Source organism: Nicotiana tabacum, chromosome 8 (assembly GCF_000715075.1).
Source record: "Nicotiana tabacum cultivar K326 chromosome 8, ASM71507v2, whole genome shotgun sequence".
Lineage (NCBI taxonomy): Eukaryota > Viridiplantae > Streptophyta > Magnoliopsida > Solanales > Solanaceae > Nicotiana > Nicotiana tabacum.
Genome location: NC_134087.1, coordinates 152,012,196 through 152,156,374, shown reverse-complemented (window position 1 = coordinate 152,156,374; position 144,179 = coordinate 152,012,196). Strand labels below are relative to the sequence as shown.

Genomic DNA, 144,179 nt, shown 5'->3' with positions numbered 1-144,179 from the left:
TGTATCATTGATGACAAAGTGGCTAATGCGTCGGCAAACTCATTCTGGATTCTAGGCACATGTCGAAATTCTATCTTTGTGAACCTCCTTTTCAATTCCTGCACATGGTGCAGATATGGCAATATCTTGGAATTCTTGGAAGCCCATTCTCCTTGCACTTGGTGCACAAGCAAATTTGAATCGCCGATCACCAACAATTCTTGAATGTTCATGTCGACTGCCATGTTGAGCCCTAGTATGCAGGATTCATATTCCACCATGTTGTTGGTGCAGGGAAATCTGAGTTTAGCAAATACGGGATAATGTTGATCAATGATATGATACACAAAGAAATAGAGGTATATGTGGACGATGTCATCATCAAATCCAAGAGGGCCGCAGATCACATAGCAGACCTGAGAAAATTCTTCGATAGGCTCAAGAGGTACAATTTGAAGTTGAACCCCACAAAGTGTGCATCCGGGGTTCTTGCAGGAAAGTTATTGGGATTCATTGTCAGTCGCCGAGGGATCAAACTGGATCCGACTAAAGTCAAAGCTATTCAGGAGCTGCCACCACCCAAAAGTAAGAAGAACGTAATGAGCTTCCTAGGGCGCTCAACTACATCAGCCGATTCACAGCACAGTCCACAATAATATGTGAACCTATCTTCAAGATGCTAAGGAAAGATGCTAAGACAAGTTGGACTGAGGATTGTCAGAAAGTTTTTGACAAGATCAAGGAATACCTGTCCACACCGCCAGTTCTGGTCCCGCCAGAACCAGGACACCTTTGCTACTTTATCTATTCATGTTAGATGGAGCCTTCAGATATGTTTTGGGACAACATGATGAGATAGGAAGAAAGAAGCAAGCCATATACTACCTGAGTAAGAAATTCACACCTTATGAAGTACAGTATTCTCTGCTCGAATGCACTTGTTGTGCTTTGACCTGGACAGCCCAAAAGTTGAGGCATTACTTCTGTGCCTACACTACATACCTCATATCCAGGATGGATCCTTTGAAGTACATATTTCAGAAGCCCATGCCTACTGGGAAGTTGGCTAAAGGGCAGATACTATTGATTGAGTTCGACATCGTCTATGTAACTCAAAAGACAGTCAAGGGACAAGCATTGGTAGATCACCTCGCCAAAAATCCAGTGGGAGGAGAATACAGACCCTTGAAAACGTGTTTTCCCAATAAAGAAGTATCATTCGTAGGAGAAGACATTATGGAAGCATATGGCGGTTGGAGGATGTTCTTTGACGGAGCCGTAAATTTCAAAGGAGTGGGCATTGGAGCAGTTTTGGTATCAGAAACGAGATGGTTGTCATGGCCCTCATGTAGGTGGCCCCAGCATTCTTTAGACCGAACGGTATCATCTTGTAATAGTATACACCCCAAGGCGTAATAAAAGTTGTCTTCTCGACATCTTCTTCATCCATCCAGATCTGATGATAACCTGCGAAGCAATCTACAAAGGATTGGAGTTCATGCTTGGCGCAGTTATCGATCAGGATGTGTATATTTGGCAGCGAAAAATCATCTTTAGGACTTTCTCTGTTTAAATCCCGATAATCGACACATACTCTGACCTTCCTGTCCTTCTTTGGAACAGGCACAATATTAGCTAACCATGTTGGGTACTTAACCACCCTGAGAACCTTGGCTTTAATCTGCTAAGTAACCTCCTCCTTGATCTTCAAACTCATGTCTGGTTTGAATTTTCTGAGTTTCTGCTTGACTGACGGGCACATGGGATTGGTAGGAAATTTGTGAGCTACTATAGATGTGCTCAAACCGGTCATATCGCCATACGACCATGCAAAGATATCCTTATATTCCTTTAGAAAACGGATGTACGGTTCCTTCTCAGTTGGTGACAAATGAATGCTGATGCGGGTCTCTTTGACGGTCTCTGTGTCTCCCAAATTTACTACTTCTGTTTTGTCCAAGTTGGATTTAGGCTTGTTCTCAAAATTCTCAACTTCTCTGACAATTTCCTCGGGGATCTCATCTTCTTCCTCTGAGTCACTATTCTAACGTTGCATTGCCTCATTACATGTCACAATCACTGGTTCATCAGGAAAAGTAATAATAACACTGTAGAAGGGAAAAAAGTATAAAAATCGTAATGAATAATGATACAGGATAAATGGATTTGATTAAAACTGAGAAAATTGTTCAAACAAAGTTGGGCTCGGTGAATCGAGCGTTTATTCTAAAACAAAGAAATTTTAAAACAAAATTGCTGGAAATTTTAAATGCTTAGAACGGCTTATAAATTCTGCCAGGTTACCCAGGGACTCGGCAGGCTTGGGATGGCGTGATGGTCCATTTTCTGAGAACAGCTCCCTTTGCCACAATCTGAATGGAGAGGCCTTCTTCATCCTCTTCCTCAATTACGACACTGCAGTCTATATCCTCATCTTCCAAGAACATATCCTTCAGCCCAGCTAGTGCTTCTTCTTCAGCAGTTCCCCATGTTATGTCCGCCTGATGGAAAGCCTGTTCCAAACGGGGTATCAATCGCTCAAGAGGGTAATATCACACCATAGGGGCGACCATTCCATGTACTCCTACCATATATACTGGTATCCAAGCCCAAAGGTGGTACCATGATTTTTCAGTCTTATCAGCTTGGTGATACCCTGGAGGTTATTTCCCAACCCTTTGCCGGGTTCATATTCGGACCATGCCAGTATGCTTTTTATTTTGTTACTCCGCCACTTATCTTTCTCGATGGCATTGACCCGTTCAATTTGATGATAAGTTTCCCCTCCTAGCCTCCTTTTATGTTCAACGGTCGGGATAGTTTGACTAGTGTAGATGGGATTGCTCCCATCCCCATGAATGATTATCTCCTGATGGTTCCATTCGAATTTTACAACTTGATGTAGTGTGGAGGGTATGGCTCCAGCAGCATGGATCCATGGGCGGCCCAACAAAAGATTATATGAGGCTGGTATGTAAAGCACTTGAAATTAAAAATTGAACCAAGTTGGTCCCATCTGCAAGCAAAGGTTGATTTCCCCAATCGTGGCCCTCTGGGACCCATCGAAAGCCTTCACATTCATACTTCCGGTCCATATTTCATGGAAACCTTTGTCCAACCTTTCAGGGTATCCAGTGGACAAATATTCAGACTAGACCCTCTATCAACCAGGACCCTAACAATGAACTTGTCTTCAAATTATACCGTAATATGCAATGCTCGACTGTGATTCAGACCTTCAGGCGGCAGCTCATCTTCGTGGAAGATAATCTTATGGCACTCCAGTACTTGACCAACCATGTTGGCCATTTCTCCACCGGTGATATTATTGGGTACATAAGCCTCGCTCAATACTTTCATCAAGGCGTTCTTGTGTGCCTTTGAATTGTAGTAGTGATAGGGTAGATATCTCAGCAGGGACTTTGTTCATATGATCAACAACAGAATATTCTTTCGCCTGTACTTTCCTCCACAAGTCATCTGGTCCAGTCTCAATGACAGGTTGTCGAGCAGCGGCCTCTTTGCTTGAACCTCCCAGGTGTTCAGGTGTGTAGACTCTTCTAGTTCTAGTCATCCCTTATGCGGTGTCAGATTCCTTCATCTTAGTCTTCCCTTTTCGCCGAACCTCGGCGACATAATCCCAGGGTATTTCCATTGAGTTGAATGGGGGTGTGGTTGACACCGTCACAGTAAAAGGTGTGACCACTTCTACTTCAAATGGAGCGGAGGTGGCTGCGGGCGGAGCTACTTCCACCTCGAATGGAACTGATGCATTCACCTCAACGTCAATAGGTGCCTAAGTCTAAACCATAATGGGAGTAAGTGTAACTGCAACCTTAAAGTCATCGCCTTCTCGAATAAGCCCGATTGACCCTTCGGGGTCCCATTATTCATTTGTTTCTTTAACATGTACACCGTCACCTCTATGATCAGGGAGGGGATTGTTGCGGACATCAGGAGCGGCTTCTTTATCTTGTATTACCTTGCTGTCAATGAGTGTCTGAATCTTATCCTTCAATGTTCGGCACTCAATAGTGGTGTGCCCCTTCATGCTGGAGTGGTATGCACAGGTTTTGTTCGGATTGACCTATTGGGATGGATTTTCTAGTGCCACGTCGGGAATAGGAGTGACATAACATGCGGCCTTTAACCTTTCATATAACTGGTCGATAGGCTCAGCAATGGCGGTGTATTGTCTGGGTGGCTTGCGGTCAAAATTGGGTCTTGGTCTTGGATAATTTTGGCGATTTGGTGGTGATTGGAAGTGGGATGGTTGGGAATTATATGTATGATGGACATCGGTTGGTTGGGAATATCTGGGAGTAGAGGGTTGATATGTAGGTGGTGGTGCTTGGTATGTGGGTGGAGATGCTTGGTATGTGGGTAGAGATTCTTGGTATGTGGGTGGAGGTGCTTGGTATGTGGGCGGAGGTGTTTGATATGTGAGTGGAGTTTTTGGGCCCTAGGCCACCATTACTGCCCAAAATCTCTCTTCTCTGATATGCCACCTGATTGTAGTGCCTTGTTCGTGGCTTGCAGCGCCTCAAAATTTGTTACCATCTCGCTCTTGATTCCTTTCTCGATTCTTTCCCTGAGCTTGATGATATCAGAGAATTTGTGATTTTCGATGACCATCAGTCTCTCATAATATTGTGGATCATGTGCTTTGACGAAGAATTTGTTCATCTGTTCTTCGTCCAAAATGGGCTTGACCTTGGTAGCTTTCGACCTCCAATGAGTAGCATATTCGGGAAAGTCCCAGTGGGATTCTTCTTGAGATTCTGTATGTAGAAGACATCAGGTGCATTTTCTATGTTGAGCCTGAACCGGTCCATGAAATCTGACGCCATGCTTACCCAATTGGACCATTTCTTGGGATTCTGTCTAATATACCAAGACAATGCATCCCCAGTAAGGCTCCTCATAAAGAGCTTCATCTGAATTTTTTCATCTTTTCCAACCCCGACCAGTTTATCATAGTAAGTCCTTAGTTGAACCCTGGGATCACCTGTACCATCAAACATTTCGAACATGGGAGGTTTGTACCCCTCTAGCAATTCCACATCGGGTTGTATGCATAGATCTTCATAGTTTAAATCTTCTATTCCCCTATCGCCTTTGACACCTTGAACCCGGCTTGTTAACTTCTTGAGTTCTTCAGCCATGTTCTTAATGAGCAGGTCCTTTTCGTAGGGTTCCGTTGCATAGGAGATCGGTTGGGTAGAATGTGGTATAGTTTCCATATATATGGGGTTGCTCTGATGGGTGCCAGGAACTTGGGTATAGTGATGGTCATTGGTGGAGTTTTATGGATCTGAAATGAGTGGTGGTGTATTTTGGGGAGTGTGGTAAGTGGTGATTGGTGGGTATGGAATTGGTTGATATTGTGGTGGAGTTGGTATCGGTAATGGATTGACATTTTGAGGTGGAGTTGCGTATTTATTTGGTATGGTAAGGTTTTGTGGCTGTTGGTGTTGAGGTGTTGGGTTCTTTGCGTTCTGTTGGTGGATATCAGGGACATTGAGGGTGAGTGACAAGTTAGCCAAATTGTGGACCTGCTTAAGTTCTCCTTGCAGTTCTAGTATCTTTTGTTCAAGTCTCAAAACCAGTTCATTCGAGGCCGGAGTACTACGGCCATCGGAGGTCTCTGCGTTCTCAATGTTTTCCTTTCGAATTTCACTTAAGTCGTCCATCTTTGATTTCCCTCTACTTTTTGTGTTGCTTGGAGGAGGAGGAGGTGGAGGGCCTCTGGATCTGGTATGATATGCTGATGAGGCCAGTATGGATGAACCAACCTATGGGGATGGTAATAATAATAATAATAATAATAAATAAACAAAACAAAAATGTAACAAGTTAGCGAGGATCCTAAAATGTTTGCAGTATTTAAACACACATAGTGCGAGATATAAATTCGTATCCTAATTTGGGAGCCTCGTTGTGTCCGAGGTAAGCCTAGCGACAAATAAATTTGGAGAACTTAACATGCCAATAAATACTTCATTTCATAATATAAAATAGACGAATCCAAACGACACTAACATAATAACAAAAACAAGTCACTACTGGTACTTGGCCTTATTACATTTTAAGAAAAGCAAGTAAATCTAATATATTTAGTCCAAGAAGGACCTTCCCCATATTCGATCTTCCGGACTCTATCAAACAGATCTCCCAACTCGCGCAGTCCCAGCAGTAAGTAGGCTCCGGCCAGATGTCCTCCCTCGGCTCTTTGAGCATTCTGACTGTTTTCAATCCTTTTTATGACTTTGCCTTCTAGTTCCACTATTCCTCGCTCCAGGTATTCCAGTTTTCTGTTGGAAGTGACCTCCATCTCTTTCCATTCCTCGATCAACCTCACGTTTCTCTCATGTATCTTCCGATGCTCATTCTCATAGTCGTGGACTCTCTTGCGCAGCCTGTTGTTCTTGACTTGGGCTTCAACTTCCTCTCTATGATTATGTTCCCTCGACCAGTCCCTGGTGTCACCGCTCCTTTCAGATTGTCCTCCAACCATGCAGGGTAGAGAGGCTCGTATCCCGTGTAATATTTGTCTGGCTCGATAGTGCTTTTCTCTACAATGATTTTGCAGTGCCACATGTGCTGAGCTTGGCACTTGTAAGGTATGTCATCGTCTTGGAAATCTACCCTGAAATGACTCATCTTGACGACCCTTGGTACAACCTACATTCTGTCTGCTTGCCTCACAACTCATTTAGGAACATATGGATATATCCCTCTCAACCCGATCAATACCAAATGTCACACCTCCTTTTTGCGCGCCTGCCCCGAAGGGTAAAATGCGCGAGGGAGTTTTTCCAATTTAAGTGACAATATTCGAAATGAGATTATTTATTTAATTCAGAGTCGCCACTTGGGAAAGGTTTGGCTTTTGGTGTCCCAAGTCATCGGTTTATCTTGAATCCCAAATCGAGGAAATTTTCGACTTTTCCAAATGAAGTCTGCGAACCAGAAATTCTAAGTAAGGAATTCTGTTGACCCGAGGGAAGGTGTTAGGCACCCTCGAATCCCGTGGTTCTAGCACGGTCGCTTAAATTGTTATAATGGCTAAATATCTGATTTAAGTACATGTTGTGACTTATGTGCTTTTATTAAGTTTAAACCGCTTTTATTATTGTCATTTATTTTTATAGAATTGCAACGTCGTGAAAATGCGTCTCGAACCACGTCACAATCAACGCACCCGTAGTTGTTTGACACATTTCGACTCCGTTGAGATTTGGATTTGGGTCACATCAATGTGCACCCGGATTTAAGAATGTAATTTCAATTGAGTCGCGCTTAAAGAGTCTAACGCGTTATTATCTTTGGGGAAGGCAGTGAAATTCACTAAACAGTCCATCCCGAATTCTAAGTATTTATTATGGTTAATTATTGAGGGCCCCGCAATTTGCATTTTTATTTGGTGAGGCTCGCCTCATTATTTTAGAAGGAATATCCAAAAGTGACTACATTTCTATTATGCTCGTCTCTAAGAAAATAGAAGAAAGAAAATGTATGCTAATTGAATTGCATGCTTAGCTAATCCCGGCCTCTTATTAGTTATCTGATTGATTATTGCGAGGTGGAAAAATTTTGTGCTTTATTGGACATGTTTTCAGTTTGATAAAAGAAATTGCATGCAAAACAAATATCATGCTAAACTCACCCTAGGCGTCTGTCTCATTTCAATTCAAACTGACCTTTTGAACAGATTAACAACATTGACTACTATAAGCTACTACCAATGGGATTCAAACGTGATCCTATAAACTGCCTAACGCAACCCAATTTGATAGAGTTAATTTAAACGATTCAGAGTTAGGATCAGTCTTTTTGTCAAATTAAAAGCATCCTGCCTTACATGTTAGGGAACAAGAATAGAAACTGAGATTTAACTGTCAATATACTAAAACACACACGCACCCCTCGTCATACAGACAACTTAAACAACTATAAACCCATAGTGTTAAATAGACCGAACTTCTATTAAGTACATACTGCACAAATGTATATTTAATGAGCTATGAACTGATCTAACAGGTACATCATCTCCCGATACATCTAACCTAACAATAATACTATCTAGTAGTCCACCTTGGTTAGGATGTGTGTTAATTTATACAGAGTAATTGTAGATGGAATGAACTTAAACAAATACAGGCTAACTACCATTCAACCAATTGCTATGTTTTGAATACAAGTATTGTAAAGTAAACAACATTCATTTCTTTATTTCTACTTCAAACTTCAAGCTTTCAACAACACATGGTTTCAGAAGTGTGTACCTGGAAATGCTTACAATTGAAGAAGAAGAGAAGTCAGTAGAGTAGCAATGGCAACAGAAGTAGCAGCAGTAACAGCAGATAACAACAGGACAAATCCCAGTGCAAGATGCAACTATAGCCGATGGAACAAAGCAGTAACAAAATAACAGCAGCAAACAGTGCAGTAGAAACAAAGCTCCAAGACAGACCAAGTCCAGGAGAACAACCAATGCAAACCAACCAATAAACTTAGTTGAGACTTGGAAGAAATCAGAATTGATTGAACAGGTTGAACAAATGAAACCCAAACAACAGTAGGAAGAAACAGTTCCTGATTGTTGTCTGTATGTTTTCTATCTCTTAACCCCTCTATCTATCTGTATATGTGCTCTCTCAAAATCAGTCTGAATCCCCCTCTGTCTATATGCCTTTTTCTCTCTTTTCTGAATCTATCTCTCTCTCTGTATCTATGTTTTTCTAAAAATCCAGTCTCCCTTAAATGGAAGTTCTGCCTCTTTTTATATCTTAACATCAGGCTATTCACAGCCTGTTAAACAACTCAGAACCCATTCCTTTTCAGCTGTTTTTCCACTCAAATATTTAAAAGTAGAACCCTCCCATGATATTCCCTGACAGCCCTTTTGATCACCTTATTAAACTAAAAGCAGACATGGGCAGCAAGAATATAACCTGACAGCATATGCTGTCAAGTTATTTTTAATCTCTAAAAGGGCCTTAATGCACATGTTGTGCACAAGTGCACATGCCATCAATTCAGACCAAAGTTTGAACTGCAACTATAAACAACATCCTCAAAGGTTTCTGAATTGAACAACTGACAAACAACTACACTCAGTTCCTAATTGGATTCAAACACACTTCAACAGGAAATCCACAATATGAATCAGATTGATATCCTTCAAAGCCAAACTTATTGGCAACGTATATCGACTCGACTATACTAATTGTAGCATATACAATTGAAACCAATGATTGGAATCGAGCAGTATCGAACAAGGGGTTCAGATTGTACTGTCAATACAGAAATGACCCTGGGAACTAATTAAATGACCCATTTCAAATTCGTTTGATTGTACAGCTTACACATACACACATTATCAGTAAATGAAAGAAAGACTCGATCAAACAGAGGGGTCCAGGAAAGGTGGACAACAACAGTTGATAAAAAATTCAAAGACACAAATTAAACAAAACATTTGGCCATACGAACAGACCTTTAACAACACATGTACTGAATAAAGAAAAAGAAAAACACACTTACCTTAGAGCCCCTGAAAAATCAGAAAGCCTTAGCTCGGATTTGAATAGACCTTTCTTGGGGTTAAACGGACTTTAATTGAAGTGTTCTCAACTGAGAACACTTCGATTAAGGTCCATTAGACCCTAATCACTTGGCTCAAAACGGACACAGACCGGGCATGAGGATTCCTAGGGTTCCTAGAGGGCAGATTTGGAATTTGGGTTTCCTTGGTTAGATTCGGACCAAACCAAGCATGGTTTGGTCACGAGGGAGGTCTGGGGACTGTCTGGTGTGAAACTGGGGTAGATCGGTGTAGATGGGAGTTCTGCTCGAATCTTCAAATGAAGATTCGAGAGCCTAGGGACTGATTCGAAGCAAACGGTTGGTGGATTTGGGTTCAGAATGGTGAGGTGCATCTATGGTGTTAAGGTGGGGGTTACCGGCGTCCATGCCGCCGGGATTAATGGTGAAGGGAAAAGGGGCGGCTAGGGTTCCGTGGGTTTGGGTCTGTGGTGAGGACGACCTAAGGCAGGGGGGTTTGGATTAGGGCGCGGGGTGAAGGGGGAAGGGTTTATATATGGGGTGAGTAATTGGATGTTGGCCATTGGATTGCCGATGATCAATGGCTGTGATCTATCTACTAAAGAGAAACAGTGTCGTTTGTTCTTATGCTGGGAACGGGTCAAACCGGGTTCATCGGGTTGGGTGAGATAACGGGTAAGTGATCTAAACCGTTGGATCAATTTGGTTCGATGGTCGGGATGGGTTGGCATTGAAACGATGTAGTTTTGGTGTCAAACTACGCCGTTTTGGTGGCCTAGAGATGGGTTGTTTGGACTGACTGCTTTTGGGCCTCAGGTTCAAAAGGAAAAATGGGCCCAATCCGAGTTTAAACCCATTTGCACCCTCTTTCTTTTATTTTCTGATTTTAAAACACAAAAACCTAATTAAATAAAATTAAACACTATTAATTAACACATAATGTAATTATTACACACATATTAAAGTAGGTAAAATCAACCAAGGCAACAATCAGGATAAAAAATGCATATTTTATGATTTTCCATTTAATAACCGGATTACGGTTCAAACTACACATGACACACATTTTTTGTATTTTGTTTTAATAAAAATAAAAATGGGCAAAAATCACAGATAATTAACAAAATGCCACGTAAAAAATCCAAAAATTGTACAGCAAGACCAATTGCTATTATTTTTTTGTTTCTTTTGGAGTGATTGTCGCGAAAACAAAAATCACGTGCTCACAGCTGCCCCTCTTTGTTCGGAAACACGAAGAGTTTTCGTGCAAAGATAAAGTGAGCGGATATGAGCGATTTTAGCCTATTGGAAAACTCTGTGTGAAGCACATTTTTGAAAGATTTGACCGAATCTTCGCTTCAAAGATTTCCTACATATCCTGGGCTAAACAGGAATCAGGTCAAATGTAGTTCGGGAAGCTTTGGTAGCTGGGACTACCATGGGACTACAATGCTCGTCGTTACTGCTGTCGCCGTTGCCGCTGCTGCTTACTGACTCCCTTATTACAACCAAAGGTAAATTGAAACTGAACTAAATACGTATGCATGTCAACCGCTAGTTACAAGATTCCTATCTATGATTCTTTTGCGACTTGATCTTAGGTCTTAGCTGATTCTGCTCGTAGACTTCGATCTGAATCTTGGTGCTTGCAAGTTGTAGGTGCCTGTTTTATTCCGGGACACTGAGTAAGATGGGACTGGTAGAACTCGGGACCTTGATCAAACCTTTGAGCGATCCGCCCCTCGTCTTTCCAATTATCTCGGAACATCTTTTTTTTTGTCTTTTTCTTCTTTTATTCTGAGTTGAGACTCATCTCGTGGGTCGTCTCGATCCGTGTGTCTCGAGGTCAGACCTGCGGGGAAAAACAAATGAAATTTTCTGCCCCAGTTCTACTAGGAAAATTTCGTGAGTTAGTTGACAGGAAGTTTATAAAGTTGATGAAAGGATTGGACTACAAAATGCAACTCCGGGATTGGATCCCTAATATTGCCATGAGGTAAAAATGCTCAGTTCAGGGTCGGGGCCCTAATGCTGGCTGACAGACAAATGCTCAGTTATGGGTTGGAGCCCTAATGCTGGCGGAATGGAAATAGTTCAGTTTAGGGTTGGAGCCCTAATGCTGACTAGCTGGGGAGAAGTTCAGTTTAGAGTAGAAAAACTAATGCTGACTGACTGGGGAAAAGTTCAGTTTTAGGGTTGAAGCCCTAATGCTGACTAAAGAAAAGTTCAGTTTTAGGGTTTAAAACCCTAATGCTGACTAAATAAAAGTTCAGTTTTAGGGTTTAAAACCCTAATGTTGACTAAAAAGGAAAAAGTTCAGTTTAGGGTTTAAAACCCTAATGCTGACTAAAAAGGAAAAAGTTCAGTTTAGGGTTTAAAACCCTAATGCTGACTGAAAGGAAAAAGTTCAGTTTAGGGTTTAAAACCCTAATGCTGATTAAAGGGAAAAGTTCAGTTTAGGGTTTAAAACCCTAATGCTAACTAAATGGAAAAAGTGCAGTTTAGGGTTTAAAACCCTAATGCTGACTGAAAGGAAAAGTTCAGTTTAAGGTTTAAAACCCTAACGCTGATTGCATGGAAAAGCTCAGTTTAGGGTTTAAAACCCTAATGCTGGCTGAATGAAAGAGTTCAGTTTAGGGTTTAAAACTCTAATGCTGACTAAAGGAAAAATTCAGTTTAGGGTTTAAAACCCTAATGCTGACTAAGGGAAAAAGTTCAGTTTAGGGTTTAAAACCCTAATGCTGACTGAAGGAAAAAGTTCAGTTTAGGGTTTAAAACCCTAATGCTGACTAAAGGAAAAGAGTTCAGCTTAGGGTTTAAAACCCTAATGCTGACTAAGGGAAAAAGTTCAGTTTAGGGTTTAAAACCCTAATGCTGACTAAAGGAAAAGAGTTCAGTTTAGGGTTTAAAACCCTAATGCTGACTGAAGGAAAAAGTTCAGTTTAGGGTTTAAAACCCTAATGCTGACTAAAGGAAAAGAGTTCAGTTTAGGGTTTAAAACCCTAATGCTGACTAAAGGAAAGAGTTCAGTTTAGGATTTAAAACCCTAATGCTGACTGAAGGAAAAGAGTTCAGCTTAGGGTTTAAAACCCTAATGCTGACTAAAGGAAAGGAGTTCAGTTTAAGGTTTAAAACCCTAATGCTGACTAAAGGAAAGGAGTTAAATTTAGGGTTTAAAACCCTAATGCTGACTGAAGGAAAGAGTTCAGTTTAGGGTTTAAAACCATAATGCTGACTAAAGGAAAAGAGTTCAGTTTAGGGTTTAAAACCCTAATGCTGACTGAAGGAAAAGAGTTCAGTTTAGGGTTTAAAACCCTAATGCTGACTAAAGGAAAAGTTCAGTTTAGGGTTTAAAACCCTAATGCTGACTAAAGGAAAAGTTCAGTTTAGGGTTTAAAACCCTAATGATGACTAAAGGAAAAGTACAGTTTAGGGTTTAAAACCCTAATGCTGACTAAAGGAAAAGAGTTCAGTTTAGGGTTTAAAACCCTAATGCTGACTGAAGGAAAAGAGTTCAGTTTAGGGTTTAAAACCCTAATGCTGACTAAAGGGAAAAAGTTCAGTTTAGGGTTTAAAACCCTAATGCTGACTACAGGGAAAAGTTCAGTTTAGGGTTTAAAACCCTAATGCTGACTAAAGGAAAGAGTTCAGTTTAGGGTTTAAAACCCTAATGCTGACTAAAGGAAAAGTTCAGTTTAGGGTTTAAAACCCTAATGCTGACTAAAGGAAAAGTTCAGTTTAGGGTTTAAAACCCTAATGCTGACTAAAGGGAAAAGTTCAGTTTAGGGTTTAAAACCCTAATGCTGACTAAAGGAAAAGTTCAGTTTAGGGTTTAAAACCCTAATGCTGACTAAAGGAAAAGAGTTCAGTTTAGGGTTTAAAACCCTAATGATGACTGAAGGAAAAGAGTTCAGTTCAGGTTTTAAAACCCTAATGCTGACTAAAGGAAAAGTTTAGTTTAAGGTTTAAAACCCTAATGCTGACTAAAGGAAAAGAGTTCAGTTTGGGGTTTAAAACCCTAATGCTGACTAAAGGAAAAGTTCAGTTTAGGGTTTAAAACCCTAATGCTGACTAAAGGAAAAGTTCAGTTTAGGGTTTAAAACCCTAATGCTGACTAAAGGAAAAGTTCAGTTTAGGGTTTAAAAACCCTAATGTTGACTGAAGGAAAAGAGTTCAGTTTAGGGTTTAAAACCCTAATGCTGACTAAAGGAAAAGTTCAGTTTAGGGTTTAAAACCCTAATGCTGACTAAAGGAAAAGTTCAGTTTAGTTTTTAAAACCCTAATGCTGACTAAAGGAAAAGTTCAATTTAGGGTTTTAAAACCCTAATGCTGACTGAAGGAAAAGATTTCAGTTTAGGGTTTAAAACCCTAATGCTGACTAAAGGAAAAAAGTTCGAGGATATTAACTGACCGGTTTTTTTTTTTTGAATTTTCTTGTTCTAGTAAAAGATAAAAGAGAATTTCGTGGAAACTTACCTTTCGAGTGGATTCCTTATTGCCAAACTGTTTCTTGCACTCATTTTTTCTTCTTTGGGTGACACCTGCTTCTTGCACGGTTGTCTTGGATCATACCTGTTTCAACTTTTCAAACAAAGAACAATCGTTAGCTCGGAAATGGTGGTTGGTTTGGTGAACTTGATTGTTCCAGTTGCTTTGCTGCGTCCTCATTTCTGTTAAAAAATACGCCATTGATTGGATTCGAATGGCAAAAAACCCTTTGGACTACTAAGGCTTGCATTTCCAGATTCTGTGATGATTTGCCTTGTAAGGCTATGGTTTTTCCATCCGGTTTTGCTTGGGGATTTCAAACGGAGATTTTATTTGGGAGACTCTGTGGGGATTTGTACAAGGGGAAGCTCTGTGGGGATTTGTGCAACGGGGACTTGCTGGGGATTTGTTGCAAAACGGACTTTTCGGGATTTGTTGGGGTAAGCTTGCTGGGGAATCTTTACAAAGGGACTCGCTGGGGATTTGTTGGGGAAATCCTTTTTTTTTATTATTAACAAAGGGAGACCCTGTGGGGATCTGTACAAGAGGAAAAATCTGTGGGGATTTCGCTGGGGCAGACTCTTTGGGGAATATTTACAAAGTGGATCCTTTGTGGGGACTTGTACAAAGGGAAACTCTGTGAGATTTGTACAAAGGGAAACTCTGTGGGATTTGTACGAGGCGTACTTGCCGGGGATTTGTTGTTGTAGGCTATGCTGGGGGAAAAATTTTCTTCTCTCCCTTTTTCTTTTTGCGACTTTAACTCCAAATGCAGACAACATCATGATCCATCAGGTTTGGACAAACATACCAATGAAACGAGGTATTTTCCTTCGTGAGACGGAACTCCGCGAAGCCAGACCTGCCATCTATCCTTTCCAGTATATCTGGGACTTGGGGTTAAAAGTGAAAGGGATTTGAAGAAGAATAAAATAAAGAAACGGAGAAAGCAAATTTTAGCAGAGAAGTGTCCCTTTCGGGACAAGAAAGACTTATCTGAGGGAAACAATGCTGACTTTAAATGGACATGACATGCTTTTGGGGCTGGACGCCTGACCTTCAACGAACTTGCATTTCCCCCGAAACCAAAATGGATATGTGTTTTTCAAAACCGGTGGGACATGCCGAAACTTCCTGAGTTGGAGTCACCCTTTCGGCCTACAGCGCCCTTTGCGGGTTTTCGCTAGTCGACCTCTCTCATTTCTCTTCCTGTCGTCGCTTGATAGCACTCTTTGCGAGTTTTTACTAAACAAACTCTCTCATTTTTGTTTCTCTGCTCCCGTCGCCTCGCGGTGCCCGAAGGTTTTCACCGACGAGACTCTCTCATTTTATTTCTCTCAATTTAGAGTGTGCCGGCCTCCATTCGTGATGCTTTTTGGCTTCCCGCTACCTTTGGTAATTGATCTGAAGGCTTGTGCTTGGTAAAGAGAGGTAGATGATACTACGACTTTAAAACCGTTTAGCGTGCCCCGGCTTCGATTTCAAAGTAAATGGGATTTTATTGTTGGTGTGACTGAACCTCAGGGAGAGGCTGCCTACGTATCCTTTCGGAATCAAGTCAAACGTAGTTCAGGCCTCGATCAATGTTTTGTTTTGTTTGTTTGTTTGTTTTTTTTTTGTAACCGGCTCAAAGGCTTGTAGAGGGAGTTGATAGTGGGAATAAAATCTTCAGCATTTCAAATGTGTCAGGACCGCTGGGGAGTCACTCAGACATAGTATCTTTTGACTGCGTCTGCATTTACTGCTGTTTCCGGGTCATTTCTTTCGATATCACCTAGATACAATGCTCCTCTTGGCAATATCTTCCTGATGATGTAGGGGCCTTTCCAGTTTGGAGCGAATTTCCCTTTCGCTTCTTGGTGATGTGGCAGAATGCGCCTCAGTACCAGTTGACCTACTTCGAAATTCCTGGGTCGGACTTTCTTGTTGTAAGCACGAGCCATTCTTTGTTGGTACAACTGCCCGTGACAAACTGCAGCCATTCGTTTCTCGTCAATCAAAGTCAACTACTCCAATCGAGTCTTAACCCACTCGCTGTCTTCGATCTCTGCTTCGACAATGGTTCGAAGCGAAGGGATTTCTACCTCTGCTGGTATCACAGCTTCGGTCCCATAAACCAAGAGATAAGGGGTTTCCCCTACTGACGTGCGTACCGTAGTGCGATATCCCAATAATGCAAACGGTAGTTGTTCATGCCACTGTCGGGAACTCTGGATCGTCTTCCTCAAAATCTTCTTGATGTTTTTGTTTGCCGCTTCTACAGCGCCATTGGCCTTTGGCCGATAAGGAGTAGAATTCCTATGCGTTATTTTGAATTGCTCGCATACATCTCCCATCAAGTGACTGTTCAGGTTTGCTGCGTTATCTGTGATAATAGTCGTAGGAATACCGAAACGACAGATAAGATTTGAGCGTACAAAATCCACTACAGCTTTTTTAGTGACCGACTTGAGAGTGACAGCCTCTACCCATTTTGTGAAGTAGTCGATGGCAACCAATATAAATCTGTGTCCATTTGAAGCCTTTGGCTCGATTGGTCTAATGACGTCCATGCCCCATGCAACGAATGGCCAAGGTGCAGACATGGGATGCAATTCCGTGGGAGGTGCATGAATCAAATCACCGTGCACCTGACACTGGTGACACTTCCGAACAAAACTAAAGCAGTCCTTTTCCATGGTTATCCAGTAATAACCTGCTCGAAGGATTTTCTTTGCCAAGACGTACCCGTTCATGTGGGGTCCGCACACTCCTGCGTGTACTTCGTGCATGATCTTTCTTGCCTCCTCGGCGTCAACACATCTTAGTAGATTGAGGTCCGGGGTCCTCTTATACAACAATTCACCGCTCAAAAAGAAACCACTTGCATGTCGCCTAATGGTTCTCTTTTGATCTCCAGTAGCATGCTCGGGATATTCTTGTGTCTTCAAGAACCTCTTGATATCATGGTACCATGGCTGTATACTTGATCCTTCCTCGATTACGTTACAGTAACCGTGTCTTTCCCTAATTTGGATTTCCAAGGGATCGACGTGGGCGTTGCCTAGGTAAGGTAGCATTGAAGCCAAAGTAGCAAGTGCATCTGCTAGTTCATTGTGACACCGCGGGATATACTTGAACTCTATTGATTTAAAACGCTTGTCGAGGTCCTTCACGTGCTGTCGGTAAGGGATAAGCTTGATATCCCGAGTTTCCCATTCACCTTGAGCTTGCCGGATAATCAGGTCAGAATCTCCCATAATCAGTAAGTCTTCGACATCCAGATCAATCGCCATATGCATGCCCATGATGCAGGCTTCATACTCGGCTGTATTGTTTGTGCAAAAGAAACGCAGTCTAGCTGTGGCTGGATAATGCTGACCGGAGGGCGAGATCAAAATTGCCCCAATCCCTACACCTTTGGCATTTACGGCTCCATCAAAGAACATCTTCCAAACATGAGCGTTCTCCGAGACCACTTCTACCGTGTTTATTTCTTCATCTGGAAAGTAGGTACTCAATGGCTGGTATTCCTCATCGACTGGATTTTCGGCCAAATGATCTGCTAGCGCCTGGGCTTTCATTGCTGTGTGAGTAACATAGACTATGTCGAATTCAGTTAGCAAGATTTGCCACTTGGCCAGTCTTCCAGTAGGCATCGGTTTCTGAAATATATACTTCAAAGGATCCAGCCTGATTATGAGGAAAGTAGTGTGAGCTTGGAGATAATGTCTGAGCTTTTGAGCAACCCATGTCAGAGCGCAACATGTTCTTTCCAGCAGAGTGTACTTGGCCTCGTAGCCAGTGAATTTCTTGCTCAAGTAGTAGATTGCTTGTTCTTTCTTTCCGGTTATGTCATGTTGCCCAAGGACGCAACCAAAAGAATTCTCCAAGACTGTCAGATACAAGAACAGTGGTCTTTCTGGCTCTGGTGGGACCAAAACTGGGGGATTTGAAAGATATTCTTTAATTTTGTCAAAAGCTTCTTGACACTCAGCCGTCCATTTGATCGCCGCATCTTTCCTCAATAGCTTAAATATGGGCTCACACGTGCTAGTTAGCTGGGCAATGAATCGACTGATATAGTTCAACCTGCCCAACAAACTCATCACGTCTTTCTTCGTTCTTGGGGGAGGTAGATCTCTGATAGATTTTATCTTTGTTGGATCTAATTCGATACCTCTCCTGCTCACTATGAAGCCCAAAAGCTTGCCCGATGGGACTCCGAAAGCACATTTGGCTGGGTTCAGCTTCAAGTCGTACTTCCTCAGTCTTTCGAAGAACTTCCTCAAGTCTTGGATGTGATTATCCTGCGTCCTGGATTTGATTATCACATCGTTCACGTACACCTCTATTTCTTGATGCATCATGTCGTGAAAAATGGCAGTCATGGCTCTCATGTAAGTAGCCCCAGCATTCTTCAGACCAAATGGCATGACCCGATAACAGTAGGTGCCCCAAGGCGTGGTGAAGGTAGTTTTCTCGGCGTCTTCTTCATCCATCAATACCTGATGATACCCAGCGTAACAATCTACGAAAGACTGTATCTCGTGTTTGGCGCAATTATCAACAAGGATGTGGATGTTGGGCAATGGGAAATTATCTTTGGGACTCGCTCTATTTAGGTCTCGATAGTCCACGCACACCCGAGTCTTCCCATCTTTTTTCGGCACTGGAACCACATTTGCCAACCATGTTGTATACTGGACTACCCGAATCACTCCCGTTTTCAGCTGCTTGGTGATCTCCTCTTTAATCTTGTCACTGACCTCAGTTTTGAACTTTCGTTGCTTTTGTTGAACTGGAGGACAATCAGGGTGAATTGGCAATTTATGAACCACTAGATCAACACCTAATCCCGGCATGTCATCGTATGACCAAGCAAACACATCTTTAAATTCAAAAAGAAGTTGAATTATCGCGTCTCGCGTTTTCTTGTTCGTGTGAATGCTTATTTTGGTCTCCCGGATTTCTTCAGGAGTTCCTAAATTAATCGGCTCGGTGTCATTCAGATTTGGCTTAGGTTTATTCTCAAAATGTTCCAACTCTCGGTTTATTTCCCTAAAAGTCTCTTCTTCATCATATTCTGGTTCTGGGTTCATTATTCCACAATTAAATAACTCGTTGTGATCTGGGCGTGAAGTCCGCAAGCATGTCATATTTAAAGCCGCATTATTATAACTGAAAGAAAAGACAAAGGAAAAATAACAAAATTAGAACAAAGGGAAAAATGGGAAAACAATGATGATTTTTTTTTCATTTTCTTCTTGAAATCTGAAAGACAACAACGTTTACAAACTCAGGAATTCAAAACAACAAATAAAAGAAGAAAACATCCAAGTTATATCCTGGAGATAACTTGTGATGCAGGAAAGGTGGCAGGACAGGTCTACCCGGACTTCCGCCTAGTCGGGAATGGCGTGGCCTCCCAGTTTCGGAGTTTGGTGTTTTGCCCCATATATAGTATTTCGGCGGTGCTAGTGCCTTCTCCTGGTTGAACCATGTGAGCCTCGTAGAGCATTACCCCACATATTTCCTCGATTTCCTCAGCCGTGAAAACCTCATCGTCTTCTTCTTCAGTGTATTTTGGTTCGACGAAAGTTTCATATAAATCCGGCAGTGGCCGAGACAGTTTCCACCCCCCATTCTTTCTTTTCTTTGCCCATTCTTCATCTTCTGGGGTGGGTTGAAAACCTATCCCAAAAGGTTTTTTGGCGGAAGGCAGGGTGAGGGGTTCCGTTATTCCCTGCAATGTCCGTCTGAGCCCTTTCCCTGGCCTGAATCCGTGCCGGATCATCTCTTTAGCCACCATAACCGAGGCGTTAGACAAGAAAGGTTGGTGGCAAGGTTTTCCCTCTTCATGCTGCTCTGCTAACACAATCTCAAAAGCTTGATAGACCATGTGTTCGCTCCCTTCTCTTAGTTCAAGATATGGGATGGATGGGTCCCGATAAATAGCATGCTCGTCTTCTCCATGGACCACGATCTCTCGGTCTTCATATTCAAACTTCACTATCTGATGAAGAGTGGAAGGCACAGCTCCTGCCGCATGAATCCAAGGTCTGCCAAGGAGGAAATTGTAGGACGTATCCATGTCAAGCACTTGGAAAGTTACCTCAAACTCTACTGGCCCTATGGTCAAAACCAAGTCTATTTCTCCAAGGGTGTCTCTCTTGATGCCGTCAAAAGCCCTCACGCAGACATTATTGGGGCGGATTCTTCCGGTCCCAATTTCCATTCTCTGTAGCGTGGAGAGCGGACAAATGTCAACACCTGAACCCCCATCCAACATTACCCGCTTGACATAGTAGTCTTCGCATTTAACTGTTAGATGCAAGGCCTTGTTGTGTGCCGCTCCCTCTGGGGGTAAATCGTTCTTGCTGAAAGAGACCTGGTTAACGGCGAAGAACCTTTCTGTCATTCGTTCCAGTTGTTCGACTGAGGTTTCAACTGGCACGTATGCTTCGTTCAGGGTTTTCAGTAAGATCTTTTGATGCTCGGCCGACCTTATCAGCAATGATAGCATGGACACTTGCCCGGGGCACTTGCGCAGTTGATCTACCACTTCGTAGTCCGGCATTTTCATTTGTTGGAAGAAAACTTCCGCTTCTTCAACGCTTACAGGCTTCTTTGGTGGGAAGCGTCTCCGTGTGGCGTTGTTCAGCTCTTGGGTGTTTGAATACCTTCCAATGAAAGTATTTTTCGGAAGTTCTCCCGTGACTTCTTTACCTTTGTACGTTACCAACGTCCTCTAATAGTTCCAAGGTACTGTGGACGGGTTTGTCATCAGCTTCTGTGGCACGCGTCCGATAACCACTGGCTCATTCAGCCGAGGTGGTTGAATCGTCCCCCGGACCACATAGGCCCCTTTCGGTATGTACATAGGTTTTGCCCTTTTGACCTCGAAGCTCTGCGGCTTCCATGCTCGACCTCGTGGGATGTAAAGAACTCTATTCTTCACAGGCACCACCTTCTTCTCCACCTTCTTTTCGGGCTCGCACTTTACAGTACTGGCCTTTTCCCCTTTTTCTGGTTTCTGGGCTGTCTCAGGCTTTTTCCCTGCGTCGACAATGGCGATTATAGCTTTCAAAGCAGGGTCAAATTCTTTGTCTTCGCAAATCATTCCGATAAGCGGCCCATTATTGTGAGCAGGTAATAGATTGTTAGTCACATTTGGGACCTCCTCGTCCCTTAGCACTATTTTCCCTTGCTTTATTAAATTCTCGACCACTCTTCTCAATGACCAGCAGTCATTTGTATCGTGCCCCTCGGCCCCTGAATGATAGGCGCATCTGACCCCAGCTTTGTAAGAAGGTGACGTCGGGTTGTGCCTTGTCTGAGGGACTGGCTGCAGGAAACCCAACTGGATTAGCTTCGGGAACAAAGTAGAGTATGGTTCACCGATGGGCGTGAAAGTCCTCCTTCTAGGCGGCTCTTGAGGACGGAAGTTATTTTGTAGAGGCTGTGGGTTATAGTGGTTGCGGTAAGGAGGCTGATTTCTGGGAGGTGGAGCTTGGCCTCGGTTGGCTTGGTGCGGCGGATGGACATAAGGTTGGGTGTTCATGACCATGTAGGGTTGAGGAGGATATGCTGCGTTTGAGTGGGGGTAGTAGTGTTGCGAGGTCCTTTCCGGAAAACGGGGCCTAGGATTACGATATTCCCTTGCTTCTGAGGCTGCCATGGCTGTTTCTTCCTTTTTCTTCCCTCTTGCCATTCCTTCGGACCCGCTTTGGACGGCTTGGGAGGTCGCCCTTATGGCTGCTTGACTCAAAATCCTACCTGTTTTCAGACCATTCTCCACCATCTCTCGAATCTTAATCGCTTCTGCAAACGGCTTTCCCATGGCTGACATCATGTTTTGGAAATAGTCAGACTCTTGAGCCTGGAGAAAAGTAGTGACCATTTCCACCTCATCCATGGGAGGCTTCACCCTCGACGCCTGCTCGCGCCACTTAATAGCATATTCTCTGAAGCTTTCTGAAGGTTTCTTCTTCAAGTTTGACAGAGAATTTTGGTCTGGTGCGATGTCGATGTTATACTGGAATTGTCTCACAAAATCTCTAGCGAGATCATCCCATATATGCCATCGGGACATGTCTTGGTCCATGTACCATTCCGAGGCTATTCCTACCAGACTTTCCCCGAAATATGCCATTAGTAATTCCTCTTTTCCGCCGGCTCCCCGCAATTGGTTGCAATATTTCTTGAGGTGAGCAATGGGGTCACCGTGCCCATCGTACTTCTCAAACTTTGGGGTCTTGAAACCTACTGATAGGTGCACGTGAGGAAACATGCATAGATCGGTATAGGAGACGCTTTTCTATCCGCTCAAACCTTGCATGTTCTTCAAACTCTGTTCAAGGCTTCTCATTCTTTTGGCCATCTCATTTTGTTCAGCAATTCTGGGGTTCTGATCCTGCCCAGGTGCAAGCTCGCACTGAGGCTGTGGAGGAAAAGTTCTGGTGGCGAACCGAGTTGGTTCCATTGAGAAAGATGGTGCTTGGAATGTAAACGAGGACGAGTCAAAATTCGGCTTGTATGCAGCAGGTTGTGCCGTGATCGGGCAAGGTGGTGCAGTAAAGATGTTTGTGTTTACATCCTTTGTTGACACTCGGGGGTGAGAATCAGAGGGCGATCCAGCAGAGAAGGCCGAGATGGCTGGGTACCCGAATGGGGTGGCAGGATAGCTTATGGGGACATTAGAAGTACCGCTTGTCCTGGAAAATATCTCAGGGAATCCAGGGACGACGCTTGGTGGCTCTTTTCTGTTATTCCAGTCGTCCAGCATTTCCAACATGCGGAGCCGCAGGATTCTATTTTTCTCCGCAGTTGCGGACTCGGGCGTGAGGACAGCCGAGATCGAACTCTCCTCGGAAACAGGAACTGTTGGTAAAGGAATTTCTGCAGACATTTCTATGCTTCCTTTGGACCGTGTGAAATAAGTGTGAGCACCGCCTCTTGCCTTAATAACAGGTAATTGAACACTCCCTTTCGACCTCGTGAAGTATGAGTGCGATGCCAGACTTTCACCAAACCAACCGTCTTTTCCAAAAACCTGGAGGAACTCAACGACAAACGAACGGTTAATTCGGATTAAATAACGGATAGGCAATCTCACGTTGGGGCATGATGCACCTATACAGTTAAATGGATTCCTACATGTTTGCGACGAAAGCATGCGTCATTCTGGCATTCTTTTTTAGGCTTCCCTTTTATTATTATTATTTTTTTTAAAAAAAATTTCTCTTTGGTTAAACCGCGACCGGATCCGATGAGGATTGCCTACGTATCATGATGCTACGTGAATCAGATCATTACGTAGTTCAAAAACAGATGAGTGTAAAAGAAACACACATTTTATTACTGAAATGATCTGTTACAAGCAATATTTCGAACAAGGAAAAACAAAACTTAAAAAATAAACATAGACTCAAACAGACTAAAACACCCTGATGCGAAAAAATGGACAGAAGATGTTAAGATACAGACTCGACCTATGAATACATTATGGTTTTGAAAATCGGTGCCCGCGGGGCATCGTTCGGCCTCGCCGTGGTCCTAGGTGTGAGATCCCTTTCAAGTTGCTCCAACTCGTGCATGGTCTGCTTGACATAACCCATCACTGCTGAGAGAAAGGTAACGCTGGTCATGTTCTCACACCGTAGACACCGTCTGATGATGGCGTGGGCAATGGCCCTGATCCTATCTCTGGTTTGTTTCTTCTCTATGAGCAGACATCTTATCTGATCACTGCACGTCTTGAATATCTGAGAATCCTGTATATGTTGATTCTTTAGTCGTCGCACTTCTAATTTCATCTGGGTTAACATGTCGTAACAATATCTGCTCTCAATTTGGAAATCTTTGGCCTGATTAGCTGCTTTGATCTCAAGTGTAGCCATCTCTCTCTTCATTTTAGCAACAGTTTTCTCGTGGTCGCCTTTCAATTGATTCAAGTATCGGCGATGCTTATCTGCTCTTGTATCCCACTGTGCCCTAAGCTCTGCTATGACGTTTTCAGATTTCTCTAAACCCTCTTGCCATTCCCTGACTTCACTTTTTAGCCTTTTTATCAACTGCTCGTCTGATCGACTCCTTGGTTGTTTATCCGCATCCATCCTTATCTGTTTGATCTGGGCTCCGAGCATTTCGTTTTCCTGAATCAACCTATTCCGCTCTCCCAGATCGGTAGCAACTTGCACGTTGTGCTCATATTTCAGGCTTTCCACTTGTTGCTTTAACCTGCTGATTTCGGCGCAATAGCCTCTTTCTTTCGCTAACCAATCCCACTGCCTTTGCGACAATTCGGCAAAATTCAGGATGTGGGGTCTCTTAGCCGGCCTTTCATGCTCGAGTTCCCTTTTATACCATGCAAGGTAACCTGGCGCCGTCTCACCTTTGGCTCGATCCCGCACGCAAGTATCTGATTTCAAATATTGACACTCACTCCAGATCTGGCGAATTTTCGCTTCTGGAAACTGTCCGTCAGGACTTATCTCAATTGTTTGAGCGCTAAGATCTTCCTCATGCGGTACTGTCTGGCATCTTCCGAGCTGTCTCAAAACTCGGTAGGGTGCATAAGGTTGAATGCTCTTAAGCCCCATCAGTAAGAAATGAGTTCTAGTTGCTGGCATATGTATGACTTCGTCAACAGGCAACCATCCCAGTGTCCATTGTATTTGGCTGACAGTAAGAGCTTGAAAGAATGAGGTCCATGCCATAACTCCTTTGGGCAGACTGATCTCTTTGGTTCTCGTGTAAAATTCTTCTATGCAGGTTTTCTCCGAGGAACCATGGCTCAAGAGCTTGGAATGATGGCAGAGATGTTCAGTCATCCACATTTGTAACAGCAAGTTACAACCTTCGAAGAAATTCCCCCCAGCTTTGCAAGCTGTGAGAGCTCGAAAGATATCAGATACCACCATAGGCGCGAGAGTGCTATCGCTTTGAGTGAGCAAAGTACTGACTACCCCGGACATCTTCAGATCAATATTCCCATCTTTCCTTGGAAATACTAAAAGGCCCAAAAATGTTATCATGAAAGCCACCCGTCTGTGCTTATCCCACTTCTGACGACTACCTTTGCTGCATAGTTTGTTAATCGGATTGTTGAATCCTCCTACATGACCATACCTGTCGTATATGAAGCATGGATTACAAAAACCGGCTGCCAAATCTGGATTGCGGACCGTCCTGGGTATTTTTAGCGAGTCCAGGAATCGATGTACCGTGACGGCTCTTAGGGCGACTAGGTATTTTTGCCTTAACGGAAGTTCAGCGTTCCCGATGTACCCAGCCATTTCTTCCAGAGTCGGGGTGAGTTCAAAATCGGAGAAATGGAAAACATTGTGTGCTGGGTCCCAGTAGGTAACCAAAGCTCTTATGATATCCCCTCGAGGCAGGATTTCCAATAAACCCGTGAGACCTTTCAGATATTTTTTGACCTCGTCTTGCCCCTCAGCACCTAAATCATTCCACCATAGCCGTAACTTGACAGGGATTTTGGTCATTATTGAAAAATGTTCATTTTGCATCGTGCTCATCATGCACATTTATTAGGGTGATTTTAACAAAAATAACTTGACTCAAAAATATTTTACAAGAAGGATCAAGTTTTCGAACACGGCCTTTCAGCACTTCGGGGATGAAGATTTTAAGGCTGTGTGGGTCAATTGGACAAAACACGACCCAAAAGGTGGCTGTTTATGCAAAGTTAGCCTTCCGGCGTCCCTTTTGGGAACATTCGGCTATTTATGATAAAACAGCACCACCTGACTTATTTTGACTCATTTTTTGTTTTGTTGGTTTTGGCTATCTTAGCAAAAAGTGGGTTGAACCCGATGGGGGTTGCCTACGTATCTCACATCCGGTGAGAATCAAACCGGCGTAGTTCAGTACCTCGTGAAAAAAAGTAAATTAATTAAACCCCTTTCTTTTGGAATACAATTTTTAAAAGAAAAAGCAAGAAAGTATTTTTTTTTTGATTTTTATATATTATTATTATAGTTTTTTTTTATTTTTCTTTCAAAAAGAGATAAAGAAAATATTCTCAAGGACTGCTAAATAGCATGTTTTTTTTTTGGATTTCTAATAAATCAAACTAAAAGACAAATTTTATTTTTTTATTTTTTTAAAAAAAAGATATCGGTGAGGTTTTGACATTACTTGGGCATTGGTTTTATTTTTTCCAAAATAAGTACTTATCTCCCCTACACTGCTATTTTTCTTCCCTTTTCAAGTTTTCCTTTTTTTTAGGAACCGGTCAACATGCAGATCCAAAGCAAATAAATGCGCAAAACAAAACGGGATGCAGCAGGATGGTCTTTTCATTTCAGGTTGCATGTCCTAGACGGACCCAACCCCTGTGTTGAGTCCCCTACGTCAAATGCAACATGATGCAAATAAGCGTTCCTACTAGGGATCCGGCATGAAGTCTCGTTATACTAGGTTTATAACCTGGGTATTTGTTCTAGACTGTGTACCCGAGCGGACAACTCGAGTCGAGGAGGGGGATACATACCGGGGACCCGCGAGATCGTCCGGCTTTGTAACTTGTCCGGCCTCTTTCTTATTTCAGGTATTGACACTAACAGAATAGGGAGTCTCGACCAGCGAGCTTCTCCCCGGAGGTAAGAAGAGAAGGGTTTCGGCACAGTTTATGTACAGGTCAAATAATATCAAAACGGTAAAAGCATCATTTAGCACATTGAGTTAAAACATGTAATAAAATCAGATAATAAATAAAGCCAAATAATAACAATTATTCTAAGCTCGAACTCTTAACCCTGAACCAGTGGTTCTGGGTCAATTCCCCAGCAGAGTCGCCAGAGCTGTCACATCTCCTTTTTGCACGCCCGCCCTGAAGGGTAAAATGCGTGAGGGAGTTTTTCCAATTTAAGTGACAATATTCGAAATGAGATTATTTATTTAATTCAGAGTCGCCACTTGGGAAAGGTTTGGCTTTTGGTGTCCCAAGTCACCGGTTTATCTTTAATCCCAAATCGAGGAAATTTTCGACTTTTCCAAATGAAGTCTGCGAACCAGAAATTCTAAGTAAGGAATTTTGTTGACCCGAGGGAAGATGTTAGGCACCCTCGAATCCCGTGGTTCTAGCACGGTCGCTTAAATTGTTATAATGGCTAAATAACTGATTTAAGTACATGTTGTGACTTATGTGCTTTTATTAAGTTTAAATCGCTTTTATTATTATCATTTATTTTTATAGAATTGCAACGTCGTGAAAATGCGTCTCGAACCACATCACAATCAACGCACCCGTAGTTGTTTGACACATTTCGACTCCGTTGAGATTTGGATTTGGGTCACATCAATGTGCACCCGGATTTAAGAATGTAATTTCAATTGAGTCGCACTTAAAGAGTCTAACGCGTTATTATCTTTGGGGAAGGCAGTGAAATTCACTAAATAGTCCATCCCGAATTCTAAGTATTTATTATGGTTAATTATTGAGGGCCCCGCAATTTGCATTTTTATTTGGTGAGGCTCGCCTCATTATTTTAGAAGGAATATCCTAAAGTGACTACATTTCTATTATGCTCGTCTCTAAGAAAATAGAAGAAAGAAAATGTATGTTAATTGAATTGCATGCTTAGCTAATCCCGGCCTCTTATTAGTTATCTGATTGATTATTGCGAGGTGGAAAAATTTTGTGCTTTATTGGACATGTTTTCAGTTTGATAAAAGAAATTGCATGCAAAACAAATATCATGCTAAACTCACCCTAGGCGTCTGTCTCATTTCAATTCAAACTGACCTTTTGAACAGATTAACAACATTGACTACTATAAGCTACTACCAATGGGATTCAGACGGGATCCTATAAACTGCCTAACGCAACCCAATTTGATAGAGTTAATTTAAACGATTCAGAGTTAGGATCAGTCTTTTTATCGAATTAAAAGCATCCTGTCTTACATGTTAGGGAACAAGAATAGAAGCTGAGATTTAACTGTCAATGTACTAAAACACACACGCACCCCTCGTCATACAGACAACTTAAACAACTATAAACCCATAGTGTTAAATAGACTGAACTTCTATTAAGTACATACTGCACAAATGTATATTTAATGAGCTATGAACTGATCTAACAGGTACATTATCTCCCGATACATCTGACCTAACAATAATACTATCTAGTAGTCCACCTCGGTTAGGATGTGTGTTAATTCATACAGAGTAATTGTAGATGGAATGAACTTAAACAAATACAGGCTAACTACCATTCAACCTATTGCTATGTTTTGAATACAAGTATTGTAAAGTAAACAACATTCATTTCTTTATTTCTACTTCAAACTTCAAGCTTTCAACAACACATGGTTTCAGAAGTGTGTACCTGGAAATGCTTACAATTGAAGAAGAAGAGAAGTCAGTAGAGTAGCAATGGCAACAGAAGCAACAGCAGTAACAGCAGATAACAACAGGACAAATCCCAGTGCAAGATGCAACTATAGCCAATGGAACAAAGCAGTAACAAAATAACAGCAGCAAACAGTGCAGTAGAAACAAAGCTCCAAGACAGACCAAGTCCAGGAGAACAACCAATGCAAACCAACCAATAAACTTAGTTGAGACTTGGAAGAAATCAGAATTGATTGAACAGGTTGAACAAATGAAACCCAAACAACAGTAGGAAGAAACAGTTCCTAATTGTTGTCTGTATGTTTTCTATCTCTTAACCCCTCTATCTATCTGTATATGTGCTCTCTCAAAATCAGTCTGAATCTCCCTCTGTCTATATGCCTTTTTCTCTCTTTTCTGAATCTATCTCTCTCTGTATCTAGTCTCTCCAACCCCCCCTTAAATGGAAGTTCTGCCTCTTTTTATATCTTAACATCAGGCTATTCACAGCCTGTTAAACAACTCAGAACCCATTCCTTTTCAGCTGTTTTTCCACTCAAATATTTAAAAGTAGAACCCTCCCATGATATTCCCTGACAGCCCTTTTGATCAACTTATTAAACTAAAAGCAGACATGGGCAGCAAGAATATAACCTGACAGCATATGCTGTCAAGTTATTTTTAATCTCTATAAGGGCCTTAATGCACATGTTGTGCACAAGTGCACATGCCATCAATTCATACCAAAGTTTGAACTGCAACTATAAACAACATCCTCAAAGGTTTCTGAATTGAACAACTGACAAACAACTACACTCAGTTCCTAATTGGATTCAAACACACTTCAACAGGAAATCCACAATATGAATCAGATTGATATCCTTCAAAGCCAAACTGGTTGGCGACGTATATCGACTCGACTATACTAATTGTAGAATATACAATTGAAACCAATGATTGGAATCGAGCAGTATCGAACAAGGGGTTCAGATTGTACTGTCAATACAGAAATGACCCTGGGAACTAATTAAATGACCCATTTCAAATTCGTTTGATTGTACAGCTTACACATACATACATTATCAGTAAATGAAAGAAAGACTCGATCAAACAGAGGGGTCCAGGCAAGGTGGACAACAACAGTTGATAAAAAATTCAAAGACACAAATTAAACAAAACATTTGGCCATACGAACAGACCTTTAACAACACATGTACTGAATAAAGAAAAAGAAAAACACACTTACCTTAAAGCCCCTGAAATTGCAGAAAGCCTTAGCTCGGATTTGAATAGACCTTTCTTGGGGTTAAACGGACTTTAATTGAAGTGTTCTCAACTGAGAACACTTCGATTAAGGTCCATTAGACCCTAATCACTTGGCTCAAAACGGACACAGACCGGGCATGAGGATTCCTAGGGTTCCTAGAGGGCAGATTTGGAATTTGGGTTTCCTTGGTTAGATTCGGACCAAACCAAGTATGGTTTGGTCACGAGGGAGGTCCGGGGACTGTCTGGTGTGAAACGGGGTAGATCGGTGTAGATGGGAGTTCTGCTCGAATCTTCAAATGAAGATTCGAGAGCCTAGGGACTGATTCGAAGCAAACGGTTGGTGGATTTGGGTTCAGGATGGTGAGGTGCATCTATGGTGTTAAGGTGGGGGTCACCGGCGTCCATGCCGCCGGGATTAATGGTGAAGGGAAAAGGGGCGGCTAGGGTTCCGTGGGTTTGGGTCTGTGGTGAGGACGACCTAAGGCAGGGGGGGTTTGGATTAGGGCACGGGGTGAAGGGGGAAGGGTTTATATACGGGGTGAGTAATTGGATGTTGGCCATTGGATTGCCGATGATCAATGGCTGTGATCTATCTACTAAAGAGAAACAGTGTCGTTTGTTCTTATGCTGGGAACGGGTCAAACCGGGTTCATCGGGTTGGGTGAGATAACGGGTAAGTGATCTAAACCGTTGGATCAATTTGGTTCGATGGTCGGGATGGGTTGGCATTGAAACGATGTAGTTTTGGTGTCAAACTACGCCGTTTTGGTGGCCTAGAGATGGGTTGTTTGGACTGACTGCTTTTGGGCCTCAGGTTCAAAAAGAAAAATGGGCCCAATCCGAGTTTAAACCCATTTGCACCCTCTTTCTTTTATTTTCTGATTTTAAAACACAAAAACCTAACTAAATAAAATTAAACACTATTAATTAACACATAATGTAATTATTACACACATATTAAAGTAGGTAAAATCAACCAAAGCAACAATCAGGACAAAAAATGCATATTTTATGATTTTCCATTAATAACCGGATTACGGTTCAAACTACACATGACACACATTTTTTGTATTTTGTTTTAATAAAAATAAAAATGGGCAAAAATCACAGATAATTAACAAAATGCCACGTAAAAAATCCAAAAATTGTACAGTAAGACCAATTGCTATTATTTTTTTGTTTCTTTTGGAGTGATTGTCGCGAAAACAAAAATCACGTGCTCACACCAAATATGGAGCATCCCTGGACCTGATAATGAACTCGTCCGTTGGAAACCATCCAACCATCCACTGCACTTGTTCCTCGGTCAGATTATCGAAGAACTCTACCCATTCACTGGCACTTTCCAGCTGAGAAAATCTGTCCAGAATGTAGGTCATCTGGAAAGAGATGTGGTCGTTCCAAGCCCTTTGCGGAAATTCTTGGCAATAGCGACCCTTTTGGAGATGCTTCAACAACCATAACTGTAGCAGCAAGTTGCAACCCTCGAAATGTTGGACCCTTCTTTGACAGCGCTCCAGGGCCCTATAGATATCAGCTATGATCATGGGGACTATGGTATACGTCTGCCCATTAATCCCCTCCATCAAAGTTTTAGCAACCATGGCCAACCTAGTGTGGATTCTTCTATTTTCATGGGAACACTATCATCCCCAAAAAGCACACGATGAACACGAACACTCTGCGGTGGATGTGACCCAGTGAAGTGAGGATGATCTCATCATGATAAGTGCAGAAGGACTTGTTGTGGCTATATCTCTCATAGAGATATTCGAAAGGTATGTAGGAGTCCTTCAGGCAGACATTCTTTTTCAGTCCCATCATTTTAAAAAATCCCCTGCATGTACGGTTTTCTAGTACCAAAAGCCTGGGACTGTCCCAAGTCAACCCGTTAAGTCCTCCTATTTCCTCTAGGAGCGGTGTCATTTCTATGTCACCGAATCAGAACACGGCTCTTTCACTATCCCAGAATAGGGTGGCAGCCTCGATCAGTTTCTTGTTTAGTTCAATATCTAGCAAGGAAGGCAAATTACCCAGGTACTTTTTCACATGCTTCTTGTCACTTGAGGAAAGATCTTCCCACTAATTTCGCAATAATGGAGGGATATTGCTAACCATACCGAATATGGGGACTTCGTGCCTCATTTTCTACAAAATAAAAGGGTTAGGCCTTACCTCCACGGGGCTCGACTACTTATACATTTACGATCAGCATATCGGCTTTTAGTCCTCCAAATTAATGCACAGAACGTGATTGCATCCATTGGGATTATGGAAAACTCGATGGACTTTGGATAAGGCTTATCTTAAAGGATCATTATGTGGACAACATAACTGATCCAACTAGGTTTGACTATGATGCATGCACAATTTAAACAGAGTAAGGTTTCTATGGGGTTTTAGATTGGTACCCTCAAGCGGACAACTTGAGGGGGAAGGCACGGAACCGTCGACTGCACCGCTGATCGACTGGTTTTACCGCAAATAAGCCTTTCCGAATTTAAGGGTAACAAATAGGAAGAGAGCAACCACTCATTAAAGCACTTCTATAGGATTTGAGACGTACGAGTGGAATATGATGTTGAGCATGATTTATGCAGCAGTTAATAACATGTAGGCAAGTACTTTCACATAGGAAAAAATAAATACAGCATTTAAATAATTGAAAAGACAATTACATAAAAAGGAAAACAAATAGACAAGTCGGTTTTCAGGGTAATAAAGGAATCATAAAAGCTTAAAAAACAAAATAGACAATTAAATCCAGATAAGGGAGCAGGGTATTGGATAAGCATGCTTGGACTAATCTGTAAAAACAAGTTCGTTATGGTAAGAGCCTAAAGATATCTCGTAGGGAGGTCCGAGTTTCGACATTCATGGGGGTGCAAAGACTCATTTCCTTTTGGGAATTGGGTATTTGAGCCACCTAATGGATTATGGTGTGTTAGGGCACCTAGAGCAATTAACTCTTGGGTTGGTTTGCATTACCAGATATTAGGGTAAGGGCTCGAAATAACCTAGAGGGAAAGGTGTTAGGCACCCTTCTTGGTCCACAACTGTGGGTCCTGACCGAACTTATATTTACAAATTAGTCCATATAAACAAGTAAATTGTAAAGCTCATTGAACAAGTCAAGTAATGAAATAAAGGTTTGAACAAATTATACAAACAAAGTTTTAAATAAAGAGAGGATTTGGGGTGAGAAGGGGTCCTAGGTTGTTTATCCTATAGGGTCACCCCACGCAATGTCCGGTAAACACTCCTAAATGAGGGGCTACACGTGACATTAATGCGTAGTCATCGTATCCCATGTCTACCCTTCACATCCCCTTATTGGTCATGCAAAGCGAGTGTTTGGTCATTGATTCCTATCCCGTGCTGCTAACCGTCCCTTCTTAATAGTCCTGGAGGGAGTTGGGACCTCTACCTATAGGTAGTTCTAGACGTACCCCTAAGGTTTTAAAGGCAAAGCTCTAAGGCGACAATCAAAAAGCATCTAGGACTTTCACATAATGATAGCAAGTAAAAGGCTCATAGTTTCCACTGAAAACAAGCATGCATGCAGCACGACTCAACCACAAGTAAGGTCTTTAGTAATCAAAGTCCTAAAGTAGGATTTCTAAGTGATCATGCATAAATAAACCACTTTCAGATACATAAGTCATAACATTATTAGCTGCCTAGGACCTCCTCTTTAAAAGCTTATTAGAATTCAGAGACGTCGAGTGACAGAAACAGCATTAGATAAATGCAAGTTTTGAAAATGCCCTAAGGCTTGCCTATATACAGAACTGTGTCTATGTTAATACACACAGACAAGTTTTCAGAATAGAACCTTTCAATACCTATAGGCAGAATATCTAATGAGATTAAAGCAATTATGAAAGGACCAGTTTTAGAGAGTTATCGCTTGACAAGGCCAGTTTTAAGAAGTAAACTAAGTGAAATAAACTCGACTCATTAGGCTAATTAGATTATCAGATATAATTGCGAGTAGAAGTACCTATAGGCATGTTACTGGTTTTAGGCAATTTGCAGTAACTTACTGAATCGGAATTATGTCCAACATGCATGGTATCTATACTTGAATTGATTTAAAACAAGATGTCTTGGAACCTGAAAACATGGTTTCTAACATGACAAATACAGGATTTATGAACATGGTTTATATCTGATGCAAATGACATTAAAAGTGAAAACCTATAGACATGATGTCTATTATGCAAAATAAAATCAGATTCAACAAGAGTCACACCCTATGAACATGTTTTCTATTGAGTAAAGCAGGCAGATTTGAAAGTAAAATCCCTAGAGCAGGATTTCTACCCATATTACCCCACAAAGTATACATCTACCCACCCCTTTTACTAAATTACCCCAAATATTTGCTTACAAAATATTACAGGCCAACAAATGAATTACATAAATGAAATAGAAAATTAAGAAGCTATTCTATAGGGAACCTGCAATCAGGCCCAAGTTTCCCAAAGCCTCCAATGGTCTTTCAAACCTCATTTCCATAGACAAATCAGGGTCTAGGTGCATCAAAGTTCCCTAAGGGTTTCAAGGACCGCGGGCAATGCTTACACCTAGACTCAGTAGCCAAGCATTTAACCAGTGCAGTGTGAAATCCAGACTCAGTATGCCGGAGTTCCAAGGGTTCTCAAGAGGAACCCAAGGCAGTACACATACTAGAGGGGGCAGAACTTATTAACTAAGAGTAGAGTGAAAGTGCAGGATACATGTTTGAAAGAAGTTAATTAAAGATTGGACTTAAAGGTCTGTTTTGAAAGCAATTAGTAAAGCAATAAAGGTTGTTTGAAAGAGTTTGGAGTAGTAAACAGAGTTCAAACATTTCCAGATAAGACCACACACAACAAGTTCACAAAATCTAAATGTATTAAGTAATCACACACAGGGGTTAAGGGGTTTGGGGATACACACACATTGCCTGCAGACATATGACCTTAGCAGGAGTATTAGGACTGGTATGGCCATGCTCAGAGATAGCTTGACACTGGCATAATCACAAACCAGTCATGAGGAACATAAACATTTAGAGGGGAATAGGGATTTGGGATCCACAAAATGGTAAGTGCACAGTAGGTAAAGGAAACTAATTGTCCAGACATGCTTGAATCACACAAGGGAATACATGAGCTTAAAGGGAGGGGCGTCATACTAGCATGTTTAACTACAAACTCCATGACAAAACCATAAGTAAAAGCATGCTAGAAATAAAAGAAACTGAAGCAAGAAAAGAAATATGTTGTTCTTGTGGCTGTAAATTAAACTAGGACATACCAGTGAAGATAGAAGTAAGCAGAATGAAAGAACTAAAGAGCACAGATGATTAGCCTTGGCTTGCAGCCGACTAATAGTAATAGAATAACACAGAGATTTTAAATAAGAGATGCGTTTTTTGGGAGCCAAGTGTGTCTTGTTTGTGAAAGACTTAGGGTATTTATAATTGAAAGTAGGTAGTGGAATAAGGTAAAAAAATATAGTAGTATACTAATTTAAGAACTCAGAATCAATCACTAAGAGAATCAAGGAAGTACTTCCTTGAGTTAGGGGAATCAAGGTCAAATGGAAAAATTCAGTACCATATAAGGGGGAAAGGAGGAATCAGTGCATAATTAAACAAGGAAAGGATCCAGAGTCCATTAGGCATAAAGTAGTCGATTAGGACCAAATTCAGAAAGACCCAATTAAGGAAAGATTAAGTAAAACCAAGTATCATAGTAAATAAGGTAATAAAATCAGTGAATTCAAACAGACTAGTAGAATTCTAGGGCCTTGAAGGAAAATCTTTCAATTACCAACAGTTAAGGAAAATCAGAATCAATCATGAGGGGTCATGATTCTGCGTGTTTCAACATATAAATAGACACGAATGAACAGAAGTAACAAACAAAACAAGGTCAATTATATAGGCAGAAAGAAATAAGAGATGAGCAAACACAGTCATATAGAGGTGACGTAAGTAGGTTGGAGATTCAGCAAAACATATTTAAAGCATGGTGACCATGAGAGATTAACAAGACCAAAGAAAATCAGGCTAACACGCAGAGCCAAGGCAAAGAAAATCATGGCAACACATGGAACCAAAAGTGGAGAAAATCATGCTAACACACAGAAGCAAGTAAAGGGAATTATGCTAACATACAGAAACAAGTAAAGAAAAATCTTTAACACAAGTAAAGAGAATCATGCTGACACACAGAACAAGTAAAGGAAAATCTTTAAAAATTAGGGCCTTTTAACAGAGTCGAGTTAAAAAGCAGTAGGAACATAAAATCGGTCAAAATAAACAAGGAAAAATGGTTTAATCATGAAGAAATCGGTTGAAACAGGTATAGAAAGAATTCTGAACAAACACTACTTTTCAAAGAAAGTAAAAACGGTTTAGAGTAGAGGATCTTTCAGAAGAAAGCTCGAAAATAAGCAAATCATAGAAGGAAATAGGTTTAAAACATAAAAATAACACAGATTTGAGAGATCCAGAAGAGAGTTCGGCTTTTAAAAGGAAACCTAAGTAGAAATCGAAAGAACCTGTTGTAACTTCACGAATCGTAACACACATGGTGTGATTTTGCCCAAAATCACACCAGAAAAGCCTCGAACAATAGAATCAGAAACCCTAGGTCAGAATCGACATGGACCAGGACCCTTGAATGTCTTAGAGATGATGAGCAAGGTGATGAGAGTGACCATTGGAGGCTTAGGGTTTGAGAGATAGTCGTAGATGACCGGAGAAGGAGGTGAGTGGAGGAGACTAGGGTTAGGTTTGAGAGAAGAGTGGAGATGAGAGAGCATCTGAAGGCGGCACCTTTGGAAAAGTGACTTAGGGTTAAGGGTCGTTTGAAAATTAAAAAGGAAAGGAATTATTTGGATCGTTGATTTGGGAGATCAACGGTCAGGATTAAAACGGGTAGGTGGGTTCCAGGTTTGGGTAAGGATTAATAGGGTATGGGTCGGGTGATCTGGGTATGAAATTGAGCTGGAAAGGGGTCCAATTTTGGCTATAATTGAAAGCCAAATTTGGTTGTTATTTAAATAGCCAATTTTCCCCTATTTGATTTATAAAAAATAGTAGGTAATTTTTGGAAAATAAATTAAGGTACCAAAATGATTTAAAGTATATAATTAACAATTTAAAAATACAAGATCCAATTTTATGCGTATAAACATAATTATATCTAAAAATGGGCTAACATTGCAATTATATGCAATTTAGCTTTAAAAATATCAAATGTAATTGTAAAAAATACATAAAAATTATATTAGCCATTTTTTGGCATAAATATAAAAATTAAATAAAATGAATTATTAAAACAATAATTTTGGAAATACTTCTTGGGATTTTATGGATAAAAGAGGAGAAAATAAATCAATTAAAACTTTTAAAATTATGGGAAAAATAATAAAAATCTTGGGCATGCTTATGTATGTATATATATGCTATTTTGAAGGCATTTGTGCATATTTAAAATATATAGGGAAAAATTGAATATCAACACCATTAGCATGACAATACCCAAAAAAGTAATCCACACCTTTAAGCAACCGAGCAATTTCCTACCCCTTGCGCACTACTTCCTTCACGAATAACAACTCAATCATTCCAGGATTCTCATATACCCATAAAATGTAACATAACCCTTATCCAAAAATTCCTTTACTCGAGTCATCCTCGATCCCAATCTCCTAAGTCACATCTAATTCACAAGTATACCTCAAACTGAAACCAGTACAACACATCTCTATGCAATCAAATCATCGACAATAGACTCCCCTACTTGGCTTAGAGCCACAGATTAAAACACTCGATAACTCACAATCCCATACTCTATTACTGCCATAATACCATCGTGAGGTGCAACTAAATCCTTCATAAACCCATATAACACAAACCATATAATACTTCAAATTATCTACAAGCTCGCATTCATCCTTATGACAGTCAGATCAACTTATTCAACCAATCCAAACTCAAACTGCAACACCTATAACCCACTAGTAGAAAAGAAAGCATACACACAACATCATCAGGATCACACATTAGTAGATTACCCCCTAGGTGATAACCCACATGCTTAGCCTCAAACTAACATCTCTCTATACCTTTTTGTAGCCACAACTACTATGCAATCACTTAATCTTCCTAAGTCTGAACTCATCAAAAAGACATGAAAATCTACTTCGTTCCACAAATGAAATAACATGAAAGAACCTCAAAAATCTTCATAACTCAAGACTGTATGACACATCCACATAAATCAAGCACCCAATAGTCCTTTTCACATCCCAAGAAAACTTTTCTCATCACATTCAGACCACCTGAACACATTTCGCAGTCACATCATACTCATCATATAGCCATCCAACCACTCATCGAGCCACAAATCCCACTCACAGGGACACTACCATATAAGTCCAAAAGCATGAACTCACACAACTGAAACTACCGAGCCTAAGTTGCGGTCTAAACTTAGCCTCAAGTCCTTTGGACTGGCCCATCACCAAAACACCGGAAACACATCTCGTACCTTATCCATAAAATCACAAGCCATCGATGTATAACTGATACCGAGTGGTCACATATACATGCGAGTGAGTGGAAGGAATTCAAAGATATACGCTTCAAGCTGAATCAATGTCGTACGATAAGGACAGAAAAATGAGAAGTTTATCCTAAATGCCTAGTAGCCTCTCGAAGATAGGAATAGACGTCATCATACCGATCCGTAAGTCTCTACTAGACACTTGTTCATGACTCTTAGAACCTATAAACCTAGAGCTCTGATACCAACTTGTCACGAACCAAAATCCAACTAGCCGTGATGGCACCTAACCCAGCCTGTTAGGTAAGACAATTAACAACTAACTAATTTAATAAGATTTATTAAGAGAGGAAATGATAATACAACTACTATTATACAAAAAATTTCCCAAGGACTGGTAGTACAAATCATGAGCTTCTAAAATTTAGATTTTACAAAGCTGGTATGAAATAAAGTACATCATCTATTTGAAATATACATGAACAAATTAAAATTCTAAAGCTACCAAGATCAAGAGGCAGCTATTACCGAAACGCAGACACATCTTCAAATACAGCTCCCGCCATACACAGCAACATCAACATCTAAAATCTGCACATAAGGTGCAGAAGTGTAGTATGAGTACAACCGACCCCATGTACTTAATAAGTAACAAACCTAATCTTAGGTTGAAAGTAGTGAAGATCAGGAACAAAGTCGGAGTCCAACACCAATAGCCAACAACAGCTCACAACAACATAATAAAAGTGCTAAAAGATGTAATTCAGAGATAAAATGTCAGCTCGTTTATAGTTCCGAAAAAATAGGCATGTTTTTCAAGTATATTAGTAAAAACTGAAATCTTTTATTGAAATCACCAAAAAAATATGAGTAAGTTTGTAAAAGTTTGATTTTTCCCAAAGCTTTCATTAGGTAAATGTTTCATTTTCGAATGGCATAAGGAAAATACATCTCTATGCCTACACGTCAATGTGTATTTGAAGTCATGAATGACGCAATACCGTACAACATGAGGGAAATGCATCTCTATGCATGTATTTCAAGTGTGCATGTCGAATGCAATGCAACTCGGTGATAAAACCATATGCATACTCTCAGAGTATCAATTCAATCAGTCCTTCTAGTCACTAAGTCCTCACAGCCACTCAGCCCTCACAGTCACTCTATATTCTCTCTCGGCATTCGCACTCGCACTCAGTAGGTACCTGAGCTCACTGTGGATGTGCAGATTCCAGAGGGGCAATTCTAGCCCAAGCACTATAATAAGCCAATAATGGCATGAATCGATAAAGTCTGCTGCGGCGTGCAGCCCAATCCCATAAACATCCTCACAATCAGGCCCTCGGTCTCACTCAATCATCAAATTCCCCAATCTCTCAGGCTCACAATGTCATTAGTCCAAAATGATGATATGATATATCAATAAATAGCAGCAGATACTGAGATATGATATTCCAATGAATGAGTATGATAGCGTATGTAACTGCAATTTAAGCAAATAACTCAACAACTGATATAACCCCAGTAGGTCCCAATAGAATAAGCATGTACCCTAAACACAGTTTCTAATATGGATCACAGCTCAATTACTCTAGCACGTACAGATTTCATGGATACAAATAAGATTAGGTAACTACACAATACCACAGAAATAACAGAGTCACAATTCACACGATGCACGCCTGCATGCCCGTCACCTAGCATGTGCGTCACCTCAATGCCAGCACATAACATGTGTTCTCAGGGGTTAATACCCTCAGCACCAAGTTTAGAAGTGTTACTTACCTCGAACAAGCCGAATCCAATACCGAGCAAGCCAAATAATACTCCAAAAATGCCATCGAGAAGTGTACCAACCTCTGAATGGCTAGAAACTAGCCAAAAGCAACTCAAGAACATCAAATAATGCCTAATGAAACAATTCCAAATGGTAAAGGTCAAATCTTTAATCAAAATCCCAAAGTCAACAAAAATGTCAAATCGGGGCCCGCACCTCGGAACCCAAAAAACTCACAAAATCCGATAATCCATTTAATTACGAGTTCAACCATACAAGTTTCATTCAAATCCGACTGCGAATCGATGTTCAAAACTCAAATTCACTCTATGAAACTTTAGACACTTTCATTTAATATATCACTCCCGTATGCAATACCTCTTATTTAATCTTGTTATATGTCCAAGCCTTTTCCAATCGGTAGTTGGAAGCAGAACTAAATTTTCTCTTTAAAATTCATAATCAAATTACTAAAAATGAAGATAGATTCATGAAATATAATCAAAACCAAGTAGCGAACACTTACCCCAATCCATATGGTGAAAATCGGCCAAATCCGAGCTCTCCAACTCAAAATATGACCAAATGAACAAACCCTTGATATTATATATTTTTGTCAGTTGTTCTGCCTTGTTTCTCATGTCAAACGATCCTGAAACTCACTTTTGATGCCTCCAAGGGATTCCTTGTGAAATTTCAGTCAAGTTAGGCTTTTGAATCACTCCATTTGACCTTATAATGAAGGAGATATGTCGGTTTCACTATTTGAAAATAGTGCAGATTTTTAAATACGAATTCAGTGACAATCTCGTAATTAAGTTGAAAAAATCTAGCAACCCAATTCTTAATAAAATGGCCATAAATTTCTCATACGATGTCGAAACTTGATGACTCTAGTTGCTATGGTTCCAAAATTATGATACGGATCTAATACTTCAATCAAAACCGAAATTGGAGCTCATTTGTTTAATGTAGTACCACTTATGCTTGAAGAAACAACGTCGAAACATCAAAAGCGAGCGCAACACAACCTAAACCTATCCGAAACTCACCCAAGCCCCTCGGGACCCCCTCCAAACATACCAACAAGTCCCATAAACTAACACAAACTAATTCGAGGCCTCAAATCACACATAACAACATCAAAACAACAAATTGCACCTCAAATCGAACTTAATGAACTTTGAATCTTTCAATTTCCAAAACTCATGCCAAACCTTATCAAATCAACTCGTAATGAACTCAAATTTTGCACACAAATTCCCAAATGACATAACGAAGCTATTCCAATTTCCGGAACCACAATTCAAATCTGATATCATCAAGGCCAACTACCGGTCAAACTTATGAACATTCCAAAATCTTTAAATTTCCATCTTTCGCCAAATAGTGCCGAAACCTTCTAGAAATATCCAAATGCAAATCCAAGCATATGCCCAAGTCCAAAATCACCATCTAGACCTAACGGAACTATCAAAACTCCAATCCGAGTTCAATGACTAAAAAGTCAAACTAGGACAACTCTTTCAACTTAAAGCTTCCTAGCTAAGAATCATTTTTCCAAATCAATTCTGAATAACCTGAAAACCAATAACGATGATTCATCATATGAATCTACTCAAGACTTCAAACGGCTGAACGGAATGCAAATGCTCAAAATAACTAGTCGGGTAGTTACAATTAAGACTTGGTTTTTCTTGTTTGAATTAGTGACAAGCATGATATAGCTTACCACATATAATTAAGACTTGGTTTTTTGTAATCTCTTTCTGTTGGGCATGTAATAATAACCCTTATAAAAACATAGTTATGGGGGCTATTGGATGTTGGGGTTTGGGTATTCTATCTTTCAGAAAGCATGCCTATAGGATTTTATTTATATTAAGGGTAGAAAGCATGCCTATAGATTTTTAAATTCCTATGTTCTACTTACCAATAAAAAAACATGCCTATGGGTCTTGAATTCCTACATACTATTTGTTAATAGAAGCCATGCCTGTAGGAATTTTATTTTAACGTGTTCATTTCACCTAGAAACGTGATTCTAGGACCCTAATTAGTATGAATTGAGCACTGCCTAGATAACTTGCCTATAAGGTCCAATAATCCAATAACATCACTAGTTAACATGCCTATAGGGTCTAGTATGTGTTAATTTGCTCGTCTATTTTACCACGGCCTAGAGATCATGTTCTTAAGTTCTTACACTTAGAAATCATGCTTATAAGACTGCAAGTAATAATCTATGCCACATGATTATTTTCATCACTTAACCGGTTTGTGTTCATTAACTCTTAATCACATAGAAATCTTGCCTATAGAATTAAAATAATGAAAATCCAGCCTTTGTACTCCTTGCTATGACGCTCATACAGAGATCATGCCAATAAGGTTTAGCAACGTACCTAAGAAGTTTACACTACTCATTACTGCAATCACAACCATCACCTAGATCTCTTGTCTTAGGCATAAATAAGTTAATGTAACAATACAAAAGCCAATTTTAAAGATCTGCCCAGTAGTATCGGTGAACCCGATGTCCACGACGATGGAATCTGGGATAGAGGACTTGTAGTATCTCTCTAGATCTGGCAAAGCGAAAGACCCCTATCATAATTCGAATGGATACAATGATTAGAAATCATGCCCATAGGACATAATTTGTTATACCAATATACCATTTTGTCACCTTTTAATCAGTTTTAATTAATAACAGTCCTTGCACCTATATGAGTCTATATGGGAGGTAAATGTGAGCCCTTATATGCTAATCATATTCTTGGTTGAGTCTAGAACTATCCCTATAGCTGTCCAACGCCTCCTAGACTATATAAATGGGACGAGTAGGCACTTATAGGGTATGAATTAGAATTGAATTAGTGCACATTAGGTAACAACTTAAAGATAGTAATCGGGTAGCTAGAGATGATAGTTTGTGCTCACTGGATAATACGGGCAACCATTGCACGTAAGGTTGCGAAGTATTATATATGTTGCACGGGGTGATCCTTTAGGATTAAAAATATAGGACCCCCCCCCCCCCACTATGTCCAGTTATTCATGTATGTTCTATCCAAGATTAGTGAGTAACATTCAGGATTTGTTTAGGTAGTTTTGAGGTTTGAACATCTTTGTTATCAAAAGGCTTTGTCAATCAATATTAGTCAATTAATGAATTATTTCCTTATTCCATTCCCAGTTATATCTTTATATTATCTTTGTACCACTTCTCTGAATATCCTTTAAATTAGTTGATTATTAGTAGTTGAACTATATCCGGTCATTTACTCTACCTATATAATTAGTAGCCTATTTAATCGTTTATTCACTTAGCTTAATCATGACTCAATTCATATGTCTAACTAGAATAACTTAGTTAATGACTTACTATTCACATATAGCTTAAAATTTGGTCGGGAACCACAGTTGTGGATCTCAAAGAGTGCTGAACACCTTCTTTTCGAAGTAATTTGAGTCCTTACCCAATCTTTGGCAACACATACTAGTTAAAATAGAGTTATTCACAAAAAGGTGCCCTAATGCACCTTAAAATCATTAGGTGGCAAGTCTCTCTTTTAATACCCATTTAAAAGAGTTGTCACATGTCAAAACCCACTTTCGCAAGAAAATGGGGTGCGACAAGTACTACAATGGCCTCTATCGTAATTGCCCTTGCCTCCAGATGAGGCACCACTAAATCTACTAGTATCGAGAGGCTTCTTTGTGTCACGCTCCTCCTTCTCATGCCTACAAATGAGCTCCATGCTCTAGCCATCTCCACCCTTAAGTAAAGGTATTCCTGGTTTCAGTCTCTCGTGCCATCCTAGATCGAATACCAAAATGGAGACCCTCAATAAATCTCGTCACCTTTTTTGCCCTGGTGGGAATCAAGAAAGCTACATAGTAAGATAATTGAGTAAAGCTCATCTCATACTCAATAAAAGACACATGATCTTGCTGCAGGTGCTCAAACTTTCTAGGCAACTCATTCCTCCTAGTGAGTGAAATGAACTTACCCAAGAAGAGAGTCAACAATTGAGTGCAAGTGAGAGGATGTGAACCTGCTAGCCTACTCGGCTCATAAGCAATCTTGAGCATAAACTGTGTGATCACCATCAAAACGTGGATGATATAACTTCTTGAATTGATCCATCATCTTCGGCTCCTCCACAGTCGTAGCGGGACTAGCCTCTGGCCGTGGTGCAACTATAGGCTAAACTACCCCAACTGATGAAACTCCTGGAGTCTAAAAATTAATAGTGACCTGCTCCAGGGTATAACTAGCTGGGGTCTAGGCTCTCCCTCCAGCTTGTGAAGTAGCTAAGACCATATGTATCATCCTTGCATGTCACATGCTCCCAAAGAAACTAACAATCAGACCATAGTCTCCTAAAGCACTGGAGTAGCAATAAAGCCTTTAGAAACATGTGCTGGACCCGGCAGAGCAATCTGATCTAGGACCTAATCTACCTCTGGAGATGCAGGCAGCTCAACTAGATTATCTCTAGTACGACAATGAGCATCAATGGGTGCTCTACCTCGTGCGGGTTCCATTGTGTGTGTTTGGTCTAAGCTTCAGCTCTACCCCAACCCTCACCTTTCCAAGCTCTAACTTGGGATATTAGCTCTTGCTCAGTAGCTGCCGATGCATGTGTCCTCACCATCTACAAGAGAATAGAAGAGTAAAGGTTCAAACATCAATATGAAACAAGGTTGCATGATGATGAGAGAAAGAAATGCAAGTTTCCTTAATTTGTTGTATCCCTTCACAGATAAGTATAGATGTCTACCTACTGATTCGCATGACTCTACTAAACATGTCTATGACTCGTAGAACCCATGAATCTAGAGCTTTGATACCAACTTATCACGACCCAAAATCTCCCATGGCCACGATAGTAACTAACCCAACCCATTAGATGAACCAACACACACAAATAACCATTAAAAAAATAATGTATAAGTGCAGAAATAAGTCAAGCATCAACATCAAGTGTGAAATACTATATCAACCCCCAAGGACCAGTAGTACAAGTCATGAGCCGCTAAACGAAATACAACAGCCTCAAAATACAAAATACTATCTAGAACAAGAAATAATAGATAAGATAGAGAGAGGCTCCATAAGCTATAAATCCAAGCACAACAGCTCACCAAGAAGTCTCCAGCACGCTCCTACGCTCCCTCCTAAACATCGCCAGGACCAATGTCAGGATTTGTACAAAAATATATAGAAGTATAGTATAAGTACATAAAGATAATGTGTACTCAATAGGTATCAAATCTAAGCCCAATAAGGTAGAGAAAAGTTTTTAAGAAATGATACTCACTTTTTATAACCTGTTCAGTTCATAAGTATACACAATAATTGAGAAGTAACCAAGAAACAATGTACGAGAAAAACACAGTTAAAGTAGGAGATAATAAGCATGATTTCTCAGACAAAGTGATCAAAATAAAAAAATCAAGGGACCAGATCCGCATATATAGAATATATGCAATAATTAGAATTTATATGAATACTTCCAAATGAGTCTAGAATGTTTATGCATGATAATGACTCAAACTTTATAACAACAAGTACTTTTTGTGCCCCGATACTCCATATGTTGAACCTTGTGTATGCCAATAAGAAAGAAACGTGAGAGGGTGACTCATGAGGAATAAATTCATATTCACACGCTATATCCAAGAATAATAGATCAATAATCAATCATAAATAATCACCTCAATCCACACAAACAACTCGTATGCCATAAACATATCAATCTACATGGACAGCTCACATAACATAACCTCAGTCCATATAAGAGAACCATATACAGGGATACATGCATATGTAAAATAGATAAGAGTATCTATGGATAAGAGAGATAAACATGCAGGGTGTACGCATGTGTACAGTGTATGACTATGGCTACGACATATAATCCAACATTCAAATAGCCCATCATTTCTAGATAAGGTACCAAAACCCTATACATAAATTCTATCATGAATAATAAATGCTCAAGTAGTCCAACAAACAAATAAAGCATGTTTAGCACATGTGTCAAAACAAGGCATAAGGAAGCTTAAAATCTAGCCAAAACATGATATAACATGGGTGTCACACCTCCTATTTACTACCCAGAAGGGTATAAGGGAGTGTTTTCCAATTTAAGTGACAATCGAAACGGGATTATTCATATTAAATTCAGAGTCGCCACTTGAGATAATTTATGGTGTCCTAAGTCACCGGTTTAAAATCTCGAATCGAGGAAGTTTGACTCTTATTTATGGTCTGCGAACACAGAAATCCGGGTAAGGAATTCTGTTAACCCGAGAGAAGGTGTTAGGCATTCCCGGGTTCCGTGGTTTTAGCACGGTCTCTCAACTATTATTATTGGCCTAATTATCTGATTAACTACATATTTTAAACTTATTGTGCATTTTATTCCTCCTACCACTTTTAAAAATTCGCGATTATCATACAGCTAATTATTTGATTACACATTACGAATCATGTTACGGGAATCGTACCCATGATCTACAACATGTTTATTTTATTAATAAGATTAAATTGCGGTCGGGTCACATAAATGTACCCCCGGATTTGGAATTTACATATCATGACCATACCAGGGGAACCGTACTCATGTCCATGATAATTTATTATTAATTGCGCCTAAAGCAAGCTACAATATTTCATAAATTTGTTATCCTAAAAAAACCTTTGAGGTTATATAAATTAACAAGAACAAGGTTTTGATCTAGCTTGCTACTTCATTTCTTCAGTAACAAAACTTTTAGAAAGTGTTATTTTTAAACTTTCTTTCTAAATAACTAGCCAACAAAATCAGAATGAAGCAAAAGAACTTGTTTATTTAGTAAGAATCTAGATAACTAAAAAAATGATAATCACATTGTCATACCAATATTTTAAAATTACTCTTTAGATTCAAACTTCAAATATACTTTCCTGAGACATTCAACATGAACTAATTTCACACAGAACTTTCGGCAACCATTCATCAATTACTAGAAAGAGATTCTCAAATCGCAAACTAAGAAATCTTAAAATGAAAACCAATACGAGCACACAAACATATAGATAATTCCAAAATTGTACAGTAGGTCACTTAAATAAACTCAAATTAAACACTAAGCACATGTAATGTACCAATAAGAGTGAGTAAGAATAATAAAATCGGACCTTTATTGTTGCGCTTTCTTTAACGTATACAATGAGAGAAGCCTCCGATACAATGAACCAAAAAGCGAGCTAATGACCTGAACCTCGAACCGACGATTAAGCCTCGAACGGACATCGATGACCTCAAACCAACCTCGTCTTAAAACTGTTTTGCTTGAGTTTTCGAGAAGAGTAGCAGGCTGGTTTCTGGTGTGATGTCGTGAATGGGAAGAAGCAGAAGAAGCGACTGGGTTTATCCTCACCAGATTCTGGCAGTAAAGAGATGGCTCCAGCTGCTGCTGTCTCCGGTGAGTTCCAGGTGGTGTGAGAGGTGTGTGTAGCTGGGAGTTCTAAGTGTGTGTACTCTTCGGCTGGGGAATGGCTATAGCACAACTTCATTGGAGTCTAGGATTTTCCTTGTGTTCTCTAGGTTAGTCGAGGAAGAAGAAGAAAAGGCTGGGGGGGAGGGTCCTTGGTGTATTGCGGCTCAAGCTAAAGGATGAAGAAGATGAAGTTCTAGGGTTTTTTGAATGTGAAGGAGAAGAAAAACAAAAATCTGAAGGGGGTGACGAAGAAAACAATCTTCAAGGGGGGTCTCCTATGAAAGCGGCTGCTGATCCTTAGAGTGTATATGTCCTCCTTCTTTTAGGGATTCTAGGTTTATTTTATTTGTGTAGTGTGCTGATGGGTTAAGGTTTGGGCTTTTGGGTTAATGGGCTAAGAGATTAGCTTAATTGGGCTAAAAGCAAGACTAAATTAGTCCAAAAAATTGATTCTATTCCCTTCTCCTTTTTTGTATGTAAAAATAATATAGCAAACAAGATAAATTATTAAAAATACTACTTAATCTTACTTAAGAAAATAACTATTAAAATAACACTAACCATTAAAACAAATTTATTTTTGGTACTTTTGCAAGATTAAAAATGACTACAAAATATTAATGAAACTATTTTTTTGTAATTTTTATTTTTTGTGATAAAATAAAGTAAAAAGGGTCATAACTAGTTGAAATAACTATATTAGACCTAAACTAAGTATTTAAATGCTAAAATATGTAAAATCTTAGGGAGGGTCAAAAATTACATGTCTACAGCTGCCCCTCTTTGACTGGAAATATGAAGTATTTTCATACAAAGAACGACTAGACAAATTTTTTGACTCGACTCTTATTTAGAGAGACCAAAAAATAAAAGAAAGGAGAATGTCATTGAGTCCTAGTATTTGAGCTACCTACATATCCCTGGCTATAAAGGAATCAGGCCACGTGTAGTTCAGAAGTAGGAACAGTGATGGAGTATACTGAAGTGGAGAGCCGGTCGAGGTGTCGTTCCATCGAGGTTCAGGTCCGCAATCTGTTATTACATCAAAATCAAAAAAATTAAAAAGACTAACTAAGTCTGTCAACTATGAATTACAAGATTCCTATCTATAAGTCTTCTGAAGCTTGATCTTGAGTCTTGAATGGTTCTTCATGCAGACTTTAGATTTGAACCTTGATGGTTGCTAGCTGCAAGTTCTAGTTCATTCTTCTTCGGATCGAGAACAGACATGCAATGCTCGTGATTTCAGCGGTCATGTCTTGAACAGTTCACATCTTTCTCTAATTCTGCATTTTGGATTCACTTCTTTCTTCTCTCTTTTTTATTATTTTTTTTTAATTCTGGATTGTGACTAACTTCTGTTGATCATCTCGGACTGTTGACTCGCATTCTTCCCATGAGCTTCTACTACTTCTAACTTGAATTGAATTCTGAAATGACTTCCCTTGTTCTCCAGGTAGGCGCCTGATTGCCAAAACTTGAACTATATTTCCTTGTTCTCTATGTGGACGCCTAATTGACAAAACTTGAATTGTATTCCCTTGTTTTCTAGGTGGGCGCCTGATTACAAAACTTGAACTGTATTCCCTTGTTCTCCAGGTGGGCGCCTGATTGCCAAAACTTGAACTGTATTCTATTCCCTCCTCCTTTTTTGTATGTAAAAATAATATAGCAAACAAGATAAATTATTAAAAATACTACTTAATCTTACTTAAGAAAATAACTATTAAAATAACACTAACCATTAAAACAAATCTATTTTTGGTACTTTTGCAAGATTAAAAATGACTACAAAATATTAATGAAACTATTTTTTTGTAATTTTTATTTTTTGTGATAAAATAAAGTAAAAAGGGTCATAACTAGTTGAAATAACTATATTAGACCTAAAATGCTAAAATATGTAAAATCTTAGGGAGGGTCAAAAATTACATGTCTACAGCTGCCCCTCTTTGACTGGAAATATGAAGTATTTTCATACAAAGAACGACTAGACAAATTTTTTGACTCGACTCTTATTTAGAGAGACCAAAAACTAAAAGAAAGGAGAATGTCATTGAGTCCTAGTATCTGAGCTACCTACATATCCCTGGCTATAAAGGAATCAGGCCACGTGTAGTTCAGAAGTAGGAACAGTGATAGAGTATACTGAAGTGGAGAGCCGGTCGAGGTGCCGTTCCGTCGAGGTTCAGGTCCGCAATCTGTTATTACATCAAAATCAAAAAAATGAAAAAGACTAACTAAGTCTGTCAACTATGAATTACAAGATTCCTATCTATAAGTCTTCTGAAGCTTGATCTTGAGTCTTGAATGGTTCTTCATGCAGACTTTAGATTTGAACCTTGATGCTTGCTAGCTGCAGGTTCTAGTTCATTCTTCTTCGGATCGAGAACAGACATGCAATGCTCGTGATTTCAGCGATCATGTCTTGAGCAGTTCACATCTTTCTCTAATTCTGCATTTTGGATTCACTTCTTTCTTCTCTCTTTTTTATTATTTTTTTTAATTCTGGATTGTGACTAACTTCTGTTGATCATCTCGGACTGTTGACTCGCATTCTTCCCATGAGCTTCTACTACTTCTAACTTGAATTGAATTCTGAAATGACTTCCCTTGTTCTCCAGGTAGGCGCCTAATTGCCAAAACTTGAACTATATTTCCTTGTTCTCCATGTGGACGCCTAATTGACAAAACTTGAATTGTATTCCCTTGTTTTCTAGGTGGGCGCCTGATTACAAAACTTGAACTGTATTCCCTTGTTCTCCAGGTGGGCGCCTGATTGCCAAAACTTGAAATGTATTCTCTTGTTCTCCAGGTGGGCGCCTGATTATCAAAACTTGAACTGTTTTCCCTTGTTCTCCAGGTGGGCGCCTGATTGCCAAAACTTGAACTGTATTCCCTTCTTTTCCAGGTGAGTGCCTGATTGCCAAAACTTGAACTGTATTCCCTTGTTCTCCAGGTGGGCGCCTGATTTCCAAAACTTGAACTGTATTCCCATGTTCTCCAGGTGGGTGCATGATTGCCAAAATCTTGAAATGTATTCCCTTGTTTTCCAAGTGGGTGCCTAATTGCCAAAACTTGAACTGTATTCCCTTGTTCTCCAGGTGGGCACCTGATTGCCAAAACTTGAACTGTATTCCCCTCCAGGTGGGCGCCTGATTGCCAAAACTTGAACTGCATTCCCTTGTTCGCCCTGATTGCCAAAACCTGAACTGTATTCCCCTGTTCTCCAGGTGGGCGCCTGATTGCCAAAACTTGAACTGCCACCTGATTGTCGAAACTTGAACTGTATTCCCTTGTTCTCCAGGTGGGCACCTGATTGCCGAAACTTGAATTGTATTCCCTTGTTCTCCAGGTGGGCGCCTGATTACCAAAAACTTGAACTGTATTCCCTTATTATCCAGGTGGGTGCTTGATTGCCGAAACTTGAATTGTTTTCGCTTGTTCTCCAGGTAGGCGCCTGATTGCCAAAAATTTGAATTGTATTCCCTTGTTCTCCAAGTGGGTGCTTGATTGCCAAAACTTGAACTGTATTCCCTTGTTCTCCAGGTAGGCGCCTGATGCCAACACTTGAACAGTATTCCATTGTTCTCCAGGTGGGCGCCTGATTGCCAAAAACTTGAACTGTATTCCCTTGTTCTCCAAGTGGGCGCATGATTGCCAAAACTTGAATTGTATTCCCTTATTATCCATGTGGGCGCCTGATTGCCGAAACTTGAATTGTTTTCCCTTGTTCTCCAAGTGGGCGCCTGATGCCAAAAACTTGAACTGTATTCCCTTGTTCTCCAAGTGGGCGCTTGATTGTCGAAACTTGAACTGTAATTGTTCTCCAGGTGGGTGCTTGGTTGCCGAAACTTGAAATGTACTCCCTTGTTCTCCAGGTGAGCGCCTGATTGCCAAAACTTGAACTGTATTCCCTTGTTCTCCAAGTGGGCGCCTTATTGCTAAAACTTGAACTGTATTCCCTCATTTTCTAGGTGGGCGCCTGATTGCCAAAACTTGAATTGTATTCCTTTGTTCTCCAGGTGGGTGCCTGATTTCCAAAACTTGAATTGTATTCCCTTGTTAACCAGGTGGGTGCATGATTGCCAAAACTTGAACTGTATTCCCTTGTTCTCCAGGTGGGCGCCTAATTGCCAAAACTTGAACTGTATTCCCTTGTTCTCCAGGTAGGAACCTAATGCCAAAACTTGAGATGTATTCCCTTGTTTTCTAGGTGGGAGCCTGATTCCAAAACATGAAATGTATTCCCTTGTTTTCTAGGTGGGCGCCTGCCAAAACTTGAAATGTATTCCCTTGTTATCCAGGTGGGCGCCTGCCATTTGTAACTGACAAAATAAAAGAAATTTTTCTGCCCCAGTTTGGTACTGGGAACATCTGTGAGTGTTAATTGAATCCTATTATCAAAAGAGTTATAAGAACTCAAAAGCTAAATCTCATTATCCAGGAGGGCCCTGAAAATTAAAATTAAATCTCATCTTAAGAGTGAAAACTTCTGAGCTAAATTCAACTTCCTAAAGGTGAAACTTATGCTAAATCTCATTATTTAATGAAGCTCTTAAAACTAAGTCCTATTACCTAGGAGGGTCCTGAAAACTTGAAATTAAATCCCATTATCCAGGAGAGTCCTGAGAAGCCGAGAATGAACTTACATGAGCCATGCTCTCTTTCTGGAGGTTCTCTACAGAACGAACAAAATTCCTTGCCCCTGAACCATGTTTTTCCTCATGGAGGGTACCTGCAAATCAAATAAATTTTTCTTTCCCCTTATCAAACCGCCTTTTTGCTGACAAAATTTGGGCACAACACTTGAAAAAATTCAAACTTCCAAGCTTTGATTTGGACACAATTTTTATCCATGTTTCAAACAAAGAAAACTTGTGAGTTTATAAATATGGTGGTTGGTTTGTGGCCTTGGCCTTGAGGTCTATTGCTCCTTCACTTGCCATGATAACTTTGATTTCCACTTGGAAGACCTTGTTTGTTATTGGTTAACCACTTTCTCTATCAACCTTATCACAGAAAATACCTTTGATCCGTTCAAACCCAACACCCTCTATCTGTTGCATTGTTCATGAATTGACATATATCAATCCTTTGCATTTCACATAAATCCCAAAGCACATTGATTTTTACCAACTCAGTACGTTTGCTGTTCTTTCCTGACGTATGCCACTGGCCTTGGCCTTGGGGTCTATTGCTTCTTCACTTGTCATGATAACTTTGATTTCCACTTGGAAAACCTTGCTTGTTATTGGTTAACCACTTTCTCTGTCAACCTTATCACAGAAAATACCTTTGATCTGTTCAAACCCAACACCCTCTATCTGTTGCATTGTTCATGAATTGACATATACCGAACCTTTATATTTCACATAAATTCCAAAGCACGTTGATTGTTACCAATTCAGTGCGCATGTTGTTCTTTCCTGACTTATGCCACTTTGACGTGCTAGCCAGATCTCGTTTTGTGCAATCAGAAAGCTGGTGGCAAATTTTGAAGTCATTTCTCACTTGTTCTGACCATACAGACTCAGGAAGAGGAAGTAAACAAAACAAAAGGAACAAAATAAAGAATAATGGAAAGAGATGATTCCTAACAAGAAAACTACAAAGTAGAAACTTATCAGATGTGGATACCAACTCTAATGACCATGACATGTACCTTTGGATTAAGTGGCCTAATCTGTCAAGCAAGTCTGATGTTCAACTTTTGTTATACCCCTAAACCGTGAAACTGGGCTTCAATGCTCCGATTATCCAATCTGATTCATGATCCTTATTCGACTTGTAGTGCCCGAATGGTTTTCACCATCAAGCCTCTCTCATTTTGTTCTTTCTCACAACTTACCATCGCCTTATGGTGCCTATGAAGGTTTTCACCGATAAGACTCTCTCATTTTGATCTTTTTCTTTTTATTTCCTCTGATTCTGTGGATGACAAGGCATTGACCAGAGTAAAAACATCATATGCTCCCGGCATGTCTAACTCAGCACTCTCAAAGATTATCTGGGAGGTCTTTTTTGGACTGTAATATGACTTTTGGACAGGGTTAGAAAGAAAGGATATCATAAAGGCTCAAAATAACTAAGACAACGGGGTTAATTTATTTACAACTTTTGAAATCCATTCTAAAACTCTACCCCAATTTCTAAAACAAGGGAATTTGATTCTTTTTTTTTCTTTTACTTTTTGAGATGCAATTTTCTAAGAAAGATTTCCCCACTCTCGACTTCGTGGGATTATGAAATATTTTATTTGGTGCAACCGAACCATAAGGCTGCCTACGTATCTTGTGGTGACAAGAATCAGGTCGAACGTAGTTCACAAGACTACTTTTGTTACTATTTTTCTTTTTCTTTTTTTCTTTTTTTTTTCTTTTTTCTTCTTTTTTTTCTCTATTTTTCTCTTCTTCTTTTTTTGAATTTTCTTTTTGGAATGAACTTTCTAAAATAAACCTATGGTGCATGAACTTTTTTTTTCAAATGACTCTAACATGATTCCAAAAGAGTGGAGGTCAAAGAAATCAGTACAGGCTCAAAAGGGTATTTAAATGGTATAAGTGTTTGGGTAGCTGAAAGAGGGCCTCCCAATCCCTGAAAATGCCAAATACAACATATGCAACTTGAAATGAAAAAAGAAGAGCACACATAATATTTCTTTTATAGCGGCATTGATATCACTAATATGCTTTCCATTTTTTTAGTGCCTTGTCAAGTACAGAACTCTCATTGGGTGATTTCTTCTTCACGATGGGCGTCCTCCGTCTGTTTGGAGCAAAATCTCTTGGCTTTATCTTGTTACTTGAGATGCACTTGAACTCAAAGTTACTCGCTTCAAATTGTCAGGGATCCGCTCTTCTTTAACGAATTCTTTTCATCCTATTAACTTCCCAAATTATCTACCCCAGTTTCACATAGTTCGGGCTTTAAATGATCTCAAAATGTCCAAATCTGTACTTATTTCTCTCAAGTGTCCCTATCATCTTCAAAACGGCTTAATTGCTTCATGACTAAACTAACTGTTAAGGCCATGCCTAGAATTATGTGTGCATGTCATGTTACTAGAGCTAGCATAAAAAGAACTATAAAAAGAGAAGAGAACTAAACAAAAAAAATGATTAGAAATAACAGAAAACAGAAAATTGCACTAGACAGACAGTGACAGGGTTTGAACAATAAAACAAGCAAAATAAACTGGGGTTACAATCCTGAAGCAAACCTAGACAACACTAAACGAGTTACTACGACTAAACGAACTATGCAAAATAAAAGGATAGATGAGTTTGAGTCACAAGACAATATCCGAATCACAACCCTGAAATAACCCGGACAATAGAAATGACAACAAAATAAACCACCAGAACTCCTCCTTGACTAACCAAGAAGGGAGCGTCTTTCCAATTACCAAGCTCTACATCTTAACCACTGAGTTCCACATCAATATTACCAATATCATTACCAATTTAAATCACATTGACCTCAGCAAATAGCTTTTGGGTCACTTTTGCCAACTTGTTCTTAAGATCAACTTTGGAACGGAGACTGATAACACTGAAAACTTTGTGGCAAGTGGCCCTCCGAGGATCTTAGAAGAATTCTCATATTCCTTTTCAACACAAATCATACCCACCATATGTGTCTCATTATGAACAAGCGATGGACTTTGGCTAGTGTCTACTGCATCTGAATTTTGCACGATAATGTCACATGCATCAATAAGCTTCTGAATTGCTCTTTTCAGATGTCAACACTTTTCTGTGATGTGACCCGGGGAATTAGAGCAATATGCGCACCTTTGAGAGTAATCAAAATTCTTTGGAAGAGGGTTCGACATTTTTATCTGAATCGGCTTCAACATGTCCAATTGCCTCAACTTATGGAACAAACTGGCATATGATTCTCCAATAGGAGTGAAAGTCTTTTCTTTTTCCTGCTGTCTTTTCATTTTGTACTCCAGCCTCGGTTGGAACCTCCTACGGGTAGGAGGTTGACATGCTTGAGGAGGCGGGTACGATATTTATGGAGGTGGTGCAAGCCATTGCGGGTCTCGTGGGTGTGGAGCATATGGCTGCGCATTGTGGATAGAGTACTGGGAAGGTAAGGCATGACCTTGGTGATTTTGTGGAGGAAAGTAGCACTGGGAAGGATTATCTGGAGTACGAGGATATTCATGGGGTCGGTATTGAGGCTGAAAGCGTTTAGCAGAAATGCCCACTAGGTCCTGTCGTTGGCGAGACTCAGCAGCATCTTTTCTATCACTCGAAGAACTGACCCCAGCAACTTGTTCGTTCCATCTGAGCCAAAACTCCCTAAAACTTTCCTCGGGTTTCTGTTCCATCTGAGATAAGGAAGAGTGGTCTGGGATAATGTCTACATTGTACTGATAGTGCCGACCAAAATCTTGAGCCATGTCACCCCATGCATGCCACTTACTGACATCTTGACGAGTAAGCCACTCCAAGGCTTCCCCACTCAAACTCTCACTGAAATATGCCATCAACAATTCATCTTTCCCACAAACACTTCTCATTTCACTTCAATAACCCCTCAAATGGGCTACTGGATCTCCACGCCCATCATACAAATTAAACTTTGGCATCTTAAACCCTTTCAGCTTTCTGGATATCTCATCTTGCTCCACTGTCTTAGGAGGCTTTGCAGTCTCACCAGGAGGCTCAAAATGGGGAGCGTAAGAGTATGGACCCGAGACCTTGAAAATTGGTTCTGAAGCATAGTGTTGGGCATCGAGGATTTTGAACACAGTCTCGCTAGAGGATCGAAGAAAGGTAGCAAGTGATGAGCTACAAAAACATGAGTGGTCAAAGGAGCAGGATATGAGGTGGTTCTGGGGTTGGAGTGTGAAAAGGTTGTGGGGAGATATCCTGGACTTGTGACAGTGGCGGAATGGAGACAAGGCTTTCAGTGTAGTCAGTGGGAACTAATGGTGGAGGATGCCCACTAATCCAGGCTTGGTATATTTCGGCCATATGTCCTTTCAACCTCAAGACCTCTTCTTTTAACTCAGATTCTGATTCAACAACTCCCTTAGACGGATCAATAACCCTTATGTCCAAGTCTTTGCTAGCCATGGCTATCTTGATCTTTGATCTTGTGTTGTATGGATGGGTTACTTAAAAACCACAAACCAACCACCCTTCTGCTTAATGAAGATAACAAAAAGAATAAAATGGGGACATCCTGTTAGCATTAGGGCATTTAACAGCTAAAAATATCACATTTCGTGCAATACACCTATCAACAATTAATGGTTCTAGAATGACTTCTAGGGTCACAAGGTCACTTGGCATGATCCCAATTTTGTTCATTTCAACCTTTTCTTTTCTTTCTTTTCTAGCACTTCTTGGTTTGCTCATTTTTCTTCCTCTCTTTTTTAATTATCACCCTTTTCTCTCCTCTCATTTCTCACGTCCCACAACTTCAACCTCTTTTTTTTCTTTTCTCTTTTTTGTTGTTTTATTTTATTTTATAATTTTTTTTTGTTTCCTTATTTTTTCCTTTTCCTTTTAATAATAATAAAAAAATTCGATCGAACCCTATGCAGGTTGTCTACGTATCAGGACGCCGCATGAATCAGATCTTTGCATAGTTCGGGAAGATCGGGAATAAAGTAAACAAAATAGCGTTCTCATTTTCTTTTCTTTTTTTTCTTTTTTGTTTATTACCTTAATGACTACTCTTATGAAAAAAGAGAAATAAAAGAAACAATTTTTCTTTTTTTGGAATTTTATAGACTTAATGTTCTATAAGAAAATATAAAAGCAATTTTTTATTTTGAGTTCTAGATATTAATTCAATAAAAGAAAACCACCTCAAATAATTTTTTTTTATTCCTAGAATAAGTATTCTAAAGAAAACTTCTAACGGAAATATAAAAATGCAAAAATTCTTTTTTTGGATTTTTTTGACTTATAACACATTTTTCCAATACAAAATAGGAAATACGATAACAAAAGACTCGGCAAACTTAACTAGACTATGACAAATTCTAACATCACCTAAAAGACTCGACATTACTGTATAAAACTAGAAGGTAAAAGATGACATAAAAAGAACAACAGACTCAAGACATAATAACTAAAAAAAATCTCCTTAAGCAAACTCCTGAATGAGCGACCCTGACTGGATGGTCCTGGGGTGTCTGTCATGCTCAAACTCCGGTAAGTAAGTCCATACCTGTATGAGAAAATTAAGACCAAATAAAGTTAAACCTAGAACGCTATGTGAGACAATAACCCTTCCTGTTGGACACATGCAAGACATGATTGTGACTATTTCTCTAAAATTAACTTATGTGGCTAAAAGTGGCTAAAAATGTAAGATTTGACTAAGACCCCGCGAAGCCAAGAACCTAAAACTCACTAGGAAGACCGGACCCTATGTGGGCTGCCTACGTATCACACCCCGAAAGACGAGAATTAGGTATGCGTAGTTCGGGAAGATTGGATACATTTAAGAATAAAAAAAGACAACTAATTTAGAGAAAAAATATTTTTTTGTTTTTTTATCTTGAAAAATGATGAAACATGTAAACTCTTTTTGGATTTTCTTTTTTTGTCTTTTTCTTTAAAAAAAATGTGAAAGAAAAACGTAACTGGGCCCTGCTTGCTTTATTTTCATGCTTCACCCTCTTTTCTTTCTCATTTACCCTCAACCATCATTGGTCCACCAAATGACCCTTTTACCCTTGAAGAAATGCAACATGTAGTACATAGGATGTATCAGGATGGTCTTTTATTTTTGGTGTACACCTATCCTAGACGGACCCAACCCCTGTGTTGAGTCCCCAAAGTCAAATGCACATGATGCAATCAAGCGTTCCTACTAGGGATCCGGTAAAAGGCTATGTTATTCTAAGTTTAAAACCTGGGTGTATTGTTGTAGACCTGGCTTACCCGAGCGGACAACTCAAGCCGAAGGGGGGCAGCGTACCGATAACCAAAAGATCATCCGGCTTTGCAACTTGTCCGAACCTCGTTCTAAATTAGGATATGACACTAATAGAAAAGAAGTCATGCCAGCGTGCACTTCCCAGAAGATTAGAAGAGAAGGGTTTCGCAACAGTTTATATATAGTTCAAATAATATCAAAGCGGTAAAAAGCGGCATTTAGCACATTAGGCTCAAGCATAAAATCAGATAATAAATAAAAGCCAAATATAACAATTATTCTAAGCTCGAATTCTTGAACCCTGAACTAGAGATTCTGGGTTCTTGTCCCCAGCAGAGTCGCCAGAGCTGTCACACCTCCTTTTTACTACCTAGAAGGGTATAAGCGAGTTTTTTCCAATTTAAGTGACAATCAAAACGGGATTATTCATATTAAAATCGGAGTCGCCACTTGGGATAATTTATGGTGTCCCAAGTCACCGGTTTAAAATCCCGAATCGAGGAAGTTTGACTCTTATTTATGGTTTGCGACACAGAAATCCGGGTAAGAAATTTGTTAACCCGAGAGAATGTGTTAGGCATTCCCGGATTCCGTGATTTTAGCATGATCTCTCAACTATTATTATTGGCCTAATTATCTGATTAACTACATATTTTAAACCTATTGTGCATTTTATTCCTCCTACCGCTTTTAAAAATCCACGATTGTCATACAGCTAATTATTTGATTACACATTGTGAATCATGTCACGGGAACCGTACCCACGATCTACAACATATTTATTTTATTAATAAGATTAAATTGCGGCCGTGTCACATAAATGTACCCCCGGATTTGGAATTTACGTATCATGACCATACCACGGGAACCGTACCCATGGCCATGATAATTTATTATTAATTGCGCCTAAAGCAAGCTACAATATTTCATAAATTTGTTATCCTAAAAAAACGTTGAGCTTATATAAATTAACAAGAACAAGGTTTTGATCTAGCTTGGTACTTCATTCTTCAGTAACAAAACTTTCAGCAAGCGTTATTTTTTTAACTTTCTTTCTAAATAACTAGCCAATGAAATCAAAATGATGCAAAAGAACATGCTTATTTAGTAAGAATCTAGATAACTAAAAAAAATGATAATCACATTGTCATACCAATATTTTAAAATTACTCTTTAGATTCAAACTTCAAATACGCTTTCCTAAGACATTCAACATGAACTAATTTCACACAGAACTTTCGGCAACCATTCATCAATTACTAGAAAGAGATTCTCAAATCGCAAACTAAGAAATCTTAAAATGAAAACCAATACGAGCACACAAACATATAGATAATTCCAAATTGTACAGTAGATCACTTAAATAAACTCAAATTAAACACTAAGCACATGTAATGTATCAATAAGAGTGAGTAAGAATAATAAAATCGGACCTTTATTGCTGCGCTTTCTTTAACGTATACAATGAGAGAAGCCTCCGATACTACGAACCAAAAAGCGAGCTAATGACCTGAACTTTGAACCGGTGATTGAGCCTCGAACGGACATCGACGACCTCAAACCAACCTCGTCTTAAAACTGTTTCGCGAGATTTTTCGAGAAAAGTAGCATGTTGGTTTCTAGTGCACTGTCGTGAATGGGAAGAAGCAGAAGAAGCGACTGGGTTTATCCTCGCCGGATTTCGGCAGTAAAGAGATGGCTTTGTCTGCTGCTATCTCCGGCGAATTCCAGGTGGTGTGAGAGGTGTGTGTAGCTGGGAGTTCTAAGTGTTTGTGTTCTTCGACTGGGGAATGGTTGTAGCGCAGCTTCAATGGAGTCTAGGGTTTTCCTTATGTTCTCTAGGTTAGTCGAGGAAGAAGAAGCAAAGGTTGGGGGGTCCTTGGTGTATTTCTGCTGAAGCTGAAGGATGAACAAGATGAAGTTCTAGGGTTTTTTGAACGTGTAGGAGAAGAAAAACGAAAATTTGATGGGGGTGACGAAGAAGACGATCTTCAGGGGGGTCTCCTATGAAAACGGCTGCTGATCCTTAGAGTGTATATGTCCTCCTTTTTATTAGAGATTCTAGGTTTATTTTATTTGTGTAGTGTGTTGATGGGTTAAGGTTTGGGCTTTTGGGTTAATGGGCTAAGAGATTGGCTTAATTGGGCTAAAAGCAAGACTAAAAATGTCCAAAAAATTAATTTTATTCCCTCCTCCTTTTTTTGTATGTAAAAATAATAAAGCAAACAAGATAAACTATTTAAAATACTACTTAATCTTACTTAAGAAAATAACTATTAAAATAACACTAATCGTTAAAACAAATCTATTTTTGGTATTTTTTCAAGATTAAAAATGACTACAAAACATGAATGAAACTTTTTTTTTGTGATAAAATAAAGTAAAAGGTGTCATAACTAATTGAAATAACTATATTAGACCTAAACTAAGTATTTAAATGCTAAAATATGTAAAGTTTTGGGGAGGGTCGAAAATTACATGTCTACAATGAGTATCCGTGGATGCACTCATCACCTCGCATATACCTTACCTTTAAACACAGCATATACCAGATACGTCCATTTTAGGAAAAATTCCATCAAGTTGAAGTTTGCCAGGATACCTTCTTCATAGTAGGCTTTAACCTTCCAAAAACCCTTTTCCTCGATCCTCGGTCTCTAAAAGCCCAAATCCATCCAAAGAATACTCAACAAGGTCAAATAAAACTTTACGAATCAACTCCAAATGATAAAATGAATATTACGTACAAAATAAGGTTAAATAGCTATAAGCTAAAATTTCAGCAACTAGATGAGCTCGTCTAGGTCCCTGCATCGCATGCTGCCCCAGAGTTTGTCTCCTCCCTTCTGTGACCTGGTGCAGATCTGTTGGTTTTTCTCTTTGAAAGCACTTTTGAACACCCTGAAACTCACCCGAGACTTTGGGACTTTTCCAAGCTATCCCGAGTACTCCATATGCCCTATATGAACTTGTTCAAGGGCTCTTAACACATACAGAAACATAAAATCTAAAAATCAAGGTTCAAATCAAACTATAAACTCTCTTAAGTTGTTTAAGCTCTAACTTTCACAAGATATGTCCATATCACATCCGAGCCCCTTGGGTGATAAATTGAATATATGTACAAGTCAAAAATCATCATACGAACCTATTGGAACCTTCAATCAAGAATTTGAGCTTTTCTACCAAAGTATTAACTTTGGTCAACTTTTCTCAACTTATGGCTTCTAGTTAGAAACTAAGTATTCCCGAACTGCTCATACCCGAAAATCATAAAACACCAAATTAACCTATGAGAAATTTTTAATATGGGAATGAGGTTCTAGAACTCAAAACAATCAGTTAGGTCGTTGAAAGCATATCTCAGAAAAATACAATACAATGAGTGAGGAGCTAGCTTTTAGTGTTGGTGCTTACGAAGATGTACAAATGCCATAAGCACCAACACTACACAACCCAAAGCATGAGGAGACAAATTTGGGACTGCTAGTATAATCACCACTTCAGCAAGAGCTTGAGATGGTATTGTAAAATTAGTTATGCTAGAAGGTACTCGATTACTTAGATATGCTGCACAAACGAGTGCTTTTCCCTAATAATGTCACGACCCAAAATCCCAATAGTGATGGTGCCTAACCCGCTCACTAGGCAATACAACACTTATCAACAATTACAAAAGCAATTTTAAGTTATTAACATTGTCATGATATAAATAATAATGCAGAATAAGTCTCAAGTCAATATCATAATACATAAGTTTAAGGTGGAGTTCAAATACAACCACAATTGTCTCACAAATGCCCAAAATACGGTGTCACATTATTATAAGCATCTAACAAGAGTAAATAGTCTCAATTGAACTATAACATCTGTCTAGAAAGGAACAAATAGATAGAGATAGATAAGTAGGGAAAGGGGACTCCTGTGATGCGGATCGGATCAAGAAAAGCAGCTCACCACGGAGTCTCCAAATATACTCCTACTCATCTTGATGGGTGCCACCAGTACCTACCTCGAAAAAAGTATAAAAATATGCAGAAGTGTAGTATGAGTACAAAACAACGATACTCAGTAAATATTAAGTCTAGCCTTAAAGAAATGGTAGTGAGGGATCGATATAGACACCTACTAATAGCCCAAATATCAAATGAGTGCAGGAATTAGATACAAAATAAGACATGACATCATCAATCAAGCACAATAGGTGGAGATACAATAATTATGGAATTTAGGCATGTTTCTCAGAAAAGAGATCAAATAAGATGACAAATACCTCAATCTTCGCACAAAGGCGTAACGTATATCAATCAACCATGATATAAAAGATACTTCATGCGTCTAAGAAATACATATGCATGCTCAAAACCTCTCTCAACCCTCTCAACACAAATTCATGTTCCTCACACTAGCCATACGTCTAATCCAAGCACCAAATCTGAGTGTCTACGCTCGCAGGGCCCAAAGTAACATGGGTAATCACCTCATTCCGGAGAGACAAATCCATATCTAAGCGTCGATCATTTTCACAATCAATAACTAATAATCAATATCCATTTATGGTGTCCTTAGTGTCAAAGTTCTCTATTTTTCTCAAATATCTAAATCTCTAACCCATGCATATATAATATAATTAAGAAGCATTGGGACATACCAATAGAAGTATGGATAAAAGTTCATATGGATAAAAGGTGGCTATGGTTGATCATGTAATTCAATTATCACAATAATTCAATAAGTTATTATAATATTCATAAGTCTTATCATAATATTAAACATGAGTAAATTAATCAATGTAACCACTAAATTATGAATCAAATAAGATAAATATATGACTACAACTTAATTAGATAGCTCAACATGGGCAAAATAATCCTTTATGCGCAATTCAACAAGTCATAACCTTAAGCACGCTTCAAAATCATAATTTTGGGTCATCATGTAAACATTGAATCAATGAAACAAGGACAATAAATTTAAATTGTCCATACAAGGTATATACCATAAGCCTAACTCAATCTGGATATGGTCATAACTCGTATATATGTCGCACCTAAATCAAGCAACAAGAAGCAAATTGATCACATATGGGGAGAATTCCTTCTTACAAGGATAGACAAAAGACTTACCTCTTCTGGCTAGCTTCAATCAAGAATAACTGCCTTTCCTTTCAAATTCAACTGCAAACGACTCGAATCTAGTCAAATATTACTCAATAAAGCCAAACAAAGCTATAGAAATTGGCTCCAAATAATAAAACTTCAATCTTTAATCAAATTCCAAAAAGTCATTAAGTGGGTTAGGCGCCATCACGACCGTTGATGGTTTTGGGTCATGACAAATGCAATTTATCATAACATTTCAACAAGCTATTTCAATATTCATAAGTCAAATCATAATATTTAACATGAGTAAATTAAGCTATGTAACCACTAAGTCATGAATCAAATAAGACTAGTGTGTGACTAAGAGCTTAATAAGAAAGTTTAATATGTCAAAATAATTCTTTATACCCAATTAAACAAGTCATAACCTTAAACGTGCTTTTAAATCATAATTGTCACGACCCAAAATCTAACCATGTCGTGATGACACCTATCGTGATACTAGGCCAACCACTTATTTTCAAATACTGCATTTTTCAAATAAAAAAATAAGAAAAATCATAATTTTAATAGAAATCCAATAAGATAAAAATAGAAGTCAAAATCCAGCGGAAAGAAACAAAATCTCGACCTCGGGTGTCATTAAGTCGTGAGCCACAACTACTACATTTGTTCGAAATAACATGGCCAACACGGTCTGAGAATATTCAAATAAATATACTAAAGGAAGATAAGGAAAGGAGAAGGCGGAACTGCGGTCGCCAAGCAGCTACCTCGCAATCTCCAAAGGAAAGTCCACAATGATATGATCAGCAACCACTACCATAGCCCGAGATACCTGGATCTGCACACAAGGTGCAGGGGTAACGTGAGTACACCAACTCAATAAGTAACAAGTCCAAACTATGGACTGACGGTAGTGACGAACCAAACCTCAATCAGGCAGCAACATTTAATTGTATAGAAAAGTAGACATGCTTACAGTTCAAGTAAATTCTCAACAGTGATTAAACACGGTATGAACAATACAGAGTATAAAGCTCAGGAACTTTTAAGTACCAATGCACAGATAGTATGATCAATATTACGTATAATACTTCCACTCACAGTGCTTAACCACTCGGTACTGTATACGACCCATTCGGCCCAAGGAAGATCCATCCCGGAATATGTACATCACTGACTATAAGTCACCCAGTACCGAGGAAACAAGCCAATCCAGCCTCATGAAGAAGATCCATCTCCATACCAATACTTCAGACAAGATCCATTTCCAGGGAAGATCCATCCCTCAATATCATCAATTGTGCTCACTGGGGGTGTAAAGACTCCGGAGGGGCTTCTCTGAGCCCAAGCGCTATATCAATGCCAGCGAAGGCATGATTAATATCTTGTTGTGGCGTGCAGCCCGATCCTATACTGTTAATCAATATCTGGCTCTCGGCCTCACTTAGTCAATACTCTCCAGTCTCACATACAAGGGCTCAAAAATGTCATGATACTAGCCCGAACAATGATATGATATGTCAAATAGCAATAATCGAGCCTGAGGCATGATATAATATGCATGAACACGACTGAGTATAGAATAATTATGAAGAAAATGACATGATAGCAAGAAATGACCTCTCGAGTCTCAACAGTGTTGGCGTGAAGCCTTAACATGATAATTAGCATGATTTGCAGCTCATTAACTTAATCACATAGATACAACACAGATATCAGCAAGAAAGACTCACTAAGCGATTCTCTGGAATGATCTAGGCCGCATTTCTCATGGTGCACACCCACACGCCCGTCACTTGGAATTTGCATCAACTCAACAGTAATCATAGAACACATAGTTCGGGGTTTCGAACCCTCTGAACCAAGTTTGGAAGTGTTATTTACCTCAAGCCAAACTCTAGCCCGCGACGCCTTTCCTCTCGATTCGGCCTCCGAATGCCCCGAATCTAACCAAAATCAGAACCATAACATCAATATATGCTTAGGGAATAAAGCCCACGCGAAAATAATCAAATTACATCACAAATTACAAAATTGGTCAAACCCAACCCCCGGGCCCACATCTCGGATTTCGATAAAATTTACCAAACTAGAATCCTTACACTCTCACGAGTTTATACATACCAAGAATACCAAAATTCGACCACAAATGACCCCTCAAATCCCTAGATTAAGGTCTCCAATTTTCAAGCCCTAAACCCCCAATTTTTGGCTACTAATTTCCATAGATTTCAAGCTTAATAAGTCAAAAACCATCATAGAAACAAGTTTAAGGTCCAAAAATCTTACCTCCATGAAACCCTCTTGAATTCTCTCTTTAAATTGCTCCCCAAGCTCAAACCCGCATGAAAATGGTGAAAACCACTCAAAAATCGCGAAGGGCTAAATTTATATGTTTTGCCCCAGCTAAACCACTTCTGCAGTCAAAATCTCACACCTGCAGACCCACACCTGCGGACCCAAGTGCGCGTCTGCGGAATTCATTTAAAAGCCCAAGGACCGCACATGCGATCAAAATCCCGCACCTGCACTATCGCAGGTGCGCTCAATCATCCGCATCTGCGGTTACAGCTCCTCTCGCAAACATTCACATCTGCGGCCCTCCTTGCGCTTCTGCGGGCTTGCACCTGCGGTCCCCAAGCCGCAGGTGCGGTTATGACAGGAGCTTCAGCAACTTCAGCTGCAAATTTCCAACTCCAAACCTCCTGTCAACCATCCGAAATCACCCCGAGGCCCCCAGGACCTCAACCAAAGGTACGAACAAGTCATATACCACCATCCAAACTTATACCAATATTCAAAACACCTAAATCAACATCGAAACAACAAATCCACCACAGATTCAAGCCTAAGAACTCCAAAAACTTCTGAATTCCGCTTTCGATCAAAAAGTCTATCAAACCTCGTCCGAATGATCTGAAATTTTGCACACACATCCCATATTATACAACGGACCTACTGCAACTCCCGGAATTTATTCCGACCCCGATATCAAAATTTTCACTATCAACCGAAAAACACCAAAAATCTATTTTCGCCTATTTAAGCCTAAATCTACCACAAACCTCCAAATTACATTCCGATCATGCTCCTAAGTCCCAAATCACCTAACAAAGCTATCCGATGCAAGGTCTGGCTTCGCATTTGCGATAAGGCAGGCTTACTGTCAGGTTCATATTTGCGAGCTATTTCCTTGCATTTGCGAAGAATAGCTGGGCACCAAAGGTTAGCATTTGCGAACAAATTGTTCGCATTTGGGATTGGGACCGGGGGGAAGCTTGTTCGCATTTTCGATCAATTGGTTCGCATTTGCGATAAGGCCCAGTTCGTATTTGCGAACAAATCATCGCAAATGCGATGATAGCAAAAATGTGGGAACTTCGCATTTGCGAAGGAAATCTTACATTTGCGGGGTTCGCAGGTTGCAATTACGACATTTGCGCCTGGTCAAAAGCTGAGTTAGACGGGATTTTTCTCATTCTTTCAAATTTTCAAACCTAGAAAACCCTAGACGCAATTTTTCTAAAAGCTCTTCTTCCCTAATTCATTGATAAGTGATTCTAACCTACTTTCTTTCAATTTTTCAATGTCATAAGATTTCAACCTAAAATTTAGGATTTTCATGGTAGAAATTGGGGGTTTGGGTTGAATTAGAGATTTTTTGTAAAATTAGAATTTAGACCTCAAATTGAGGTTAGACTTCAAAACAAATTACATAATCGGGCTCGTAGGTGAATGGGTAATCGAGTTTTGGTCCGAATTTCGAGTTAGACCAAGTGAGCCTGGGAGTTGACTTTTGTTGCCTTTTCAATAATGACCTAAAATTGAACCTTTTTCATTCGTGGGTAATTCCTAAGGCTGATTTTGAATTGTTTGGTTGATAATTTGCTAGATTTGGTTGGTTCGGTTGTTCGAAAGGCAAAGCCATGGTTGAGCTTTAAATTGATTTTTGGAGCGAGGTAAGTGTCGTGGTTAACCTTGACTTGAGGGATTAGGACTTTTTTGCCTATTTGCTACATGTCTAAATGTTGGGTGAGTTATTGTTGGGTCAAATCATGTGGGTGGGACTTGTTTCTTGTAATTTATTTTTTTCTTAGATCATGATATCCATGGTTAGACTAGTTAATTATTAAATTGATTGTTCTTTCCACATTTATGAGCTATCTGTGATAATTGAGTATTGTTTCTAAAGTTGAGGTTGGTATTATGAAACCATTGTTGACATAAGACTTGATCTTGCTTATTCTATTTCTCTATTGTTATATGTTCATTGTTACATGGTAAGGGAGAGTGTTAAAGCACGAAGGGTGATGCCATGTCGTATTTGAGAGTTAAAGCACGAAGGGTGATGCCGTGCCATATCTACTGTTTCATGATGAAATTGAAAGTAAAAGCACGAAGGGTGATGTCGTGTCGTTCTTATCATTTTGTGGAGAGATTGAGAGTAAAAGAAATGAAGGGTGATGTCGTGTCATTATTATTGTTTCATGGGGAGGCTGAGAGTAAACACACGAAGGGTGATGTCGTGCAGTTTTTATTCATTATGTTTATATGTTTCATTGGCTGAAGTTTATTGATTGCTTCATGTTGTCACTTCCTATTGTAGTTACCGTACCTTGTACCCATTTTGCATGTCTCCTCCCAATAGTGCATGTTAATTCTTTATTGTTGTTATGTGGTAGGTATATCTTCGTTTGTACATGTTTAATTACATAAGTGTCCTATCATAGCCTCGTCACTACCTCGTCGAGGTAAGGCTCGACACTTACGGAGTACATTGGGTCGATTATACTCATACTACACTCTGCACTTCTTGTATATGTTTTTGTATTGGTCCCAGCTGTACGTGAGGTGCATCAGCTCAGATTAACATTTGGAGACTGGAGGTAGATCTGCTGGCATCCGTAGACCTTGAAGTCCCCTTTCTCATTCCCTATTTACTGTTTCTTTCATTCGAGACAGTTGTACTTATTTCAAATGCTATTTTTAGAAACTCTAGAAGTCGTGTACTTGTAACTTTAGATCCGGGTTGTACTAGATATTGAATTATTATGCTATTTCATACTTTATTTTGGACTTCATTTCTATTTAATTGGTTAAATTGTTCTAAGTGTTTAAAATTGGTAAAAAATTACTCTAATGTTGGCTTTCCTAGCAAGTGAAATGTTAGGCACCATCACGATCCCGTAGGTGAGAATTCTAGGTCGTAACAAAAAATCACCTCTTCTCGATCTCCAAAACTCAAAAATAGTAAAAATGAGTCAAAACATGACATACAAGATCTGTGAGGCTTTTTCGCATCTTCGGACACTTAGCCGCAGGTGCGAGCCCCGCATCTGCACTACATGTTGTGCATTAGTGCTACATGTTGTGCATCTGCAAGCCTCCAACCATAGAACCACCTTTGCATATGCGATCCAAAACTCCAAAGATGCGGAAACGTGGTTGCGATCAATACAACCACATGTGCGACCTCCCCAGGGTTGACTAACATTCACATTTGCGACCCATCTTCTGCATATGCGGTTTTGCAGGTGTGATCAGAACCTCCGCAGGTGCCTCCATCCCTAGGCTTGACCAACCTTCGCTTTTGCGCACTGCTTACCAGAGGTACAACCATCTCACATGCACTCCAACCACGCATATGTAGTGCATCCAGTATTAACAACACCAACAACCTGAATGTTGCTCAAAATGGTCCGAAACCACTTCAAAACTTACCCCGAACCTCCCAGACTCCCGTTCAATCATACTAACAAGTCTGGATACCTTTTCCAAACTTATCCTAAGACTAGAGACATAAAAAACAACAACAAAACCAACGATCGAAGATCAAAACCATTTATTAATTTTCCAGCTTTGCCAAATGCATCTGAATCATACTTAGACATTCCGAATCACAACCAAATTTTGCACATAAGTCTCATTCAACAAAATGAACCTACCTACAATTTTCAAAAAACACCAATTGAAACCTGATAACATTAAAGTCAAATATTGGTCAAACATAAGAACTATTAAATCCTCCAAATTGCCGACTTTCGGCAACCAGAGCCAAAACCTTCTAAGTACCTTCAAAATCAAATTCGAACATATTCCCAAGTCCAAAATTGTCATATGAACCTATAGGAACTCTCGAATCCTGATTTCAAAGCTGTTTATTTAAAAGTCAAACCTTGGTCAACTCTTATAACTTAAGCTTCCAAAAATAGAACTAAGTGTTCCAATCCACTTTCAAGCCATTCCGAAACCAAACCAACCATTCCCTGAAGTGATAAAATATCGAAAGACACCAAAGGAATCATCAAATAGGAGAATGAAGCTCTAATACTTAAAACGACCGGCTGGGTCATTACAAATAAGATAGTGGCATATGAGCTTCTATCAATAAAGCACGAACAACCTCTAACAAATATTTTTCGTGCGGCTAGCCCATTCTACTAGGTGTATTAGGACAAGTCATCTGATGAACAACTCCTTTTGCTTCCAAATATTACTGAAGTCTAAGACCAGTACACTCTTCCACATTCTCACTATGTAGAGCTTTTACTTGGTCATTATATTGAGAGAAAATAATTTTATGAAACTTTCAAAACAACAAATCTACTTTACTTTTGAATTTCATCAAGTACAACAAAGTCATTGTAGTACAATCATCTATAAAAGTAACAAACCAATGTGGCACACTTAAGCCTTAAGGTATTTACTTGGATGGACCCCAGACATTAGAATGTATAATCATAAAAGGAATTGAACTTCTATTCATTCTTGGTAAAAAATACACATTCTATTCAAGTTCACATACATCACTGCAGAAACTAGAAGCATCACTTTTTATAAATAACTTAGGAAATAGTTTCTAGCCAAAAGAATCATGTCTCAATCGTCTATGCCATAGCCAAATATCAGATTTCTTTTATTTGTCCTTAGAACTAGACAAACATATTGATATTGCTTCGCATAACTGATTCACACTTTGTGACTCCAAGTCCAAATAATACAACTTTCCTCGTATAGTACCATAAGCAATCGTATGCCTTGTTCGAATGTCCTTAAATACATAATATTCAGGCCAAAAGATCACAATACAAGATAGAATAGTGGTAATTTGAGAAACTAACAATAAATTATAATCCAATGATGGAACTACTAAGACAGAGTCTAAGTTCAAAGTAATAATAAAAGACAAGGATCCGTCCCTAGTGAAAGATGTCGAAGAACCACTAGCTATGGAAATATATTTGCTTGAATGCCCGTTCGATTTCTTATCGATTCCCAACCAGCTTTGAGAATAAATGACTCACTACGATTCTTTTTCCATATCCCCCTGTCCTCCTGATGAGATGTGAATATACCACTATTCCTGATATCATAAACCACTTTGTGAGGCAAAAATGCTTCGATATCATTGAAAAAGCAGTTTCCATGTGCGTCAAGCACATCTATGATTTTTTTTTGTGAGAAAAGTTTAAGGGATGAAACATATCTAGAATCAAACATCAATTGATACATAGTTCCGGAATCAATTCTCCATGTACTATTAAAAACAAGCACAAATGAATTTAAAGACTTACCATTATTGCCTCTCGTTGCTACCAACGTTGTGTACTGTCCAACATCATCTTCCTCATTATTTGTTTGTACAATTGTACTAGTGGAAGTCTTGCTTGTATTTCTTCGTCTTAAATCACGATTATGATCCCACCAGTTTAGGTATCCTAAAATTTTAAAATAATAATCATTTGTGTGCCCTGGTTGATCATAGTGAGTACACTTATATGAGGACATGTTGATGCCCTTAGACTTTACTCGATCTTATTCGGTTAATGCACTTACTTTTGGTATAGGTATGTTAAAGGTACATAACTAAAAGAAGCTAAGTCAAAATGGGAAGAAAAAAAAGGTCGAGGAAGTAAAAAATATAGGATATCTAAAGCTCTTAGTTGGCCAAAAATACAACACAAGTTGCTAAATTTTTTGGGGTCCACTGCCAATTGCTACGTCAGGAATGCGATCAAGCTTAAAAATATAGTGAAAAATACGTTGAAGCACAAAAATATTAGGAACTTCAGTTGTAAAAGAAATAAATCACCGATATAAATTTTTATGATCAAACTCTCTACTACTAGCAAGAAGTTGCCTGGAACTTTAGCTGAATGTGACATAGAGAATTTAAAAACATATTTCCTTCCCAATTCACTACTTATGTCAAATTGCTATGTTGATTAACATATAAATGCAATGACGTAAGTATGATATCAACAATCCAAATCATAACAAGTAAGTCTCGTTGAGTTAGATTTTTGATTTTGATATAGTTGAATCTAATGAGGTCCAAAATTCATGTTTATTTTTGAAGACTATTGGAATGAAAGAAAATTTTATTGTTGTAAGCGTGGTCTTTCCTTGAGTGTGTTTGTTATGCATTATTTTTTTTTCCCAAGCTAAAGTTACAGAAGAAACAGGCTTCCTATGCAAATATTTAAGACAAAACTTTAGGCCATTTGGTATATAGTTATCAGAAACTATTAGCATAAATCCAAAATCAATTGTGAAGTTCATGGATTTATATTTGCAAAACTTATTAAAACATAAATAGTGTCCTCAAAAAGGGCTATTTCAGAAAATCAAAGTGGAAATGACACTAGGTAGCCATTTTTAAGCACGCTGTTTAAAATATATCCAATGTATTTAAAGATTAGCTAAATTTGCTCAAACTTCAGGACACCAAGTCCTAGTGTTTAAACCTCAAAGTTCGAATTTAAAGATATTGTGTCCTAAAGTTCAAAAATTGTGTCAAAAAATTCGAATCTCATGTCCTGAATTTTAAAATAGTAGTTCAGAAATTTAGGACACTTAGTCCTCACTTTCAAATTAGCAGTTCAAAAATTCAGGACACAAGTACTTAATTTCTGAATTCAGAATACTTAATCATGAAATTGGGCGAATTGATTAATTTTAAAATATATTATAAATTATAAATATATTTTAAATAGGGGGCATAAAGTGGCTATTGCTGCCCAAAAGCAAAGGTAAAATGAAAATCAATGGGATTAAATTGCTCGGCGGGAGGATAATAAAACTGGTTTTGCGCAGTGGCAGCGGTGTGAAGTGGCTACAATGGCTTTGCGCACTTCGTCCTCTTTCTTATCTTCCACTTCTTCTTCATGCTCCTCCTTGTGCTTTCGTTTCAATCCTCTTCTCTTCTCCACGCAACGCCGTTCCACCATCTCACTCTCCCGTTCTCGTCGTTTCTTCGCCAGTAAGTCTCCTTCTAAATATCCCTCTCTTTTTTCTACTTATTTCAATTCTTAACACCGAAAATGCGTCGGAGTTGAATTAGGGCTTAGGTTTGTAGTTCCTAATTATGCTTTTATGATGCAGTGTCTGCAGCAGCAGCAGCAGAAAGCGGTGGTATATTTACTTCACCCGAAGTTGCTAAGTCATTTGATTTCAGTAATGAAGAACGCATATATAAATGGTGATTTTGCTTTCTCTGGACTCAATTCATCGCTTATATTTTTGGATTGTTTGTTTTATTTCTGGTGTACCTCATAAGCTAACTGCAGTTATAGACAAAAACTTTAGAAACGGTTCAGTAGATTTTGTTTTTACTGTTTCTACCGTGAACTGCTATTATGTTGGCTCGAAATGTTGAAATGCAAATTCCTGTTAAGTTTTAGATATTTTGTGGTTTTAGTATACAAAGCTGTTCATATTAACTTCAATTGGCAATACTTAGAGTGACTAATAATTACACAAAATTTGGCCAGTTTACTGTAGGTTATTATATCATCTTCTCCATTAATAAAACAAAATCAATACCATTTCTGCATCAAAGAATAATGGTTATATCACTATCTAAGTATTCATTACTCTGCAAAATACTAATGAGTGAATTTGCTGATTATTAGGTGGGAGTCTCAAGGATATTTCAAACCAAATATTGACAAAGGGGGTGATCCTTTCGTAGTTCCAATGCCACCACCTAATGTTACTGGTTCACTGCACATGGGGCATGCCATGTTTGTGACCCTTGAGGTTGAATTCAGTTGCAATTCTTTTAATATTTTTGCTCTAATCTATTACTTTGAGTGTCTATCTTGAGTTGTATGAGCTCATCATTCAATATATCAAGTAATTGTTGTCTAGATCTCACTTGCTACTCTATTTTGGGGCACAAAGCTAAAGATAAAGTTGATTACATGATAGCTTATAGAAAAGAGGCCCTATAATTGAAAACTGAATGTATGTGGTGTCTTATCTTTGTCTTGAAAATCATTTTCCTGACAATGACCAACTAATAAGGCTACCAGCCAACAAATTGTTATTTTTATCATGTCTTGTCAGGTTTAACATGAACAGTCAATAAAATTATCAGAAACACTTTCTGTTTTTTTTGTTTGATAAAGAAACAGTGCCTTATGCTAGATCGACATTCTATATAATAAATAGATGAAGGAAATTATCAAATGTCAATTTAGGTGACTGCTGACGAAGTCGGATAACAATCAGTGCCTTGTTAGTTCTACATTGTGTCTCAGTTTAAAATGTAGAATATAGATAGTTGCTTTATGCTAGAACAATCATGCTATCATAAATGGATGATAAATGTCATTTAAGTGAGGATGTATAGATGATGACCTGAAAATAACTTAATTTGTCTTAGAGAACTCAGCTTACAGTTTGATATATATGGTACTTTTGATTCCTTGCATCTTGTGTTTAGATGTATGCTATCACCTTAACCCGTCTTTGATCCCTATTTTCCAATATTCATAATTCTTTCTGTTTTGTTTTTCCAGGATCTATTTCCCCACAATACTGTATTACATTCAAATGCATTGACAAACCATTTGTCTTCCGTATTATGGAATTCTATTTATTGTTGCTAAGAAATATGAATAGTTCTAATTTCGTAGTATTATCAAGTGGTTCTAGAAGATGGTAAATCCATATTGACTATTCTATTTTTCAGTATCTTTTCTCCATTTTGGTTGTCAAAGATTAATGGAGATGAAATTTTCTAGTGCAATGCAGATATGACTGAAAATTTTAGAACATAATGAAGCCGTATGGGGTTATAGTTATCATGGGATAGTTAGTTGATGCTTCACTTCCTACGGGCAGGCACACTTGGTATATCTCATTTTTCTATGGCGATTGTAGTTATCATACTAGGTGTCACCTTACCCATGTCTTTGTGCACACGGAGACACACTTTCTTGAAGGATTTATCTTTCCTCGGAGATTTCGATGTCTACTTAAAGGGAAGGGCTGGGTTTGGGAATGTTAAATCATATGACCATCTCATTTATACGTTTTAGTTGTTAGATTAGGGCAAACTTTTATTCACTTAGTTATATCTTCTACTTAGTTATATCTTTTATACGCCCCCTCACGTTTGAGTCTAGTTATTTTTCATGGCTAGGCACATAGAGTTTTTTGTTTTGACAGTCAATGGCGGTGAGAATTGAAATCTTGAACCTCTTCCTACTCTGATACCATTTTGAAGTGTATGACCACCTCATCTAAAAGTTTAAGCTATTCATGCTTTGATCTTGCTTCTCATGATTCAACATATTGTCTGCCCACATGGTGGCTTGGCCAATTCTGCATCTCCCCGCTTTAAGTGGCTTGACTCTGTAGTGACATTGCCTCCTCGCCTCAGCGGTTTGGTCCAATTCTGGCCCTCCTCTTGAAGTGGTTTTGACCCACTTTTACACATATGGGAGCTGACTCCACCTATTTGTAACACTCGAACTCCCCGCAAGGCTCAAGTCTTTCCTCATGGTTGTCGTGACCCATATGCACGCCCTTTCCTTGGTTGGTGTCAACTTTGTGTAGAGCTTACTCTTGGAGATTCTCTCCTTCGTGATGATAGGTACAAAACCTATTCACCTAACGCGGTTGTTGATGTGACACTCGTGCGAACACCCCCACTAGGTTGGCCTCAGCCTTGCTTGCTTGGACTGCTGCGTGTTATATGATGGTAGGCACCAAATCTATTTTCCTTACATGGTGCTCGGGGGATTCACCTTCCATTCATTTTAGCCCTATGATAGATAAACATCTAGCATACTCAGCTCAACGCCAACTTTCTAGGAGAACTCTTCAAATGATGCACTTGCAATCTTGGTATGCCCAACCTGGTAAACGTGGACTTATCTTACCTCAACTTATCGACATGACCCAATATTCAATGGAATTCAGTCAACAAGCATCACTTGTCATCGGAATGAACCCTTCCCTTTTCAGTCAAATAGGGACGAGCTCTATCCACTATCCCCAAAGTTGACCGACGATGTGAAGGAGAAGAATGCTTCTCTATAATCAGGTAGTCCTCTTTCTAAAAGCTCTCTATCCAGCTTAGCGCATGGAAGGGCAAGTCGTTCTGTTAGGGTCGTGGTCACGGAGAGAAAATTCTGTTACCAATTTCGCCTCATTAAGTTGGGTAGCAACTTTGCATCGACGCATAGCATGGCAAAAACATCTTGAATTGACAATTATCTGATGCAGATGAACCTTCTTTGCTCGAATTGTGCAAGAATCTCGCACGACACATCCACAAGACATTCTAGCCAAGTCCATGCTTTGCTGAAAAAAGCTGCCAGTTGAGCCCACTGCTGATAGAGTATCTGACACATTGATAGATGATCACAATATAGACATAGGCTCTATAGATACTTCTCTGCCTAGTCTTACAACTTAATCCCAATAGCTTAGCACGATGCCGCTGCATCTAACCAAATATGCTTCAGTCAGTTCCTTCTAGAAACACATTGACTGCTCATTGATAGCTCAATAAAAAAAGAATGCCCCAAGATCAACTCGTAAAAAACATATGAAGGCGGAAACAACGACTGTGGATGGCATGATTCTGAAAGTCGTCGTTCGTGGCTGACAAAACTAACTCTTTTTGGATGGTCTAAGAATTTTAACGGGGAGGAATTGGACAATGTTGTTCTTGATTACCATTAGCCTTTTACTCTTTCATTTTTCACCTAACATAGTCATTATTTTATCTGTTATTTGACATATCTCAAATTTTCTACATTACTTCATTTCTATCATCTCCTTTGTCAGGATATCATGATACGATATAACCGCATGAAGGGAAGACCTACCCTTTGGCTTCCTGGAACAGATCATGCTGGTATTGCAACTCAGGTTCCCTCTACATCCAAAAGCTTAGTGCTTTTACTTAACTGCATCTCATTTTACATTTGACTTTATATTGCTAACTTATGGATGCGTGCGATTTGTTGATAATTTACATTCTTGGTTTCGTCTAATTTTGATCAAATTTTCTTACTATGATGGACCATTTTGGTGGTATGCAGGAAATTTCGTTGCTAGCTAGTTGAGTTTGAGTTCTTGTTTTCCAATGTTATCTTTGTGCAAATGCACATGGAATGGAAGTTATTTTTGCTTGTTTTGGTGGAAGGAACTGTGGTTGCCAATATGACTTTCCGGTACTGATATTAGTTATAGAGTTTTGATGTGTAGCTTAGGTGTTCTGTCATTTACTCCCTCAATTATGTCAACATTTCCTTTATCTGTGGTTGGTAACATGTTGGTAGTCCTTTTTCTTTCTCAAACTTGTGGAGTACTTAATCTTTTTGTGTAATTGGCTCCACTTGTCATTTATCCTTTTTTTTCACAACTGCTCTCATTTTCCAGAATGATCTTAACTATCAAAATTTTTATTGTTTCTTGGGTGTGAAAAACTGAATACCTTTTATCTTTTTCTTTTTCTCTATTTTTTCTAGTTGGTTGTGGAGAGAATGCTAGCTGCAGAAGGAGTAAAACGGGCTGATTTGGGTAGAGATGAGTTTACAAAACGAGTATGGGAATGGAAACAGAAGTATATCTACTCATTCTTATTTAAGCTATTTGTTTACTAAATTCTAGAATGCTGCATGATTGATGGTATAAAACTTTTTCTCGCATATGCGATCCAATAAAAAAAGGATAGAGAAACTTTTTCACCTACATGTCATCGTAGGAATCTCCCAAGTTACTGGTGAATTCTTTTATCTATTCATTTTCTTGATGAAATAACAATTATTTTATTAAAAGCATCCAGAAGATGTCGACAATTCTTTTAGATAAGTAACATATTTTGTTAAATGAGTACCATTAGTGGCTATCAACAGACCCTGACAAGTAAGGAAATATAACTTCTTTGTGATAAATTAATAAATTTCATTAAAAAAGGGCAAACACGTGTTTGTATACGTTTGAAGTATACCAAAAAATAGAAACCTTGGAAAGATAATATACAATGAAAAGAAGATAACAAACATTATGGAAGGTAAAGTACCAAGGTCTTCCTCTTCTTCTTTGATAGTAAGGTCCACGATCTCCTTGTTGGATAGAGAAATCTAATTGGCATCTATTATTGTATGTCCCAGTTAGAACAACCTCCCCCCATTAAAAATGAACATTTTAATTTCTTATTAAAAAAATGAAATGAAAAAACAAATAATATTTCTACAAGTTCTGCAACCATTGAGCAGTAGAGTACAACAACAACAACAACTACTCGGTAAAATCCCACAAAGTGGGGTCATTGAGCAGTAGAGTACCAAAACAGGAAATTTCTCATGAGAATTTTTTTCTCATAGAAATTTCCTTATATTCTGGTAACATGTCAATGAGTTGAGCTCTGATGCTCTAAATAGTGTTGAAGGCCTGGAAAAAGAGAAACCTATAAGACTTCTTTAGTTTTTGGATGAAATGAGCTTTTTTTTCCTATACTCCCTCTTTTCCATTTTATGTAACAATCTTTCCCTTTTTAGTCTGTTAAAAAAGAGCGTACCTCTTTGTATTTGGAAATAATTTAACTTTAAATGAGCTTTGTATTTGGAAATAATTTAACTTGACAAAGGGCTCCTAGTTCTATGGAATTCTTCGGGACCTTCCATTGATTAATATGGTAATCTTCCATTTTCGTTCCATAACGAGATTAGCTTGAGCTTACTAATAGCCATCTTTGTTCCTGCATCTATATTACGCTTCTATTATGGTACATTAGTTCCCTATGCACTAATAGTTAGCTACATTTACAATGTGCCAACATTTTCCTCACTCACTTCTAATTAAGCTGTCTATTAGTATCCACTCCACCCCTAGAGAAAGATACTTTTTATCGTGACTATGTGACAATTACTTCTATAGTGTGGTTTGTCTTCAATCATGATATTGAAATGCATAGTAGTCTCTTCATTTGGTAAGGTACTCCTTTGGTCTTTTTTTTTGATAACCGCGTTGTTCCATACAACTTGTACACAACTCGACTAATTCCAAGGGGTACCTTCTACCTTCCACCAATGCAGGTACTGGGTAACTCTGGCCACCAAGTCGTAGACAGATGGAAAGAAATTACCTAGTATTTTGCTCATCTATTTTTTCCCCTATTTATTCTTCACCTGTTGTCCTTAAATGCTAGGATAGTTTCACCTTAATTCCTAATTTTATATTGACTAATATCTTGCGCCCTCATTTTTTTGATAACGAAGAATTCTTGAGAGGCCAATGATTCCCGGTTCTATACTCAGTGGATAGTGGACCCACTCTGTTACTCTGCTTCACTTAAATGCAGTAGGGTTCAAACCGTGACGTGCGCCTAACCCACACATTATACGCTGCTTTCTTATAATTAGACCAAAGCTATGGAGGCCTTTCGAGCTCACTTAACTATTCCACATACTTTTGTATTTGGCAAGGGGGAAGATAATTTTTTTTTTTAATTTTCTTATGAGAAAGGTAAGTATGGGAAGATAAGGTGGTACATTTTTTTTTCTAAGAGAACTGGTTTGCAGCTGCATGTTCAATGATGCTTCATCCTATTTGTCCATTCTGATAGCTTTTTCCCGGAATTGATCTTAAAAGAAATCTGATCCAATGCTTTGTAACATTCCAAACCGTTGGATGGGTCATTATAAATTATAAATCAGAAGGACCTGATGGCAAGTCTGAACATAAGAAGCCAACACTAGAATGAGAAGAAGCCGGAAGCATGTTCTTCCTTGACAGTTTGATGTGAAATTGAATGTTGATGAAGTGTGCTCTCCATAATCCTGATAGTGATGTTTCACGTTTCTAGCGACCGTATAAAAACGATACCAATGTAATTTTATTGAACAATTTGACATGCTTGTGACTATCTAGCTAATGGAAATTTTTCAGTAGGTTTCTGCGGGCCTGATGTTCCACTTTTCTTAAAAACCTACATAATCTTAATGAAGAGTTTGCCTATCCAATAGACAAGTGAACATTTAGTACACATCTTGCTGTGTGAGGTTTGGCTAACTAGGCAAACTTTTGGATTATACATATCAACACACACATACATACAAATCTTTCTCCTTTTACATGAATCCAATATTTTCATTCCATGTGGGAAAAACCATCTTGGTGGCCCCAGTCAAGTGGGGACCCCAAAAGTGAACCCTTGATATTGGTACCCGAATATCCAGAAAAAGCATAATATTTGATACTGTTAGAAAATGAATAGTTGCTCAAAGAGTATAGTCGGTGAGTGACTGACGAACTAGAGGAGATTTGATCTTGAATCAAACAATATTAGTATTATTGATAGTTGAGAATTTTAAAGCACAGGCTGAAGCAGGTGAAATCAAAGGGCATATCATCGTATTACAGTTGTTCTGGTAAGATAAATTATTTATCTTACCAGTACTAAATTATTTATCTTTTAAGGCAAATTAGGGGTTGCGTAAGATAAATGTTCTCTAATTCTCACACTTATCCAGCTGCGGACATTGTTGTTTATATCTAGAATGAAAAGACTTGGCAAATGCTGGACCTAATGTCAGTATAACAAAAATAATTAAAGTTTAGTCTTAACTAGTCGGTATTTCCCATTTGAACCCTCTGCCTCCATTCTGTTAAATTCTTAGCTAAGAAGGCATTATTTTGAGATTATAGGTGTTTTGAAATAACTTTATCTCCATTTGATTTTAGGTATATCTAATCTCCTTTTACCTTCAATTATCAGATTTTTTTTTGCTCCTACGTAGCAATCTGTATCTAATCTTGTCCAATCTTCTATGGCCACACATCAAAACATTAGAATTATATGCTTCCATTTTACAGGGAAGACACCTATCAGTGGTTATGATTTCTACAGTGTTGCAGTATGCTATCATTCTTCGTGTTCAATGCATATCCTCCTATTTCTAATTTATATGCATCTTTTTTCTCCTTCTAAGTATATCTTGTCATTGCAATCTTTTCCCTTCCCATGCTTTTTCAATATTTTCCTTTTCAATCTAAAATATAAACACTTATTCTCTTTTTATTACTTAGGTATGGTGGAACCATTACTAACCAAATAAAGAGACTTGGTGCATCCTGTGATTGGACCAGAGAACGTTTTACCCTTGATGAACAGCTGAGTAGTAAGACTGCCTTCAATTCAGTAAAACTCCCATCAACTCTGTGGTGCGAATTTGTCTTCATAATATGGATATCAACTCTCTAGGCTAGCAAGCTATGAATTCTCTAAGGGGCTCTTCAGTTCATTTGTCTTCTTACTTTGTCATCCTATGCACTGTTTCCCAATAATAGTTTATTACATCTGGATGTACCTGGTCCTGTGTCAAGATGTAGATGAATACTAGTCCAGTGATAAAATGTGTATTATTTCTTATATATATATATATATATCATCAATTTTCATAATGGGAGTCTAAATTTTAAAATTTCGATTGTTGCAGGAGCAGTAGTTGAAGCATTTATAAGGCTTCATGAAAAAGGGTTAATCTATCAGGGTACACACTGCTTTTCCAAAAAATCGTATGATTTTAGTTTGTAAAAGATAGATACTTTTGCTTGATCCAATGAGCTATCTTTGCCAACTCTGTTGTTTTGATGAAAGTAGACTTACCTCGAGAACTTCATGATTTTAATTTTTCCGAGAGTAGTATTGCCCTTTTCTATATTATGTTTTGGGTTTTTTTATTTTTCTATTCGGTTGAGGGTTGTTGGTGGCGTTGAGAGTATGTTTTCCTTTTATTTCCTTTTGGCCCGTCTTTTGAATAGATATTTTGTCTCCGATGACAACCAAAATTTAATGGTATCATAGATGAATTTACTTTACGAACAGCAAAAACAGCGTCTTGGCTGTGAGAAAGATAAAGGAAGGATGTGGGGAGCTAACCTCAGGGTATATGTACGGCACAAAATACAACAACAACAACAACAACAAACCCAGTTTAATCCCATACATGAGGTTTGGGGAGGGTAGTGTGTACGCAGCCTTACCCCTATCCTAAATGAACGGCACAAAATGAACATCTAAATTCCACTTGGTTGTGTTGATAAGAATTGTTCAATCCTTTATCTTATAAGCTTTCCCAATCATTGTTGCTGAAGGATAGCGGTTGGTGGAGACAAATTTCAACATTCTGCAGCATACACAATTGCTAAGCATTTTTCTCTTCGTCGGATGTTGACGACTAAAGTTATTCCTGTTCCTCTAATTTTACTTGATCTTTATAGAAGCAAAACTGCTACTCTGAAGCATTCAAACCTAAAATACCTCTATGTAGAGCTGAAAGTAATTTGGAGCTTCTAGTTGAGACATAATATAATTAAGTAGTAAAAAGTGTGTTCCCTCTAAGAGCTTAAGCTTTTAAATGAGATGGTTACACATTTCAACATGGTAACAGCGCAAGTAAGAGGTCCTGAGTGCAAATCTCACCGCCACCCAAAAAGCAAAAGATATTCCATGTCTTGGGCCCATGAAAAAAAGGAAGAAAAGAATCAAGTGTATAAGTGAGGGGGCATCTTGAGACATAATATAATTCAGTTAGAAGTGTGCTTTCTCTAAGAGCTTAAGCTTTTAGATGGTCATACATTTCTAACACTTCCTTTAGAAGCATGAAGCTGTTGATAAACCCTTCAGGATCAAATAGCATTTGAACTGCACTGTTTTTAATCTAATACTGGACTCGACTCACCATAGTCTTTTTGCAAGATGCGTAACAGTGTTGTCAAAGTCGCGCTTAAAGCGCGCTTAAGCCCTAAAGCCAGGCTCAACACATGTTGAGTGCTTCGCCTCGCTTTGTGGGCGCTTTAGTATCGCATCAATGCTCTAAGACATACTTTTCCTTGCCAATGAGTGTAATCCTGAAAAGACGACATTAAACAATTGATATTTCACTTTATCATAATTTTTTTTCAATTTCTTTGTCCATATATTTGTTAGTCATGCTTATAATTATTAGTCTTGGACTGCTTATACATATTTTTACTTTTTCTCCAATTGCGCCTTTTTCCATTAAAGCCCACGCTTTATTTGCGCTTTGCGCTTAAAACCCCAACGGACATTAGAGCTTTTTTACGCTTTTCGCCTTTGATAACACTGATGCATAACAAGTAAACCTAAGTGTTCTTCTGGATGTCAACTTTCACCTAAATTTCTTAGCTGTCAAATCGGAAATTTGCAGGTTCTTACATGGTTAATTGGTCTCCTAATTTGCAGACTGCAGTTTCAGACTTGGTATGCTATTTATGCAGTTGGAAATACTTGCATCTTCTATGCTTCTCTTGTTAATTAGTGGTTAAATCTCAGTGGTTAACAGAATTTCTTTTCCACCTCAGGAAGTAGAGTATTCTGAAGAACCTGGTACTCTTTATTACATCAAGTATCGTGTTGCTGGAGGTTCAAAGTAAAGACATGTACTTGCAGCTAATCACTTTTATTTTCTTCTTGACTTCAGTTTAATGCTGTAAACTATCCATTTAAGTGATCTTTGAAATGGTAGTATGGATATGAGACTTTTACCAGTCCAGTAGCTTCAGTGTCTTTATACTTTTTGTCTTGCTGCTAAGAGAGTTTTCTTTTTCAATAAGTTGCCCAATCCGTGTCCTAGCTTTGTTTGCTTTCAGCCGCAATCAAATCTAGCTATTTCACTCAAAAGAAATTGGTATGAACAAGTCTTTTTTGGTTTTGACGCAATATATATTAAGATAAGTTCTGTATTTTGTAAACTATTGTTTGGTTTATAAAAACTACATAAAAATATTTTCCTCAAGGAAATGGTTTACAGTAAATACAGAAACAGCTTATGTCTTTTAAGTGAACATCATTGCTATATTATCTGCTTATCATCATCATTCAAACAGCAGGCCAATGCCACGACCAATTAGATTTCGGAATCAGTTTATGAGATAGCTTTCTTCTGTATAACATTTCCCACAGTAAAATTTTCAGAACTTTTATGTTGTAAATAGGGCTTCACTCTAGTCAGACACAAGTGAAATGCTGTTTCGCTTAATGTATCTTTTGGTCACACGATATTAGAAAATTGAACACGCTTTCAAGTTATTGATAACATGATTTTCAATTTGTAACTGCTCGCTGCGAGCCTTAATTGTAGCCGAGATTCTAATTTTCTTATCAGCCAAGCTCTGTGCTTATTTTTCTTCACTATTGGGCTTTGGCTATTTGCTGTTCTGTGTAGCTTATAAAAGGGTTTATCCAGTTAATTGCCTTTTTGAGCAACGTAATTCTTTTTCCCAATGTTCTAATTTGGTTATTTCTTATTAATTTTTATAATTTTTTGGTGCAGGAGTGACTATTTGACAATTGCAACCACACGCCCAGAGACTTTATTTGGTGATACTGCTGTTGCTGTTAATCCTCAGGTATGTCGCCCTGAACTATATCTAATCAGAATTCAGAAATGATTTTTCTCAAAAGAGGGGAAAAATTATTGCTCCTGTTACATTTTATATGACGATATTTGACTGGAAATGGAGTAAGTTAATTCGATTTGTATATTAGAAGAAAATACCTTATAAAGATAGTATATTAATGTAATGGGTTTCATACAGAAAACATTACTGTACATGTTTAATACATTACTGGAAATGGGCTGTTGTATCCTTATATGGTTTTGGGCAATCCTTATCTCTTTACCTAGCTTTGGGTTTGAGTTAGGTCTAAGGTCCATTTTCTTATCGGAAAGCATAGAAAAGGTCTGGTTTGCATCAACCCAAAATGTTCTAAGCCTTGGAGGATGAAGGCCTTTTAAGTGTGTTATCACAGAAGTTTATGTTGGCAAAGTAAGTCTGCCTTTCCCTCGAGCCTAGAATAAGCAATCGCCAGATTAAACTCTACTAACACATGCTTGAATTGTTAGAATTCATGCTCGTGAATTCGTATCCAAGCATTTTATGGTGTCTCACTAGTTGCTAATTGTGTTCTATTGATAGTTTTGCACATTGAGGTTTCTCATTTATGAATATTATAAGATGTCACTTCCTCCACAAGTTTTAACTATTTGAGAACGAAGAAATTTTTTGCTTGCCTATGCCCTTAGTATGCCTACCCGCACATTTCTATGTGCTGGCCGAATTGAATTGTTCTGATGAAAAACTGAACATGGAAGAGTGCTTTGCTTACAGTCTATTTGGTCGCATTCTATGTCATCACGTCATGTATGAAGAATTTAATCAAGAGAAGTTGGTAATTTTTCTTGTGTCTTGTATAACTGTTCTCTATTTATAGAGTTAAATGATTCTACAGAGAAATCAGAATCCCTTTCCATGTGAATCTGCAGTTGATGTATTGGTGATGCTGTTTTGCAGGATGAACGTTATGCTAAGTTTATAGGAAAGCAGGCTATTGTGCCCTTGACATTTGGTCGCCATGTGCCAATTCTCTCCGACAAGGTAGGAAAAATACTTCTCCTCTAGTGAGACTAGGTTTGACTTCTCTTCAAGCTCAAAGTATATGAAGTGATCTCTAATGGTAGGTGAAGTGTCACCTGGAGGAATGAGTCACAAGTTTTTAATCTTGTCAGCGTATACATAGTAACTATTTCTCTGAAATTTGAGTCAAGAACTGATGCCCATGCATATACTGTTGTCAAAGGCACGCTTAAAGCGCAGTTAATCCCTGAAGCAAGGCGCAAAACATGTTGAGCGCTTCACCTTGCTTAGCGAGCACTTCAGTGTTGTCACCTAGTCTCTAAGGCATACTTTTACTTGCCAATAAGCGTAATCCTAAAGAGACGATACTAAAAAAATGATATTTCACTTCTGTGAGAAGTATAGCACGGAAAAGTTTTATTAATTATTTCTTAAGTGTTGTACAATGCCTATTTATATATAGTGATTATATAATAATAGGTACTCCCTCCGTTCCAATTTATGTGAACCTGTTTGACTGGGCACGAAGTTTAAGAAAAAATGAAGACTTTTAGAATTTGCGGTCCTAAACAAGTCAAAAAAGGGACCCAGAGTATTTGTGTGGTTATAAAAGCTTCTCATTGAGGGTAGAATTGTAAGTTTAAGCTAAATTGTTATCAAATTTAGAAAGGGGTTATTCTTTTTGGAACGGACCAAAAAGGAAATAGGTTCACATAAACTGGAACAGAGGGAGTATCTACTTCCCGATGTGGGACACTATATATTACTAACTATTTCACTCCCCCTCAAGCCGGTGCATATAAATCATATGTACCGAGCTTGTTACGAATGTAACTAATACGAGAACTAGTAAGAGACTTGGTGAAAAATATTTGCAAGCTGATCATTCGACTTCACAAACTTGTAATAATATCTCCTGAGAGTATCTTTTCTCCGACAAAGTGACAGTCGATCCCAATGTGTTTAGTCATCTTATGGAGCACCGGATTTGGGCAATATGAAGAGCAGCTTGATTATCACACACCAGTTCCATTTGTCTGACTTGTCCGAACTTCAATTCCTTTAGCAACTGCTTGATCCAAACTAACTCAGACGTTGCCAGAGCCATGGCTCAATATTCTTAACAACTACATTCTGTTTCTTGCTTTCTCAAGAGACCAAATTACCTTATACTAGAACATAACAAGTGATCCTGCCCAATCAACATATGTGTACCCAACAATCTGCTCATGGCCTCGATCCTCGAATAGTAATCCTTTACCTGGAGCTGACTTGATATACCGAAGAATACGAACAACTGCATCCCAATGACTATCACAGAGAGAATCCATAAACTGACTTACAAAACTCACAAGAAAAGAAATGTCAGGTCTAGTTAGGTAATTTAATTTGCCAACCAATCTCCTTTATCTCGCAGAATCGCTAAGAAGCTCCCCCCTGTCCGGGCACAAGCTTAACATTCAGATCCATAGGAGTGTCAACAGGTCTGCAACCCATCATTCATGTCTCCTCAAGAATGTTTAAGGCACTTCCGCTGTGAAATTATAATAACGCAGCTAGACTGAGCGATCTCAATACCTAGAAAATACTTCAATTGCCCAGATCCTTAGTCTAGAAGTGTCGAAAGAGATGCTGCTTCAGATAGTAATACCATCCTGATCATTGCCAGTAATAACAATATCATCAACATAAACCACCAGATAAATACACAGATTATGAGTAGAATGCCGAAAAAACATAAAGTGATCAACTTCACTACGAGTCATGCCGAACTCCTAAATAACTGTGTTGAACTTACCAAACCAAGCTCGAGGAGATTGTTTCTAACCATAGAGTGACCTGCGTAATCAACATATAAAACCACTAGACTCCCATTGAGCAACAAAATCAGGTGGTTGCTCTATATAATCTTCTTCCTCAAGATCACCGTGGAGAAAAACATTCTTAATATCTAACTAATAAAGAGGCCAATGGCGAACAACAACCATGGACAAAAGAGGTGAACATATGCTACTTTAGCCACGAGAGAGAAAGTGTCACTATAATCAAAGCCCAAATATCTGAGTTTATCCTTTTGCCACAAGACAAGCCTTAAACCGATCAACCTGTCGGGCCGGCTTTTACTGCATAAATCCAACGACAACCAACAATAGAACTTACCTGAAGGAAGAAGAACAAGCTCTCAAGTGCCACTCGCATGTAAAGACATCTCGTCGACCATAGCTTGTCGCCATCCTGTATGAGATAGTGCCTCACCTGTAGACTTAGGAATAGGAATAGTGGACAAAGATGAGACAAAGGCATAATGAGGTGATGATAAACGATGATAACTTAAACGACATAATGGGGATTAAGATTAAGTGTGGATCATACACCTTTTCAGAGTGCAATTGGTGGACTAGGAGAAGACAAGTCCGCAGTGGGTGCAGAATCTGATGCAGGACGTGAATCATCTGAGCCTGATGCTGGACGTGGACGGCGATAATAAGTCAAGAGTGGTGGCCTTGTGGGTGGGGATGTAGGAGGAGCAACTGTAAACTCCTCAAAAGTCTATATAGGTAGTAATGGTTGTGGTGGTGCTATGGATGTGGATTCCTCACAAGTAGGTATATGTAATAGCTCAGATATATTACGATGATCAAAAGAAGTAAAGTAAGGTTGTGACTCAAAAAGTGTGACATCTGACATAAGATACCTACGAAGGTCATGCGAGTAGTAGCGATACCCCTTTTGAACCCGAGAATAGCCAAGGAAGACACGCTTAAGATCACGAGGAGCTAACTTATCTTTCCCTGGAGCTAAGTTGTGAACAAAACATGTACTCCCAAAAACACGAGGAGAAAGAGACTATAAGGGTGACTTAAGGAACGATGCTGAATGTGGAATCTGATTCTAGATAGCAGATGAAGCTATCCGATTAATTAAGTAACAAGCTGTAAGAACTGCATTGCCCGAAAAACGTAGTGGAACATGGGACTGAAGGAGAAATGTGCGAGCAGTTTCATTGAGATGCCTATTCTTTCTCTCTGCTACCCCATTCTATTGAGGGGTATACAGACAAGATGTTTGATGGATAATTGCTTGAGAGGTCATAAACTGCTGAAACTAAGAGGATAAGTATTCTAGAGCATTATCACTACGAAAAATGCGAATAGAAACACCAAATTGATTTTTAATTTCAGCACAAAAATTCTAGAAGATGGGAAACAACTCGGAACGATCTTTCATTAGGAAAATCCAAGTACATCTGGAGTAATCATCAATGAAGCTAACAAAATAACGAAATCCTAAGGTTAAACTAACTGTACTAGGACCCCATATATTAGAATGGGCTAAAGAAAAAATAGACTTGGAACTGCTTGTACTTTGAAAGTACCCCCTTGGTACTTTTTTGAAGTTTCTTAATAAAAGTTACCTTACCTGATAAAAAAAATAGACTTGGAACGACTCTCAGCACTACGCAGAAAGGTGGCTCGGGTATGTTTCCCAAGTTGACACGACTCACAATCTAATATAGACAAACTAGACAAACTAGGCACCATCTTCTGAAGCTTGGATAAACTCGGATGTCCTAAACGTCTGTGAATTAGGTCTGGAGGATCTGTATTGGACATGTTGTCGGGGGATTGAGTGAATTAAGGTAGTAAAGGCCTTGTGATTCACGCCCTGTGCCAAAGAATCATCAATAAAATATATACCACAATGGAGGGCACGAGTCAAACGACTAACATATGCAAGACTAAAAGGACAGCTAGTGACATAAAGAACGGAATCTAGAGTGATAGAAGATGAAGGATTAGCTTCCAACTCTTTTTGCTTTAGTTTGGAACCCATTGGCTAAAGTAACAATAGGAAAAAACTGTGGATACACAATATTCGACTAACGTGATTTATTACAAAAGATATGATCAGAAGCTCCTGAGTCCATGACCCACGGTCCAAGAGTACTAGACTGAAAAACACAAGCAAAAGAATCACCAGCAACAGAAAATCCCTGGTTATCTATAGTCTCGGCGTGAGCAAAATGAGCGTTTTTGGGTTCCATGTAAAGAATAGCACATTTCACGAGTGTGTCCAAGTTTATTACAATGAGAACACTTGGTTCAAGATCTCCCAAAATGACCTCTTCCTCGTCAATTCTCCATAGCCTAAGATGTCCGATTTTCCATTGTCTGAGATGCGAGAATATAGGAGTCAACAGTTGGTGGTGAGACCACTGTGTGACTGGGTGGCGCAGCAAAACGAAGCAATCGAGAGAATAGTTCATCAACTGTAGGGATGGAAGGACTAGCCAAAATTTGGTCTCTCACCGAGTCAAGGTCATTAGGCAGTCCAACAAGTGTAAGAACTAAAAATATCTTCTGTTGTTGCTCTTGTTGTTTTTTCAACACTAGCAGTGACTGACATCAACTTCTCAAATTCCTCCATAACTGCCTGCACTAGTCCCAAGTAGGTAGACATATACAATTTATATTTCTTTAAGTTTGTTATCTGAGATATCACATCCTAAAAACAGTATATGTCATTAGTGTATAAAGTACGAGCCTTCTTCCAAACTGAATAACATGTCTGAAATAGACGAAACAAAGAAATTTCTTGGAATCAATCAATCGCCACAACAAACTACATAATTGATCATCAATTTTCTCCTATAGTGATTTGGCCTTTTCATCTCCATCACTAGTCTTCTTGGCCAGGTGATCTTGAACACCTTGACCCTTGCACCACAACTCAACAGAAGAAGCCCAGGCTAAGTAGTTTGAACTTCCTATTAAGGGTTCCGAAGTAATCATCAAACTTGAATTTCCAGAATCTATGCTTTTAGAACCAACAACATCAAGTCCCAAAGACATTGTTGGACCAAATTGCACAGACAATCAAGAACAATAAAAAGGCTCACAGGAACTGTGAAGAAAAAATACTGTATCTCGCCGGTAACAAAAAAGTTGCCAGAAGTAAACTTTGAAAGTGATCGGAATAAAAAGAAAATAGTATGGATAGGCTCGGAAAAGGTAAGCGACCACATTGTTCTAAAGAAACTTTTTCAAAAAGTGACCGGCAAAGGCTCCACGCGCCGACGCACGGAGTAGATCTCGTCGGAATTTCTAACCTCTGATCGGCACGTGAGAGCGCGTGAGGAGTCGGTTGCCCGAGATTTTTTCTAGGGTTTTGTCGTGGAAGGCGGGGGACCCTGTGGTGGTGTTGGTTTTCGCACAACATCAACAGAGACTGATCTGACGCAATCAGCCCTACAAAGTCGCCGGAATTTGACGCACAACACTGGTTGACTTTCCCAGATGTGTCTCACTCATGCTCTGATACCATGTGAGAAGTATAGCACGAAATTTTTTTATTAATTATTTCTAAAGTGTTGTACAACGCCATATTTTTATACAGTGTTACATAATAATGGGTATCTACTTTCCGATGTGGGACACTATACATTACTATCTATTTAACAACTTCATCCTACCTTTTTCAATTTCTTTGTCCACATTTTTATTATCCATGCTTATATTTTTTAGTCTTGGACTACATATACTATTTTGTATTTTTTTCTCCATTTGTATGTTTCTTCATTAAAGACCACGCTTTAATTGTGATTTGCGCTTAAAGCCCCGACAGACCTATATTCAAACATAAGGCTCATTGGAACAAAAAATGTTTAAGATGTTTTCCTTTTTCCATTTGAAAGAATTGTAAGGTTGTTAGGGTAAGTTTTGCTAATGCATGATTTATTACAGTATGTCGACAAAGACTTTGGAACTGGTGTATTGAAGATAAGTCCTGGACATGATCACAATGATTACCTCCTTGCTCGCAAGCTTGGTCTTCCTATACTTAATGTGATGAATAAAGATGGGACCCTAAATGAGGTGGCTGGGCTATATGCGTAAGTAACAAGCTTCTTTCCTATTGTTTGAGCACTGTTGGTTTTTGAAAGATTATAATTTGTTTTGTGCACGGTTATTCCATTTTTTCAGTGGCCTTGACCGGTTTGAGGCAAGAAAGAAACTTTGGTCAGATCTTGAGGAGACGGGTTTGGCTGTGAAGAAAGAGGCTCACACTTCACGAGTTCCTAGATCCCAGCGTGGTGGAGAAGTGCGACTCTTATGTTCTGCTCTTTATTATGTGAAAGTGATAAAGAAGAAATAATTCCTTTATCCAGGCTTTGTTCTCACGTTACTTTTGTTTTCAGATTATAGAACCTCTAGTGAGTAAGCAATGGTTTGTCTCGATGGAGCCTTTGGCTGAGAGGGCACTTGAAGCAGTTTCAAAAGGAGAATTGACTATTATGCCTGAACGATTTGAGAAGGTATGGAGATCATATTGGTAACTGTCTTGCTTCATATGGCTAAAAAATCATTTACTTTTGAGCTTTTTCGTAAGCTCTTCTCTGTTTATCCTTTCATTGTTTGAGTTTCTTAGGCTTCGAAAAATGCTAGATGTTGCCTCACATTCAACTTGAGGGTCGACTGCTTTTCATGTGCTCAATAATATTATACAAGAAAAAGTTGTTGCTTAAACTGTTTTGTCTATTACGCGGGGTTTCCATTAGCTTCTTATTCACTTTTTGCATCTAAGCCTTCTACATATTTTGATTCTATTGGTCTTTCTGATCAACAGAAAGCTTTTTGTTGGGATAATCCAGTAAGTGAAGAGTCTGAGGACCGCATCCATGGAGTTGTTGGGGAGAATGACAGCACTAGAGCTGGTCATATATCATTATATGAGGCTTACAGACATGCTCTTGTTGTATTAGCAGTAAATTATATTTGTGGAACAAGTTGAGAATGTGTATTTTTGCTAATGAAGCTATGGTATTTGTTAAGGATGTATTCACTTATCTGGTAATCTAGCTTTAGTTGCACCAAAAAGTTAAAAGTTTGAGAACAGCCTGATTGCCTATCAACCTCGACTAGTTTTAGTAGGTTTTCATTTGCCTAATTATGTGTGTTCTCTCTTGATGTGCTGCAGATATATAACCACTGGCTCTCGAATATCAAGGATTGGTGTATAAGCAGACAGTTATGGTGGGGACACCGAATACCAGTTTGGTATGTTTCTGGTAAAGACTGTGAAGAAGAATATATTGTTGCTAGGAGTCACAGAGAAGCTCTCTCAAAAGCCCAAGAGAAGTATGGGAAAAATGTCGAAATATATCAGGATCCAGATGTTCTTGATACCTGGTTTTCGAGGTTATTTGTTTAACTTGCTTTTTTCCCCTTGAACTCCACTTGGGTATTTTTATGAAGCATTTGGATATTTATTAATCTAGAAAAAAAAATCCATCCTTTTGAACGATGTAGACTTCTATGTTTTGTCGCAATTTACAGTTCAAAGCTCCATGTCTTAGCTATCTGTCTCCCAAGCTTCTTCAAGGTTTCTGGAATAAGTTTTCATTGTAATTCTTGTCTTATTTGTCACAGAACTTAACTCAGTCTTATCTTATTATCACTTAGTCGACAGTTGTCTATGAGCTTGTCAGCTCTATTCATCACCAATAGGGGCCAATGTTCATCAATAAGCGCCAACTGCTGTTCTCATTTTCGATTTTGTTTCAATGATATTTTTGGTTTTCCTTTTTTCTCTAATATTCTCAATTATCATCTTTGCCGTTCAACATGCATCAAGCCTTTTTTTTTGGGGACATTTCGTAATTTTGTAAATCTGATGCTTCTGAGTTTATTCTCTATCAGCACCACATTATTGTATCTCAAGAGAAGTGTGTTGTTTCTTCTCATCTTCTTTTCTGCAACTGTGAAATTTTGACGTTAATTTAATTGTTTTTTCAATTTTATGCATTTTAAACCTTCAGTCTTTTATTTTCCGGTTATTACGGGGTTGCACCAAGGGTCGGTGTTCAGCCCTTTCCTATTTGCCCTGGTGACGGATGCTATAACGCATCATATTCAAGGGGAGGTGCCATGGTGCATGCTATTTGCTGATGACATAGTCCTAATCGACGAGACACGACGCGGCGTCAGCGAGAGGTTAGAGGTTTGGAGACATACCCTTGAGTCCAAAGGTTTCAGGTTGAGCAGGACGAAGACGGAATACCTTGAGTGCAAATTTGGGGCAGAGCTGACGGAAGCGGGAGTGGAAGTGAGGCTTGATTCTCAAGCCATCCCTAAGAGGGGTAGTTTCAAGTACCTGGGGTCGTTTATTCAGGGGTCCGGGGAGATCGACGAGGATGTCACACACCGTATAGGGGTGGGGTGGATGAAATGGAGGTTAGCGACGGGAGTCCTGTGTGACAAGAAAGTGCCATTGTTACTGAAAGGTAAATTTTATAGGGCAGTGGTTAGGCCTGCTATGTTGTATGGGACCGAGTGTTGGCCGGTGAAGATCTCACACATCCAGAGGATGAAAGTTGCAGAGATGAGGATGTTGAGGTGGATGTGCGGGCATACAAGGAAGGATAAGATTAGAAATGAAGATATTCGAGAGAAGGTGGGTGTGGCCCCCATGGAGGACAAGATGCGGGAAGCAAGACTCGGATGGTTCGGGCACATTCAGAGGAGGAACACTGATGCACCGGTGAGAAGGTGTGAACGACTGGCGGTGGTGGGTACGAGGAGAGGTAGAGGGAGACCTAAGAAGTATTGGGGAGAGGTGATCAGGCAGGATATGGCGCGACTTAGGGTTACTGAGGACATGGCCCTAAACAGGGAATTGTGGAGATCGAGCATTAAGGTTGTAGGTTAGGGGAAATTGTGATGTCTTTTCTACAGCGCACTAGAGTGAGACTAGCCAGTTAGGAATTAGTCTTAGGATGTTATTGATCAACTACTGATGATGGGCTTTATCTGTTGTGTATTAATACCTTACATCTTTCTCGTATTTCCTATATCTCTTATATTGCTGTTACTTTGTTATTTTATGGTATTTATGTTATGTTATGGATTTTATGGTATTTTATGTTGTTTTATTATGAGTCTATTGATAGTACTAATATAGTGTCTCTTGTTGCCTCTTTGAGCCGAGGGTCTCCTGGAAACAGCCTCTCTGCCCCTCGGGGTAGAGGTAAGGTCTGCGTACATATTACCCTCCCCAGACCCCACTTGTGGGATTACACTGGGTTGTTGTTGTTGTTGTTGTTGTAAACCTTCAGTCTTCGCTTTTGATGCTACTGGAATTGTCTACTTCTGCTTTTCATTAAACTACGAATTTGATAATATTTTGCTTTCTGGTTTAAATTACTGGCAGTCTTCACATGATTTTGGTCCATGTGGTTGCTGAGTTTCTAGTATCTCTGATTGAAGTCATTGTTCTTTCCTTTCAGTTCATTGTGGCCCTTCAGCACTCTTGGATGGCCAGATGAGTCAGCGGAGGATTTCAAGCGGTTCTATCCAACTTCCGTTCTTGAAACTGGGTTTGTACTTATTCCCTCTTCTTTTCTATTGTTTCATAAGGGAGTTCAAGGGTTTGCATTCTTCAACTTTTCTGCATCTGATGAGTTATTTACCATTTGATTTCACATAGTTCAATGTATAACCCCCAATTTTTTTGGCTGATCTTTCCTCTTCCCGTCCTGCACTGCACAGCCTTGAATTTCCCCTGCTCTCTTTCTCTCTCGCATTGATAGCAGCAACGAGAATATAAGGAGACCTAAGGTTCCGACATACACATGAGGTTCAGAAATGGACATGCTAGAGAAATAACTAAAAAGTAAAACCCTCCGAATACTGCTACTGACAATAACACAAAAATCCTAACCTTAGTGATGATTGAAACAGCACACACTTTTGTCTGCAATGAAATACACGTAAAACTTTTTCTTGGCAATTTTTCGTTTTGATTTGCTATTACTACGTCATTTAAATTTTGTGTGTTGCGAATTATATGTCTTGCAGTTAATTATTTGTTACAAAACTTGTCAGGTTTATGGTAGATATTTGAATTTTCTCTTCTTTCTGCAATTGTTGATTTAAGCTTTGGATAGGATTAGGATCCTGATATTAATATAGCTACTAGACTCAATTCCATAGTAAATCTTGTTCCCTTCAATCACTCAGTCCAAATCCATCTATTAATCAAGTTGGAAAAATAATGGAAGTATCCTTCCTGTCCATTTAACAAACCTATTGATGGAAATATGCAACTTCACTTGGTGTTAAACAAAAAGAAAGAAAGTAGATACATGCATTATTTAAGATCTTAGTTTATGCTGGTGACGATATGTTATCACTTAAACCTTGAGTTTGATATGGTTCCTTCTTTCCTATTTGAGGATGTTTAGTGCCTTGAAAGAAAAATCGGGAGGTCCCTCCATCTAAAGTTAGGTGAGGTAACCTAATTTAACTACCTTGGTTAATAGAGCAACTATTGACTTCTGTTACATTTACTTGAAATGGGGCCAACAGTGGAGAGGCTTTTTGATGAATTCAAATTAGGAGGGACCCTATATTATATGAAGCAAAAATATTAGTATATAAGAATTGAAGTACATTTTTTAGCTCATAAAGCGCTACAAATATGCAACATGAATTATTAATGGGCTGCATAATTCATTCATACTGGTATACTTAAAGTTGGTTTTTATTTTCTAAGAAATTTGAAATAAAGTTGGCTTTACATCATGCCGAGCTTCTTTGTTCCAGCTGCTACTCATGTGGGTGGATTCTATATGCTCATGGCATTAGATTGATTAAGCCAAAAGTTATGAGTTATACCTAGCTAGTTCTTCGAGATGAAGGAATTTCAATTTAGTGCTTGGCTCTACTAGTGAGATAGTCTATGTAAGATTGTTTCTAGCAACCAACCTCCAAAAATAAAAAAGAAGGGAAAACTCAACTGAATTAAAAAATAAAGTAAATTGTGAAATACGAGAGAAGGGAGGCGATGTTATTTTTTACCTTTTAGTTTGATAACCGAGAAATACACTGTTTACCGATTTGAAACTGGGTGGATAATTGGCCCTTCCCTCTACCCTTCTCTACTTAAATGCTAGACATGGTTTACTAGTAGGATATGAACTCGTGTTGTGCACTTGCTATACATTTGTGCACAACATTCCCTTCGCCGTTGGCCAAAGCTTTGGGTTTGAGATGTATTGATCACTTGATGATACTGGTGAATATAAGTACATATTTATAGGTGTGAGATACAATCAATGATGAGAGACAAACTTATATTGACTCTTCATTGTAACTTCATAACACAATAGCATGCACCATCAGACTCAAGTTGAGGAAGAGAAGTCAAATTGTGTCCATTTATTTATAACGTTAGAGAATTAATGTATATAGGATGATTAGTTCCACAAGTCTGAGGAAGAGAAGTCAAATTGTGTCCATTTATTTATAATGTTAGAGAATTAATGTATATAGGATGATTAGTTCCACAGTTGGAATAGGAGTAGTATGTATTGTGTAGAATGTAGATATGAATAGGGGCCTTGTATTATAGCAAATGGCTGAGTATCAATAATATTTTTCCGTGCTATTTCTCACATGGTATCAGAGCTTTCGTGAGAGAGTTTATCATTGTGCAACATACCAACGCCTCGGAAAAAAAAAAAAGAAATCACTCACCGTGCAATTTTTCTGGTGACTGAGAGTTATCCTCCTACATTGTCAAACGATTAGATCTTGGTCTCTTAGGTGTTGTGCAAAATCCGACAACACCATCAAATTCAGCATTGTACGACGACCAAACCCCACAAAACCCTGCCGGTAGATTCCCTTCCATGCGCCCCTATGCTCCAGGCAGAAGCAGAATGCTGGTAAAATATAGAGTGATTAGCTTCACCATGAGTCATGCTAAATTCCTGAATAACTATGCTGAACTTATTAAACCAGGCTCGAGGAAACTGTTTTAGACCATAGAGGGACCGACTCAACTGACATACAAGGCCACTAGATGGATTTTGTTACCTAATCCTTACTAAATCACTAGACTCATATCTCGTCCTCCTTTAATAGCTTGTCCTGTCATTGAGTAATCAGATTTATTACATAAACGGTTGGGACATCCAAGTTTATCAAAACTTCAGAAAATGGTATTTGGTTTGTCTCACTTGTCCATTCTAGAGTGTGAGTCATGTCAGCTCGGTAAGAATACTCGCTCCTATTTTCCTCGGCGTCTTGATAATCGGGCAGTTACCTTTCACTTTAGTCCATTCAGATGTTTGTGGTCGTAGTCGGTTCAGTTCTACCTTGGGATTCCGCTACTTTGTCAATTTCATTGATGAATATTCTAGGTGCACTTGGATACTCTTGGTGCAAAATTGATTTGAGTTATTTTCTATTTTTCAGATCTTCCATGCTGAAATTCAAAAATAAATTTGGGATTTCTATCTGCACATTTCGTAGTGATAATGTTTCAGAGTATTTGTCTTCTCCATTTCTGAATTCTTGTGGGATCATTCATCAAATATCTTGTCCATACACATCTCAACAAAATGGGGTAGCTGAAAGGAAGAATAGGCATCTCAATGAGACTACTCGTAATCTACTCATACAATCTCATATTCCATTGCGTTTTTTGGGGATGCAATCTTCACATCTTGTTATCTTATTAATCGTATGCCATTCTCAGCTATCCAGAATCAAATTTCATTCTCTGTCTTGTTTCCCTGCTCACCTTTGTCCTCCCCCCCCCCTTTGGGGGCACATGTTTTGTTGATAACCTTACATAGGAAAAGATAAATTAGCTACCCGTGATGGTAAGTGCGTATTATTAGGATACTGGAGAATGCAAAAGGGATATCGATGCTATTCACTTGATCTCCAGCGGTGCCTTATGTCTGCTGATGTTACCTTCTTTGGAACCCAATCATACTTCACTAGTCCAAGTGATGACTTAGACATCTCTGAGGTGTTACCAGTTTCATCTTTTGGAGATTCAAGCACTATCTCTCCTTCATATTCTATAGCTCTGGCTCCACCACCTACATCTCCACTTTCATCACCTACAGCTACAGCTATAGCTACAAAAATGTCCTGAAAGAGTAAGAAACAAAATGTGGTTGCTTGATCTAATGCAGAAGCAGAATATCGAGCAATGGCTCTGGCAACGTGTGAGCTAGTTTGGATCAAACAGATGCTCAAAGAATTGAAGTTTGAAAAAAATGTTAGATGAAACTTGTGCGTGATAATCAAGCTGCCTTTTATATTGCATCAAATCCGGTGTTCTATGGAGGACTAAACACATTGAGATTGACTGCCACTTAATAAGCGAAAACATGTAAGTGAATAAACAAAATTCCATACTCGTTCTCATAGATACATATAGAATTCTGCGAAAAGCCGTATTTGATGAAAGTCGTATGTACGGCTTGGAGGGAGATCTTTCATATCTTTCGAGATCCACCCTACAATATATGAGGTGAAAAATCCAAAATAAGTGATTTTAACCCTTATAAAAAAGAAAACTGATTCTTGAACCCCTTTCACGCTCGTGTTATGTCGAGGTAGTGCAGGAAAAAAAATAGCAAAATTCGATCCAATTTATCGTAATCAATTAGTTAACATGTTGGTTAATCATATTCTCAAACACGGAAAAAACCATTGGCTTATCAAATTATCCATCGAGCCATGAAAAAGATTTAACAAAAGACAGAAACAAATCCACTATCTGTTTTATGTCAAGCAATACATGGAGTAACTCCCGATATAATAGTAAAAGCAAGACGTATAGGTGGATCGATTCATCAAGTTCCCATTGAAATAGGATCCACACAGGGAAAAGCCTTGCCATTGCCATTCGTTGGTTATCAGAGACATCCCAAAAATGTCCGGGTCGAAATATGGCTTTCAAATTAAGTTTCGAATTAAGAATGTTGGGTTGCCTGAAATCTGAATATCCCTGGAAAAGTACAGTGGAAAAATGGTTTGGACTGGCCAAAATAGCAGCAGGTTCCTGAGAGAGGTGACTGAAAAAAGGAACGGTGTTGCTGGTGCGATCACTGGAAAGAGGTGCTGTGCTGCCAGAACAGTTACAGGAAAGAGACGCAGCACTCTTGGAACAGTTTGGTGCTGTTGGAACAGTTATCAATTACATGCAACAATAATCTTTGAAAAGAAAATTTTCCTTCCAAGGCTACTTAGTCCTCCAACTAGAAACTCTGTTCTATGTGAGAAATACTAGTAGAGAAGAAAAGAAATGTAATGATTACATGATAAACATGGAATACAAGACACCTATTTATAAGCGCGAGATAGCATCAACACGTTATATTGATCCAATGAGGGATAGCTTAATAGTAACTCTAATGTTATAACTTTCACATACTAACACTTGACATTTAATATATCTAGGAATATATTTATTGATTTTTTCTTTTCCTTTGTTTCAAGAAAGTCAATAGGTTTCATATTTTTATTTTTAGTATCTTTTATGAAGTATACAAATATAAAACAAACTATGTGTTGCTATTGCATTTGACTCCCCTAGATATAGGGGCCTGTGGGTTGATTGGATTGCAAGACTGGCTGCCAATGGTCTCAATGTGTTCATTTTCGTGGATTTAGCAAATTAGTAGGGAGCTTTTGTATTCTGGAAGCACTTGTCATGTCTTTACTTCCAGCTCTTTTTCTCTTCTATGGTTAATTATTGCCATGTTTCGAAATTATAACAATGCTATACTGCCATAGTCTCTGAATAGTTACTTGGTAACAGGCACGACATACTGTTCTTTTGGGTGGCACGAATGGTGATGATGGGAATTGAGTTTACTGGGACTGTCCCCTTCTCAAATGTTTATCTTCATGGACTAATTCGTGACTCTCAAGTGAGTTCATGCTTTTAATTTACTTGCTTTGAATGTATGTCCTTAATCTTCTTGATCCATTTTTTCTGGATAATTTATTGACCATGCTAGTTGATTTATTGTTCAGTGCAGTTACTTGTCCTGTAAATACAATTCCCTTTTGTTTTGTACAAAATGTGCGTCTGGTTGTTGCAAATTTACATTTGTCCTAAGCCGATGCGTTTAGTTAATTCACATTTCCCTTCCTGCTCTTCGCTACCGTTTCAGCATGAAGGTATGCCTAGTAACATTGTTTTACTACTTGTAAAGAAGAGCTTCTGCTGTTTCGGAGGAAAGAGAACATTATATTCTTCCTAGTTCTCTGGTGGAAGTGTCCAACTTCTAAAAAAGTTGTTCCAGGCCCTGCATTGAAGTTAATATTTTACAGATATCCCCGAACTTCTCGTTGATTGGTCTTTGGATTGATGGGCTCCAAGTATGCAGTTTTTGTTGAACGTCATGTACATATTTGTGATAATGAGTTGAGATTTGCTGAAATAATTGAATATGGGTTGAACCTGCGGTATCTGCATCTGAGTTTCCTCCTGGACTAATCTCAAGCCATCATTAGTTATGATAAGATATGGATTTACATCTCCATTTCCCTGCATCTTTTACTCTATATATTATAGCTTTAAACTTGTCAATGCCCTGTTCCAGGGCAGAAAAATGTCTAAAACATTGGGGAATGTCATAGATCCCCTCGACACCATTGCAGAGTATGGCACAGATGCTTTGCGCTTCACTCTTGCCTTAGGGACTGCTGGTCAGGTTTGTTATGAGCTCATTTTGTCACTAAATCATGGATATGCATATTCCTTTTTCTGCAATGGTGTCCACTTTGGATGCTTTCATCAGCCAGCTTATCTCTTTGTTATAGGATCTAAATTTGTCCATGGAAAGGTTGACCTCTAACAAGGCATTCACCAACAAATTATGGAATGCTGGCAAGTTCATATTGCGGAATTTGCCTCATCAAGATGACACTCTTGCTTGGGAAGCTTTACTGGCCCATAAGGTTTGTCGATTTTGGTGTTTCAACCCAAATATATGTTTTATGACAGTTTGCTTCAAGATCTGTGGATCAGAAGCAGTAAGGCAACATGCAATACGAATGTTTGAAAGAGCTGAAATACTTATTAAAAAGCAAAATGCCTGGAAGAACTGAGATAAGTATTTCAGTAAATGAAATGAAAAAATGCACTAAATCAGAGATCGTCAAAGTGTCAGATTGTGTTTGGTGATTCACATTGACTATCAGATTGAGCTTCGTGACCAGTAAGGGCTTAAATACTCAAGAGCTTAATCCTGGTTGTTGACAAAACTCTCAAACACGTCCAATTTTTTAATTTACTCTGTTTTGCAGCATAGGCTGGCAGCTCAGAAAATTTTCGCTGTTAAATATTTTGGTATATACGCACGTCTCTCAATATTGAAGTCAAGTTCTTCGAGAGTTCTCAATTCTGCATGGCATGCAAATTCACGTCCTAGAACATAGTTGCTCCAAAAGAATTATGTTCTCACCGAAGCCCAAATATTTGGTGTTCAAATCAAGATCCTTGGTTTCTATGTAGATTCTAAAGTGAGAAACTTTTGAAGTACAATGAAATCACTTCTTCAAAATATCTTAGATGGTTATTCACCGGTGAACTTCAATGATCACATAATAAAAAGTAGGAGTAATCCCAAGGTTTTCAAGGGTCCAAAGTTGACTTATGTTTGAATTCTGCATTACGTGCCAATAATATAACATACGAAATGCTTATATATTGCACTATCTACTGTTTTCTCAGTTTGATAAAGTGGAGTCAGTGGTGAAGCTCCCACTACCTGAATGCTGGGTGGTAAGATGATGCTTTTGATCCTTTTTCTATTGGTAAATATGATGTTCTTGATCCTCATTATGTGCACTATGGCATAACGGTCCTGTTTTACCACTTCTACATCTTTCAGGTATCAAAACTTCATGTACTTGTTGATGAAGTCACTGCAAGTTATGAGAAACTTTTCTTTGGAGATGTTGGAAGAGAAATATATGACTTCTTTTGGGCTGATTTTGCTGATTGGTATGTTCTTCCTATTGTTTTAGGTGCTTTTACGTCATTTTGGTTTCCATGTTAGTCTTGTAATTCTTCTATTTTAGTAAGACATTATCCAAAATGTGAACTCTTGACCATCTAGAATGGAAATTATTTCCATTGAATTAATATGCAGAAAGAATGATGTTATTGGTGGATGGGAATTTAATTTGTAGTTCATTCTTATACATTATCTAAAATCTGAAGTGGAGACTATTTTTATTGAAGAGTAATATGCAGAAAGAATGATGGTGATGGTAGGCATGAAAATTTTATCTGTAATTCATTACGCGCTTGCATGGTGACCTGCCTTATTCATGCTCGAAGAACTAGTCAACTGTGACTAAAACAGAGGTCATCACCTCCCGACAAAAACTTAATGATACGTGTTAGGTGTATTAAGACGACGACAACAACAACAACGACCCAGTGAAATCTCACTAGTGGGGTATGGGGAGGGTAGTGTGTACGCAAACCTTACCCTTATCCCGAAGGAGTAGAGAGGCTATTTCCGAAAGACCCTCGGCTCAAGAAGACAAAAAGACAAAAGGAGACAATATGAGTAACACCACAGAACTCATAGGAAAAATAGAAACAACATGAAATCCAGAAGAAAGATGCAAAGCAAAAGCAAAAGCAAAATAGTAACTTTGCCAAACTAGTCTCACAAAGTTATGAAGTAAGGCAAGACTCAACTACCTCCTAACCTACGACCCTAATACTCGACCTCCACATTTTCCTATGTCCTCGAAAATCTGAAGCCTCGCCATATCCTGCCTGATCACCTTCCCCCAATACTTCTTAGGCCGCCCTCTACCTCTTCTCGTGCCCTCCACAACCAGCCGCTCACACCTCCTTACCGGAGCATCTGGGCTTCTCCTCTGTACATACCAGAACCATCTGATTCTCGCTTCCTGCATCTTGTCATCAATGGGAGCCACGCGCACCTTCTCCCGAATATCATCATTCCTAATCTTATCCATCCTAGTATGCCCGCACATACACCTCAACATCCTCATTTCTGCTACCTTCATTAGCCCGTACATCATGGCCAGTCTAACTACCGCTTTATAGAACTTACCTTTGAGTATCAGTGGCACTCTCTTGTCACACAATACTCTAGGTGCTAACCTCCACTTTATCCATCCTACTCCAATACGGTGTGTGACATCCTCGTCGATCTCCCCTCCCCTGGATAACCGACCCAAGGTACTTGAAGCTGCCTCTAATCGGGATGACATGTGATTCAAGCCTCACATCCACGCCCACTTCTCCCGGCTCCACGTTGAACTTACACTCCAGATATTCCGTCTTCGTCCTGCTAAGGTTGAAACCCTTAGATTCAAGAGTCTGTCTCCAAACCTCTAGCCTCTCGTTAACATCGGATCACGACTCATCAATCAGAACTATGCCATCGGCGAATAGCATGCACCATGGCACATCCCCTTGAATGTGGTGTGTTAACACGTCCATCACCAGGGCGAATAAGAACGAACTGAGCGCAGAACCTTGGTGTAACCCCATAACAACCGGAAAATCCTCAGAGTCGCCTCTTACTATCCTAACCCGAGTCTTAGCCCCATCATACATGTCCTTAATCGCTATAATGTAGGGAACCGACACACCTTTTGCCTCCAAGCTTCTCCAGAGAACTTCTCTAGGAACCTTGTCAAACGCTTTCTCTAGGTCAATAACACCATGTGCAGTTCTTTCTTCCTATCTTTGTACTGTTCAACCAACCTCCTAACAAGGTGTATAACTTCTGTAGTAGAACGACCTGGCATGAACCCAAACTGGTTGTCGGAAACGGACACCGTCATCCTCACCCTCGCTTCAACCACCCTCTCCCACACTTTCATAGTATGACTCAATAATTTGATACCCCTATAATTGTTACAACTCTGGATATCACCTTTGTTCTTATACAATGGGACCACCGTACTCCACCTCCACTCATCCGGCATCCTCTTCGCCTTAAAAATAACATTAAACAACCTAGTCAACCACTCCAAACCTGCTCTCCCCACACACTTCCAAAATTCCACCGGAATCTCGTCAGGCCCGGTCGCTCTGCCCCTACTCATCTTACTCATAGCTCCCACGACCTCCTCAACCTTGATGCGCCTGCAGTACGCAGAGTCACCGTGACTCTCGGAATGCTCCAATTCACCTAGCACAATATCCCGATCCCCTACTTCATTCAGAAGTTTGTGAAAGTAAGTGTGCCATCTCCTCTTAATCTGGGAATCTTCCATCAATACTCTACCGTCGTCGTCCTTGATGCATCTCACTTGGTCTAAATCCCGAGCCTTCCTCTCTCTCAGCTTGGCCAGCCGGAATAACTTCTTCTCCCTGCCTTTTCCCCCAGTTCCTCGTACATACGACCATAAGCTGCAGTCTTAGCCTCCGTGGCCGCCAACTTAGCTTCCTTTCTAGCTACCTTATACCTCTCCATGCACGCTCGCCTCTACTCCTCACCTATGCTCCCCACTAACTTCAGGTACGCCGCCTTTTTCGCTTCCATTTTACCTTGTACCACTTCATTCCACCACCAGTCTCCTTTGTACCCACCAGAGACGCCCGTTGAGACCCCTAACACCTCTCTCGCAGCCTCTCTCATACAGTCTGCTGTCATTGACCACATAATGCTCGCGTCACCACTGCTCCTCCAAGCTCCCATAGCGACAACCGCCCCTCCAACTCTTGGGTTAAGAATAAAGTTAAAATGAGTAAGCTTAGCTGTGAAAGGAGGTTATGAAAATGTTTACTTCTCCTTCATCATGAAACAAGTTTTCTAAATTCTACCATGAAATTGGTGATGATAAAGTGATTTCTGATACGTTTCTCTTGAGCAGAATGTAAGAGCCTCCTCATTAATGCTTACCTCGTTTATCTCTTCTTTGCTTACCCTGACAGGAAGTTCTCTTGCTTTTCCTTGGTGAAGTGGAATAGGCGAAATTTAAAATGTTAATGAACTTAGATAAGAATGAGATATACGTTGCTAATATGCCCATTGATGCTCCTTGAAGATGCAAGCTTTAATGTCATGATATTTGTGGGTGTATTGTATTGGAGGAGTACTATTGAATACATCTGAGTTTCTAAAACATAAAATCTGGTTCTGGACAATTTTAGTTGCATCAATGGCAAGCGTGACATGGAACCTGTTGGAGGGTTTAAGTGATAGGTAATCTACATTATGTTTGGTATAAGAGGGAGACAAATGGGAAGGGGGAGGTGGGCGTGCTTGTTTATTCCCCAAGGCGAACTATTGACCTTTTCATTGGGAAACTTATAGTAACTGGAGTTGGAAGTTTAGTAATGTTCAGTTCCTCCTTCCCTTCCTGCTATAGAGGGGTTGAAAAAGCTGATGTAGAAGTGTAATGTTCCTCCACTCTCCTCTTTTTCTTCACTTCTGACCCAAAGAAAAGAAAAAGAAATTACCTGTTTTCATTTATTCTTTTCCTTTAATCCATCCTATCGTCATCCAAACCTTAGCCAAATATAGTATAGCTTTATAATTTATCTATCTCATCTTCTGTCACTAAATCTCTGTCTACTTTATAAGGTACATTGAAGTTAGTAAAGCTCGCCTGTATCACTCCGGAGATCATTCTGTTGCATCTGTATCACAAGCAGCTCTGCTATATATTTTTGGGAGCATCCTTAAATTGCTACATCCATTTATGCCTTTCGTAACTGAAGAGCTCTGGCAGGTGATGTGATATATCCTTTTACTTTTGTGCTTTGATCAGTGCCTTTTATTGTTTTATATATGTATAGTTCATGCCAAATCCGATGTTACAAGATGAGTGAGGATTATGCAATGGGATATTTATGAGAACTCGCAATCTACGGAAAAGAGTTTCTCACTCCGAAAGTCTTAATATTATAGTTGAATAACAAAATATCCATATTGTTTACCTCCTGGTAACTAAAACTTACATGCAAATATGTGGGATGTATGGAACAATCTGAATTTTAGTTGTTTTACAATGGTATAGTTTTTATTTTCGGGTTTTTTCACTTAAAGATAGGTGTTTGTTTGAGGTAACATTAAAGGCAATGGAGCTATTTAAATATAGAGTAGTCAAAGGCGAAAAGCTTAAACAAGGCTAAAGTTGCTTTACGCGCATAGCAGAATTAAAGCATTGGCTTTTGCAGGAAAAAACGCTAATGAAGAATACCCAAGTCCCAAGTTAAAAATGTAATGCAAGAAAACATTACTACAAGTATAAATTATACTCCCTCCGTTTCAAATTATGTGAACCTATTTGACTGCGCTCGGAGTTTAAAAATAAAAAGACGACTTTTGAAATTGTGGTGTAAAATGAGGCACATAATATTTTGTGCGGCTATAAATCATTGAATAAAGGTAAATTGTTTTCAATATAATAAGGAGCCATTCTTTTTGGCACGAACTAAAAAGGAAATAGGTTTACATAAATTGAAACAGAGGGAGTAATTATTTGGACAGAAGAATTGTCAAACTATACTTAAGTGAAATATACAAAAAGAATCATGTCAATCAAGTTCATTGACCATTTTAAATTTCTAACTTAGATGAAGATATGTAGTTTGAACACTTAACTTTTGGCTATTTAGTTGTTAGTTTCTTATACTAAACCTGTAGTTTCTTGTTCCTAATCACTAACACTTCAATCGACATATTTTCTTAATGATTAATGTATCACTTTGTGAAGTATATTTACAAGGTGAAGAGAAGCATGCGAAGCTCAAAAGCTTAAGCATGTCTTAGGCGAGCTTTTACCAACACTTGTTAAATTTCATTTCTAGATGTCAGTCAGCCTCTAGTGAATGCACCCCCACCCAATCCCACCCTCACTCCCCTAAAAGGAAAAAGAAAAAGAAAAGAGTGGCTTAAAGCTTGTCAATACTTACTTTTTTCACACAAGGTCACACTAATTTGTTTATGAGTTCTAATGCTGATCCATAACTTTGGGTCCTAGTCCACTCATAGCTGATTTGAGTCTTCTGGCGTCATAACATGCCAACTTATTACCATTCTGATCTAAGTTGCTCAGACACGTTGCGGATGTTCGAAACGGGTGCGGATCTAGAGGTCAGATCCTTTGAGATGTAAATTCTAAGATTCGGGGATACGGATCCTAGTACGGATACGGATGAGGGATCTTGCTAAAAATAATTCAAAGAAATATATAAAAATATCTCTAAATTATGAGAAATTTTATGGAATACTTACGTATAGCTTGTAAAGTGTAGATTTCTTTTTTATTCTCAAGGTTATAGATAAGTAAATGATTGATTTCCTAGATAAGGTATGCTATTTTCTTCAAATTTACCCTAGTTTTGGTTCCGATTCCGGGAATTAAATTGTATCTCGTCTCAAAATTTTCCATCCGTCGTGGTCAAAGTACCCAAAATTGTTTGATCAGATCCGGTACGTATCCCATACCAACACCCACACTAGTGTCGTGGCGACACGGGTGTGGCACCTAAACTGCCGTGTCGGAGCAACTTAGATTCTGATAGTCTTGCATCCTAGTTCTTTTCCCATGTTAATTCTATGTAGTTCTTTACTATAATCATGTCTGTGAAAGGTCAAGCCCCGGTAAATCTGCATTATCAGTTGATGAAATGGTCTGCAAATATGTGTTTAAGTAGTAGCATGGTCTTCCACCTATTCGGTATCACCATAGCTTCTTGTCGTTGATTTCCTGAAATGCATTAATATCTTAATTAGTAGCAGATTTAAACTATGACTTATTTTATCGATTTTTCTTTTAGGAGGATTTGGCTATTTTCTTGTGTTGTCGATCTGATGCCACTGTCATTTATAGTACAACAATAAAATAAAATAGACTGCATAATTTGGAAGTGGTTGTAGAATAACAGATGCAATATTGTCAATGTTGAAGCTGATATAAATTTCTGATTTTGTCCAAAGATAGCCAAAGTGGAGACAAAGGAATACCCACTTTCAAATAGAAAAGAAATGGAATTTGGGTACCCGTTTGTTTCCAAATTCGGTTAACATTGGGAAGAAATAGAAATCTAATATCAGCTTCAATGTTGATGATACTGGTCAATTATTCCACATATATCTCTACATCAGCTTTTATTTGGCCTTGGGCCTGCTAGCTGATGAGGATGCAAGCAGTAACTTAGCTTGCTGCAAAATCTGGAAATCTTATATGATTATTCAGTTTTGCTTCAATAGCAAAATAGCTTAAGAATACATGCTGTTCTCATTGCAGTTTGACTTCTCCCGTTTCTGCAGGCATTACCCAGTCGACAGGAAGCTCTTATAGTATCTGCATGGCCACCTACTTCACTTCCCAGGGATATTGATTCCATAAAAAAATTTGAGAACTTACAGGCATTGGTGAGTTTGATTATCAACTTTTCTTGTCCCAATTTTCATTTTATCTATAATTCTAGTTATCCTGGATAATTTATCCCTTCCATCAATTCAGACTAGAGCCATCAGAAATGTACGAGCGGAGTATGCAGTTGAGCCAGCAAAACTTATTTCTGCATCTATTGTTGCAAATCCAGATGTCATTCAGTATATCTCTGTAAGATCTCCACTTTATTCATAAACGTGGACTGTGTTCGGATAACTATTCTTTCTGAAAGGTGGTGGCTATGGTTTTCTGGTATCATTTTCCTGTGTTACTAATCAAACGAACACGATAAAATGCAGGAGCACTTAAAAATAATGGACCTTTGAAATGCAACAAAATTAATGAACTTATCAGTTAATATGCGCCTAGTTTCAAAATATGTCTAGATTCTTTTGATTTTTGCAGGAGATGCTGAAGATTATCCCATGACATTCTATAAGACATTGTAGAATATTTTGCCTCTACTATGAAATAATTACATACCATACTATTCATTTTTTGATTTAAAACATACCATATTATTCATACACTGAGATTCTCAAATAAGGAGCCTTTGTTGACGTTGTTGATAATCAATTCACCAAGAACTACTCTCTTTATTTTAACAATGTTACAATGAGCCCTATATATAATACATATTCTACTCCTACTATTCTCTTCTTTCGTTTCTTTTCTGATATTATTGTCTCCTCTGTTGAGCCGAGGGTCTCCCAGAAACAGCCTCTCTATCGTTCTGGGGTAGGGGTAAGGTCTGCGTACATCCTACCCTCCCCAGACCCCACTAGTGGGATTTTACTGGGTATGTTGTTGTTGTTGTTGCTGCTACAAGGATTATAAGAAAATAATACAGTGGCAAGCCGAAAGCAAGGAGCACAACAAAACAAATTAGGGGACACACAAATCATATGTACCGAGCTTGTTACATATGTAACTAATACGAGGACCAGTGATGGACTTGGTGAAAATATTTACAAGCTGATCATTCGACATACAAGACCACTAGACTCCCTTGAGCAACAAAACCAAGTGGTTGCTGATAAGCAGAAGTTGGCCGAAAGGTCGCCGGAAAAATTTGAAAATAGTGAGACTAAGCCGAATTCCACACTACAAAATAGGTTCTAAAACACCACCAGAAAACAGAAACTTTTCTGGAAATTACTGTTCACACCGAGAAATCATTGTTCATGCCAGAAAAAGTGCATTGTTCACGTCGGAGAAAATAAAAGTTGTCAAAATCTGATGTAATTTATATAGGTAGGCGCGGAATCACTGGACGAGTAAGTTGTCCTGAAGAAGTTTTGTCAAAAAGTGGCCGGAATGGCTCATGCACCGGAAAAGTTACTGTAGCTTGTCAGAACCCTAGTTCTGGCGGCACGTGAAGGCGCGTGACTTTCTGCCGGAGCGATTGACTGGGGTTTTGTCGTCTGACTTTTCCGAACAAGATGGTAGTGTTGGTTTTCGTACAGCACTTATCGATGAGGAGATAACACAGATCAATCTTGAGCCGTCAACCGGAAAGATGCACGGTGACTTGACTTTTCTGTTAAGATGGGACTGGGATTTCTGGGGTTTGGTCGCACAAGGGTTTCAGATCTGATAGTGGTACTGATATTATGCACAGTACCACTGTAGCAGTGATGAACCCTAAGAACAAGACGAATTTGCTGGAAAATTGCACATCAATTAGATTTTTCTTCCCGGATGTCGCTGGAATGATGCACAACGATAATTTTCTCACTGGAGCTCTGATACCATGTGAGAATGCATGAGAGAAAAATTTATTTATTTTAACAATGTTACAATGAGCCCTATATATAATACATATTCTACTCCTACTATTCTCTTCTTTCGTTTCTTTTCTGATATTATTGTCTCCTCTGTTGAGCCGAGGGTCTCCCAGAAACAGCCTCTCTATCGTTCTGGGGTAGGGGTAAGGTCTGCGTACATCCTACCCTCCCCAGACCCACTAGTGGGATTTTACTGAGAATGTTGTTGTTGTTGATTCTACTCGTACTACATATTGGACTAGGACATATTCTACTCCTACTAAATATAGGACTAGGACTATTTACACATAACTATTTAACATTGATAATCAATTCACCAAGAACTACTCTCTCATCTTTCCCCTTTTTACATGGACAAACAGACTTGTGGTGGTTATCATTGCTATCTTGTTCGATGAATACTACGCAATGGGATACATGTTGAAGGAAACATTTTCTCTTTATTCTGTAACACTTCTCATACAAAATTTGATTAGACTAGAAATGATCACATATGATAGAGAGTGTCAGTAACATGTTGAAAACTTGATAGGATAAGACATGATCACATACGATATCTAGCGAGTAACACAAAGAGAAGAATAAATGAGAGGTCGCTTGAGATAGTTTGAGCACATTCGATGTAGACCTCCACGATCATTGGTCTGTAGGTGCAACAAAATGATGATTGCAGATGATTAAAAGGGACAAGCAAGCCTAAAATCGAATGTAGAAAAGTTGTTAGTTAGTTAGTTGTTATGTAAATAAGCATAGTCTTACATGAAATAGGAGTAATGTAGGTATTGTGTATTGTCATAAATAGGGGTACTTGTATTATAGTTAATGTACATCTATAATATAATTTTTCCGTGTCATATTTCTCACATGGTATCAAAGTGGCAATGAGAAAATATCCGGGAAAGAAAACCCAGCCGAAACAGTCGTCGTGCTTCAATTCCGGCGACCTTTTTAGGGCTATTTTTCGTCAAACCAATTTCCATCGATGTTGTGCAAAAACCAATACCACCACAAGGTCCCCCAACCCCCGACGACCAAACCTCAACAGAAACCTCCGGCAACCGACTTCTCACGCGCCGCCACGCGCCGATCAGAGACAATATTTTTCCGGCGAGATCTACTCTATGCGCTTGCGCGTGGAGCCCTTTCTTGCCACTTTTTGAAAAACATTCTTCGAAACAGTTGGACCGCCTTTTAATTCCGAGCTAACCTGTAATTTTTTTTAAAAATTTCGAGCACTTTGAAAATTTTCCGGTAATTACAGTAGTTTTCCGGCAGCTGCAAGATTTTTCCGGCAACTATACAGTGTTTTTCTGGCAACTATAATTGATTCTTTGTTTTATTTGGTGCTAATTTGCTATACCTCTTTTCAATCCGACAATGTCTGTGGGAGTTGATGTTTTTGAGTCTAAAAACACGGGTTCTGAAAGTTCCGGTATTATGGTAACCTTAGAACCTTTAATGGAAAGTTAAAACTACTTAGCTTGGGCTTTGTCTGTCGAGTTGTGGTGTAAAGATCAAGGTGTTCAATATCATTTAACAAAAAAGGCTAGCGAATGAGATGAAAATGCCAAAACACTTTGGGAGAAGGTCGATACTCAGTTATGTAGTATCCCGTGGCAATCTATTGATTCCAAGTTGATGCCCTTGTTCGGTCTGTTCTAGGCATGTTATTTAGTTTGGGAAAAGGCTCGTACTTCGTACACTAATGACATAGACCATTTCTCGATTTGTTCATGTCATCCTTGCGATAAGAACGTTCCATTGGCTTCCTATTACTTTCTTGAGGATCCCAAAGAATGTAGGCTGAGGAAGTGATGTGCCCTTATGTGATCAGAGCCAGAGCTATAATTTGAAGTTTGTGGGTTCTAAATTTACCACAATTCCCATAGTTCGTCTCAGTTACTGGGTTTGCAATTAAGTATTTATATATATATATACACACACACACACAGAGAGAGATTTAATGAATTTCTTAATACAAATACAGAGTTTAAGCAAAGATCAGTGGGTTCGGCTGAACCCGTACCACATAGGTAAATTAACTACATATAGGGTGTGTTTGGTATGAAGGAAAATGTTTTCATGCAGAATGTTTTCATGGAAAATGAGTGATTTTATCACTTCTTTTCCCTTGTTTGGTTGGTGAGAGAAAAACTTTTTTCGGAAAATATTTTCTAGTGTTTGGTTAGAGAGTATAAAATATTTTTAGGAAAATAATTCTATATGCTACTCTCCTCAACCCACCTTCCCCAAAATCCTCATGTTTCCTATATTCCCCCCTCCCCCTCCTCCCCCAAATTTCCTCCTCCGGAACTCTAGTTTCTTCAATAATTAGTTATTCTTTTCAAATTCACACAAATCCGAAGGAACTAATGTGCTAGTTTACTTTTTCACACAAGAACAACGTTGAAATTTGAGCTTGATAACTAAAAAGAAAATATATATTTTTTGTTGAAAAAGATATTATTATTTCTACAACATGAAAAGAAATTACTCATTTTGTTGAATGAAAGAAAATCTTTTTTCTACATCATGAAAAAAAATACTCGTTTTGTTGAAATGAAATACTTTTCTACATCGTGAAAAGAAAATACTCGTTTTATTGGGAGAAAAATACTTTTTCTCTTTCAGGAAAAAAAATAGTCGTTTTTGTTGAAATGAAAGAAAATACTTTTTCTACCTCACGAAAAAAAGTACTCGTTTAGTTGAAATGAAAGAAAATATTTTTTCTACATCATAAAAAGAATATATTCGTTTTGTTGTAATAAAACAAATTACTCTATTTAAGACATGAAAAGAAAGTACTCTTAATAATATTTCTATTTAGGGTGGGAGGTGGGCAAGATTGGGGTGTGGTGGGGGAGTAGGGATTGGGGTGGGTGGGATAGGGGTGGTTTGGGGGTGGGATGGATGCGGTGGGTGGGGGTGGGTTGGTGGGGATAAGGAATAGGGTGGAGAAGGTTGAAAAAGAATATTGGAAAATGTTTTCCCTTTTTTTGATAGGGAAAACATTTTTATCCTATTGGAGAAAAATGAGTTTATGAGGAAAATATTTTCCAAAACATTTAAGCCAACCAAACATGGGAAAACTGGAAAATATTTTCCGGAAAATATTTTTCTTCGTACCAAACACACCCATAGTGTTCACTATCTGCCTTCTGAGTCAGTGAGGTCAGCTTACCGCATGGCGGCCATATTATAACAGATCAGTCACTTCTGTTTGTTCTCAATTTTGTGCCATATTAAATGCATTTCTCTTACCAGAAGAAATTTATATATGCCTATGTGGATATCAGCACATGGCTATCACTTAATGCAGGGAGAGAGAGAAGTTTTAGCTCTTCTTTCAAGACTGGATTTGGGAAATGTCAATTTTGCAGAAGCTCCCCCAGGTATGTCGAACTCAAGTATCACACGTTGCAAAAGGTTGATAAACTCCGCATCGTTAGATTTCTCTGGTTTAATGTTCTTTTTAATTGTAGTTTTATCTTAATATGAGATGAATTGCAGGAGATGCAAATCAGTCTGTCCACGTTGTTGCTAGTGAAGGTCTAGAAGCTTATCTTCCTCTATCAGATATGGTGGACATCTCTGCTGAAGTTCAGCGTCTCTCTAAGCGCCTTGTCAAGATGCAAGCTGAATATGATGGGCTGATGGCTCGTTTGAGTTCTTCAAGTGTGAGTTCTCCATTTTCTCATTTTGCCGGATAAATAAATTGAATGCCAAACTTAAATTTACTTCAGAATTCCTTACAGTAAAAATAAAAAAGGCAACATGGTACTTAGAGGCAAATACGCCCACATATTGCGAATAATAAATAAAGATGTCTTACTTTTCCATTTACTTCAAGAAATAAAGATGTCTTACTTTTCCATTTACTTCAAGAAATAAAGATGTCTTACTTTTCCATTTACTTTATCAAAAGATAGTTTTATACTATTAATTTGTGTGCATACATACCATCACTTCTATTTGATATACCAAGAATGGTGCAACTAGGCAAAGTTTTATTGTGAACGAAAATTGGAATACCTCAGATGCAAAGTAGGCGTTCTAGTTTTTTCCTGATATGTTCAACATTTCAAAAGGCTCTCCCCCGACTGTTGAAACAGTATATAGTTAAAATCTTACAGTATTATGTCTTGCTTCTCCATTTCCACTTTTCTATGTCACGGACCTTATAGAGTTGCTATGTGCAGTTTGTAGAGAAAGCTCCTGAGGATATTGTTCGTGGCGTCCGAGAAAAAGCGGCAGAAGCAGAAGAGAAGTTAACTCTAACTAAAAACCGCCTTAATTTCCTCAAGTCAAAAGTTTTGATTGCAAATTAGTTTCATTCGAACAATCCTTTGTTGCCGCTTACCCTAGTTCAACCCACTAGAGGCTCATTACATTATTTTTGAGCTTTTTGCTCGATATCAAGATGAGTAGCCTCTTCCACAAGAACAAGGTGGAGATCATCTAATCGCATTCTCGTAAGGCATTCTTTCATCTTTCTTCACCTCGACTAGTAATTCCATCAAAAGGGTACTGCTTTACTTAATCTGTGTTGTGCTTCAGTCTAAGAGTAGGGCGTTGAAAAATAAAGCATCAAGTGGCGGCTTTTACCCATTTTTCTCATTAACCCCTAGAAAGAGTTTGGGTGGGGTGGGGTTAGATGATGTACAGAATTATATTTTTGTGAACATTTGTCACGTTAGTGATCATGATTGCTATATTCCATGTGTTAGAGTTGACTCGATTCCAGCTTCACAGAAGCACAAGTTAGTCTTTCTGTCTGTTATGATTTTTCTATCTTTTCAAATCTTGTTTGGTCGTCATCTTTTGGTTGTAATTTGTAACAAATGGCAGTTGAGATGCTCATAATTGTTAGATGCATTAATCAGTTGTTTTTCTTTATTTCTGTTAAATCGTTGCTAGATTTTATGCATCAAGACTAATAGGAATCAAATGTGAATCCTTGCTGCTGTATTTATACGCAGAAATCACGTTGGAGGACAGTGACGCCTTCTTACTAAAGTTAGTAGTAAGTAGGACTAACTCCCTCCGTTCACTTTTACATGGCATGTATACTAAAAATAGATTTTCATTTTTACTTGTCACTTTATGCATATTAAGAGGAGATAATTTTTTTTGTTCCTGTTATACACACAGTATTTATTATTCATTTCAAATCATTTTCTCAAATCCAATAAAATATGCATCAATTAATATGAGTATTATGGTAAATTATGTACTGCATTTATTATTTCTTAAGGGACGTGAAAAGTCAAAACGTGCCAAGTAAAAGTGAACAAAGGGAGTAATTAACATGGACAAGCTGATCTGCCCACGGCAAAAGTAGAATTATATATTTGAAGAATCTGCGCAGAAAATGTCTCTTTCACTTTCTTGATTCATTGATGTGCTTGCAAAATGGTTGTGCCTTTTTGGTAAAATAAGTCGACTTTATGTTATGTATCATGATGCCTCTGCTTGGATTACTTGACTACAGTCAAATTTTAATTTGGTTTTTGACACGATACTTTCACTGGTCTTTCTAACAGTGTGCGGAATAACCAGAAAAAGAGGGAAAAATCGAAAGTGCCGATTCATTATAATATTTTGTTATTTTGTTTGCTCTTCAAACAAATGCTCTTTGTCAAATTAATTTTTTCTATAACCTTAGAAGGTTAAGAAAGTTTATTTGGTAGATTACCTTAAGTTTATTTGGTAGATTACCTGCCCGGCTACCTTTGCATATTAGCTGTGCATGATGATGGGATTGTCGACTCGCTTCAGGACTACCTTGCGATTAATGTTGGTGACGAGACCTATCATGACCCAAGTTGGAGGCCGTGGGCTTTTTCTTTTTTTAAATCTTATTGATAGGATGCGAAAGGTATTTTGAATGTGATTAGCTTGTCCATTGAGCATGAGTGTGGAACAAAGGCGTATCGCTGTCTTTATCCGACGAAGCTCCTTCTTTTGGATTATACGAATTCTGCCTTCGTTATTTTATCGCTTGAGCCTGACTTTGTTCTTCATCTTGCACACCGGCGGCGAATCACTAAGGAGTCGTTTGGTATGAGGTATAAGAAGGTATAGTGTTGGTATAAAAATTTAATATCACCTTAATACATTGTTTGGTTAGCAAACCTGGTATAAGTTATTCCGAGACTAAAATTAGTACTGGAATAGCTTATACCTTGTAGAGGGCGGGTTAATTAGTGTCGAGATAACTTATACCTTCTTCTTAGAAATTATGCTATTGTCATTTTTAATAAGACATACCAAACAATGGATAAAAAACAATACCAGGATAACAAGTCCCAGCATAATTAATCCCAGCATAACTTATTCAGGTATAAGCCGTATTCAAACCAAACGACCCCTAATGTGATTTTTATCCTATCGTATCAAACTATCAGTTATCGCTAGAGCACACATTTAGAATCAAAGAAAGATTAGTGAGTTTTGTTGAATTCACAAGTGAGTTACAAAGCATATGCAGGATCATTATCTAGTCCTTCCAAAACGGGGCATTTGTATTTATACCCGTTTTTTTGGTCACGTTTTAACTTATACCCGCTTTGCAAAAAACAATTGCAAGCGTATCCACTTTTTCGCGTAACTTCAGCATACGGGCTGAAGTAGCAAAGTCAATCACGCAAAACTTCAGCATTCTAGTAGACGAGACTGAAGTAGCAAGTGTGTTGAACCAAGTGTGCTGAAGTTTTTGTTTGTAATTGCTGAACTTAAGAATAGTAGCTGAAGTTTTGTTATCTATTTGCTGAAGTTTTTGTTTGTAATTGCTGAAGTTTTTGTTTGTTTTTGTAACTGGCGAACTTCAACTCTAGAGCTGAAATTTTTGTTTGTAACTGGCGAACTTCAGCCTTCTATTGGTTCAACAAAAGGGACTCATAACTGTTGCTCCAGTCGTCATGAAACTAATACCGGACTCGAACTCAACGCCTTCGTTGGTGTAATGTTGTAGAGAAGGCAGACCAAGTACAACATCTAAATGATCAGAAGTAGAAGCAGAGTCACTGTCTCCAAAGCTGTAAATGGAATAGAAAGGGGAAGATTCTTTCTGTGCCTTAGCGGAAGAAGCAGCAAAAAAGACTAACAGCAAGATGAGGAAGAAATAGTGGTTGGAAAAAATAGCTCTTAAATCGAGCCATTATATTGTTACATCAATGTTAAGTTCCGGAGAGATATGAAGATCACTGGAAGAAGGAGAAGGAGAAAGGAGACTGAAATTGTTTAAAAAGTGGGAACAAATTAAAACTTTTTAAAAAAATGGGTATAGGTTAAATAGGGGCGACCAAATAGGACGCCCCGTGCAATTTTTACTTCCAAAACGCAAGGGATAATTGAATTGTCTTACTAGAACAATTCATAGTTAACATTCTTCATCAGAAGAAATACTCTAATGATGTTCATAGATTTATCTAGTATTGTTTATTGACTAATCAATAAAAGAAAAATTGTCTTCGAATCCCATTAGTTACACAAAAATTAAGTAAACAATAAACTCACAAAAAGTCATCGTAATTATAAAATAAGCCTTGACGAAAGGAATATTCTAAAAAATTACTTAAAGCTTGTTTGGCCAAGTTTCTTGGAGGTTAAAAGTATTTTTTTTGCTCAAAAAAATACTTATTGAAAAATTTGAGAAGTTTGGCTAGGATGAAAAAGTGATTTTGAGCGGCAGTAAAAGCAATTTTTCTGCTTTTGGGAAGAAACTACAAATTTTAGTTTCTTCCAAGAAGCAGAAGCAGACAATTAATTTATTCTGGACAAAAATATCCTTGCAATAAATTTATATTTTTCAATTTATCCCTTATTAATTTAGTTTTTTTACCATACCTTTTTTCTTTTTTCTTTTTTATTTTTGTTGTTTTTTTATTCTCTTTCTCCTATTACTCATTGGAATATTCTCTCTTATAAATAGATCTCTTCTTTTATATACTGATTTATAAGAGTAGATTTTTAATTTATATTGAATCATGTATTTCAATAATAGGTAATACTAGTTACCCGATATTTTTGCTTTGAAATAAATATATTTTATATTGATCAAAATCTTAAATTTATATTGTTACTTTATGTTTTATATTTTAGTTGAATTCCTTTATAATAAATATAAATGCATATCTCTTTTTAAATAATACTAATTACAAACTGAATTCTTATTGTCCTTTTTGTAATTCGATACTCCAAAGTACTTTTTTGTAAAGATTGGCCAAACACAATTTACTTACAAAAAGCACAACTCAAATGAGTTGGCCAAATACAAACTGCTATTTTGCAAAAGTACTTTTTCAAAAACATTTTTGAACAAAAGTATTTTTCAAAATAAGTAGTTTTGACACTTTGGCCAAACAGGTTCTTAGACATCTATCTAAAGTAAGCCACGAAGCATACAAAGAAATCAATTACACAAGAATAGAAATAGGACATACCTCAACAAATGATTAATATAACAAGAAAAACAAACTAAATTGCCACCGATTACATATGGGAGCGACCACCGAAGCTCTATGTAATGGTGTACCTTGTGACCAAAAATATCTTCAGAAAATCTAGAATATTTTACAGAAATTATAAGCTTAGCCATCTACAGAAAATGCATGTCTTCTCCTTTATTCTTGGCGTTCCTATATTGATTATATTTTGATAGTTTGATGCTGGTAAGAAAGGATGTAGCTGCACATAACATTTAACTGTTTATAGTTTTAGAATTGGGTTATACATAGATCTATTTTATTCTTAAATAAAAATCACACCAACTATATTGATTTACTAAATACATAAACTAAACAGAACCAAATATATGTTAGTGTTTGTTTTGATTTTCTTACCGTAAAAGAACCGTTGAGTCTTGACCGAAAATAGAGGCACGAGGTCTTTAAAAGGATTTGATTCAAGGGGTGCCTCTTTGAATCCTGCTTTTGGGAAGGGCCGGATTCGATCATGACTTTCCTTGTCATAGGCTTTCATTTACGAGACAATCAAGCCTTTGATTGAGCTTAATTAAGGATACTGAATATTTGCTGGCAATAGCTCCTTGATTTGTAATCTTATTTCCTTTGATTGAGGCCGAATGAATGTGCTAATTTTTGATTCCTTCTTCTTGTCCATAAATTCAGCAATCACATCTTTGGACAATTTCTCATTAGTTTTCTTTTCTTTTGATGATTCCTGCAAAACAAGGCAAGTGAATATTGTTATCATTAAAACCTTGGAATTTGACTTAATAATTTTTCTCTTTTTGATGATGACAATCAAGAGAGAGTAAACATGAATTATGAGACTTTCCTTTTTATTTCACTTCCTAAGTTGCTCCTCCTGAGTTGATGCTTGCTCCCCCCTAGTTGATGCTGTCTCCTCCTGAGTGGTTGATTTACTTCTCTACCTGTTTACTTCTTTACATGTTCTCCCTCTTTGACTCAATCAAAAAGGGAAAGAAAACAACCAAGACAAGTAATATAGGAAGTAATATACATAATAACTAGCGAGATACTGCAGCAAAAGTAGTGCCTTCAGCAGAGGCATAGGTTATACAGACCCAAGAAAAATAAAAAGTTTGTTAGAACCACCAACAAGCAAGCAAAAAAAACAAGAAAAGAGAAAATATTATTTTTCAACACCATCACACAAATACACATTAGCTTCTTCCCAGGAAGTATTTGAGAGTGTTGATCACTTTGGTGCAGAAGGAGTCATAAGAATTTTCGACATCTTTGACAAGTTTATCTATCTTTTCACTCATAGAATTAAATTGGTTCCTTGTCTCCGCGTAGCTCCTATGAGCTTAGCCACATCTATACCTGTCTCCTTAGTGACTTCCCTGATCTTGTCTACCCGTTCCTTCATCTCAACCACTAGCTGTTTTACCTCATCTAAATATTGCTGCATCTGCTGAAGATTTTGAGAGGCAATCGACTGAGATGCTGGTTGTTCAGTTTGAACTTCAACTGGAACTGGAATGCTTTCAACTTTGGCGCGCTTAACCCATCCATCATCACCCAAAGTGTACCCTATCATTGAAAAGGCTGTCTTATCATAAGTGCTGGTAATGTGCTTTGGTGTAAAGGGTGCCAAATCTACCTTCACAACTTCGAGAATGTGTGACATGAGCAGACCATATGGTAAACAAGCAGCGGAGGAAGATATGTCCATAATACTTTCAAGCATGTATTGTCGAATCCACACAAACCAATCCAGTCTTTATTATTAATAAGACAGTAAAAGACAAAAACATCTCTAGTGGATAAAGTGTTAAGCGACCTAGTTCTAAGGAGTAAAGTAATAGCAATCATGTGGGCCAAGACACGATGTTCAAACTTTAGGTTCTTGCGGACAATATCAGGAGGGTTATCAGATAAAAAGGTTTTGGCTTCTTCAAAGGATACTTCAAAATCTTTTGGCCAAGAATTTTGCACAAAAACATCAAACCCACTAAACTTAGCAGAGAAACTCTTTTCAAATTGATAAGAGTCCAGAACAATTCGAGTGCCTAACACCATAGATTCCAAATCATCTTTGTCATTCACAAACAGGTTTGCATGAAACATCCTCACAAGTTCCTCATAAACAGAGTTGCCAATAGTGTCAAACAGAGAAGAAAGATGCTAAAAATCAAATATAGCGGTCACATCACAGTATAGATTTTTCATAAGAGGGACTTATAGAGTGTCCTGTAAGCCATAAATTTTGACTTGTAGGACTCAAACCTTGCTTTTTCACTTGGGCCATAAAAGATCAACTTGTCCTCAGGTCCGAATTCAGTGATCTCCACCTTTCCTTTCTTGCATGTAGACTTTTTGTGGGTTTGCTCCACAGGTCTTTGGCTTGTCTTTTTCTGGCTAATGGGAGGATTTTTGGAAGATTCACTACTCTCATTATCTGTTTTGAGGAAATCCGACTCAATGGATGACTCCAGGTCTACAGGTTCTTTAGGATTGAGGGGTTTTTGAAATCTTTGGCTGCGTCTGGTTGCAGTGGAAGAAGAGGAGTTTCTTTTAGCCATGGTGAGAAGGTTGGCTTTGATGATAATGGAGAGAGTAATAAGGATAGAAGGGTTTTTATTGGTACTTTTGGGAGGAACGAAGGGTCGCCCTAGTTAAAGGAAAATGCGGGTTCAAAAGGAAGTGATGCTTCTGAAGTGTCTGAACGGCGGTACTGATGAAGAAACAATTATTACACTTACAAGAAAAATAATTAAACCACACATACTTAAGGAAATAAAATATTTTAGAACACGGTAAAAGATTTATTTTTCAAATTTGGCAAAAATGCCAATCTTTTTTTTGAGAAAACAAAATCTTTCTTCCAAAAGTGGTTTTGTAAAAATATCAGCAAGTTGAGAATCAATACTAATAAATTCTAACACAATATCACCTTTAGCGACATGATCACGGATAAAATGATGCTTAATTTCTATATGCTTTGCTCTAGAATGATGCACATAATTTTTTGATAAGCAAATAGCACTGGTATTATCACAAAATATAGAAGTAGAGGTAAGAGATAAATCATAGTTGAGAAGTTGATGTATAATCCATAGAACTTGTGTACAACAGCTTCCAACAACTAAATATTCTGCTTCAGTCGTTGATAGGGAAACACAATTTTATTTCTTGCTATGCCAAGATACTGATGCATTTCCCAAGAGTTGACACGTGCCACCAGTGCTTTTTCTATCAGTCTTGTCACCTGCAAAATCTGCATTTGAAAAACCTCTTAAAGCAAAATTGTTAGAACCATCATACCATAATACTAGCTCAGAAGTACCAATTAGATATCTAATAATTTGTTTAACAGCAGTGAGATGGGATTTCTTAGGAGCCGACTGAAATCTTGCACACTTGCATACACTAAACATAATATCTGGTTGACTAGCAGTAAGATACAATAGAGATCCAATCATCCCTCTATACATGATTTCATCGACTTTTTTCCATTGTTGTCTTCATCGACCATTGTCGCCGGACTCATTGGAGTGCCGATTGACATAGCATTTTCCATGCCAAAATTTTTGATAAGTTCCATAGTGTACTTGGTTTGGCTAATGAATATCTATCTAGGATACTATTTGATTTGAAGTCCGAGAAAGAATGTCAGTTCTCCCATTATGCCCATTTCGAATTCTCCTTTCATGGAAAGAGAAAATTCTTCACATAGAACAAAGTTAGGACTACAAAAAATAATGTCATCAACATAAATTTGAGTAATTAGATTACCTGAACTAGACTGCATAATAAATAGGGTTGTATCGATATTACCTCTTTTGAACCCTTGATTTAGAAGAAAAGAACTTAACCTTTCATACCAGGCACGCGGAGCTTGTTTGAGACCATACAAAGCTTTAGTCAGCTTGTATACATGATCAGGAAAGGTGATGTTTGCAAATCCTGGTGGTTGCTTCACATATATTCCTTCGGAGATATAGCCATTTAGGAACACACTTTTAACATCCATTTGAAACAGCTTGAATCCTTTGTGAGTAGCGAAAGTAAGTAATATTGGTATGGATTCGAGTCGTGCTACATGAGCAAAGGTTTCATCATAGTCGATTCCTTCTTGCTGAGAGTATCTTTGAGCAACCAATCTTGCTTTATTTTGAACCACTTGACCAGATTTATTCAATTTGTTTCTGAATACCCATTTAGTTCCAATGATGGAGGAGTTTGAAGGTCTTGGAACCAATTCCCATACTTTATTTCTTTCAAATTGATCTAGTTCCTCTTTCATAACACTTATCCAATGAGTATCTTTCAAAGCTTTATCCACTTTCTTTGGTTCAAGTTGAGAAATAAGAGCCACATGAGATTTGTTCTTCTAAGATCTTCTTGTAGTGATTCCTTCCTGTTGATCTCCTATAATGAATTTGTAAGGATAGCCAGGTTTGCTTTTCCATTCACTTGGAGTGTTTGAGGAAGGTTCTCTTTCGACATTAGTCGACTAATCTGTTTGAGATGGTTCGTGAATTTCTATAGACTCTTCAGCTGGTTGAGTTTGCTGATCAACCGACTCACTTTGATGATCCTTTCCTATAATGACAGATTTAGGGACAAAAGGAATTTCCTCATCTTCAGGAAGTTTTTCATTCCTTGGGCAAGGATTAGTATAAATAAAAGCAACATGAATTGATTCTTCAATGCATAACATTCTTTTATTATAAACTCTATATGCTCTACTTGAAGGAGAGTAACCAAGAAATATACCTTCATCACTTTTACGATCGAACTTACCCAAATTTTCCTTTCCATTGTTGTGAATAAAGCAATTGCATCCAAACAGGTGAAAATAGCTAATATTGGGTTTCTTACCATTCCACAGTTCATACAGTGTCTTTTTGAGGATTGGTCGAATCAGACACCTATTGATGATATGGCATGCTGTGCTTACTGCTTCTTCCAAAAATGGTGAGGTAGAGAGTTTTCCACAATCATGGTTCTTGCCATGTCCTGTAAAGTTCTATTTTTACACTCTACCACTCCATTTTGTTGCGGAGATCTTGGTGAAGAGAAGTTGTGATAGATTCCTTGATCGTTGCAAAAGTTTTCAAAAGCTCTGCTTTCAAATTCTCCTCCATGATCACTTATGATAGAAGAGATGCAGTAACCCTTTTCTCGTTGAACCTTCTTACAGAAAACTTCAAAATTCTTTAGAGCATCATCTTTATGACTTAAAAACATAACCCAGGTAAATCTAGAGAAATCATCCACAATGACAAAAGCATATTTCCTACCACCTATGCTAGCAGTTCTAGTTGGACCAAATAAATCCATATGCAATAGTTGGAGAGGTTTGGAAGTGGAAACAATGTTCTTGATTTTGAAAGATGAGCAAGTTTGTTTTCCTAGTTGACATGCATCACAAATATGATCCTTTGAAAAATCTAGTTTTGGAACTCCAATAACGAGATCATGTTTAGAAAGCTTTTGAATAGTATGCATGCTAGCATGACCAAGTTTTGTATGCCAGACCCAGGGATCATCAATTATGGAAGCAAGACAAATTTGATCCCCAAGATTATCTAAGTTGCTAATAGTATAGACATTTATGTCTCTATTACCTGAAAGAATAACTTTACCTGATTCAGCTTCTATAAACCAACCATGTTTCTTAAAACGAACCTCGTAGTCATTATCACATAGTTGACTAATGCTGAGAAGATTATAGCCGAGTTTATCAACCAGGTAGACTTCATCTACATCACATGTTGAGATTAGAGGAACTTTTCCAACACCAATTATATTTCCTTTGGATTTGTCTCCAAATATAACCGTTCCTCCATCTAATTTGGTGACTGTCTTGAACAATTATATGTCACTAGTCATATGTCTGGAACACATGCTGTCGAGATACTATTTTACTTTTTGATTCTTCTTTCGGTGTTCCTGCAAAACAAAATTACTTGTTTTTAGGTACCCAAGCTTGCTTTGGTCCTAAATGATTAGAATGTTGAGTGTTAGTTTGATTTGAAGATTTGGGTCGCTAGACCCATCTCCTGTTATCCTTGAACCTACAACAATTTGAGGTGTGACCCCTTTTACCAAAATAAAAACAAGATGGACTATTAGAATTTTCAGAGTCTTTTTCTGCTTTGATTCTGTTCCTGCATTGGTTAGTACTATGGCCATTTTTACCACAAAAGGAACATGCATGAGATTTCTTCTATTTGTGATGAACAGTCTGATTTGATTTGACTGAACTATGACTAGTGGATTTTTGCAATCCATTCAATTGAAGTTGAAGTTCATTAACTTCTTCCTATAGCATATCACGCTCAATTTCACAAACTTCTAGCTTCAAGGCCCACTCTTTTTTTTTTTGAATATTTCTGAGTTCATTTAAAACTATTTCAATATCTTCAAGAGCAATATCAACAAATTCTTTAAGTTCATAACAATTAGGGCAAGTGGGGTGACGTACCTCACTAGTTCCGTCGTCTGCCATGAGACCAAGTTGATCTGAATCTTCTTCTTCATTTGCTCCTCTATTTCTTGAGAATCTACGCTCTCCTGATTCTTCATTGCTATCATATTCTATGGCCATGAAGCATATATTTGCAATGTCTTCATGATCAGACTCTTCTTTATCACTCCAGGCTCCAAAATACTTCTTCCTTTGAAGGTTCCTGCTGAGCTTCTTCTTTAGTTCGGGACAATCATCTTGAATGTGTCTGTGTTTTCCACATTCGTAGTATCTTCCATCATTTTCATTGTTTTTCCTCCATTTCTGAAGTTTGGTTTACCTCTTCTGCTATTTCTATTTTTCTTCATCATGCTAGTTATAACGTGAGAGAGCATGGCTATATTATCACCCTGTTATCCTCCTTCCTCTTCTTCTTCTTCATCTATTAGTTCAGCCATAATTGCTTTGAAGGCAACTATTTTTTTTCTTTTCTTGTTGAATATTTTCACCTCTGAGTTCATCATAGGACATTTTGTCAAGATCCTAACATTCGAGAGCAATGACCTTTGGCTGCCAAATCGTAGGTAGACTTCTAAGAATTTTTCTGACTTGTTTTCCGATTTTTGTTGTTCTACCAAAAGATTTGAGATCTCCAAGAATTTTGCTAAACCTGGAGAACATTTCTTCAGTAGATTCTCTGTCCTTCATTTGAAATAGCTCGTACTCATGAACTAAAAGATTTATCCTTATTTCTTTTACCCTGTTGGTTTCTTCATATGTGACTTCCAATTTTTTCCACATTTCCTTAGCAGTTTCACAGCTTGAGATCTTTTCATACTCTTCACCATTGATAGCACTGTACAATAGATTTTTTGCTTTAGCATTCACAGTTATGACAACAGCTTGCTCATCAGTGTAGTCATCCAAATCAAGTGGATCAATAGATACTATTACTTGATCATTCTCATCTTTCTTTGGGGGAATTGGATGATTTCCCTTTTTGATCACCCGCCAGACTTTGATGTCATATAATATGGTGTATGTTTCCATACGCACTTTCCAATGAGAGAAGTGTTGTCCGTTGAAGTATGGTGGTCGAACTTGAGAGGTTCCCTCTTGAAATAGTACACCGACAACTATGTTTGATCCCATGATCTTTTCCTCACTAGCTGTTAAGCAAAGTTTGTGAGCCTTGCTCTGATACCAATTGAAAGTACAAGAGGGGGGAAGGGGAAGAGGGAGGGTGAATTATGGTCTATTAAAAATTAGTCGACTAACGATGATTTTAGTTGACTAGATTAAGAGCAGAATGTAATATCAATAAATGGAAAGAGAATGTTACACAACGATTTTATACTGGTTCAGTACCGATGTGGTACTTATGTCCAGTTTCCCTTGGGTCACAAGGGTTCCCTTTAGATCTTGAAAGTATTACATTACAGTTGGTTTTGATTCGTTCACCACCAATAAAGTATAGCAATAATGAATCTTGAATAATGACACAACTCTCTTTTGTGTTCTAACTCTTCCTATCTTTTGAGATACTGGTAAACTAAGGATTACAGTGTTTAGGCTAAGAAGTAGAGAGACTTAGAAAACAATGTGTGTAGTTGTGCAAGTCTTAACCATTTGATCTTAGCAGACTTCTTATAAGAGAGAAAAGAGCCGTTGAGCCTTGACCGAAAATAGAGGCATGAGATCTTTAAAAGGATTTGACCCAAGGGGTGCCTCTTCAAATTCTAATCTTGGGAAGGGCTAGATTCGATCGTGACTTTCCTTGTCATAGGCTTTCATTTACGAGATAATCAAGCCTTTGATTGAGCTATTAAGGATACTAAATATTTGCTGGCAATGGCTCCTTGATTTGTAATCTGATTTCCTTTGATTGAGGCCAAATGAATGTGCTAATTTTTTATTCCTTATTCTTGTCCATAAAGTCAGCAATCACATCTTTGTACAACTTCTTATTAGTTTTCTTTCCTTTTGATGATTCCTGCAAAATAAGGTAAGGGAACATTGTCATCATTGAAACCTTGGAATTTAACTTAACACCCTTCCTATGATGTAACGGTCTCTTGGATGCCTCGTGCAATTCCTAACCTCGAGAGCTAGGTTTGAGACCTGGCTTCGACCTCTTCGCACGCTGAGTGCTCATGGTGTGATTTGTCAAGGGGCCGATGGGAGGCCAAAAATCATGGTAAACTCATTTTCACGTATTTGATGATTTTCCCTGAAATGTTTCTTTTATACTCATCTGATTTCCTTTCATACAAGACTCGGAGAAAATTCTATCATGAGGCCCTCATCCAAGGAGGAAGAAAACTCTCCCCAATCGTCTACTTCGAAATAGAAGAAAGAGCGGAAAAGGAAATAGGCTTCGAGCTCTACAAACTTGGATGAGAAAAAGCCTTAAAAGAGGCAAACCCACAAGGGGAATGTTATCCCTTTGTCCTTAGGCTACGAAATGAGCCCGAAGAGGGTGAACAAGAAGAAGAAAAAGAAGATTATTCAGGGCTGGTAGCCCGAACTCAAGACAACACTGGGGCTAGGAAGGCTTCAGAGCCAATGGGGGCCGATACTTACTAGTCTAAGGTCGATGAGGTTGAACAGGATGCTTCAGCCCAAGTCCTATGCCAAAAGGCATTTTACCTCAGGGCGAAGAGGCTGTTGAAGAGGCAATGGGTGCCGAGCTCGAGGCTCTTAGAGATGAAGAGAACGCCCCAAGTGACCTACTTGGGGCAATTGAAATTGGAGATTCCCCGTCGCTTCCTTTGTTTTCTGAGGGGATGATTTAGGAGGCTTGGACCATAAAGGCTTCTTCCATAGAAGGAGCCCACAGAGGGGAGGACCTTTTTCATGGATGCTTTACTGGGATCGAGGACATCCCTGGCTTGAGTGACTTGTATACATTGAGGAAAGATTCGGGCAGAGCGCCGAGTCTCTTCGATGAGGCACAACATGCTCTGAATCGGGTAAGCTTTAGTTCCCCTTGATATCATAATTGCATTTTTTCCCTTCTTCGTCTAATTCCTTTTCATCTATCTGTATAGGCCTTGGTGCTTTATCAGGAGGCATTCTCCAAATCCAAGGCAGAACTAAGTCGGTATGACACCGATATTCAAAGGCTTACTGAGAGAAGAATGCCTTTGAAATTCTTAGTGGGCGGAAAGAAGAGGAAATCAAAGGCCTCCGAGATGAACTGGCAACAACTCAAAAAGAACAGAATGAACTGACCGAGTAGGTAAATAAAGTCTTAGAAGCTCACGGCCTCAGTTCGAGACTGGTGGCTAACAATTCGATCTCATAGGTCTAGCAAATGCATGAGACGATCGGGCAACTCTATGGAGAGGTAGATGTGGTGAAGGTGGAAACCATAGCGTGAAAGCAAAATATGGACCGCCTTGCCTCAGAGAAAGAGATTGTTCAAGCTCAGTTAACCTTAGCTGAAAGCTAGCTCCATGGTATGAAAGAAAAGAACTTGGCACAATCCAAGAAAATCGAGGAACTCCAGGCTCGGTTGGTCAAAGATCTTGTAGTGGCGAAATTGTAGGTTGAAAAGGCTAAGGCCAATACTGAGGCAATTGCTGCCGTCTACCAATCCGATTCCAAAGCCGCTCAAGCTCGAGCAAAGAAAGTTACTGATACTACTCAGACTCAAGCATACTGGGTTGCCGAGTTGTCAAGTGTCAGTCTCGAAGAGAGACTCTTGAGGAGATTCATGCTTGTGGCTTTAACCTTGCTGTCGAGATCGAGAATACGAAGGAGCTTGAGGCTGAAGCCAAGACGTTCCTCTCTTTTGATGATGATGATTCTGGGAGCGTGAGTAGATCTGAGAGCGGAGGAGATCTCGATGGCGAGGATGTAGTTCCCGAGGAAATTAGGCACTTAGGATTTTTTTTTGATTTTTTGTGTAGGACCCTGATCGGTCCTTGTAAATATTTTCACACACACACACACACACACACACACACACACATATATATATATATATATATATATATATATATATATAAGATCTCTTTTCTCTCTGACTTGTCTTTATTTCAATTTCTGCCTTGTGAAAATTCTGTTTCATCCATGACTTTTTCATGAGTACAAGGCTTAGGCAATTTGATCGAAGTCGGACTAATGTAATCTTTATAATCGAGTGAGTACTTGCTCGAACTCGAAGTAGGATGACCCTTAGGTTTTAGTTGAGTGAGGATGACTTTTCGAACTCAAAAAATAAAATGACCCTTAGGCTCTTGAATTAGGCTGATATGGCCTTAAAAAGGAATGGCTGTTCTCCATTTCCGGCTTAAAAAGTTAATCATATAAAAATTTGTTACGCCTTAGCACGAGATAAATTTATACGCATCAGAGTTTTCGAGGGTTAGTGTTATTGAAACCCTTTGCTTCAATACGCCTTAGCGCAAAATAAGCTTGCTAGGTAGTTCGAACAATTCAGTACCCCTTAGGTTTTTTGAGGGTTGATGTGATTGAAACCCTTTGTAAATTTGTCGAGGGTAGCCTTTTAAACCGGTTTTATGAAAATATTTGAAGGCCTATTTTATTACGAAATTCGGACGTCTCCGAGCCGTGTTGGTTTGGTCGTAGCCTTTAACTTGGGATTTGCCTCTTTGGCTTGTTTCCAGGTTATACTTCGAACTTGTTTGAAATGTCAGTCCCCAAGTGGGGTGGCCGTGGCCTATAAAAACAAGGGTTGCCTTTTTAAGGTCTTATGATCTCGAGATTTTAGTAATTCGATTGCATCGATTTTTCGGACGGGAGTCCCCGAATATGGGGTAATTTGTTTGAACTTCAGTTGTGATCGGCCCTTAAGCCTGTTTCCACAACAGACCAAAAGTAAGAAATTGTGAAGTTAAATTTTCTATAAGGCATGAAATATTTGGCAAGGAAAAATACTTCTCTCAATAGATTATACATGTGCATATGTTTGTCTTTTGGGCACAAGTAATCTACATGGGCACGGTTTATTTGACCGTTTGGCCTTTACAAAGTTATACCTATCGAGACCCTGTTGACACAAAGTACCTTCCTTGTAACAAAGTTAACATTCGAGGGTGATGCCCCCCTAGTATTCGAGGTTGATTGTAAAGAAGCCTCAGATACTATTGAGTTGCTCTAAGTTAGCACGAACAATGGTTGCCTCATTAAAAACCTTGCCGAAAAAACCCATTTGGGACAAAAACCGATCTAAGGAAAAAAGAGTGCAACGCATGCTTTCAGACCTAAGGACTTTATGATGAATGATCCTTCGATATTTTTGGTCGAACACCTGCAATTGGTTAGTATAAAATATAAATGAAAATGGAGAAGGCCGTACCTTAGCAGTAATATCGTTTGAGGAGTGATATGTTCCAATTGTTTGGTAATTTCTCACCGTCCATCGTGCCAAGTTTGTAGGATCCTTTTCTGACGATATCGAGGACCTGATACGACCCCTCCCAGTTCGGACAAAGTTTTCCTTCGTTTAGGTCTCGAGTATCGAGGGTGACCTTTCTCAAGATTAAGTCACCAATTTTAAAATGTCGAAGATTGGCTCTTCGGTTGTAATACCTTTCGACCCGCTATTTTTGTTTGGCCATTCGAACGAGGGCAACTTCCTGTCTTTCATCAAGTAACTCGAGGTTTGTACTCATAGCCTCATGATTTGATTATTTCCATTGCATACCAAAATTTGAAGCTAGGTTCCCTGACTTCGATTGAAATCAGAGCTTCAGCACCATAGATTAAAGAGAACGGTGTTGCCCCTGTACTGGATTTCGACGTCGTTCGAAACACCCATAGGACCTCGAGCAATATTTCTCTCCATTTTCCTTTAGCGTCGTTCAATCTTTTCTTTAGGTTTTGTATAATGGTCTTGCTTGTCAATTCGGCCTGTCCGTTACCACTAGGATGATATGGCATTGACAGAGTCCTTTTTATTTTATGGCCTTCGAAAAACTTTGTCACTTTGCTGTCGACAAATTACATTCCATTGTCACATACAATTTTTGTAGGCATCCCGAATCAACATATAATGTGGTCCCAAATAAAGTCTATGACTTCTTTTTCTCTGACTTTCTCGAAAGCTTGTGCTTCAACCCACTTAGAAAAATAGTCAGTCATAAACAAAATGAATTTAGCTTTACTTGGGGTCGATGATAGAGGGCCGGCGATAGCCATTACCCATTTCATGTACGACCACGGGGATAAGATTGAGTGGAGTTATTCTTCGGGCTAGTGAATCATCGGCGCATACCTTTGGCACTTGTCGCATCTTCGAACAAACTCTTTTGTATCTTTTTCCATATTGGCCCAATTCCTGCTCTGATGACTTTGTGAACCAATGACTCGGCACCAGAATGATTTCTGCAAGTGCCCTCATGAATTTCCCATAGAACGTAGTCAGTGCCTCCTGGTCCCAAACATTTTGCTAACGGTCCATCGAACGTTCTCCTATATAGTGTTCCATCTTCGACCAATGTGAACCGTGCGGCCTTCGTGCGTAGAGTCCTCGATTCTTTAGGATCCGATGGCAGCTTCCCGTTCTTTAGGTATTCAATGTACTTATTCCTCCAATCCTAGGTTAGACTTGTGGAGTTTATTTCGGTGTGTCCTTTTTCGATTACTGAACTCAAAAGTTGTACGACAGTCCCCAAGCTAAGTTCATCGTCTTCGATCGACGACCCTAAATTTGCCAGGGTATCGGCCTCACTATTTGTTCTCGAGGCACATAATATAGTGTCCATTCTTTGAATCGATGTAGAGACGCTTGTAGTTTGTCTAAGTACCTCTACATTCGATCTTCTCGAACCTCGAAAGTTCTATTGACTTGATTTACCACAAGTTGGGAGTCACACTTGGCTTCGATGACCTCTACTCCCAAACTCTTGGCGAGCTCGAGACTTGCAATCATGGCCTCATACTCGGCCTCATTGTTAGTCAATTTTAAAGTTTTGATAGACTGCCTAATTGTATTACCTGTGGGTGGTTTCAAAATAATGCCTAGTCCGGACCATTCACGTTCAAAGAGCCGTCTGTGAAGAGGGTCCAGACCCCCAATGATGTACCCGATTTTAATTATAGTTCTTTTTCGACCTCGGATACGAGGGCTAGCGTGAAGTCGGCCATGAAGTCTGCCAAGATTTAAGACTTGATGGTCGTTCGGGGTTGATACTCGATATCATACCCACTGATCTCGACAACCCATTTGGCAAATTTACTCGAGAGTTTGGGCTTGTGCAAAATGTTGCGAAGGGGGTAGGTGGTTACAACACAAATTGGGTGACATTGAAAATATGGTTTTAATTTCCTAGAGACGCTTATTAAAGCAAGCGCTAATTTTTCTAAGTGTGGGTATCAGGTCTTGGCTTCTCCTAGAGTCCGACTAACATAATAAACAAGAAATTGTGTACCTTGCTCTTCTCGAACTAAGACCCCACTTACCGCTATCTCCGAGACTACTAAGTATAAGTAAAGTTGCTCATCCGCCTCTGGGGTGTGAAGCAATGTCGGGCTCGACAGGTATCGCTTGAGTTCCTCCAAGGCCTATTGAGATTCCGGGGTCCATGCGAAACTGCTATTTTTCTTAAGCAGTGAGAAGAACCGATGGCTCCTATCTGAGGACCTCGAAATAAATCAACCTAGGGCGGCTATGCGTCGTGTTAACCTTTTGTACAACCTTAACATTATCAACAACTGTTATGTCTTCGATTGCCTTGATTTTATCGGGGTTGATTTTGATTTCCCGATTTGATACCATAAAGTTGAGGAACTTTCCCGAACCGACCCCGAATGCACATTTCTCTGGGTTGAACTTCATGTTGTATTTTCTCAATATGTCAAAGGTCTCTTGCAAATGTATCAAATGGTCCTCTACTTGTAGGGACTTAACTAGCATATCATCAATATAAACCTCCATTGATTTACCTATTTTTTCTTCGAACATTCGATTTACTAGGCGTTGATAAGTAGCACCGACATTTTTTAGTCTTAACTACATTACATTATAGCAATAGCTGCCGTATTTAGTGATAAATGAAGTCTGTTCCTGATCCTCCGGGTTCATTTGTATTTGATTGTTTCCGGAATATGCATCGAGAAAACTAAGGATCTCGTGGCTAGCCATGACATCGATCATGCGATTGATATTCAGCAAAGGAAAAGAACTTTTAGGGCATGCCTTGTTTAAATCCTTATAGTCTACGTACATTCTAAGTTTGTTTCTCTTTTTAGGGAATACAACTATGTTTGCTAACCATTCTAGATATTTTACCTCCCGAATGGATCCTATATTGAGAAGTTTTGTTACCTCGTCCTTAATGAATGCATGTTTTACCTCGGGCTGAGGTTTTCTCTTTTATTTCACCGCGCAGAACTTTGGGTCCAAGCTCAGTCGATGCCTAGTGATTTCTAGTGGGATCCCTGTCATATCTAGGTGGGACCAAGCAAAACAATCCATGTTATTTAAAAGTAATAAAACGAGTTTTTTCCTGAGCTCGGGAGTTAACCCTATGGCAGGTATACCTTTCGATCGGGAAGATGATTGATCAGTATGATTTGTTCCAGCTCTTCGACTGTCGACTTTCTTACATCGGAATCATTGGGGATTATGAAGGTTCGAGGTATCATATAATCATCATCCTCGAAAGTTTCCTGCTCCTCTGATCGGGCTGAGGCCGTCCTTTGATCATGTGGAACTTCGTTTCTTGGATGGTCCCAGCCACGTTTACTAGTAAAATAATTTCTCCTTTGGTGGTTTCACTCACCATGTTGAAGCCATTAAGTACTCGAGTTGCGGCCACAATTTGATCTTGTAGGCCGAGTTGTTCTACGACCCTTGTTCGAATAATTTTGGCCGAGCTACCTGGATCAATCAACATACATTTAACTTGAATTTTATTCAAAAGGATAGATATTACCAGTGCATCGTTATGAGGTTGCTCGATTCCTTCTGCATCCTCATCATTGAAAGACAAGGTTTCTTCTGGTAAGTAATCTCTAGTTTGCTTTTCCCTTGTGATTTTCACCTTGGTGCATTTAAATACCTGTCCTTGAGGAACATCGACTACTCCAACTATCATGTGAATCACATGCTGTGGCTCTTCCTACTCATTCTGTCTGTTCGAATACCTATTTTTGAAGTGGTTCTTAGATCGATCACTTAAGAATTCTCGAAGGTGACCCTCGTTGAATAGACATGCCACCTCCTCCCTCAACTGTCTGCAGTTTTCAGTTCTATGACCATGGGAACCATGGTATTTGCACATTTGATTAGGGTTCCTTTGAGCTGGATCCCTCTGTAAGGGTCTGGGACATCTAGTATCCTTACTCCGACCAATGGCTGATCCAATACCTGATGCATCGATGCTAAAGTTATATTCTGACAGTAGAGGTGCCTCTTTGGACCCGACATCCCTATCGAAAGTCACTCTTGCTCATAAGCCCCCGGGAACTCTGTCCTCGATCATTCATTCTATCATTTCTTATGGGGCTGCGTCCAAGCCTGTTATTTCTCTGATCTTCACTGTAAGGCTGGTATCTATCTCTATTCGATCGTGGTTCCCAATCGACGTCACTTTTAACTCTGTCCACGGGCCTGTTGGGTAAATCAAACCAATTGGAGTTCCCAGTTGATCATCATCGACCATAATCTTTGACTGGAGGCAAATCCATTCTCTCCATTTGGAACCAAGATACGAATTCCCTAAGCATCTCGTTATCCTTCTATCTTACCTTGAAGAGGTCCGATTTTCTTGTTGCAACTTTAATGGCTCTGGCATGGATTTTCACAAAAGAATCCACGAGCATAGCAAACGAATCAATAGAGTTGGGTGGTAAGTCATGATACCATATCATAGCACCCTTCGATAAAGTTTCTCCAAATTTCTTCAATAGAAGAGATTCAATCTCATCATCTTCTAAGTCATTCCCCTTTATTGCGCATGTATAAGAAGTGACGTGATCATTAAGGTCTGTGGTCCCATTGTATTTGGGGATTTTTGGCATACGAAATTTCTTGGGAATGGGTTTCGGAGCCGCACTTGGAGGAAAAGGCTTCTGCACGGACTTCTTCGATTCCAAACCCTTTAGAATCGGGGGTGCCCCTGGTATTTGGTCAATTTGTGAGTTGTACGTTTCTACCTTTTTGTCATTAGCCTCGATTTTCGTTTCACCTGATTCGATCCGCTTAATGAGCTCCTTGAGCATCTTCATATTGGTGGGGCCAGTCCCCGATTCATTGGTGTTCGATTTCTCTGGTAAGTTTTGATTCTATGAATAACTTCTTGTGATGTTTCGAGCTCTATTCTGCTTGGTGCTCGATTTTGGTTTTGGATTTGTGCTATCGCAACTTGTTGAGTCTGCAACATTTCGAATATCATTCGAAGGCTAATTCCGCCTTCTTCACCGCTCTGTGTGTTCTGATCAGCCGCTCTATTTTCATAGTTGACGCCCAAATTCCCATTAATGGCAATATGAGAGCTGATATCAACTAGGTCTATGGCCGGTGGTCCATCGGGGTTGGCTGGAGGTACTTCGTTTCCCGAGGCGACTATGTTTTCGGTTTTGTCATGAAGGCCAAGGCCATTGTATATGTGAGTGGGTGCTACTTGAGAGTTTGACATGCTGATTCCTAAAATCAATGACACTTATGAGAACAAGCGTAAAGCAGTATGTGTAATAAGAATTAATACTGGGAAATCACTATTATCCTTAGCCCTACGGTGAGCGCCAAACTGTTTACCCTAAAAACTGGATAACAATTAAAGTTATAATATGGTTTTAAGGATACGTGATTTCACCTAATACCAATTGATAAATATAAAGATTAGTAATGGAAATTAACAATAGGATAAAGCAAACCAGTGTTTGAATGAAATTCAGTCCTTGAGCTTGAATACCCTCGAACTCATTTGTGCATGAATAGTTAAAATATAACAAGCTGATAAACAAGAATTTGAACTAAAGAAAAGGCATTATATTGCTTTGATATCTCAGAGTGTAAGGTGTATACAAAATGATTAGAACCCTCTTTATATAGTAGAGAAATCTTATCTATGGTACAATTCTAATTACGGAAGTAAATCCCATGATTAGCCTAAATAATCGCCTTTGATTTGATCTGTTCGGGGATTTCCATCGTAATCTTCGACCGATTACGGATATCTTGCTTTTCCGTTTATTGCGCTTTGCTCGAAGTTTGCCATATTTGGTCTTGATCGCTACTGGCCTCTATCTTGACAAGCAGCTTAATTCTCTAACTCGATACCTTGTCCTCGTGCTCCGGTCCGATCCACTACGAGGCTAACCTTCGATGCAATTCCCTGGTCTCGATCAAATAGGAAAATTGGGTAAGTTCGGTTTTAACCGTATACAACTGTGCTAGTTGCTTTAACTTGAGAATCGGGTCTGAGTGTCCTGAGTAAGTCATGTGCATTGTGAGAGGTGAGATTTTGGTTGTACTCTATGCCACCTTGTTAGTCTAGAACTTTCCCCGTGTGTGAGTTGAAGCGAAATGATTAAATCTTGTGAGTTTAGGAAATGATATAGGCGTTTCTTTGGTTGATCCTTCAGTCTATTTGCCTATTAGTGATAAAAAGTATCCTTTGTTAGCCCGTTTGAGCCTGTAAACCTTTTCTTTGGTACCCACATCACAAGACGAATTCCTTTTGTTCTTAATTAAATCTTGTTGAACCTTTACCTCCGAAAGCACTTAAGTCGCTAGAAGAGAAGGAAAAGAGATTGGGTAGTTTTTGAGTGGAACCATAGAAAGGCTAAAAGGTGCATGTGTGAATAGAGAGAGCTACTAGCTAGAAATACCAATTTATGGAGGGTGTTGAAAAAATTTTGAACAAAAAAAAAAATCCCTCTAACTCACTTTGATATATGCTAGTGCTTGTGTAGCTGTGCTTAAAGTCAATGGGCAACGTTATTTACGGTGGCATATCGATATGTTGAGTGATCATGAGTAGGATATGCTTAAAAGTTAAAGTGTATTGTATTAAAGTACTTAGGAGGGTTAGTCACTATTATCCATATCTATCCTACCCGTCCCTTAGCCTACATTACAACCCATGAAGACCTAATTGATCCTAGACTTTATGAGCTTAAATTAGTTGAGACTTACATTACGGGCAAACCTATGGTACGAGCTTTGGGGGCACATGAGTTTCTTTGTGAGAGTGAGTGAATTCTTTTAGTCTGTGAGTCCTTAAATTATACTCGAATTCATATTTGAGTGTGCAGACTAATTACTCTCTTTGTTTTATTGGTTAGGGAACATGCTTTACAACAGATTGGTAAGGAACTCGTATCTTTAGTTTGCACAAGAAGTGAGTCACAAAGAGGAATGTAGTGGAGTCAATTTTTGAGGCTAGGATGTTAGAAGGAGTCACATATGATGACCCAAAATGTCATCTCGTATTTTAGAATCCAATTCAGGGTTCCAAGGCCTTCAAAACCTCATCTTACTTCTCCTCGATTTGCGTGTGCAATTTGGATACGTTTCTGGAAAGCCTTTATGTGAAAATTTGAGAAAATAATGATTTTTGCCTTTAAAAGTGATAGTTGACTTCGGTCAACATTTTGAGTAAACGGACCCGGACTCGTGTTTTGACAGTTCCAGAGTGACAGTAGTAAAATAGGGGACTTGGGCCTATGCCCGCAATCAAATTCTGAGGTCCCTAGCCCAAGAAATGAATTTTTGATAAAAATTATTAACTGAAATTATAATCGTTTTAAGAAAATGGTTAATAGTTGATCTCATTAGTATCAGGTCCGTATTTTGGTTCCAGAGTCCGGTACAAATCCGTTATAATATTTATACCCTATCTGTAAAATTTGGTGAGAAACAAGACTGATTTGACGTGATTCAGACCTTTGGTTGAGAAAATAGAACTTTTGAACTTTATTAAAAATTTCAAGCAATTTGATGCTAAATTCGTAGTTCTAGGTGTTATTTTGGCGATTTAATCGCACGAGCAAGTCCGTATGATGTTTTAAGACTTATGTGCATGTTTGGTTTAGAGCCCCGAGGGCTCGAGTGAGTTTTGGATAGGCTACGCAGTGATTTGAACTTGAGGAATTTTGATGGCATGCTTCAGGTCTGTAGACTTCACATTTGCGAAGATGTTTCGCAAATGCGATCCGAATGGCTGGGAGGGGACCTTCGCAATTGCGATAAGAACATGCCGCATTTGCGAATATCTGTTCGCATTTGCGATGATAGCAAGATAGGCCATTCTTTGCATTTGCGAAGTAATGTCCGCATTTGGGAGTTCGCATTTGCGAACCCCTGATTGCAAATTCGATACTTGCAACTGTTCAAAAATGATTTTGGACGAGAATTTTCAATCATTCTCTGATTTTTCAAAACCTAAACTTCAAGAGGCGATTTTTCAAAGGCTAGTTCTTCCCCAAATTATAGGTAAATGATTTTTAACTCATTTCTTTCAATCTTTTACTTCTTTTTACAAGATTTTAACCTAGAATCTAGGATTTTCATGGTGGAATTGAGGATTTTTGAGTAGGATTAGGGATTTTTGTATAATTGGAATTTAGACCTCGATTTAGGATCAGATTTTGAAGCTAATTACATATTTCGGCTTGTGGGTGAATGGGTTTTGGTCCAAACCTCGAGTTTTGACCAAGCAGGCCCGGGGTCAATTTTTGACTTTTTGGGAAAAATATTAGGAAACCTATAATTGTGTATTGGAATTGATTTATTTAGCAGAAATATTTATTGTTAAGTTAATTATGACTAGATACGAGTGTTCGGAGGTGGAAACTATGGGAAACGCGATGTTTGAGGCTTGAGTTCGGTGGTGGAATCGAGGTAAGTATCGTGGCTAACCTTAACTTGAGGGATCAGGTATTGTTGCCTTATTTGCTATGTGTTTGGTTGTTGAGCGCGACATATAGGTGAGGTGACGAGTACCTATACATTGTTGTCGGGTAATAGCATGCGAGAAAGTCTTATCCTTGTGACTATTGTATTCTTTATTCGTACTGTTCATGCTTAAACTTGTTATTCTTCATGTTAAACAAATCTTATCATGTTTCTTTGAAATTTAATATTGGTTGATTATTGACCCAAGTTGAGATTTATATGGTGAAGTTAAATATTGAAACGAGGTTGGTTATTGATAATTCCCTTGCCGGGTTGTTATTGTTCTGTTGTTTGGGTGAGGAAGAGTGTAAAGCACGAAGGGTGATGCCGTGCAACGTTTTGTGAGTGAGTGTTAATGCACGAAAGGTGATGCCGTGCCAAATTTTGAGAGTGTTAATGCACAAAGGGTGATGTCGTGCCGTATTATGAGAGAGTTAATGTACGAAGGGTGATGCCATGCCGTTTCTATTGTTTTCTTATGGTAAGGATGAGAGTAAAAGCACAAAGGGTGATGCCGTGCACATGTCTGCCAAGTTATTACTTCCGTTGGTGCAAAGCATGATATTTACTGCGTTTCTTTACTGTAATTTTCAGGACTTTATATTTTCCCTCAGCATGTTTCCCCCTTTCCCATTATTATCTGTTAAATTTTCGTTTGTTGTTATTTTCTCGTATATGATTTAACTTCACAGGTTCATGTTATTGTCGAGTCCTAGCCTCGTCAATACTTCACCGAGGTTAGGCTTGGCACTTACCAGTACATGGGGTCAGTTGTACTGATACTGATTTCGGTATCAGAACTCGTTGATCAGAGTTGGGTTGCTGCATTCAGTCCATCAGAAGACCCAAGGTAGATTTGCCGGTGTTCGCAGACCTTAGAGTCCCCTTCCATTTATATTAGTTTCCTATTTTCTTTCATTTCGAGAACAGATGTATTTTCTTTAAATCAGTATTTGTAGTAACTATTAGAAGTTCGTGGATTGTGACACCAAATTTTAGGTTGTCGTATAATAGTGTTTGGTCTATTATAAATTTCTGCACTTCTTATTTTTTTTGGTTTAGATTATTGTTATTTACTGTTTGAATAGTGATTAACTTGTTAGATCATTATCTGTTGTCCTAGAATTCAAAAAATTAGGCGCCTTCACGATCCTAATGGTGGGAAAATCCGGGTCGTGACAAGTTGGTATCAAAGCACTAGGTTGCCTAGGTCTCACAATTTACGAATAAGCTAGATAGAGTCTGAGGGATCAGTACGGAGACGTCTGTGCTTATCACCCAGAGGCTACAGAGTTTAGGAACAATTTCACTTCTATTCTTCTCTGTCGTGCGATTTGATTTCTCAATGCTAATTAGACTTTCTACTCTTGTTCTTTTGCAGATGGCGAGAACACGTACCGCTTCATCATCTGAGCAGTAGCCCAAGCCCCTGGCAACATCTCCTACGAGGGGTAGTGGCCGAGGACGAGGACAAGGACGAGGCCGAGGACGAGGTCGAGGCCGTGCTAGAGGCCGAGGCATGGGCAGGGCTCAACCTAGAGCTCGAGCAACAGCACCAGTAGCGGAGCCTCAGGTGGAGTTGGATGATGAGGTTCCAACCTAGACAGTTCCAGCAGGACTAGCTCAGGTCCCGGAGGGGTTCATAGCCACCCAGTGCTTCATGATGCTTTGGTCCATCTAGTGGGCCTTATGGAGAGTGTAGCCGAGAGCCTAGTGATGATTGTCACACCTCCTTTTTCCGCCCTCGCGGGGGTACAGGGAGTTTTCTCCAATTAAAGGACAGTCGAAACGGGATTTGTTTGTTTGTTTCAGAGTCGCCACCTGGGAATTTTAAGGCGTCCCAAGTCACCGGTTTTAATCCCTGAATCGAGGAGAATATGACTCTGTTTGTTATTCTGCGAACCAGAAATCCTGAGTAAGGAATTCTGTTAATTCGGGAGAAGGTGTTAGGCATTCCCGAATTCCGTGGTTTTAGCACGGTCGCTTAACCATTTTTATATTTGGCTTAATTATCTTGATTTGTTAAATACATTTTTTATTTGTTGCCCAATTTATTACTGCTTTTGTTTAGGTTTTTTACAATTATGTAAACGAATCACGCGTACGTATATTCGCATTATATTCCCTTTGTAAAAAAATCGTGCCACGCATACGTGTACACAGAAAGGTTAATAATATTATTTCTTCTTTATTTTTATTATAAAAAAAATAAACTTATGTTCGAAATTGTGCTTAAAATTAAGAACGTTCGTCGCTCTTGTATAATTAAATAGTGGACTGCATATCTCGGGTTATGTGAAATTAATATTGATATTCTCCGAAGAACCCCCTTTTTATTAAATGTTCGCTCGAAGTTGCGCGAACGCATAATCCGAATTGCTTTTAGAAATATAATCAGGTTACGCGAACGCATCCCTAATCACGCAAATATTCTTAATAGTAGTATAGATTTTCCATAAATTGTTTATTACGTCCATGCATTTTTATGTGAAAGTCATGAGAAATCAATATTTTTTTAGTCTCTAAATTTCAGGCTGATCGCAAATTATATTTTTTTTCGGGTATAAATTATATTCCTCCGAGCCATTCTAATTTAAAGAATAAAATAAACAATGTGTGATTAATACTACCATTTTTCTCGTAAATACAGTATATGCATACTCAAATGTGAATGTATATGAAACTAAAAAAATCTGACTCATGACAGGGAATGCTATTTTTGAAGAATTTTCATTATTCTATTTGTAACGAATGTTGTTTTTGCACTCTTAAAATTGTTACACATTATAAATCTAATCTACTCTTACATCGTTTGTTCTTAATCTAATAGGCGAAATTATTTTGATTAATTCTGCTTATGATTGAGTTTGGGATATATATATATATATATATATATATATATATATATATATATCTTATGATTGAGTTTGGGATATATATATATATATAATCAAGCCAATTTGATTCTCAATCTATGTGAACTATTGCTAAACACTAACTTTCGCATTGTATAAATTCCTAGGCCATTTGTTATTAAGAAAGAGAACAAATCTATCTGTTGACTTAATAAGATGATATTACATATAACATTATTCACCCTACTTCAACATTATGAACATAACGGCGGATTGTACTAATGCATCTTTCAACTATTGATTATAAACATAACCATTATTAGGCCATGTATGAACAAAATAAAACTAACATCATTTGATCTATAACTAAATCGGATGGTTGACAAAATAGGCTAGCGATATAGTTTTTTGCCATTTCCATACTATTCTTTACTTAACTAACAATGCCACAAGACTTAATTAATGGCCAACTTTATGCCATATTTTCTATTTCTTGATAATTCAATCACAACTATACATAATGATGTTCTGAAATATACAACACTATTACAACACTTATGCGAACTTCAAATGGGAATGATTAACTATAGTCGTTATGTCAAGCATACTACCCTGTTAAATAACTAAAACAAAACTGAAATTTAAACTAATAGATTTAAACGAGTAAAAGACATAATAATAATCCCAAACTTCATTTTTTCTTCTAATGTTCTTTTCACAACATGAGTCTTAAAAATATGTACCTGGAAATGAGGGTAGAAGAAGTAAATTTCAGCAGTGACAACAGCAACAAAACAACAAAATATACCAGTGTTTCCACAGATTTGAGCAACAAAATAGGACCCGAGGAACCCAGATGCACAGGAGCAAATCTTCTTAAAGAATTTCAGATTTTAAAACCAAGCAGTATCAACAAACAGACCCGGACAGATTCCAGAAAAACAATGTTTCAGATTTTCTTTTTCCTTTTCTATTATCTGTTTCAGACTCTATGTGTATATGAGTGCTCTATTTTCTGTTTCTTTTTCTATTTTTCTTCTTTCTTTTCAGATTTCTGTTTCTGCTTCTGTGTGTTTTTCCTCTCTTAATTTCTGTCCAGATTTTCTCTCTGTCTCTCTCTGTGTATATGTATTTCTGTGTGTGTTCATCTATTTCTCTCTCTCTCTTAAAATCAGATCCCTCTCCTAATCTCTGTCCCTGTATTTATACAGGTCTGCCCCTTTCCTTTTAGTGCTGCCTGGACCCCCTTCTTCTTTTAAAAAACCAGAAAATCATATCCAAAATCTGCTTTTAACTACTTTAAATCCCATTACAAATCTTTTTCCTGATTTTCAGTACTCCCATTACCCTTTGTTTCCCATTACTACATTAAATAAGAGCCATTAACACTCCACTATCAGCACACCACTACCCTCACTGTTTCATTCCCAATAGTACCCCTGAAAGCCTACTGTTATTACTGCCCTCAAAGAAATCAGAATCTGATACAAAACAGATTTTAAAATCTGTTCAAACTCGATTATCTTTCTGAATTAAACAGCTATAACCAATCCTATCAACCTCCTAACACAGTTGTATCTAACCAACCCTTGTAAACTTGAATTCAAACCCAACCTCACAATAACATTACACTGAATTCAGCATAACAATTTAAACTGAATTTCAACATTGAACTAAGATCCAAACAAATACAGGAGCATTGTCAATATACTGACAATGCCCTGAAACTTAATGCTCAGAAATCAACACATACACAACATCCTTTTGATGAACTTATTGAACTATAAACAAGGATGATTTAATTGACGAGTATTAATCAAACTGATTAATCTACAACATTTGCCGACAATCCATTTAAACAGATAAATAGATCATTTCAAACAGCATTTTCAGAAATAGTATTTTATAATATAACTAATCGACGAACTTAATCGAGTCGATTACACACATTGTAAACAAACATAACCAACAGAAACAATTCACTTATTTGATCAAATAGACTGGTATGAGACAGAATCATAGAATTAAATAAACAAAAATATGAAAAATTACACAGGTTACTGAAACAAACAACAATACATGTAGGAAACAAAACAAAAAATAGGAAAAAAAATACCTCTGAATCTTTAAACATTACCACTGGCTCAATTTGGATTCGAACTTTTGAAATCAAACAGACCTTAGTCGAAGTATTTTCAACTGAAAATACTTCGACTAAGGTCGATTAGACCCCAATCTTCTATTTAATTTGGGTAGAATCCAAAAATTTGGTATTTCTAGGGTTCTTAAAGGTTCGATTTGGGTCTCAACCATTTCTGGTCAGATTCGAGGGGAAGCAA

General features: G+C 38.6%; 1 protein-coding gene and 1 long non-coding RNA gene across 5 annotated transcripts; one reads left to right on the top strand and one right to left on the bottom strand.

Annotated features, from left to right (window-relative positions):
* Window positions 1-44,913: 44,913 nt before the first annotated feature.
* On the bottom strand, window positions 44,914-48,100 carry LOC107775350 (uncharacterized). Its single transcript, XR_001645730.2, has 2 exons — window positions 47,189-48,100; window positions 44,914-45,180 (listed from the first exon to the last, which is right to left on the bottom strand). It is a non-coding gene; the product is annotated as an uncharacterized LOC107775350 (long non-coding RNA).
* Window positions 48,101-72,537: 24,437 nt separating this feature from the next.
* Window positions 72,538-115,101, top strand: LOC107803237 (valine--tRNA ligase, chloroplastic/mitochondrial 2). 4 transcript variants are annotated; one of them, XM_016626891.2, is made up of 27 exons: window positions 72,538-72,771; window positions 72,894-72,990; window positions 73,424-73,550; window positions 76,596-76,679; window positions 77,282-77,376; window positions 80,844-80,935; window positions 81,254-81,307; window positions 82,988-83,040; window positions 83,142-83,209; window positions 84,113-84,188; window positions 85,134-85,217; window positions 90,941-91,089; window positions 91,181-91,298; window positions 91,396-91,512; window positions 92,175-92,395; window positions 94,483-94,572; window positions 99,822-99,933; window positions 100,612-100,722; window positions 100,832-100,969; window positions 101,745-101,795; window positions 101,905-102,017; window positions 105,598-105,745; window positions 108,292-108,396; window positions 108,488-108,589; window positions 113,525-113,597; window positions 113,716-113,882; window positions 114,405-115,101. In XM_016626891.2, the coding sequence occupies exons 1-27, from the start codon at window positions 72,630-72,632 to the stop codon at window positions 114,531-114,533; spliced, it is 2,916 nt and encodes a 971-aa protein (XP_016482377.1). In that variant the 5' UTR covers window positions 72,538-72,629; the 3' UTR covers window positions 114,534-115,101. The 4 variants fall into 4 exon arrangements, with proteins under 4 accessions (XP_016482377.1, XP_016482405.1, XP_016482388.1 ...); XM_016626919.2 differs by lacking the exons at window positions 72,538-72,771; window positions 72,894-72,990 and having other exon boundaries at window positions 73,497-73,550; window positions 76,596-76,665; XM_016626902.2 differs by lacking the exons at window positions 72,538-72,771; window positions 72,894-72,990; window positions 73,424-73,550 and adding an exon at window positions 76,853-76,984 and having other exon boundaries at window positions 76,597-76,679.
* The last annotated feature ends 29,078 nt before the right edge of the window (window positions 115,102-144,179 follow it).

Bases quoted from the DNA above. Each gene is read 5' to 3' on its own strand.
- LOC107803237 (XM_016626891.2), top strand. From the start codon at position 72,630: ATGGCTTTGCGCACTTCGTCCTCTTTCTTATCTTCCACTTCTTCTTCA. The intron at 91,090-91,180 runs GTAAGTAACAAG...CCATTTTTTCAG, and splicing joins GAGGTGGCTGGGCTATATGC to TGGCCTTGACCGGTTTGAGG. The intron at 102,018-105,597 runs GTATGTTCTTCC...CTACTTTATAAG, and splicing joins TGGGCTGATTTTGCTGATTG to GTACATTGAAGTTAGTAAAG.